We start from the raw sequence: 144,179 nt of genomic DNA, 5'->3' as shown, positions 1-144,179 counted from the left end.
CTCCAGCATACTGCAAATGTTCAATGCTGAGTGAATCATGTCCCGGGGATTTTCCACGCTTCATGCTCTTCACCGTTCTCGCAACCACCTTGGGCGATATGATTACAATTTTATTCCCCGAAATCATCTCACTCCCGTTCACAGTGTTCGCAGACTGGCAGCTCTGGACTTGAAAATGCTCCCTGAATAGGTTTGCAATGTCCTCAGGCTCACACCTACCCTCAACACTCATTGGGACGCTCGGCTGCTTATTTAATTTATTAGTTTCCTTCCAAAACTTACTAAAATTTTTCGATCTATGCTCTGTAGCCAAAATGTCCATTTTTATTTGTGTCTGGTTATTCTGACACCATTTAAGCTTTAATTTAAATCTAGATCTAGACTCCCGCATTCTTTCATAAGTTGGGCCATATGCCGGTTTACCAAATTCTACCCATTGGAGAAAATACAGTCGTGCCTCCCTATGAGTTTCTTTTACATGCCTATTCCATCCGGTAATATAAAATTTTCTATTTTTATTTCTAATGCTATTAGATCTATCTTCGCACGACAGTCTTTCCGCCTCTGATAGAATATTCACAATCTTTAGATACAAATTATCAATAGTTACCGTATGTTGCATGTTATTACATGACACATCCGAACATCCACGAAATTCTGTGGCAAAATCGATGTCGCGTAATTTCATGTTACATATTCTACTATATTTCTCAATATGCGATAAATTCCTTTCGCCCCAACGAACTTTATTCGGTTTCTGAAAATTGTTTATTCTAGATCTTAATATTTTCATATTGCATAAAATTTCGACCGGAAAATGGTCAGACCATGAAATGTAATTTTTAATTCTAACATCAACTACCGTTAAATTCGCGGCTTGCGTTACTAGTACATGGTCTAGCCACGATCTGGTGCCGTAAACATCACTTACATAAGTGTATGATTCCGAACTGAGTCCCAAAATGTCAATGTCAGCGCACAACCAACTTTGTTCAATACAAAACTGTTTAAGTTCCTTACCGAATAATGAAGACGGATGGGCGTTAAAGTCACCCAGCATAAAAGCTGCGTCCACATCACTACTACTAATAATCGCACATAGCTCACTCAGACAGTCCGTAAATTCCGCTAAGTTTTCCATCATATCCACCGGCATGTACACCGAAAACACTAGGAACTCACTATCTTCCAACACTATTTTAATACCCGCCAGCCTCGCACTCGCGCACTCCACAATCGATACGCACCGGAACACACTCTTACGCCATAATATTGCGACTCTACCGTATGGGCGCCCCCGCAACATACCTGCTGAAGTATCGACCGCCGATTTACCCGTGTATGCAAAATCAGGATCAATCGCACCAAGATAAGGAACGTCATGCGGGAGGAGCCAAGTTTCTTGCAGCGCAAGAATGTCAGTTGTTCGTAAGAGGGACTTCACACAATCTTCATTAATGTTTTTACCGAGGCGCGTGAATATTTTAGCAGTAAATATGCATATATTTCACAGTAAACTTGCATTCCCCATTCACTAACACTATTAATTATAAAGTAAAATAGGCACATAACATGTTTTATTACAATTAAATTCAAAGTTATATGTCCGCCAGAGATTAAAATAGTTTTCGTAATAAGACACGAACGATGCACATTGCACGCGCCATCTTCATGCAAGTATACAATGAGTCACGTCTTGTTACTCTAATAGACAGCCTTAAATTCAATTGTTACTACTTACATTGCTGATTTACTACTAATAATATAATGCTATTGTACGGCGAGAGTGAACTTAGGGGTGACTAAATTGTGCCCAAACTAGTAGTTTAAGAACATTAGATCCGGATATAAAGCTTTTGTATGGCTGAATTATACATCTTGTGGAGTACATGTGAACCATTAAACTTACGATATAGATCCTAAAATTCTACTTAGGAACTCCCTATTGCACGCACTAAACGCAGGAAATATGACTAAAGTGACTGTCGTGCTAAAGGGTGTTAATATTTAAATGTTATTTGCTCAGAAAATGTAGAAAATAGCCGAAAGTAACAAAAAACGAATAAATATAATAATACAAACAACACGAAACGGAAAAAAATTAACTAATATATAAAAATCTACGTAAAAGTCTCACACTAAGTATAATAATATTTGGCCACCCACTGTAAATACATATCATATTATTGTAGTTACTATATTTTACAAAGAGTTCGCACTCTTCTCTGTCGACCGAGACTGAATTATTTCTTCTCCATAGCGTTGTAAATCTTGATGAGCGGCATCTCGACGAGGAGCGTGAGGGGTACGGCGAGGCAGTAGGAGAGGAAGATCGTCGTCAGTATATCCGTTGTCTGAAAAAATATTGATTTGAAATTTGACGACCTCTGTGGCTCAGTGGTGAGCGCGTTGGTAGCTCAAGCCGGGGGTCGCGGGTTCGAATCCCGCCGACGGAACAAAAAGTTTTCAAAGTTCCTGGGTCATGGATGAGTATTAAATATGTGTATCATATAATAAAAATCTTAAATGTAGGTATATAGTATAAAAGTATTAAATTTTTTCCGTTGTATGGTAACACAAGTCCTTCAGGAACTTAGCACGGGCTGACGTGGTGTGAAGCGTCCATAGTAATTATTATTATTGATTTTGTCAATTTAGCAGAATAAAGAATTTATGCGATGGGCCAGCTTTCGATCCCTAGTCGGATTGATAGATACAAGAACAACCCAAAATAAAATTACCAAAGTGTACGCATTCACGTCGATGAGTCCTCGCCTGGACGCGAGGAGAGTTTTGATGACGCACCAGTGCACCGTCAACACTGACAGCGTCAAGCGGTCTAGCGGCCTCCAGTAGCGCCATAGCGCAAGCCGTCTAAGTGGATCTAAAAAGTCAAAGTCGCTTTTTGTAGTAGTAGACAGTAGTAGTAGATAATCTCATCGAGAGTTTGCAATCTAATTGATTTGTGTCGGGTACGTTTTCGAGAATGGATAATATTATTTTACACGTTAATTTTATTTAAATGAACTACCAACAAGTGATGTGTATGGACACCAACGAAAAAACGTTCAATAAAAATAAATAATTACAGAAATCGAAAAATCAACTGCGTTAACACTAATAAAACAATATTTGCGTGCACTTTTTCCACTATATTAAGAAATTATTAACAAATTACACGACCGGTTTCGAAATTAATCATCTTCAGGTAATTTCGAAACCGGTCGTGTAATTTGTTAATAATTTCCTAATATAGTGGAAAAAGTGCACGTAAATATTGTTTCATTAGTGTTCAACATGCATTTCCACCAAGAACCAATGGTACAATCAATTACTTACATACAACTGCGTTAATACTGAAAAGAACCATGAGGACCATTGGACATAATATAATATTATTGGAGACTTAAATTTAAAGTGGGTCTCGAACTCTCGACTGTTTAAATCATACTTTTTACATCATATTGAGGCAGCCGGTTCTTTTTGTTTTAAATTTACACACACATATTGTATGCACATTTAAAATATACACATTACTCTCGACAGTTGGGTAATAATAATGAAGATCAACTCACTGTCCAGGTTGTTGGTAAGTCCAATGACATAGATAGTGAAGAGGATGAGAAAGACCGGCCTCTCGATGGCGGCGTAGACCGCGGTGGTGAGCGGAGACCGCCGTTCGAAGAACCACTCCCCACACATGATCCAGTATATCACGAGCGGGAAGGACAGGTGGTAGCAACAAATGAACAGCTGAAAAGATGTATGCAAATCAGTAAAAATATTTGAAACTTTTGTACTCAGGTGAGTAATTAATCACTTCGTACAAAAACATTACAATATAAAGGTACTAGATGTCCCGCGCGGCTTCGCCCGCGTAAATTAGGAATTTTACAGAAAACGTACATTTTCCCATGAAAAATAGCTATTCTCTCTTCACGTGGTCTACTCTATATATTATGTACATATTATGTGCCAAATATTGCTATAAAAATTGTTCCAGTAGTTCGCGAGATAAACCCTTTCTAATATTTCCGCCGTTTTTCCCACATTTTCCCGAGTTTCTTCGGTTGTATTAGTCGTAGCGTGATAATAATATAGCCTTTAGCCTTACTCGATAAATGAGCTATGTAACACTGAAATTAGAAATAAGTTTTTAAATTGGATCTGTAGTTCCTGAGATAAGCGCGTTCAAGCAAACATACTCTTCAGGTTTATAATATTATAAGTATAGATTTTTTTAAATTATCGCTTGACAAACTCGAGTCTCGATCTAAAAGACTATGAAAAGTACCAATAACAGGCTCATAATCATGGGACGATGCATGGTATAATATGGTAGTGATGATGATTATGATGAATGTAATTTGCATAGTAGCATATGCTTTCCGTTCTTAAAACAACGCCGAAACTCCCAAACTTGTATCTATAAAGAATCAGGAGTTCTCTCAGCACCTTCCGAACCACGGTATACCAGGTATACCTTGGTGCAAAATCTTACTTGTTGGTAGCATATGCTTAGAATACTTTTCACGAAACCGAAGTCATCACATGTTTCCCTATAAATTTTGAGAAGTTCCCTCGATTACTTATGGATCCTTCATCAGATTACCACTTTTGTGAATATAATACCAAATTGGGATGATACCCTATATACCAAAAGAAAAATTTTGAAAATCGGTTAACAAACGGCGGAGTAATCGTTGAATATAAGAAAACGAACATTACACCTCCCCCATTTTGAAAGTCGGTTAAAATTGTAGCCTATGTGTTATTCTGATGTATAAGCTATATTATTGTAAAGTTTCATTCAAATCCGTTCAGTAGTTTTTGCGTGAAAGAGTAACAAACATCTTTAAAAAAAGTGGAAGGACAGCAAAAATATCTGCAGTTTTATGGTGAAGTGATAAACATTAAAATTAAAAGTAACTTCTCAAAGTGTTGTGAGTCAAATATAACTGTAAGTAAACTGTGATATACAAAAAAATAAGTGTAGAAAGCGAAACAAGCAAAACTATAATATTTAGTACACAAAAAAACGTTACGTTCAAACTAGACAAAGGATAGCACCTTATATTCAAAAACGCCATCTAGCGAGTAGGTGATAAACTAAATAAAATAAATAAATAAATAAATAAAAAATGTTTTATTTCTGAGTAAATTTGAATCAAATTTTTTCAGAATGTCTACCTGATGCCTACCACCGGTTCGGGAACTACCCCGGCGAGAAGAACCGGCGTAAGAAACTCGCACGGGTTCCACTTTTTACCAAAAAAGTGAGAGAAAAATTATTCTTTTAAAATAAAGTTTACAATTATTTTAAAAGAACAATTTCACATTTCACATTTCAATTGAACTTCATTTTGAGTGTTGTGGAATATATGTGCCCTCATGGCGCTGTATTATATTATGCATTTATAGAATTCCTAACTCAAATGTGTCCATTTTAATGGAAAAATTAGATATATTACTTAATAAATTACTATTTAATTTTAATAAAAAGATTATAATATTAGGTGATTTTAATATAGATTTATTACAAATCAAAAATAAGAATAGGAAACGACTTTTAGATTTACAATATAATTACAATATACGCTCGTACATAAATATACCTACACGCCAAAACTCATGCATTGATCACATTTATAGTAACATACAAGAAGCAAAAGGAGAAGTTCACCATCTTTATTTATCCGATCACGAAACGGCGCAAACCATCCGTATAAATGCTCAAAGTGAAAAAACATCAAAATTTTGGTACACCTATAAACGAGATTATAGCGAAGAGAACGTAATTAAGTTTAATGACTGCCTAATTTGTCGTGGAACGAAGTATATGAAGAGTTAGGATGTAACAATGCATTTCAAAAGTTACATGAAATATTTATATTCTTTTATGATTTATGCTTCCCTATTATAAGAGTCAAGATCAAACACGATAATAAATCTCCAAAATGGATTACAACGGGAAATAAGATTGCGTCGCGTAAGAAAAGGTTGTAAAAATATGATTACTTTAAAAGCAAAAGTAACATACACAAAATGAAATATTTATACTACACCAGAATTTTCAAGAAATGTATTTTGCATTCAAGAATAAATATAAATAGCATGTTTATTAACAAGGCCCGAAATAAATGTAAAGCGACATGGAACATTATTAATAATAACAATAACTCAAAAACACATAGAAACATAGAATATATAGATATAGACGAAGTACAAGTGACTGATGCTTTAAAAATTGCTGAACACTTTAATGACTATTTTCTAAAAGATCAAATTGACATATCTAGTAAAAATGAATTAAAATATAATATAGATCAGTGGTTCCCAATTAGTTTTTGCTGCGTACCACTTCAAAAGAGACCTCAAACTTGCGTACCCCTTAGCCTTAGCAATCACACTATAGTTTGTGCGTTCTAAGATGTTATGGGTGACAGTTTTCATGTTCCTTGCTACGGGTTTTTTTACAAGAAAACAAAAAGAAATCAAAATGTTATAAATTATATTCCATCTACAAAAACAAATGTTTCCTATAATTGTAGATGAATAAAAATGAAAAGATGCTAAATGCTAACTTATTAATAAAAATTATAAATATTAACTGTGAAATAGGAGTATAAATTTATTGTTACGAAAACATTTAAAAAAAAATGGCATATGCATGAAACGGAACTTATGTCAATAGAGATTGACTCGGTTGAATCGAAATCAAATCGATAAAAAAGGGCGGCCATCTTAAATCGCTGAAATGTCAGTACGAAATCGATAATTTCGATTGCAATTCCTTTACGAAGTGATTCGATATTTTTAAACTATCGATTAATTTTTGTTAGGTAACTTCCCTACTATTGTCAATTATAATGTGTCACGCATATCATCATAAAACGCACAAACTATAATATTATAAATGTAAAAGTTTGTGAGTGTGTGTATGTTCGTTACTTTTTCATGCTCAAACGCCTGGACCAATTTTGATGAAATTTGGTATACAGGTAGTTGACACCCTGGATTAACATCCGGAAATTGTTCTTGTTTTTACTGATAGCCGCACGTACCCCTTGATGCAATTTCACGTACCCCTGGGGGTACGCGTACCACTAATTGGGAAACATTGATATAGATAATATATGTAACACGTTGTTTTTACGTCCGTCAACAACGGAGGAAATAACAAAAACTATATTTAGCCTGAATAATACCAATGCTGTAGGGTTTGATATGATCTCAACTCACATATTAAAAAAGTGTGCAAAAAATATTTCCAGTATTATTGCCTACCTAGTAAATATTTCTTTTGAAGAAGGTACATTTCCTGAGCTACTTAAGATATCTATTGTAAAATCCCTCTACAAAAAAGGAAACAAAGTCGATCCAAATAATTATAGACCAATTACTTTAGTCCCAATATTTTCAAAGATATTTGAAAAGGTAATGAATAGTAGAATTACTTCATTTTTAGATAAATTTAAAATTAAAGCCAAAGAACAATGTGGATTTCAGAAAAATAAAACTACGACTCTAGCTTCCTACCGTTTAATTAGTGATGTGCTAAGATGTATTGATAATAAAAAAAGAGTAGCAGCTATTTTATTTGATTTGAAAAAAGCGTTCGACTGTGTTAATCACAAAATACTTTTAAAAAAATGCGAACGCTATCATGGTATAAGAGGAAAACCCCTCAAATGGATCGCTAGCTACTTAAAAAACCGTAAGCAATGTGTCGAAATTACACGTCTTATTGAAAATGAACAAAAAACGTTCAGATCTAAATTTAAATATAATTATAGAGGAGTTCCCCAGGGAAGCATATTGGGACCACTACTATTCATCATTTTTATTAACGATTTACCGAGAATAATAAAATATACTAATAATTTATTTGCTGATGACATATCCATTGTAATACCTGATACTGACGACAACACTATTTATGAGGATATACTTAAAAACATATTACGCATTGTTAAAGAGTGGCTTGACAAAAATGAATCAAAACTTAATTTAAACAAAACTAAACTAAACTAAAAATAATACAATTTTACAACTATAAAAACAGACGTCCCGACTTAATGATAGAGTATGAAAATGAGATTATTGAACAAGTAAATGAGATTAAATTTTTAGGTATTATATTAGATAGAAATTGCAATTGGAAGGCGCATGCTGATTTCATAACTAAAAGGATAAACAAATATGTTTACGCTCTTAGAAGTATTAGGAAAACAGTTAGCCGGGAAGCGGCTCTAACTGCCTACCATGGATACGTAGCATCTCTGTTACGGTATGGCATAATTCTATGGGGCAACACTACAGAAATAAATCGAGTCCTGATAGCTCAAAAGAAATGCATTAGAGCCATCAGAGGAATCGGACCTGTAGATACATGCAAACCTTATTTTGGCAATATAAAATACTGACTGTTATAGATCTATACATGCTGTGTGTTTGTAAAAAAACATATAGACCTCTTTCCGGCAAATGACGAGGATAGAAAATAAATGTCTAGAGATCCAACCAGACTCAAGGTGCCAATCTGTAATAGTTCTTTGTTTCAAAAAAAATGTAATTTTATGACCATAATAATTTATAATAGCGTACCAAAGAATATCAGAGAGTTACCTTTAAACAAATTTAAATATACACTTAAATTGTGGCTCCTTAGTAAATGTAATTATAATTTAAATTAATTCTTTGACTGATTTAATTATTAACATTTTTTTTTATTATATTATCAATTTTATGAATATGATTTAATCGATGAATTGTTATTTGTATGATTTGTATTTTAATGTTGATGAATTATTGTAATGTATTGTAGGGCTTAATTATATTTTAGATGAATTAATTTATTATTATTTTATAGATTTTATATTTTGTACTTATTGATTATTTTTTATTTTATTTGACGAATTATTTGCTTTGATTTATTATGTTATTATTGACTTATAATTAATAATATTTTAATTTAAAAGATACATAACTGAATTGATGCTGATAAAATAAAAGTAATGTACTTACTTATAATTAATAAGTTTCACACACCATTTTAATGGTAGAATGTAAGCATCACATAAATAAGATAGCACCGTTGTAAATGAACTGCATTCTGTGAATAAAATGATTTGATTTGATTTGATTACTTCGAGATACTTACCAGTTTCATAGAGTTGCTCAATTTGATCCCTTGCTCCTGAATATGCTTGTTCATGTATGCCAAGATGATGCCTAAAAGATATGCCGGAACATTGCTCAGGGGTGACAAGTAGAAGTTTCTGAACGATCGAGATCCTCTGAAGAACAGTCGGAGATTTCTGAAACGTGGAGATGACTCGGTATGGATGAATTCTGGAGAGAAAGCATAATATGAGGGAACTTGACAGTCAAAATTTGTTCGGGATTGAATAGCAAATTTACCTTGCATCAGAATTCAGAAACCGATGAACCGAATCTTAATTTTAAGGATAATTTGTGATTAAAGGTAGATTCACTTATTTTTTAGTGTTATTACTTACTCAGGAAGTGCAAAGAAGATCATGGGTTCCCACTCGTTCCAGTAAGCTAGCAGTCCATTGAGGACACAAAATACGATGAATAACATCCACAGCACCCGGATCGACTTCCGTCCAGTCATTGTCAGTAACGACATCAGCAGGTAGGCCACGACAAACAGTTGGCAGTCCGCAGCTATTGACCTGAGACACACGATACGCATAGAATATTATGTAATATGTTGTAATATTATATTCTTCTATATCCTTTTAAGAATATAATTATTTAAGCCTCAAGACTAAGACTGTATGTTTCAACGTTCATTATTTTTTAGAATTATTGTCCCGGTAACTTTTACTAACTTTGAAAAGTTTTATGTTCTTCACTTACCAAGTCGGCGGCAAACAGAGGCGGTCGTTGTCGACGATGTTATTTAGGAAGAGCGCGTGCCAGAGGAACTTGCGGCGGCAGACGTCGCTCTCCTGGAGCACCAGGTTCGGCCACAGCGGTCCGTCGCCAGTGTAGCGCCACCACGTCGCCGCGAACCCCACCACCATAAGATGAACTGGCAAAAACCTGAATTTAATGTTCAATATTGTAGTGGTAACATTGTGGTAAGACTAAAACTATGAAAATACGATTTTTGATGGTTTTAGACCTCAGCGTTATGTCAGATATCAGCCGGCTCTCCTTTTCATAAGATCATGACAAAAGTTGATAAATGCCTAATTATACATATTAAAAAAAAACTATGAGTGACCACGATAAGCACTAATCAATCCATACTTATATTATGCAAAAGTATGTCAGTCTGTCTGTTACCTCGACAGGCTCAAACTGCTGAATCGATTTTGCTGAAATTTGGTATGGAGATTACATTGAGACCCGGAAAGGACATAGGATAGTTTTTATCCCGGAAAAATGTACGGTTCCCGCGCGATAAACGAATTTTGACGCAACGTAATTGCGGGCGTCATCTAGTTATAAAATATTTTACAAGTCCTATTATTATTAATTAAAGGCAAGGCAAATATATACGTGGGAGAGCCATGCTTCTGCACGAATGGGCCGGCTCGACCGGATAAATACAACGTTCTCACAGAAAACCGGCGTGAAACAGCGCTTGCGCTGTGTTTCGCCGAGTGAGTGAGTTTACCGGAGGCCCAATCCCCTAACCCCTACCCTATTCCCTTCCCTACCCTCAACTGTTCCCTTCCCTTCCCTTCCCTACCCTCCCCTATTACCCTATTCCCTCTTAAAAGGCCGGCAACGCACTTGCAGCTCTTCTGATGCTGCGAGTGTCCATGGGCGACGGAAGTTGCTTTCCATCAGGTGACCCGTTTGCTCGTTTGCCCCCTTATTTCATAAAAAAAAGTAATTAAGTAATTTGTTTTAAAACTAGGGAAAGCAAATTAAAAATATTATAGTTTCTTTCATACCTAGATACTCTTTTTAATACAGCCAGCGGTAGTTGCGAGAAGCGAGTGTTTCTCTTGGAGTTGATCTGGCCTTGGGTGTACAGGAAGCTCGATATCATCGTAAACCCCTGGAGCGCCAACTGCCCATTCCGTAAGAAGTAAAACGAGGACTGGTAGTACAGCTGCAAATATTATTTTTCTGTATTTATAATAACATTTTAGTATCGATGAACATCTGCTAATTTGCGAGTACATTTTTGTAAGATATCAATTTATTTTAATCAACAATAAGCATAATCTTCTTCTAATATAATATTTAAACTTCTCGTGTCACTGTGTTTGTGCGCGAACTCCTCTAAAACGGCTTAACCGATTTTGATGAAATTTTGTACGTAACAATACATTTATTAGGCCTTTTGTTTTTTGGGTCGGGAAATGCCATTACGCATCCCCGGCAGCGTTGGGGAGAGACTACCGGGGTGTGTGGGACTCGCTGCGGCCGATGAGATGGTATGTGGCCGCAGCTCTACCCACTAAACCCGACCGTGTTCCTGCTTCCGCGCTGGACGGAGACGCGAGAGTCTATGACACGCCTTCCGTGGCTTCCGTCCGCGCTCACCTGCTCTCACTCAAAGCAAGCCCACACTCTTGGGGTTCCTTGAAAATCCCTTAGGCCGAACAGTGGCTCCACATGGGGAGCTTGCTTAAGCCTTTCGTTTTCTTAGCATCTCGATGCACAGGAACACAGTGCGCATCGCAATCCTCTCGAGAACTCGGTGCAGTGGGTGGCGGCATCCTCTTACCGTCACCCCAAGTTCCCTGGCTAAGGCGGAATGATGTGTCCATTACGACGTCTTCGTATTGGCCTTCTGCTCCGGTGGTCGTGCGCCTCTCGCTGCCTCATGCGCTCGGCCTCCTCTTTGGTCGCGATGACGCTATGAGCGAATATCTCAACCGCATCCCACTTTTCCTCGCTCTCAACCAAGGCCCTGCAGTGGTCTGGGAGAGTCGCGTCCTCGCTAATGGCAGCAGTTAGCGCCGCGCGTTGTGTCGCCCAAGCGGGACAGGCCGTAAGGCTGCGTTTCCACCAGAGATGTGCGAGAGAAATGTGTCGTGCGAGGATGTCTAGCTGTGTTGTAAAAATGTGTAGGTGCTTTCACCAAAGCTGTGCGATGAAAATGTGCCTACAAAGATGTGTAGCGGAGCTGTAAAAATACGCTGGTACAGTATCCGCAAACCTAGTAACACATCCATATCAACACACATTTCTCGCAACACATCCTTCGCACACATCCCTTGCAAGTTGCAACACATATCTTAAACCACAGAACATAGTATAATAGTACTGACTAATCCACCAACTAGCGCCATCTATTATTGGGTCGGTGAAACAAGCTCTCCGATAATTTTTCAAAACTCGAGCAGTTTTTGGTTTTTGTGAAGACCCTAAAACCCAAATATCCACCTACAAACATGTCAAGCTCGTGTGCAGCTTGTGGAAAATGCATCAAAGATCCTTATTACTTGAAGTGTTCAGCTTGCAAGGAGATCTACGATATAATATGCCTAGGTCTAGTGAAGGGTAGCTTTAATAAAATGTCCGACGCGCGCAAAAAAGACTGGACCTGCCCTACCTGTAACTGCTCTCGCCCTAAGGGAGACAACTCTGGTACACCGGTGCGTTCAGCACTGAACGAGACGCACTCAGCAGGAGGTGCTAGCGCTACCAACATAACCATGACGCGAGGTAGCCACCGTAACAAGCCATCAGCTGAAACTGCAACTCCGCAACACTGTAGTGAAATTACGCAACTAGTGGCAGAACTTCGCCTACTAAGGGACGAGGTCGGAGAGCTAAAAAAGCAGAACCTTGAAATAAAGGAGGAAATTTCACTTATCTCTAAAAATATTAACGATAAGGTGCAGGTGTTCTCCGAAAGGCTGGAAACTGCTGAAAAAGAAATTGCTGACCTGAAATCATTGGTAATAAGCTTCCAAGCTCAATCTTCCAAGGCTTCCCTACAAGACCAATATTACTTGAGGAATGAACTAGAAATCGCGGGTATTCCAGAGCAAGTAAATGAAAACCTCCAGCACATTGTGGGGCTCGCAGCAAATAAGATAGGCATCCAGCTAACCGAAGGCGACATAGACTCGGTACACCGCATTACTCCTAGGAACAAAGAACTCTAATAAAACAAAATGTTTAAAATTTATCTTGCCAAATGTTAGGCAAGTACAAACCAATGTACTATTAAATGATGAGAAAATGAATTTAGTAGACACCACCGTATTCCTAGGCATAACGCTGGATTGTAAGTTACAATGGGGTCCACATATTGCGAAACTGGCAGATAAGCTTAGTTCTGCAGCATATGCTGTTAAAAAAATTCGTGAAATCACTGATGTAGAGACCGCGCGATTAGTTTACTTTAGCTACTTTCATAGCATAATGTCTTACGGCATCCTCTTGTGGGGAAACGCGGCGGACATTAATACAATATTTGTGCTGCAGAAGCGAGCTATTCGTTCTATTTATAAGATGTCGTCTTTGGAATCTCTAAGAGAAAAATTTAAAGAAATAAGAATTCTGACCGTCACATCTCAATACATTTTGGAAAATCTCTTATATGTTAGAAAGAACATAAATATTTTCAAAAAGAAAAGTGATAATCATAATGTAAATACTAGAAATAAGAACAAGTTAGCAATACCAATGTTCAGACTAGCCAAAATAAGCAAATCCTTTAAAGGCCAATGTATACGCCTATACAATAAAATCCCAGAAAATGTTCAAAATCTACCTTTAAACAAATTTAAAAAAGCAGTTAAAGAACGTTTGTGTGCTAAAGCGTATTATAAAGTCAATGATTTCTTCGAGGACAGCACACCTTGGGAATAGGGTGGCTCCATGCAGGTTACTTTTCTTTTAATTTTGTTACATAGCTGTAAGCCATAACATTGTAATTTTCCATTTTTTTTTGCAAAAGATGGCCCCGTGCGAGTTTCTTACGCCGGTTCTTCTCGGCGGGGTAGTTCCCGAACCGGTGGTAGGCAACGTAGTTTCTTCGTTCGACTTTCAAAAAGTGTATCATGATACCCATTTTGAATAAAAAGATATTTTATTTTTTTTTATTTAAAGAAAAAACTGATGGATCACAAAGCACCCCATCTAGGCTCCCCGGTGTCATCGTGCTTAGGTTGTTACGTCGCTGCAAGCGAGATGAACTCAACAAAGCTGCTAGATCTCGTAAAAATGTAACTACGTCTGGCATGTCGGATGGTAGTCCTTCAAAAATGTATTGTAACGAATGTTTAACTAAAGCAAATAGAGATATTTTTCGTGCGACCAGGGAACGATGTAAGCAATTTAACTTTCGGTACTGCTGGACCCGCAACGGCAATATCTTTGTTAGAAGATCCGATGGCAAAGAAGCTAGGCGTATTATATCCACGGCAGACGGACAGTATTGTTTTTTTTTTTTTTATTTATTATAAAATTGGGGCCGTCTATGGACTGTTCGTCCATATCCTTTTTTTTGTTATTTTATTATTTAGATTTTTCGCACCAAGGATAATTGAAATAATATTATGAATTTTAATTAATTGTGGTCCATCACGCCATGGACACTTTTTTTTTTTAAATATATATGTGTATATATATATTTAATAGAATAGAGTATAATATGTTATACATATAATAAATAAATATATATATTTATTGTTTTATAAATTGCATAATAATAATATTAATGTTTTGAACGGTGAGGTCCCAGTCGGTGTGGCGGTCAGTAGATCCGACATTTTCCGATTTCCTTAGATTTTATGCTGCTCCACCCTTTGCCTTTAGATGTTGTGACATTGGCTTGGTGGAGAGGGGTCACTCAAGCTGGGTGGAGTTTCTAGGTTGTTAAAAAGATATCGTTCTGTGTCGAATCTACCCGCCATGTGGCTTAGGACTTTATCGTTCCTGTCTTTTATAGCCATTTTTATATTATAATCTTTTATGTGTTCGGTTGACACCTCCGTGGCTCTTTTTATGAAGCTTGCCACAGCGTCTCCATCAGTGTCAGTGTAATAGACACAGGTGTTAGTGTGCCGGGATATAGCTACAACTGAATCACCGAAGGACTCGTTAATCCCTGAGCTTCATGGATTGTGAGGACGCGAGAGTCCGTTCCCGATCCATAGCCTGTATTAGTGAGGGCTGCTTTCTCCTCTTGTGTGTGGACAAGATACAGGGTATTTAGATCGGTTTTAGGTATTCTCGCTCCTGTATACTTCATTAGCTTTAGGGACCGCACAATTTCCTTCGATGAATAGATGTTATTATAGACCATGTTTAAGGCGTATGCCACATCCATAGGGCTCCTGTGTGTGCAAGACAACTCCTGGGTGATGCTGGTTACCAGGTTTGGACGAGTGTAATTAAGTTTAAAGAGGTTTTCACGCTCTATAAACGGAAGTTGGTTAATATCTCCAATGAGGATGACATCGTTGGCGCCTGTTAACTGATTCGCCATGACGATTGAGCCGAAATGGTTCATGAGGGCCTCGTCAACTATCAACATTTTGTAGGTTCCTTTTGTCCCATTTACCAGCAAAGAGGCCATGGTACGAACTTTATCTTTAACTTTGTTGCCAGTTCGTAGCGATAGCCTTTGCTTTAGATCCTCGGCTGCTTCGATTGTAGTTGTTATTATAACGTCTGTTTCCTCATTGAAGTTATTAATGATCCAAGTTGTCTTCCCACATCCAGGAACCCCATTGACCCACGAGTAGTTGATAGGTTTCGCGAATATGTCCCAGTCCATGCTAGATTCGGGGTCCCCAGATAGGACTTCTGCCATTTCTAGTATCCTGTCTTCCAGCATTATTCTGGTACATTCCGCTATTACCACTATTGGATCCTCAGATTTTGTGATAAATTTGAGTGTTCCCGTGCGTTTTGTCTCATCCTCGTCCAGAACCACGAATCCGCAGTCGGCACTTAATGCCGCCATATACTGTCCTGTCATCGCCCCGGCAATTATTGTGGAGGTGACATTGTCGTATATGGCAGCTTTTGCATCCTCGAGTCTCACTTCTAACAGCTTTTGATTTTTCCGCTGATAGGCCTGCATGATCTTATTGCAGGTCAAGAGCTTTATGGTCTTGTTTGCTCTTATTATTGCCTGGAACTCGAGGAAGGCATTTATTATATGATCTTCGGGGTTCTGGGCCAGTCTGAGTTTTGGCGGGAGCACTTGCCCGAGATCGGCCCTATATCTTTTGTTTTTATTTGCCGGTGTTTGTGTAGATGGTTCCCTCAAAAAAGCCTCCATTGCTAAAGCCTGCCGATTTGTTTGTGACGAAGCCTTGATCCGAGAAAGGGTGTTTTTATCCTCGATCATTCTTTCACGATGAAGTACTTTTTTGATGGATCCCACAAACGCTTTTAATTTGGCCATTGAGTTTAGAGACTTCTTAATTTCATTTTTATCTCTCTCTTTCTCATCCTCTTTTTTGTCCTCCCGTGATGCTTGGAGTCGTTCACTTGCGGATGATGAGTTCGCCTTATTGCTGGGTTGGGACGCTGCTAGCTGATCATCACGATTCCTTTTGAGGAAGCTTAGGTCATCCCCTCGGTTCTCGTAGACGATTATCTCATGATGTTCTGAGGCTTTTACTATTCCATAGTAATTTGCAGCCCTGCCTTTGTCCTGTCCCAGTGACATGGCGTCTACGCTGATTATGCGTGGGGTGGTACTGTGTCTTATCCCCATTGCTCCCAACTCCTTCAAAGACGAACATGCCCGTTCAAAGGCTGTTTGCGCGTCCCATTCGAATACTATTATCGTTTTGGTGTCTGATTTCAGTACTCTGCATGGTTGGCCAGCGAAGGTAGTTGTTGGGAGAGCTAAATATTTGCTCATTTTCATGTTCGTATTTGATGTACTTCCGTTTAGGATTGCTGCTAGTCCCGGTGAGATGTTGACGTGGTTGGGAGTGCTAAGACGGCTGTATGTTATACCCAATGTTTCCGTTGGATTTGACATAAAGAGAGGGATCGGCCTTAGTTTAATTTTCGGTTCCCCGTTTTGTCCACGGGCTAATAATTGTTGGGTTTGCTCTAGGGTCGGCTGTGTTACAATTTCGGTTGAAACTGCCCGTTGTGTTTCTGTGTGTGCCTGTGATTGTGTTGGCGCATGTATTTCTCCTGGCCTGTGGGTTGATGTGAAATGTGTCTGTATGGACGTTGGAGTTTGTGATCGTGTGCGTTGTGTTTGATTTCGTGTGTGTTGTGTTGATGTGTTTGTTACTACTCGCCTTGGTGTATAGTTTAATTTGTTGTGGCCTGTGTATAATGTTGAGCCATTTGCTGTGGCTGCACTGGAGACAACTTTGCTAATGAATACCATCAACGGTTCTCTGGTGGCTTTTTCCTCCATGATGGTAGGGAGGGTTGCCTGACTTAGCTCCATTTCCAGTTGTATTTCTAAGTCAGACCTGTTACTACCAAACCTTGGGCATTCAATGAGCAGGTGGAATATTGTCTCGTCCTTTGCGGGGTCACAAATGCAGGAGGGGCTGTCTTTAAGGTGGAAACGATACAAGTATGCTGCGAATCCTCCATAACCGGTCATAGCTTGCACGTGTGTAGGCGTCATTGTAGCGTGCCTTAGTATTTCCCACGCCTTTTTAACAGTGGGGAAAAAAACTTTTGTGACCGATCCGGTTGAGGAAGGATTGGTATCTTTCCTGCCACTTAACTGTTGTCTCCTCCCTTATTTTCCTCCGTATATAGGACATTGGCACTCTGTTGTAATCTGATGCCGTGTCTATGGTAAGTGCAGCCTTTTTTGCCAGTATTGTTGGAACTCCTGCAAACTCAAGAAATTCGTAGCTTAAGTCTTTCTTTTCTGTAATTTGTTTTTGTATTTCATATTTACTCACAATTTGCACTGATTCGCACACCACAATTAGTCACGCTACACATCTCAGCTTTAGCTCATTACCTCATACCACATGATCATGCTATATACAGCCTTCAATCTCAAACCTCTAAAAAAAATCTCTATATTACACTCGTTCTCTAATAATATGTCGTAGATATTATAATTTAAAAAAATTGTTTACAGTAATGGATCTATTGGATGAAATTGATCAATCGTTAACAATTACATGTGAAAGGTTAGAGAACTTAGAAGCAGGGCATTGTTATCTAAAGATCATGATTTCTTATGCCTGACACTTAATATTAGAAGTATTAACCAGAACTTTGACTCCTTTTTGAGAGTCACACCTCTTAAACGTTTAAATTTTCAATTAGATGTAATCATATTTTTTTATTTTTATTTTTTATTGAGAAAGCACAATACACAGTACAATCATAACAATACAAAGCTGTTGTTTACATTATTATCTAAGCTGGATTGCAACGTAATACTATGTGCATGCAACTAATCTAAATTTATTAATAGGTTAGCTCCTCTAATATAACTATAACATGATATTGTGTTGTTATATTATTATAAAATTGTTGTTACACTTCACAGTTGTTAGAAATAAACAAGTTATGGAGGATGTCTTTCAGACTTTTTGAAAATGAACTAAAGTTTTTATTAAAAATGTCCAATTCTGAGTAATCTCTAGCGAAATCATTGTATTGCCTGGCCATGCGTGTCAGTGGGTTAAAGTAGGAGATGTTGTTCTTATATACTTGTAGAGCAAAAACGTTAGTGCGTTTAGCCCTGCGAGCGCTATATTTAGTATTTAAGTGAATGTTTGAGAGCAGATCCGGTGATTCAGTAATATAGTGAATAATTTTGTAAAAGTGTGCTAAATCAAAATAAGTGCGTCGGCTTTCAAGGGTCTGTATTTTGAATTCTGAAAGTCTGTCGTGATATTTTGATTTTGAGCGGCCCGGGCTATACCGGTAGCTAACGAGTTTGAGAAATTTTCTTTGAACACGCTCAATGTTATTTATATGTGTCTGGTAATTTGGCGACCATACAGGGCTCCCGTACTCTAAGATTGTTCTCACTAGGGCTGAATATAAATATAGAGCACTTCTTGGCTCCCTAAAATTCTTAGTTGTTCTTAGAACAAATCCCTGTATTTCATTTGCTTTGTTTATTATGTGGCTATAATGAGCTCGAAATGAAAGTTTTTCATCAAAGAAGATGCCTAGGTCTTTTATTGATTGCACGCGGTTGAGTGTTTGTCCATTGATATTATAGTTCCATATAACTTTGTAATGTTTTTGGGTGAAAGTTATTACTGAACACTTGCTAATGTTCAAATACATGCGATTAGCTTGGCACCATTTAGATATTTTATCAATATCTTGTTGGAGCGCTTGACAATCTTCTATGTTTGCTATGAGTTTAAAGATTTTCAGATCATCGGCGTATAAAAGGCACTTGCAAGTTAATTTTGAGATAAGGTCGTTGATGAAAACAACAAAAAGGAGGGGTCCTAGATGTGAACCTTGAGGAACTCCCGATCCAACTGCAGTAGGTGAGGAGACATAGCCCTTTATTGCGACTAACTGAGTTCTGTTCTTAAGGTACGAGCATATCCACCTGTATAGGTTTCCGTGTATACCGTATGATGCTAGTTTTTTACAAAGCAGGCAATGATTTACTTTGTCAAAGGCCTTTGAAAAATCAGTGTATATTGAGTCCACTTGACCACTGACAGAAAAGGCCTGACAAAGATAATTTTTATATTCTAGTAGATTTGACACCGTTGATTTACCTTTAACAAAACCATGTTGTTTGTCAGAAAGAATTGGTTTGAAGTGATTATATAAATGGCTATATACTAAAGATTCAAAAATTTTACCAAGACATGATAATATGCTAATGGGACGGTAATTTGTACAGTTAGATTTATCTCCAGACTTATATATCGGGATTATGTGCGCAGTTTTCCAACGATCAGGGAAGATACCGCTGACTAACGACTTGTTGTAAATGATGTGCAATGGAGTAGATAGTTCTTTGGCAATACGTTTTAAGAAGAAAGGAGGTAGCAAGTCCGGCCCTGCTCCCTTATTAGCATCCAATTGTCTTAATTGTAATAATATAGCTTCCCGCTCAATAGCTATTTGCGATAGAGTTCTAGTAAGGAGATTGCTAATTGGACTTGAGTGGTTAGTTCTATCGTCACAATCACCGTCACCATCACAACCAGTATCAAAAACTGAGCTAAAATATCTCGAGAAAAGATTGCAGATCTCCTGACCTCTAGACGATGTCAGCCCTTCATAGCTCATGGTGTTGGGTACAGTGATTTGACCTTTTCTGCCGTTAACAAATCTCCAGAAGGATTTGATATCCTTCTTAAGCGAGTTCTCTGTATCTGAAATAAACTTGTCATAGCATGTTTTGGTGAGAATTTTACATCTATGTCGTAGCATTGAAAAAACATCATAATCACGGGGATTTCTATATTTTTTATACAGTTTATGAAATTTATTTTTCTCTTGGTTACATTTGATTAGGGCTTTATTATACCAAATAGGATATGATGATGATTTATACGATGAAATAGGAGTGTGTCTTTTAATTATGTTAAATAGTGTATCGTAAAAAGTCTCGGTGCACTCATTAATGTCTCTAGAGTTTAAAATGTATGGCCAGTCTACAGAGTGTAGTTCACGCTTAATATTCTCGATATCACATTTGTTAAAATTAAGCATCTTCGAGTTAGAACGCTGAAGGTTTTTGGAGATGCTGGGTGAGGGTAAAGTTATTAATAATGCAGGATGATGTTTGTCCAATAGGCTAATCGCGTAGGCTTCTTCTACTTGTAGGTTTATGTTAGATAAAACCAAGTCTAAGAGACGGTTGTTAGTGTTTGCGACATGATTGTGTTGGGTGAGATTACACAGGGACAAGAACTCATTTAAAAGATAGAGTTTTCTACTTTGTGCTGGTGGTGTTGCTGTAGAATTTATCAGCAGGGAAACGATTTAAGATCAAGTTTTGACAGTGACTGTAAAAAAACTCCAAAGAAGAATAACTTGAGTCTGGTGGTAGGTAACATACACATAAATTAAGTCGCGAATCGGTGTGCGAAGGCAAAAGAGTAACCCAGACATCCTCCATTCCACTGTCCCAAGATGCCTGACGGATGACGTGGTATTTTTTGTGAATAGCTAATAAGACGCCTCCACCTTCAGTTTTATTTGATAGAGTCTCTTCACGATCTTTTCTAAAAATATTATAACGAGAGTCTACTATTTCACCATCAAATACACTTTTATTGAGGTTCGTCTCCGTCAAGCAAATAATGTCGTAATTACAATTAAGAACATTTAATCGAAATTCTGAGAGCTTACTACGAATTCGGTTAACATTTTGATAGTATAAAGTAACCATTATAGAGATAAGTAAAATTTGTAATGTATAAAAATTATATAAACTTTATGTTAACAGAACTAAGACCCTTATACTAGTTTTTTTAGTGTTTCTGCATTTTTTACTAAGATTGCCGGACTAGTTTCATTTTTCCTAATGTAAATGTTGCCAAAACGAATCCATACGAACTTGTAGCCCTTGTCTTTACAAAATTTACGCGTCAGACTGTGGATTTCTTTAATTTCAGGTGACAAGTGCTCAGCTAAGAATATTCTATGACTAGTGCCCGGTAAACCAATGTGCTTAGAAGATAATTTATCGCTTGGGTGGGACTTATTGAAACGGGTAGCGGCTGATAGTAGGGCGTCGCGGAGGCGTTGCGTTGAGAGGGTGATTAGAATGTTTCGTGGTCTCTTCGTGCTGGGGTCCATCTTCGCCACACGACGACACGCCTTAAGGTCACTATCTGATACCACGACGTCTAAGCACTGGCAGAGGTTCTTGAACAGTTCAGTCAAATTTTCTGTTTTGTTTTCAGGAACCTCGTGTAACTCAAGGTTCAGGTCGCGCGATATTTTTTCCATAGTGGACAGCCGGCTTTGGAGTTTTGATATTTGCCTTTGAGAGTTGGAAAGTTCAGATTCTAGTTCCTTTATGCGGTTATTCTTCTCAGCGATGTCCTTTTTAATGTCGGTTTGTTCCAAGGTTATGAAATCCGTTGTTACTGTAAAATCCGCTTTCAATGCTTGAATAGTCAGCCCAACTTCCGTAGCAACCATGTCCTTTATGTCCCTTAGAAGAACGGATCTTAGGTTTGACATAAAGGGTGAATCTAAAGACAGTTTTTGATCCAAGAGTTTGCTTATATTGTCCAAAGTTACTGGCTCGCAACTTTTTTCAGCGCCTGTTGGAATGTTCATAGCAACATTCGAGTCGACGGTTGCCTGGCTCGATGACGAATTTAGAGTTGTTGCGGTAATGTCGTATTTCTTACTACGGCGCACGGGAGTGTTGTCGTCATTATTTCTGCGCCTCGTTACGTTTTCGCATAACGGACATCTCAATGAAGCTAGCTGGGTAGCATTTAATTGCTTATTTGCTTCCACAGAAACGTCTAGACATTCGTAACAATATTTGAATTGACAACCGTTGCATTTTAAAGAGTTATTCTTGCTTATGGTATTTTCACAGCCTTGGCAGTTCATACTCGTAGATTTTAAGAACCAGGGAATACGAAGGCGATTGTTAAATTAGTCGCGGCGGCACACGTCCTTGTGGACGAGTGGTATGGGCAGCGGTCACAACTCGCACGCTCCGAGGCACCGGGTTCAAATCCTGCCGGTCACTCACCGCTATTCAAAATTTGCACCGCTAGCGCTGCACTGCAGAAAGCCGCAAGTCGGGAACAAGCCACGTCACGCCGCGCCACTCAAGCTGAAGGGGCGAAGGCTCCAAAGCGGCAGGGCTCCTGGTGTCTTCAACGCTCACAAAGCAGAAGGGATTGCGAAATTAAACACAATATTCACTACGACGAGGAACACGTCCGTTCACTGTGAGAGCCGAAACCGAAAAGGAAATTAACTGAATGTTTTCTGACTGAAGATACGATCGTTCCTCTGATCCCAGGATATGCGTCATTTAGAACTTCAAAATATATTAATAAAAATGGGGGTGTCGTTATCTATGTATCGGATAAATGGAACGTCTCATCTTGTGAACCAGACTGTGATGATTGCAATTGCTTACAAGTCACTCTGGATGATAGAATAGTCGTTCTTGGCATATATCGTCCGCCCTCGTTCAGATGCATTGACCGGTTTTTGACATCACTTGATAATTTACTGCAAAATAACAGCACAAAGATTCTGATACTGGGCGGTGACATTAATATAAATACGCTGTCAATATCATTATACGATAGCTGCGCAGAATACCTATGTATGCTTTCTACTCATAGGCTTCTGCCAGCTATTACTCTCCCCACAAGAGGTCAGGATGAACCTCTTGTGGGGAGGTTCATCCTGACCTCTTGTCTCGACCACCTGTTCACAAACTTACTTACCCAGACTACAGGCATAGTAGCAAACTCAAATATAACTCAAATATCATGAATTATGTATACTGGCAACTTCACTCAAAATAAATAAGAGACCACTGCAGAGTTTTAAGAAGAGAGAATTAATTATAATGGGATCTTAGAGGATCTCAATTCCGCTGACTGGACCTCTGTTATTACAAACGGTAATGTTGAGCAGGCCACGGAGAATTTTTATCATATATTAAGAGCATCTATTGACAAACATTCACAATCAGTCCGCATTAGTCGTAGTAAGTTTAACATTCATCCCTGGATTACTCCAGGACTCATGAGGTGTCAAAGAAAACGCGACAAGCTACACATGAAATGAAGAAAAGATCCCAATAATAAAGTAGCAGAACACATATACAAAAGATACAGAAATTTTCTTTTGAACGTCCAACGAAATTTGAAAATTGCCTATGAATCACAAATGCGCGAACTCAACAAGGGCAATCCCAAGAAACTATCGTCTTCCATTAAAAAAATATGACACATAGCTGATAAGAAAAGTGAAGCGAATGCCTTAAGTTTTATTGAGGCAGACCCTGTAAGCTCATTAAATAAATGTAATGAATATTTTACACACGTTGGCTCAAATTTGGCTAATACAATATTTAAAAATCTTGCTACGACTGAAAAGAACTTGGCAAAAAATTTTAAACCTACGCGATCAATTTCTGACTCATTATTTTTGGCCCCACAGACTCACATGAAATTCACAGCTTGATATCGGATTTAAACATAAATAGTTCTCCTGGATCAGATCAAATATGTCCCCGATTGATTAAACATATCGGATCTGCTATCCTCACCCCCCTTACGTACATTTATAATTTGAGCCTTTCAACAGGAGTATTTCCGTCTAAATGGAAAACAGCGGCTATTACTCTTTTGCACAAGGACGGTTGCAAATATAGTCCTAACAATTATCGGCCTATATAGTTGTTATGCATTTTCTCCAAGCTGCTTGAGAAAATTATAAATAAACGTCTGACTAATTTTTTGGAATAACACAATGTCATCTCTAAGAAACAGTTCGGCTTTCAGCGTAATAAGTCGACCGAGGATGCGACAATGCTTTTATGTGATATAATATCATCTGCTTTAGATCAGAAGAAATACTGTCTTGGAGTATTTTTAGACCTTTCCAAGGCTTTCGACACGGTTTCGATCCCAATCCTCCTTAGCAAACTGGAATCCCTCGGTGTAAGAGGTGTACCTCTATCTTGGTTTCGTAGCTATCTATCCGATCGGCTACAATATATTAAGTCTGTCGGTGCCGTGAGCAACTCTCTACCAATAAACTTTGGAGTTCCCCAAGGTAGTATCCTGGGTCCTACTCTGTTCTTGTTATACTTGAGCGATCTGTAAAAACACAACACACTAACACACAGGTACTTGTATCCGAGCAGGTCAATTTTGGTATCTCATTATCTGGTATTTGCGAAACAAGCTGTGCTTAGTGCAAAGGCCGCTGCAAACTGTTTTTTCTCATAAAAATCCTAGTCTTAAGTAAATTGTAAGATAGAATCGGTATGTTATGTGTAAAAAGTTTTGGCAATAAACATATTATTATTATTATCTCTCGCACACATTCCTTGCTTGTTTTGTATGCGCAAAAATCTAGCTCCGATAAGCCGTTTCCACCAGAGCTATGCTGATCGAGGCGAAGTAATTGAAGCGATTCTATTGGTTCTTTACAAACACATTCCTCGCTACGCATCCTCGCACATCTCTGGTGGAAACGCAGCCTAATGGTGTGCTCGGCCATGTCCCCTTCCTCTCCGCAGTAATGGACACACTGTGGTGTTCTCGCTTCTACATTCATTAGGTCTGAGAATAGGTTTTTGTTGCCGGGTTAGCTAGTTGTTTATAAGTTTTGGATTGGCGACACCTTTTCGCAGCATAATCGTTGTGCTCGTTTGCTATTGTTAATAATATTTAAAGAAGTTTTATGTGGATGACTGACATTATGTAGGTACCTATAAAGAACTGTCAAATATTTCTACAAAGACTTACTTGTTCCACTGCTTCAGGATTGCTTAGGAATGCCTGATGGTACCCAGCCGTGACATGACCCGTGATGAATAGTATGTGGCACATCGCTCTGCGGAGCAGTCAGTTAATAAACAATAATATCAATTAAAATTATTGGTGAGAGAGATAAATAATTATAAAATTGAAGTTTATGTCCTGTTCGCCGAAGAAAATATTATAATACCAAATAATTTATGCTCCCAATAATTTGGTGCAATATTTCCTAAATATGTCCTGGGAGGACATATTTATGACTTTCTGATATGAATTTGATATTAATTATAATAGGTAATAATGATAAAAGGTCGGAGCAGAGGCGCTACTAGCACTCTACAATAAACACTGACCTCCATTATACAAGTACGCTGGACTTATAATACCCTTTGAAATGACAGCTATTTTTGTGCCTATTTGAAGCGGAATCAGCGTCCCCAATGCGGGGGAAGAGAACTAAATCTGACGTAAAAATTACGTTTGAAAGTGCGCCATATTGGCGCCAATAGCAGTAGTGGGAGTACTTGGAATTAATACTAGTTTCTACAACCAATAGCGATTAAGCGGCCATTTGCAAGTTACGTCAGATTTAGTTCTCTTCCCCCGCATTGGGGGCGCTGATTCCGCTTCAAATAGGCACAAAAACAGTAGGGTATAATAAGTCCAGCGTACTTGTATAATGGAGGTCAGTGACAATTAATGATTCGACCGATTTTCGACATATTATTGCACACATCATATTAGTATTCTGACAGAAACGTTGTAAAACGTCAAACAAATTAATTTTTAGTTCACTGTCTGCGTTGGTGCGGCCTCCGGGGTGAAAAAAAAAAATCTTTCTATTTAGTCTGGCAAAAAAGTGAAGAAATTAAAAAGTGGCGACATCGTCGTGACCATGGGCGTACCGAGGGGGGGGGGGGGCAGCTGCCCCCCCCTGGATCATGTTGACGTTCCTACTAAGTATATTATCTAGTACTTTTATCTATAAAAATTAAAAATTAAGAACGAATTTTTACCATTAGTTTGGAATACAATATTTTTACAACTAAAAATTATAATTTTTTTATTCTTTATAAACACCTAGCTTATGAAAAATCTTATTTGCCCCCCCCTGGCCCAGAACCTGGGTGATTTGCCCCCCCCCTGGCACCAGAACCTGGGTAATTTGCCCCCCCCCCCCCCTGGCCCAGAACCTGGGTACGCCCATGGTCATGTCAACCCTTTCAAATCACTCTAAGAAAAAAGGGTGACACTACGATGTTGCCACTTTTTAATTTCTTCACTTTTTGCCAGACTATACAATATTGCCATTAAAGTTAGATAGAAATTTGCATTACTTTAACCCTGCCAACGACGACAGCCTCTCTACCCGTGGATCTTTGTGCTCTTGGAGTGTGTTTTTCAAACTTTGCCAATTAGATCTGATGGACCAGCTCATGAGAATTGTGTTTTCTAAAATATAATAAAATTTAATGTAAATAAGAGATCTTTCTTTAAATTTCAATTAATTTCTCTTTTATGTTGCTGTCGTTAAATGAAATAAAAATAAAATTTCTATCATAGTACCTTGGTGATCCAGTTTAAACGTATAATATGATGTTATTACACATTACAAATTATTTGATATGTTTAGTCATGAATTATGAATAATGATGATACATACTTTTTTCATCTGCGACCTTGACGTCATATAAAGTTCCGAGTACATTAAGCGCTAGCAGTGCAGCTATAACCCATACGAAAATTGTGTCTCCCGGAGCTCTGTATTGCGCTTCACTAGCTTGGTTGTGATCACTATGCCTGCAGTGGTAGGACTGAAGGTCTAACTTCAGTCCGAGAGACTCTTCTTGCATCTGTGCACATCCGCTGAACCAGTCTCCATGGGTTGCGTTGGCGAGGTCTGGACAGCGGCTGCTGAGGCAGTACCCGCGGTGCAGCAGAGTCCGATTGAAGTGACGGGGCTCCGATGAATATTTCTGGAATTATTAAAGTTACTGTCAGAAAACAGCACGATCATGCAGCCGCGTTGGTAGGATGACACCTGCCGGTCCGCAGTCGGACGAAACGTGCCCACAAAGCACAGAGCTCCGGGCCGGGAGAGACAGCGGTCATAGTCATCGATCTGATACAGCTCCGGCAGTTTAGAACTTGTATTATGTATAATTACCACGATCATGCGGTAGTAGCGGTAGGACGGCGCCTGCCGATCCGCAGTCAGACGGAACGTGCCCGCACAGTACAGAGCTCCGGGCCGGGAGAGACAGCGGTCATAGTCATCGATCTGATACAGCTCCGGCAGTTTAGAACTTGTATTATGTATAATTACCTCGATCATGCGGTAGTAGCGGTAGGACGGCGCCTGCCGGTCCGCAGTCAGACGGAACGTGCCCACACAGTACAGAGCTCCGGGCCGGGAGAGACAGCGGTCATAGTCATCGATCTGATACAGCTCCGGCAGTTTAGAACTTGTATTATGTATAATTACCTCGATCATGCGGTAGTAGCGGTAGGACGGCGCCTGCCGGTCCGCAGTCAGACGGAAGGTGCCCACACAGTACAGAGCTCCGGGCCGGGAGAGACAGCGGTCAAAGTCATCGATCTGATACAGCTCCGGCAGCTTAGAACTTGTATTATGTATAATTACCTCGATCATGCGGTAGTAGCGGTAGGACGGCGCCTGCCGGTCCGCAGTCAGACGGAACGTGCCCACACAGTACAGAGCTCCGGGCCGGGAGAGACAGCGGTCATAGTCATCGATCTGATACAGCTCCGGCAGTTTAGAACTTGTATTATGTATAATTACCTCGATCATGCGGTAGTAGCGGTAGGACGGCGCCTGCCGGTCCGCAGTCAGACGGAACGTGCCCACACAGTACAGAGCTCCGGGCCGGGAGAGACAGCGGTCATAGTCATCGATCTGATACAGCTCCGGCAGTTTAGAACTTGTATTATGTATAATTACCTCGATCATGCGGTAGTAGCGGTAGGACGGCGCCTGCCGGTCCGCAGTCAGACGGAACGTGCCCACACAGTACAGAGCTCCGGGCCGGGAGAGACAGCGGTCATAGTCATCGATCTGATACAGCTCCGGCAGTTTAGAACTTGTATTATGTATAATTACCTCGATCACGCGGTAGTAGCGGTAGGACGGCGCCTGCCGGTCCGCAGTCAGACGGAACGTGCCCGCACAGTACAGAGCTCCGGGCCGGGAGAGACAGCGGTCATAGTCATCGATCTGATACAGCTCCGGCAGTTTAGAACTTGTATTATGTATAATTACCTCGATCATGCGGTAGTAGCGGTAGGACGGCGCCTGCCGGTCCGCAGTCAGACGGAACGTGCCCACACAGTACAGAGCTCCGGGCTGGGAGAGACAGCGGTCATAGTCATCGATCTGATACAGCTCCGGCAGTTTAGAACTTGTATTATGTATAATTACCTCGATCATGCGGTAGTAGCGGTAGGACGGCGCCTGCCGGTCCGCAGTCAGACGGAACGTGCCTACACAGTACAGAGCTCCGGGCCGGGAGAGACAGCGGTCATAGTCATCGATCTGATACAGCTCCGGCAATTTAGAACTTGTATTATGTATAATTACCTCGATCATGCGGTAGTAGCGGTAGGACGGCGCCTGCCGGTCCGCAGTCAGACGGAACGTGCCCACACAGTACAGAGCTCCGGGCCGGGAGAGACAGCGGTCATAGTCATCGATCTGATACAGCTCCGGCAGTTTAGAACTTGTATTATGTATAATTACCTCAATCATGCGGTAGTAGCGGTAGGACGGCGCCTGCCGGTCCGCAGTCAGACGGAACGTGCCCACACAGTACAGAGCTCCGGGCCGGGAGAGACAGCGGTCATAGTCATCGATCTGACACAGCTCCGGCAGTTTAGAACTTGTATTATGTATAATTACCTCGATCATGCGGTAGTAGCGGTAGGACGGCGCCTGCCGGTCCGCAGTCAGACGGAACGTGCCCACACAGTACAGAGCTCCGGGCCGGGAGAGACAGCGGTCATAGTCATCGATCTGATACAGCTCCGGCAGTTTAGAACTTGTATTATGTATAATTACCTCGATCATGCGGTAGTAGCGGTAGGACGGCGCCTGCCGGTCCGCAGTCAGACGGAACGTGCCCACACAGTACAGAGCTCCGGGCCGGGAGAGACAGCGGTCATAGTCATCGATCTGATACAGCTCCGGCAGTTTAGAACTTGTATTATGTATAATTACCTCGATCATGCGGTAGTAGCGGTAGGACGGCGCCTGCCGGTCCGCAGTCAGACGGAACGTGCCCACACAGTACAGAGCTCCGGGCCGGGAGAGACAGCGGTCATAGTCATCGATCTAATACAGCTCCGGCAGTTTAGAACTTGTATTATGTATAATTACCTCGATCACGCGGTAGTAGCGGTAGGACGGCGCCTGCCGGTCCGCAGTCAGACGGAACGTGCCCACACAGTACAGAGCTCCGGGCCGGGAGAGATAGCGGTCATAGTCATCGATCTGATACAGCTCCGGCAGTTTAGAACTTGTATTATGTATAATTACCTCGATTATGCGGTAGTAGCGGTAGGACGGCGCCTGCCGGTCCGCAGTCAGACGGAACGTGCCCACACAGTACAGAGCTCCGGGCCGGGAGAGACAGCGGTCATAGTCATCGATCTGATACAGCTCCGGCAGTTTAGAACTTGTATTATGTATAATTACCTCGATCATGCGGTAGTAGCGGTAGGACGGCGCCTGCCGGTCCGCAGTCAGACGGAACGTGCCCACACAGTACAGAGCTCCGGGCCGGGAGAGACAGCGGTCATAGTCATCGATCTGATACAGCTCCGGCAGTTTAGAACTTGTATTATGTATAATTACCTCGATCATGCGGTAGTAGCGGTAGGACGGCGCCTGCCGGTCCGCAGTCAGACGGAACGTGCCCACACAGTACAGAGCTCCGGGCCGGGAGAGACAGCGGTCATAGTCATCGATCTAATACAGCTCCGGCAGTTTAGAACTTGTATTATATATAATTACCTCGATCATGCGGTAGTAGCAGTAGGACGGCGCCTGCCGGTCCGCAATCAGACGGAAGGTGCCCACACAGTACAGAGCTCCGGGCCGGGAGAGACAGCGGTCAAAGTCATCGATCTGATACAGCTCCGGCAGCTTAGAACTTGTATTATGTATAATTACCTCGATCATGCGGTAGTAGCGGTAGGACGGCGCCGGTCCGCAGTCAGACGGAACGTGCCCACACAGTACAGAGCTCCGGGCCGGGAGAGACAGCGGTCATAGTCATCGATCTGATACAGCTCCGGCAGTTTAGAACTTGTATTATGTATAATTACCTCGATCATGCGGTAGTAGCGGTAGGACGGCGCCTGCCGGTCCGCAGTCAGACGGAACGTGCCCACACAGTACAGAGCTCCGGGCCGGGAGAGACAGCGGTCATAGTCATCGATCTGATACAGCTCCGGCAGTTTAGAACTTGTATTATGTATAATTACCTCGATCATGCGGTGGTAGCGGTTGGACGGCGCCTGCCGGTCCGCAGTCAGACGGAACGTGCCCACACAGTACAGAGCTCCGGGCCGGGAGAGACAGCGGTCATAGTCATCGATCTGATACAGCTCCGGCAGTTTAGAACTTGTATTATGTATAATTACCTCGATCATGCGGTAGTAGCGGTAGGACGGCGCCTGCCGGTCCGCAGTCAGACGGAACGTGCCCACACAGTACAGAGCTCCGGGCCGGGAGAGACAGCGGTCATAGTCATCGATCTGATACAGCTCCGGCAGTTTAGAACTTGTATTATGTATAATTACCTCGATCATGCGGTAGTAGCGGTAGGACGGCGCCTGCCGGTCCGCAGTCAGACGGAACGTGCCCACACAGTACAGAGCTCCGGGCCGGGAGAGACAGCGGTCATAGTCATCGATCTGACACAGCTCCGGCAGTTTAGAACTTGTATTATGTATAATTACCTCGATCATGCGGTAGTAGCGGTAGGACGGCGCCTGCCGGTCCGCAGTCAGACGGAACGTGCCCGCACAGTACAGAGCTCCGGGCCGGGAGAGACAGCGGTCATAGTCATCGATCTGATACAGCTCCGGCAGTTTAGAACTTGTATTATGTATAATTACCTCGATCATGCGGTAGTAGCGGTAGGACGGCGCCTGCCGGTCCGCAGTCAGACGGAACGTGCCTACACAGTACAGAGTTCCGGGCCGGGAGAGACAGCGGTCATAGTCATCGATCTGATACAGCTCCGGCAGTTTAGAACTTGTATTATGTATAATTACCTCGATCATACGGTAGTAGCGGTAGGACGGCGCCTGCCGGTCCGCAGTCAGACGGAACGTGCCCACACAGTACAGAGCTCCGGGACGGGAGAGACAGCGGTCATAGTCATCGATCTGATACAGCTCCGGCAGTTTATAATTGGTAGTATTTTCAATGTTGAGTTCTGAAATCATCATGTTTTTTTAAAGTGATTTGATGTGTGTCGCACTAAAAACATATACTTACTTAATACTATAAATAGCGGCTACATAGAATCTATCTATGTGACTTTAAAATGCACTTCAAGCTATATAAAGGTAAATCACTCAACATTATATTACATAAAGGTCATGAAAAAGCTATATTAGAAGCTATTAAATAACATCTATATAAAACGCTGTAAAAACTTTTACAGCGCAATTTTACACAGCTTTTGAGCTTTTAGTGAAAAATATAATTGCCTATATAATATGCTGCTATTTGGCTGTCTGTATTATAATTTGCGGCTTAACTTTTAATAATATGACATCCATACTAATATTACAAATGCGAAAATGAGTCTGTCTGTTGCCACTTCACGTCCGAACCATTAAACTGATTTTGCTAAAATTTTGTAGAGATATACTATAAGTCCCGGGAAAGGACATTCCCGTGAAATGTTAGTTTACCGCGCTATAAACGAATTTTTGAGCAACGGAGTCTTCAAGTAATTCATAAAGCCATTATAATTAAAATTAAAATAGGCTACTAATAATTCGATAGCCGTTGGTGAAATTGGGCCTTAAGATGAAATAATTTAGCAACTGTAAAAGAAGGATGTAAAAATAAACAATTGTAAAAATCGAAAAACCCTATAGAGTCAAGTACGACTTGAACTTTCTGTACCCATTAAAATTCAAGGTGAAAATGGGTCCCAAGTATGTAAATTGGCGGGCTTGAGTATTTTTTTTTATTTTCATAATATAAAGAACGTACGATGAAGGGTTACTCACCAGAAGCATTGGCTGTCATCCCGGTCAGAGCGAGCACGGCCAGCGCCAACATGAGTCCGCCTGCGCGGCTCGCGACTGATGAAGACATCTCGCCTACCGCGCTGAATAGTTTCAATTTAATTATGAAAAAAGTTGTCAAGTCCTTATTGGAAAACCCCTTATACAGTGTGTAACAAAAACTAGTGATAATACTTTAGGGTGTGTACATGTTCCTTGTAGAGAGTTCACTGTGAAAGTAGCAGCTCTGAAAGACGAAATTTTTTTTTCACTTTTGTATGGGCAAGGGCCCGAGCGTCACGAGTTTCCCCATACAAAAGTGAAAAAAAAATTTAGGTCTTTCAGCGCTGCTACTTTCGTAGTGAACTTTCTACAAGGAACACGTACATACCCTAAAGTATTATCACTTGTTTTTGTTACACCCTGTATATCGTGCTGTAGGCGAGGGCGTATTCATTAGTGAGGAGATCTTATCTTATGTTATATCTTTAAACGAGCAATTCTTGTATGTAATGTTACGGACAAGACGTTAGACTTGTACCGCACTAAACAATTTTACAGTTTATGACGATATTTCCATTCTGCACCAGAATGGAATATTAGGTTTTCGAGCTTCACAGCGAATGTGTTTTGTCTCGCTAAAACTCGAGAAGGGCGGAGAACAGATTTGTCTAATTTTAGTTTTGACACATGCACACCCTTAAGTATGTATTAAGACTTTGTTTTGTTACACCTTGTATATTAGCTATGAAAGCCGAGCATTGTAAGGGCTCACGTCGTTTTCAGAGTAGACAGAATGATAGAGTATGCCGACTTAGAACTGATGTTGAAATTTTTAAATTTGACGTATTATGACGAAAATCGTCGCTAGGATTGTTAACTTGTTACCTACGAATTTAAAAATATGACATATTCGATGGACGTGTTCCTCTTTGGTCGTATTGTTGTTTGTGTTTTGGCACATGCGATTAAAATTGTCAGAATCCAATTTTGAAATCTTTATTTTAAATATTTAAAAGTAAATTATATCAGCCAGCGCGAGGCACAATCCGTTCATAATCCTAGTGAAACCCGACGAATTTGACAGATATTGAAACCTGTACGTTTCTTTGCAGTCGAACTACTGGTAGTTATGTCTATTGTGTCGTTTTTCTGCGTGGTAATAATCTAATGCAGTTTTTTTATTTTAATAGGTGCCCAACCTTGACTGACCGATGATAATACAATATCTTATATCTTTAAACGAGCAATTCTTGTATATATATTATATATAATTGGAATCTCGGAATCGGCCCCAACGATTTTTATGAAATTTAGTATATAGGGGGTTTCGGGGGCGATAAATCGATCTATCTAGCTAGGAATCATTTTCAGAAAATGTCATTTAATTCGTGTTTTATCGAATACAGAGCGAAGCTCGGTCAAATAGCTAGTTATCAATAATATGTGTTATCATCGGTCTCTCTCTATCTACATAAAAATAAAAATATGTTAAAGCACAAATCAATAGGCGTGATAATTTTGCCGTCAAGTCTACCGTTCTGGGATTACTAGGGCTCGCTTCGCTCACCATGACTAGATAGCACTCAGCCACCTTTCGGTTCAAAAGAGTTTTTATTTTATTTAAAAAAGTTTATAATTAAATAAATAAATATTTAAACGTTAAGAACCCAAGTAACAAATGTGGTCTTTTTGTGTTTCCGGAGCCAGGTCTATAACAGGCTAGTAAAAGTTTATTACCACGGAAAAGGGATGGGCCCCTTTATACGATTACTTTTGCTAATAAAACACTAGTAGACTTGGCTAGCACTACTTAGACCAATAATACACTTATTGTTGGACTACGTAGAACTATCTGCTCCCACGAAGCATCAGCTATGAGCATCTAATAGAACCAGAGGCCACGACTTAAGCCCATAATACACTTATAGTTAGACTCCGGAGAACCATTTGCTCCCGCGAAGCTCACTATGAGCATTAAATACAACCAGGCAGGCCTGTAACGTACTCCGCGCTTCTATTACTAGCTACTTCAAACATATTTTGTGAATTGTGTTGTGAGGTTGATGAGACAAATAAATAACAAATAAAAATAAAGTTAATCTATTCTTAATCAAATGTATTAACAAGTGTTTCGCACGTAATTTTATACGTGCATACATGTTTGAACGGCAAACGCGTCAGTATTTCCGGTGAAGTTTATTGTGTTTTACATATCAATTTTTGTTCGCCCGTTGAACACCGCGTATCTAAACCTATGTATAAACTAAGCTATTACGGTTTTAGCGATTCAACTCGGCGGTGGTTCCACAATTACCTCCATAATAGAAGACAATTCGTTAGATACCCTTAGAACAAGTTGAGGCAGGAGTACCGCAAGGGTCCCTTTTGGGTCAGGATCTTTTAACATATTATATTGTGCTGATATAGCACATTGCATTAGGAATTGTAAGCATCATAATATCTATGCGGATGATATCGAGATATACATATCTTTTTATTTTATAAGCCAAGCTTCTGAATCTACGCGGCATGGCTTGGCTGTTTCGTTATTTACTTCAGATCTATACGCTATACGTGGGAGAGCCATGCTTCGGCACGAATGGGCCGGCTCGACCGGATAAATACCACGTTCTCACAGAAAAACAGCGTGAAACAGCGCTTGCGCTGTGTTTCGCCGTGTGAGTGAGTTTACCGGAGGCCCAATCCCCTAACCCCTACCCTATTCCCTTCCCTACCCTCAACTTTTCCCTTCCCTTCCCTTCTCTACCCTCCCCTATTACCTCTTAAAAGGCCGGCAACGCACTTGCAGCTCTTCTGATGCTGCGAGTGTCCATGGGCGACGGAAGTTGCTTTCCATCAGGTGACCCGTTTGCTCGTTTGCCCCCTTATTTCATAAAAAAAAAAGATCAGAAACTAAATATTCGCCTCACCTCCACGACGGTAGCGAAACAGCGTAGCCATACATACTTACTGATATGTAGTTAGAGTTAGGCCGCGTAAATTCAGAAGCCTAGCTCTACATTAGATAACCTTTTATGGTCGTCGAGCATTTAACATGAAATGTTTTTGGTGGGATAATTACTTCTCGTAGGCTATTACAACTTATTTGCAAGTGTAACTTACTGGAGCAAGTTTTCTCAAGTATATTTATACCTTTGAAACACTTATGGGCCATCTTAGACTTTAGTGCGCCTATAATCTCGTTTTATACACAACTATGAGTCAACTTATAAGAACGTCTACTGCAAACCTAAACGAACTCCGTGTAATCTGTTATAAGCTTGGTAGTAAAACCTGAAACCACAGAGAGAGTTACTAGTGCTGCAACTTGCAAGCCTGTAAACTGTGCACTACAGGAGTACTTTGTTACTTGAGAAGTATTTAATCAAAATAAATTTCCGTTCGTACTACTGATACAATTAAGTGTTAAATTAATATTGTAAAGATACTTACGTTTGTTATTTATCACTATCACTATTAACGGAATCCTATAAACTAAAATCTACTGTTCTGTTGGAACCGTCTAATTAAGAAGTAAATATAACATGGTGAATTAAATATTACCTTTTATGCAAAATACCCGTCTCAAAATTTACCTTTTTTTAGGGTTCCGTACCCAAAGGCTAGAGTGCTTCTACCACTGTAGATAGCATTACTCATGGTTTACTATACAGTTCTTTAATTTTAAAGATGTCCTTCCTTTTCAGGCGCTTGTTATAATTACGGCTGACGAGGCCAGAAGCCAAAGCATTCGGGTGGACCTCAAGCCTTTTTTTGTATTTTTCTGTGGACCTCAGTATTTTACTTTTATGGTGGGTATCCCTAGATTTTTATGAACCTTCGTGTTTGTAATGAGCCACGGGGATTTTGAAATCGTTTTTAGTATAATGTTCTGCATTCTTTGTAGGATTGAGATGTTGGAGTTACTTTTTAATTCCGTACATCCATACAGGTTTCAGGATTGTTTTATTATATATCAATGTTTTGTTTTCCAGTGAGAGTCTTTTGTTTCTGCCTAAAGCCTAGTTTAGTTGTTTATATTTGATTCTCAACTCCTCTCTCTTATTTGTGATGTGTTTATTCCAGGTGAGGCGTCTGTCCAAGTGTAATTCTAGATATTTTACACTATTTTTGTGAGGTAGTATGCTGTTTTCTAGGAAGACAGGCGGAAAATCTTCCCTTCGCAAAGTAAAAGTTACGTGCACAGATTTCACAGATTTTGTGGTGCTGGATTTTATTCTCCACTTTTGACGCCATTTAGTAATGGAGTTTAGACAAAGTTGGACTTGATCAGATGCGGTAACTGGGTTTTTGTTGTTCGCCAGAATAGCTGTGTCATAGGTGGCGGTCTCTACCTCTTCTAATGTTGGGAGGTCTGATATGTATAAATTATACAGGTTTGACCCCAACACTGAGCCCTGAGGTACCCCTGCCAGTATTTCATAGAAATCAGAGGTGGAATCAGCTTCTTTCACTTGAAAGCACCGGTCTGTTAAATAAGATTTTAGTAGCAGAAAGTAGCTATCTGGTAGATACTGTTTTATTTTACAGAGCACGCCTTTGTGCCAGACCTTGTCGAATGCCTGTTGAATGTTAAAGAATGCTGAGGAAACATATTCCTTGTTTTCTAACGCTTTTCTGATTAGTTATGCAACCCGGTGAACCTGCTCAATAGTGGAGTGTTTCTGTCTAAATCCAGATTGGTGGTTAGGGATCGTGTTATTGCCTTCCAAAAAATTAAAAATTCGTTTAGACAGCAGTTTTCCAAATATCTTCGAGAGTATAGGAAGAAGGCTGATCAGCCTGTATGACGACACTTCATTCGCAGGTTTTCCGGTCTGGTGAATCATTAGTATCTGCGAAATTTTCCAGCAGTAGGGGAAATATTGTACTCTTAGTATTCCATTAAAAAGAGATGTTAGGAATACAACGGCTTTTTTCGGTAATTCCCGCAGGACTTCCATTGTGATGAGGTCATAGCCGGGTGCCTTTTTGGCTTCTAGCCTCTTAATGGTACTGAACACCTCACGTACTGTTGTAGGTTTAGGAGGATTCGACATCTAAAAGGGTTGTGCGAGATAAGACTCTATGTCGTCGCGCGGCTTTGGCGTTCGTAGAGAGGGTTTAGTTATCTGAGGTCTATTATACGCCTTTGTGAATTTCCATAAGGAGTAGTCTGTCTTTGCAGTAGCTGTCAGTGATTCGAGTTGATCTTTGAGAGTCCTATCCTGCCAATCCTTTATTCTTAGATGCGAGGCTTGTTTGTTAAATGCAGATTTATCTACGGTAAGTCTGAGTTGCCAAACACGTCTTAGCCTACGTCTTTCTTGGATTGCTTTTTTTTCAAGAGGAAAGTAATTACTCCTTTCTTTGTGATCTAGAAGTGGAGTGTTCTTCCGACAGGCTTCTTGTATTAATTGCGTTAAGTATTTAGTACCAATGTCTATATGGTCCTCAGTTTTCAATGGGACATTAAGGTTTATATTTTCTTCTATATAGTTTCTAAAACCATCCCAGTCCGTTCTCTTATTATATAGTTTTTCTGGTCCCTGATATTCGATAATCTCATCGCTAAGAGTCAGTATAACAGGAGTATGCTACGAAGAGCTATCGTAACAAGATTCACATTTTATGTAGTGTCTACGAATACCCTTCACAACAAAAAAGTCCAGTAGGTCGGGGATCTTGGACGTGTCTGTTGGCCAGTAAGTGGGTTCGCACGTAGAGACTGCTGTTAGTTTATTACTATCAATAGTTTTAGTTGTGTTCCTCTTGTGCTAGATAGTTTTGATCCCCAATGTATATTTTTGGCGTTCCAGTCACCCCCTGCCAGAAATCTGTTTCCAAGTGTTTTAAAGAAATCATTAAACGATTGATATGTGATTTTGTTTTGGGGGGCAATATACTGATGACACATTGATGTAGCCCTTGTTATCTGCAATGGCTACTGTCGTGGCTTGAAGGTGTGGTCTTATGTATTCGGGCATGATGAGATGTTTTAGTGATTTCCTAATAATTATTGCTGTACCAGTGTGTCCAGTGCCATAAATCCAGTGCTATACCGAATTTAACACACAATTATACACACCTTTATTACCTGATACCTGCGCAAGCCACCGCGACCCAAGTTTCATAGACGGGGTACGTTCTTACCTGTGTTGGGGACATACATTGAGAAACTTACCGATTTTATACTTTACCGAAGGCCTGGGGCCGCTGGCTCTTAGACCATTAAGATAAATCGAAATCACAATGTCATCCAGATATATTTTGGTTTTTTGGTACGAATTTCGAGGAATTCCCTCGATTACTTATGGATCCCATCAGCAAGTCACCACTTTTATGAACATGGTACCAAATTCGGATTACCTATACCCTATAGTCTATACAACAGTGAAAAAAATCTTGAAAATCGGTCCAATTATCGGCGAAATTATCGTTGAACTTACAAAATATATATATATATATATATATATATATATATATATATATATATATATATATATATATATATATATACAGACGAACATATTATAACCTCCTCCTTTTTGGAAGTCGGTTAAAAAAAGAAACAAGTTTTTTGCTTGACATCAATAATGGCAACAGGCAGGCACTTGAAATATTTATTTATTTAAATTAAGGACACCAAACAGTACATGCATTAAAACCTTGTTAAACGCAATAATAGTAATTTGTACCGATGCATGTACCTTAACAGGCGACACAGCATTCACGATTATAGCTCTACAAATACAATATAAAAATTGATTTCTTAACAACAAAATATGATTAACGATTATGAACTAAGTAAATAAAATTAAAATTTCATGCAAATTAATTATAACAGTAATAACAAGCTACATTTCATAATAATAAATAACTTAAGACTACGACAATACATTTAAATCTTAACTAAGAGCAGTTTAAATAAAATAAAATTAGAAAATACAATAAATACTTACAAAATACTCAGTTTTATTTTACCTTTAATGTTAAATTATAATAAAACTAGCTGTTGCCCGCGACTTCGTCCGCGTGGACTTCAGTTTATAGCGCGCGATGTCAACAAAATTGGTGTCAAAAGCTTTTATAAAAAAACCCTGGTACCCCTTAAATCAATACAGCTGTGCAGTGTGCACACAATAAGTATTTCATTTTTTTATATTAAACTTTATATTTTATGCCAAATTTTAAAGCTTATTTAGCCCTCCAATTACACAACTTTACCCATAAACTATTTATCATTGATAGATTTAAGGTTACGTCACTGCACAGATAAAGTACTGACTTATTTAATACCGTAGAATAGATATAACAATCGAAAAAAATCGAAACTTAAATGTAAGATGATACCACGTATTATAGAAAGACTTTTGAGCAAGCGTCAGCGCGATGTAGAAGACGCACGGCGCCATCTATTATGAACTGTTGGAACTAACTTAATTTGAACAAATTTACGCATTTTCACCCCCTTACAACACTTTTTTCCAGTAAAAAAGTAGCCTATGTCCTTTCTCAGGCTTTAGACTATCTGTATACAAAATTTCATTACAATCGGTTCGGTAGTTTTGGCGTTTGGCGTGAAAGTGAGACTGACAGACAGACAGACAGACATACAGAGATACTTTTGGCGTTTGGCGTGAAAGCGAGACTGACAGACAGACAGACAGACAGAGATACCTTCGCATTTACAATGTTAGTATAGATTATGTGCACACTGCACAGCTGTTTTTGGGTATTTTGATTAATTAAGGGCCGCGCTACACCGGAATGGCAGCGGCGAGGCGAGCACTTTCAGCGCTGCCATTCCGGTGTAGCGCGGCCCTAAGAGGGGTACCACTTACCAGGGTTTTAAAAAGTTTTTAAATTTGACACACATTTTGTTGATACCGCGCGCTATAAACTAAAGTCCACGCGGACGAAGTCGCGGGCAACAGCTAGTGTTACAATAAAGTAAAAAATAAAACGCCATCTGTTGAATCGTATTAGAACTAAAATGTTCATTGCATCGATATATTTCTGGATTTTTTATAATATTATACATAAAATATGTTAAAGATTTTTGAAATTTTATTTTAATACACATCCAAGACCCAGGAACATTGAAAACTTTTTGTTCCGCCTGCGGGACTCGAACCCAGGACCCCCGGGATGAGCGCTGGCCACGCGCAATGCGAATTCATTTTCATCGGTATTTTCATGGAAATAAGATATTTTCCCACATCAAAATGTAGCCTATGTCCTTTCTCAGACTCTAGAATAACTGTATACAAAATTTCATTGCAATCGGTTCAGTAGTTTTGGCGTGAAAGCAAGACAGACAGACAGAGATACTTTCGCATTTATAATATTAGTATGGATTTTATAATATTATACATAAAATATGTTTAAGATTTTTGAAATTTTATTTTAATACACATCCAAGACCCAGGAACATTGAAAACTTTTTGTTCCGCCTGCGGGACTCGAACCCAGGACCACCGGGATGAGCGCTGGCCACGCGCAATGCGAATTCATTTTCATCGATATTTTCATGGAAATAAGATATTTTCCCACATCAAAATGTAGCCTATGTCCTTTCTCAGACTCTAGAATAACTGTATACAAAATTTCATTGCAATCGGTTCAGTAGTTTTGGCGTGAAAGACAGACAGACAGACAGACAGACAGACAGACAGACAGACAGACAGACAGAGATACTTTCGCATTTATAATATTAGTATGGATATGGATAGTATGGATTAGAAATGCAGTAGGAGTTCTACATAAGATAGGATAGATTGATTACTCGTATTATTATACCAAGTGATAATATTATTAAACATAATATACTAACGTATTAAAAACTATAAACAAAAACATACTAACTAATAAGTATGATTAGTTCTATGTTACAATAAAGTAAAAAATAAAACGCCATCTGTTGAATCGTATTAGAACTAAAATGTTCATTCCATCGATATATTTCTGGATTTTTTATAATATTATACATAAAATATGTTTAAGATTTTTGAAATTTTATTTTAATACACATCCAAGACCCAGGAACATTGAAAACTTTTTGTTCCGCCTGCGGGACTCGAACCCAGGACCCCCGGGATGAGCGCTGGCCACGCGCAATGCGAATTCATTTTCATCGATATTTTCATGGAAATAAGATATTTTCCCACATCAAAATGTAGCCTATGTCCTTTCTCAGACTCTAGAATAACTGTATACAAAATTTCATTGCAATCGGTTCAGTAGTTTTGGCGTGAAAGCAAGACAGACAGACAGACAGACAGAGATACTTTCGCATTTATAATATTAGTATGGATTAAAATAAAATGTATAGGTATTTTAGGTGGGCTTTTACAGGGTGTAACAAAACCAAGTGATAATAAATAATTAAAACTTTAGGGTGTGTATGAGTCCCATGTATAGAGTTCACTGTAACAGTAGCAGCGCTCACTTTTCACTCACTTAGTCACTTTTGTATGGGAAAATTCGTGACGCTGGGGCGCTCCTCCATACAAATCATAAAAAAAAATGTTTTTCAGCGCGGCTTTCACATTGAACTCTCACAAGGAACGCATACGCACCCTAAAGTATTATCACGTTTTGTTACATCCTGTATGCAATAATCGCTATTGTTGTCTATTTTGTGCTCGGTAGCTATAATATACTATAAAGGAACCCCTTTCTTCACGAACCCGACTCGCACTTAGCCGATTATTTCCAAAAAAACGCGAACGTTACCAGGGTCAGCAGGTCAACATAAATTATACGGAAACATTTTACAAGTCAATGTCTATACTTATATCTAATAATATATATAAAAATGGATTTTCAAATATGTTAGTAACGCTAAAACTTGAAAACGGCTGAACGGATTGGGCTTATTTTGGTCTTAAAATATCGTATAAGTCCAGGGAAGGTTTTAAAGTGACACGAAGTTCACCGGGACAGCTAGTAAGTTATAATATTATAAGTAAGTATATCTATACTAATATTATAAAGCGGAAGAGTTTGTTTGTCTGTTTGTTTGTTTGTTTGAACGCGCTAATCTCAGGAACTACTGGTTCGATTTGAAAAATTCTTTCAGTGTTAGATAGCCCATTTATCGAGGAAGGCTATTATAGGCTATATCACGCTTAGACTAATAGAAGCGAAGAAATAGAGGAAAATGTGAAAAAAACGGGGGAAATTATTTGAAAGGGCTTATCTCACGAAGTACTGGAGCAATTTTTATATTATAGGCACAGATATGAAGTAGACCACGTGAAGGATTATAGGTTATTTTTTGTGGATTAATTTGTCTGTGAAATATCTTATTTACGCAGGCGAAGCCGCGCGGAACGTCTAGTCTATACTAATATTATAATTCTGAAGAGATTGTTTATTTGTTTGTATGAACGCGCTAATCTCAGGAACTACTGGTCCGATTTTTCACTTTAGCTCAGTGCCTATTGCGAGAGCAAAGATAAAATTATACCTACGTAATTATATACCAGTATTTAAGGCGCTGTGGTTGTTGCAACTACGTCAAATGGGTTTTTTAAAACACGTTTTAGTAAAGGAAATGTCATAATCTATACTAATATAATATTATAATTCTGCAGAGTTAGTTAGTTTGTTTGTTTGTTTGTTTGAACGCGCTAATCTCAAGAACTACTGGTCCGATTTGAAAAATTCTTTCAGTGTTAGATAGCCTATTTATCGAGGAAGGCTATAGGCTATACTTTATTACGCTAAGACTAATAGAAACGAAGAAATAGAGGAAAATGTGGAAAAAACGGGGGGAAATTATTTGAAAGGGCTTATTTTAACGCGCTAATCTCAGGAACTACTAGTCCGATTTGAAATATTCTTTCAGTGTTAGATAGCCTATTTATCTAGAAAGGCCATAGGCTATATTTTATTATTCTACGACTAAAAGGAGCGAATAAATAGACGAAAATGTGGAAAAAACAGGGGAATTTATATGAAATTGCTTATTATCTTAAGATTCTTAAGAACTACTGGAGCAATTGTTATATTATTTGGCAAACATGAAGAATAGACCACGTTAAGGGACATAGGCTATTTTTTTGCGGATAAATGTACGGTCGCGTGAAATTCCTAAATTACGCAAGCGAAGCCGCGCGGAACATCTATATATAATAATTTCGTAGGAAAGTCAATGCTGTACATTGAATATTTTTGTACAATAAATAATACTTGGGACGTGATCTACTTAACTATACTAACGCGGACGAAGTCGCGGGCAACAGCTAGTTTAAGTATAAAATAATTACTGTCACAGAATAGATAATAGTACAAGGTACTGTTTTAAAATTGAGAAAATTTCCCATACGCAAAGGTATATCAGTACACAATTTGAAAAATTCTGCTCGATAGAAAAAAATCTCAAAGATGACTGTTATAACGCTGTTTTTCATAATTAAATCATTTTATGGCTAAATTACACACTTTCTAGAAAAAACAAAAAAATGTAGTATATGTATCGTAACCTAACGTAAACGATTTGATATATTTGATTTGTGTAATACTAAAAACAAAAGGCTTTTACTCCTATTTTCTATTATCAAGGCACGCGGCGAGCGCGTAACAGCCACTGTACAAGGCGCGCTGATATGAATGTTATTTTAATGTCCTTAACGTCGGTATTCGTACTGACAGACATCGACCTGCTTATTTTAGGGATTACTGGGCCTTAAGCAGTATACCCAATTTGATAGATGTAGCTTCTGTAGATCCTGAAATATGTCCCTTTAAAAGTATCTAATTTTGGCACTCACTCACTCACACACTCACTCACTCACTCACTGACCGGTAATCAAAACCTCTAGGCCACTTCCAATTGTCCTATGGTTATTAAAGGCACATTCGTCGGTCGTGTGTTATATTATGTAGATTATCAAAAAATTAAGTAATTTTATAAATCGGTCAAGCGTGTCAGGCGTGGCACAAAGTGAAAACAGATCTGACGACCTCTGTGGCTCAATGGTTGAGAGTGTGGCAGCAAGCCGGGGTCACGGGAACAAAAGATTTTTCAATGTTCCCGGGTCTTGGATGTGTATTAAATATGTGTATGATATAATAAAAATCTATCCATGGATCCCATCATCAGGTCACCACTTTTATGAACATGGTACCAAATTCGAGTTAAACCCTTTACAACATAAATTATACATATAATAATATTATATATATGTTACGCTCAAAGACCGAAAACGCTCAGTGAGCGAAAAAATGGCTCACAACGCGTTGTGGTCATAGTGAAACGGCCACGACGCGAAATTCGCGTTGTGGCCCTAGTGAAAACGGCCACGACGCGTTCTGGTAATCACAGAAATACCACATAGCTAAATTCGTATCGTGGCTCACGTGCTATTCGACCACAACGCGTTGTGGTAATCGAGAAAAGCCATGACGTGTTCTGAGTATTTAAAAACAGCCACAACGCGAATCCGTGTTGCGGCCCTAATGAAAACGGCCACGACGCGTTCTGAAACCAGGTTAGTTACTCAGGAATAATTTTATAGCGCCCAAGTGTGTGCGCAATACACGAAGGCACTCCGGTTTCAATTAAACTAGGCCAGTTACGCAGGAGTAATTTTATAGTGCCCAAGTGTGTGCGCAATACACAAGAGCACGTTACGCAGGAGTAATTTTAAAATGCCCAAGTGTGTGCGCACACGAAATCGCGTCGTGGCTGTTTTTAAATGCTCAGAACGCGTCATGGTTTTACTCGATTACCACAACGCGTTGTGGTCGGATAGCACGTCAGCCACGACACGAATTTCGCATTGTGGTATTTCTGTGATTACCAGAACGCGTCGTGGCCGTTTTCACTAGGCGAAATGGCCACGACGCGAAATTCGCGTCGTGGCCGTTTCACTATTACCACAACGCGTTGTGAGCCATTTTTTCGCTCACTGAGCGTATTCGGTCTTTGAGCGTAACATATACATAATATAATCATACATAATGAAACAATGATATTAAAAATAACTTGCACGTGATATTTTAGAAATATTCACGCGAGATTTAGATTTAAGCATGATTAATAATCGGAATGTTGATTTCGATACGTTTCCCAATTCCGTCTCAGAAACGAATAAAACGTTAATTCACGATTCCGAGATTGGGAATATTTGCACCCTACAACAGAACAGTACCTCGTACCGCCCATATTTTCCTTTTTCAGAGCACTTTTTAACGTTTTCAACGTGTTTTCATTTTTAACTAGTAAACCGTATTTTACAGCTGATCGCACTCTGACATCCACGTGTCGCCTGAATCTGCCACACGCCGCGCCACTACAGATATCCAAGAGGCCTATAGTGATAAACATGTTATGCAGTGATTTAGTAAAAGAATAAATATTTTGTAGTACGCATTGTAATTCAAATAATAATCTTCCATACCTATGGACGATTAATCAATCAAGAACAAATCAAGAAAAACGAATAGCATATCAGTCATGACACGAATTTCGCGTTATGGTCTTTTTGTGATTGCCAGAACGCGTCGTGGCCGTTTTCATTAGAGCCACAAGTCACAACGCGAATTTCGCGTCGTGGCTGTTTCACTGTGACCACAACGCGTTGTGAGCTATTTTTCCGCTCATTGAGCGATTTCGGTCTTTGAGCGTGACACATTTTATATAGGGTGTAACAAAACTAAGTGATAATACTTGTATGTGTCCCTTGAATAGAGTTCACTGTGAACGTAACAGCGGTGAAAAAGCAAAAAAAAATATGGATTCGTATGGACATTGGACAAGCGCCCCATTTGCCCATACAAGCACTGCTACTTTCACAGTAAACTTCATACAGGGGACTCGTACATATCCTAAAGTATTATCACTTAGTTTTGTTACACCCTGTATAGCTAAATTGCATCTACTTAAGTTTAATTATTTAGTATTATATTATGTACAAAAGAGGTCACGCACGCGACACGTCTCTATCGGCCGAGGCAAACTCAGTCCATAAGCACGGAGGTGAAGGTTTTCAATAGTTTTCATAAGCGGCATCTCCACGAGGAGCGTGAGGGGCACAGCGAGGCAGTAGAAGAAGAAACACGTCGCGCACGTCTCTATCGGCCGAGACAGACTCAGTCCATCAGCACGGAGGTGAAGGTCTTCCTGAGCGGCATCTCCACGAGGAGCGTGAGGGGCACAGCGAGGCAGTAGGAGAAGAAACACGTAGCGAACGTCTCTATCGGCCGAGACAGACTCAGTCCATCAGCACGGAGGTGAAGGTCTTCATGAGTGGCATCTCCACGAGGAGCGTGAGGGGCACAGCGAGGCAGTAGGAGAGAAATACTGTCGCCAGGGTGTCAATTGTCTGAGAACAATAAGATTTACTATAATTTGAGAAGAATTTAGTCGGAAGAATATGAAATTATTCGTTTTGCGTTTCTAAAACTTACAACATTGTACGGATTCAAATCTATAAGTCCTCGCCTGGACGCGAGGAGAGTTTTGATGACGCACCAGTGCACCGTCAACATCGACAGTGACATGCGACCCAGCGGCCTCCAGCAGCGCCATACCGACAGCCGCCTCACTACGTCTGCAAAGCAAAAACTTTCAAGACGGCCGAGGAGTGTGGAGCAATACAATGTCGGGCTAGTGACAATAAATAATAAAATAAATAACAATCTAGACACGCGGTAGCGTGTCAAGCCAAGTTCCAACATAACAGAACTGGCGAGCAGCACCGTGTTACACTAACCCTTTGGAGCTACTTTTAACCCCCTCATAATTCAGAAACTATTTCACATAAACGTTTTAAGTTTGGCTCATATAATGAGACTTGCCAGATAAATATATTATGATCTAAATTTCATAAACACAGTTCAAACAAAATCTACATTTTTATCACTGACTGACCTATAAATCAAAATTCTAACCCTGTTCCTACAAGGCTGAAATTTAGAATCCAGCTCGGTAATTGTGTGCAAACGTAGGAAAAAATCAGAAAACAAAAAAAAATCGGTCAAGTGCGAGTCTGACAGAGTGAAACCAGACAAAAATTGTGTTTTTTGTATGGTGACCCCCCTTAAATATTTCGTCGCAGTCGTAGAACAAAGACGGATCTGCAATTTAGCCATTTTACAGGAGAGCCCTTCAAAGATTTCGTGTCGTATTTTGTTTCATATTTTCAGAACTAGTAATTTAGTTGACGTGAAATTTGGGCATGTGGCGTTGTTTTATGAATTTTATAATATGATTCACAGTATAAATACCTAATTTGTGTAGTTTTTAAAAAAAGTCACATCAGTCGTTATTTCCTGGAGTATAATGTGACGTATGTAATGAACCGACGTTATTGTAAGTATGGAGTTTTGTTTTAAGATGCATGACGGTTGAATTTTTCCGTCAATATTCTAGGGATAGGTACAAAACTTTATGGTCGGTTTTGAGAAGTATAGGTCTAGGAAATGGAATAAAAAACATTAATTACTTTCACAACAGTTTTTTTAGTAAGCTTAGTAAGAAATAACAATAATTTATAATCAAATTCTTGATGTTTTAGAGAATTTTAAAAACTTAATGATCTTAATTCCTCTACAAAAAAAAAATAATTTAAAAATAACACATATTTTTTTATAAAATAAGGGGGCCAACGAGCAAACGGGTCACCTGATGGAAAGCAATTTCCGTCGCCCATGGACACTCGCAACATCAGAAGAGCTGCAGGTGCGTTGCCGGCCTTTTAAAAGGGAATAGGGTAATATGGTAGGGGACGGTAGGGGAGGTTAGGGAAGGGAATAGGAGAGGGTAGGGAAAAGAATAGGGGAGGGTAGGGAATGGAATAGGGCCTCCGGTGAACTCACTCACTCGGCGAAACACAGCGCAAGCGCTGTTTCATGCCAGTTTTCTGTGCCCGTGGTATTTCTCCGGCCGAGCCGGCCCATTCGTGCCAAAGCATGGCTCTCCCACCTGCATATAAAAATAAACGTACATTATGCGGTACATTATATATTTAAAAATAAATATTATTATGGAAAAATCCCTTAACTTCTATAATAAAACAACAGTACTTGTCTAAACAAGTAAAATACTTATTATAACAGAGAGAACCCTTTCGTGGTGAGATTTTTAAACCTAATATAAACTAATCAGTCTTAGTAAAAATACTTTATTTTAATACTTCATTATCTCTAATAACTGAAAATATTCAAGATTCTTCTCAAGTGCTAGTACCCAATACTCCAACTGCATCCCCAGTAAAGACATGCAAAATTGAAAACTTGTTGAAACTGATGATATTTTCTGCCCTTCTGTATCTACTATTGGCACATACTCGAACCAACCATCTCCATCGTTTCCATGAAACCTCCATGTCTAAAATTTCAAACGCAGAGCGTTTTTGAGATTTTCACAAAGTTTTGGGAACTTGGTAGAAAACAAAAACAATGGTTGTATGTAGCTAACTATAGAAAACCGAAAAACCAAATATTCAGATGACAGTTAAGGTATAATATTAAATAGTATTTACATATTATAGTTTGCTGCATGCAACCATTGCTGTTTTTTGCTACTAAGTTGCCAATACTTAGCGAAAATCTCATTCGTAGTGCTTTGGAATTTGCACTGGCATGGAGGTTTTATAGTTTTAGCATCGACTATACGCCCTTTTTTTAATACGTACGTTTTGCATAAGTTTTTTAAAGCTTTTAGTTTTATTTCTCCCCACTTTTCTTTTTTTTCGTATCGAGCGCGCTTTTTCCCTCTGTTCTTTAAGATCGTTGAACACGATGGAGATGATGGATTCGAGTATGTGCTAATAGTAGATACAGAAGGGCAGAAAAAATCATCAGTTTCATGTTGGCAACAAAACGGGTCATCACATTTTGCATGTCTTTTTACTGGGGATGCAGTTGGAGTTTTGGGTACTAACACTTGAGAATAACCTTGAATATTTTCAGTTATTAGAGATAATGAAGTACTAAAAATGGGAGTCAACGTTGTTGAGAATTTAACGTAGCTGAGAACTTGTGAGGTTTCTGATTGAGGAAATTCTTTTGCCCCAATAGGCGTCATTTCACCTGCAGGCATAAAAGGATCGTCATTTTATTCAGGAATAGAAATGGAGGCAATGGCAAGGAATTTATCTTGGTGATTGTACCTTTATGAGATGGTTCTTGAACACGTCTTCTAAAAAGGCATAATTCCATACATCTTGCATTTGCTAAGTTGACAATATTTCAGCTGCTCTTTGTGGTAATGGCGTTACTACCTAGAACTTATTATTTAAGCAATTTGTTATATTGTGTACTCTTAGAATATGTCATACTATACAAGACAAGTATAAGTGATATTGGGATTGCAGAGTGATATAAAGCAGTGCGGTTCTTAAGATGAAACTTATCAAAGTTGTACGTTTTGCAAATAATTTCAAAAAGCCAAAATATAAGAATTTTTAAACATCAATGAAAAAAAAGGCTTTAAGATTGGCGTTAGCTAACGGTTAAATCAAATTACAATTAAAAATGTCAAAATATCTTTATTATTTTTTATCAAAAAACGACCTATGTTAAATTGTGTGCCACGAATAACGTCGGATATGCAAATCCAACCAGCATCTATCCGTAGAAAAATGACGGTTCATATGGTGGTGAGGATGGTAAGTATATTTTTCGCGTGGGGCGATGGCGAAAAGTTGCAGGAGGTATGATTTTCCTCAGACGAACAATTCCTCAGAGCACTCCCCGTGATACAACTGATAGAGGATGCAGAGTGAAGCTACATATAGCCCGCCTTAAATATTTAATTTATTTTGTTTTTAGTATTTAGTATTATAGCGGCAATAGAAATACATAATGTCAGAAAAACAGATGGATGAGCGCATTGGTAGCTCAAGCCGGGAGTCGCGGGTTCGAATCCCGCCGACGGAATAAAAAAAATCAATTTTTTTTAGTATCTATATTTATAAAAAAAATATAGATATTTTAAAAGAGCCAAAAACTAAAAGAGTTAAGAAAGCTTTAATAAATGTCATTTCCGATTAAAATTAATCAGCGACATCTTTGGGAGAATTTTGCAGGTTGTGAACGTGTTTTAAAAATAGTCTACTAGATAGTGCATTTATTTATTGTATTTTTTATTTGTTAGGCTAATTTGATACACTCAACGCCATCTATCGTTCAGATGAGAACTAAAAACTGCAGACACGCTGTTTTTTATGGGATTCAAGAGTCTTATGTATAATTGGTCTGTGGTGTGATGGTAGTGATGATGATGATGATGAATGTAATTTACATAGTAGCATAATCATATGCTTTCTTCGTAAAACAACGCCGGAACCCCCAAACTTTTATCTATAAGGAATCCGGAGTTCTCGTAGTATCTTCGGAACCATAGCATACCTTGGTGCAAAATCTTACTTTTTGGTAGCATATGCTTAGGATACTTCTCTCTAAATCAAAATCACCATATTATGTTTCTATATAATTAATAATTTCAAGTATCGGTTAAATGTTCATATTGTTATATGGGCATAGATGCCCTTGCGGCAGTAACGTTACGAAAATATAACGATATTTGAAGATTATGGTGAAATTAGTAAACAACATTTTGTTTTTAGTTTTAAAATGATTTTAATGAACAAATATACAATAAATGTACAGTTTAATACATAAAATATAACAATTATATAAAATATTTCGTGGATCATTCATAAAATCATAAATAAATGTAGAAAAAAAACCGGTCATGTTCGTTTTTATGTTTTTCAGAATGGCAATACAGTTTCAATTATGAATCTGCTAATGAATTGAATTGCCATTGATGTAGGTTTTTTTTACGTCGGTGGTAGGATGTTAGGAATTGCTAAAAGTTACCATTTTAGCCCCGCTGTTCCGTCGAATTCGGTCGCGTAACAATCAATTTTCTACTGTTCTTCTATTTAATGTAGCAAAAGTGTTTAATTAATAAGTAAACAGAATCTCAAGTCTTTACAAAGCAACAAAATATTACGATATTCACTTACCTATAGTATTATCACCAGCTTGCACAAACGCTAACATCCGTTTTAACCTTGAATGCATAATATTTTGAACTTATTCGAGTTACATATGCCTAATATGTATTATAAACTATTTTAATATTCTTTAAAAGTGATTAAAAAGTGCGTTACGAGTAAAAGTACGCGTAACCGTAGAACAGGGACGGTATTGACCATCCGCCGCGGTGAGCAGGGGGGGGGGGGGGGGGCACGGACGCCGTCCACCGAACTCAGACGCATTGTTTAATCCGTCGTTGTGTACTACGGTCACACAATCAAATCCGTCGTTTTTCTAGTCTATAAATCAGGCATTTAGTGGATTCTTTAAAAAAAAAATTATAATCAATCGATAAAACACATAAATACAAGTCGATTTATACAATAAACCAAAAATTGAAAAATATCAGAACAGTCTTTATTCTACGATCATGACGATTTATTTAATTATACTTTTATTATAATTAATTATGAAAGTTAAAATATAACTAAAGATTTTGTGAATATTTTAAGTGCCTACTATTATTGATTTTGAGCAAAAATGGCAAAAAATCACGTTTATTGTATGGGAGCTCCCCGTAAATATATTTATTTGTGATGTGAAGAAACTTTATGAAATGAATAGAAGGTGATTTTATGAAGTGTGTCTGTCTGTCTGTGACCTTTTCACGCCCAAACTGATTGTACATTTGGTGATAATGACATAGAATTCTTTTAATCCCTGTCTGTCTGGACTGTCTGTCCGTCTGTTTGTCTGTCCGTCTGTCCGTCTGTCCGTCCATCCGTCCGTCTTTCTGTCTGTCTGTTAGACAGCTATAATAATAGCTCTACTTGACCTCCACGCAATAAATTGAACCCTATAGTTGATGGTTGGAAATACACTTGTGTTATTACCATATTATTCCAATGCCTGATGGTACCTGCTTTTCCATTCGCTTGGAATTTCTTTGTTTTATTCGACTGATACTCAACAAGCCTTAGGGGTTGTTTCCCCACTTCCTGATAAGTTTCAGATAGGCTATCCACAACTTATCTGACAGATGAAGGTACTGTCAGATAAGTTTCGGATATACTATCCACAACTTATCTAATAGATGAAGTTTCTACCAGATAAGTTGCGGATAGCATATCCGACTCGGAAGATTATAAGGTGTCTACCCCTGCTCGGAAAGTTTTCTTTACAAAATTAATGATATCCCACCAAAAACAGAAATGTAAAAATGGAGAGCTAAGTTCCATACAAACATTATTCTTGTCTATGGACTTCGCCGTAAAAAGGATGGAGATCTAAATGAGTGCCAAGTTCTATGGAAAATTGAAATACGTATGTATAGGAACCAAATAACATTATGAACAAATAACAGAGTCTATTTCATTGCTTTATTGAATACTAGCTGTTGCCCGCGACTTCGTCCGCGTAGACTTTAGTTTATAGTCGTTCCCGTACATTGATTGAGTCGTTTATCAGAAAAGTATATTGTGTGGGAACCGCACATTTTTCCGGGACAAAAAACATTCCTTGTCCCAGATTCACATTACTATCTCCAATCTCCATGCCAAATTTCATCAAAATAGATTAAATAGTTTAGGCGAGAATCATAAAAGTTTATTGTGCGAGAACCGTATATTTTCCGGGAGAAAAAGTATCCCTTGTCCTTTCCCGAGACTGCAAGTATTGCCATACCAAATTTCATCAAAATAGATTGAATAGTTTAGGCGACGATCATAAATGTTTATTGTACGGGAACCGTACATTTTCCGGGGCAAAATAGTATTCCTTGTCCTTTCCCGAGACTCAAAGTATCTCCATACCAAATTCAATCAAAATAGATTGAACAGTTTACGCGCAAATCATAAAAGTACTTATATTGTTCAGTAACCGTACATTTTTTCGGGACAAAATGTGTCCTATGTTCTTTTTCGGGACTCAAAGTATCTTTATAGCAAATTTCAGCTAAATGGGTCCAGCCGTTTACGCATGATGTCGTGACCACGCGAAATATAACGTTCAGCGCATCTTCGCCCGCGTAAATTAGATATTTCACAGACAAATTAGTCCACAAAAAATAGTCTATGATCATTCACGTGGTCTACTTCTTATCTGTGCCAAATAACAGATACGTGAGATAAGCCCTTTCAAATAATTTCCCCCGTTTTTTTCCACATTTTCCTCTATTTCTCCATTTTCCTCCATTTCTATAAAATATAGCCTATAGCATTCCTCGATAAATGGGCTATCTGACACTGAAATAATTTTTCAAAACGGACCAGTAGTTCCTGAGATTAGCGCGTTCAAATAAGCCATTTCAAATAACTTCTCCCGTTTTTTCCACACTTTCCTCTATTTATTCGCTTCTATTAGTCTAAGCGCAATAAAATATAGCCTATAGCCTTCTTCGATAAATGGGCTATCTAACACTGAAAGAATTTTTCAAATCAGACCAGTAGTTCCTGAGATTAGCGCGTTCAAACAAACAAACAAACAAACAAACAAACAAACTCTTCCCAATTATAATATTAGTATAGAAGTATAGATTTTTTTCAATTATCGCTTAACAAACTTCAGTCTCGATCTAAAAGACTATGAAAAGTACCAATAACAGGGTCATAATATTCTCATAATCATGGGACGATGCAGGATATAATATGGTAGTGATGATGATGATGAATGTAATTTGCAAGTAGCATATGCTTTCCTTTCTTAAAACAACGCTGAAACTCCCAAACTTGTATTTATAAAGAATCAGGAGTTCTCTCAGCACCTTCCGAACCACGGCATACCAGGTATACCTCGGTGCAAAATCTTACTTATAGGCAACATATGCTTAGAATACTTCTCACGAAACCGAAGTCACATGTTTCCCTATAAATTTTGAGGAGTTCCCTCGATTACTTATGGATCCTTCATCAGATCACCATTTTTGTGAATACCAAATTGGGATAATACCCTATATACCAAAAGAAAAATTTTGAAAATTGGTTAACAAACGGCGGAGTAATCGTTGAACATAAAAAAACGAACATAACATCCTCCTCCATTTTGAAAGTCGGTTAAAATTGTAGCCTATGTGTTTTTCTGATGTATAAGCTATATTATTGTAAAGTTGTATTAAAATCTGTTCAGTAGTTTTTGCGTGAAAGAGTAACAAACATCCATACATCCCTACATCCATACATCCAAACAAACTTTCGCCTTTATAATATTAGTAGGAAGTAGGATTAAAAGTGTTACAAATATTTATCATATTTCAAACAAATTTCATGCGTACGCGTCTTCGCGAAAAAAATAGTCAAAATTTCTTTGCTCTATAAACATATTATAGGAATATGTAACTCACATATTCCTATAATATGCTATTTGTTAGCAAGTTAAATATGAACTTTCAATCCACTTGTTAATTATTTATTTAATAGAAATAGTTTTAATATTGATTTCTTACAAATATCAAATTGTCATCCATACGTCATTACATAGCTGTCATTTTACGTCAATTACATAGCTGTCATTTTCGTTTTGTTATTCCAAGTCTGATTCTTTTTTGTTATACCACGTTTTATAGTGACTGACGTTTCATGTCAAGTCACACAGGAACGCTGTCGAACGGGATAAAAAGTATCCTATGTCCGTCTCCTGGCTCTAAGCTACCTCCCTACCAATTTTCAGCCAAATCTGTTCTGCCGTTCTTGAGTTATAAGTGGTGTAACTAACACGACTTTCTTTTATATATATAGATCAGCTATATCAATTGATGTTATTTAAATAATGTGAGATCTTAAACTAAATTAGATTTAAGTTGGCATCACAGTTAAAATGTTCAATAACTTTATGAAATGACTGATGTAATAAAAAATGACCAATTGAGATCTAATCTACTTTAAGATCTCACATTATTTATATAACATCAATTGTTATAGATATTCAATTAAGCAATGAAATAGACTCATATCAATGACTCAATATTATTTGTTCAACAATCAATATTATTTGTTCATAATTTACGTAGTAGAGCCATGCTTCGGCACGAATGGACCGGCTCGACCGGAGAAATACCACGGGCTCACAGAAAACCAGCGTGAAACAGCGCTTGCGCTGTGTTTCACCGAGTGAGTGAGATTACCGGAGGCCCAATCCCCTACCCTATTCCCTTCCTTACCCTGTAATCCTATTCTCTCTTAAAAGGCCGGCAACGCACCTGCAGCTCTTCCGATGTTGCGTGTGTCCATGGGCGACGGAAGTTGCTTTCCATCAGGTGACCTGTTTGCTAGTTTGCCCCCTTATTTCATAAAATAATAATAATAATGTTATTTGGTTCCTATACATACGTATTTCAATTTTCCATAGAACTTGGCACTCATTTAGATCTCCATCCTTTTTACGGCGAAGTCCATAGACAAGTCCATAGTAAGTTTGTATGGAACTTGGCTCTCCATTTTTACATTTATGTTTTTGGTGAGATCGTTTTATTTCTGAATAGATTTTTCACAAATACTTTCAGAACCTACCAGAACCTAACCTGGTGCCTGGTGGAAGCACCGGTTCGGGAACTAAGCCGGCTAATGAGACTAATACAAAATATCCTCAACTTGGATCTAGTCGCGCCGCTATTTACATACAATTGCTTGTGATCTCGCGAAGTAGCGCTCGTTCGCGCAGACACATCATATTAAAATCGGGACTAAATAGAAAGAGCAACTTACTGTGTCCAAAAAAGCGTATTATTGGAACCTAATGTATGCATAAATTTAAACCATATTTTTATTTGGCATAGTGTTTTTGAAATGATTGTCAAGTTTGATTTACGGAGACTCACTGTCCAGGTTGTTGATGATGCCTATGAAGTAGACACTAAGGAGGAGGAGGAAGACCGGCTTCTCGATGGCGGCGTAGACCGCAATGATGAGCGGAGACCGCCGCTCAAAGAACCACTCCCCGCACATGACCCAGGATATCATGAGCGGGATGGCCAAGTGGTAGCACAATACGTACAGCTGAAGAGATATGAAAATATGATAATTATATTAGAAAATATGAAAATATTCACTTATAATACCACAAGAGCTTCAAAATTATCGGATATTTCCCGATAGGTTCGTTGCAAACAAATGAAGGATTCAAGTTTTTCAGGTTAAAAAATCACGAGCGCGAAGCGCGAGTGATTTTTCCTGAAAAACTTGACGACTTTATTTGTTTGCAGGGAACCTTGAGGGAAATGCCAGATAATTTTGAAGCTCGTGTGGTATTCGGGGGATTATTTTTCCGTCCCAAATGTCGGCCAATATAATTGCACCATGAGACACAATTGAATTCAACCTGTCAGTTTGACGTGTTTGTCTTTTATATATAGCAACTACCAGAGAAAATTTTCAAAAAATTATCAGTATAATACCATGTAGGTTGTACCACGTGACGTCGAATGGTGCAATTCTATTGGTCGATATTTGGGTCGGAAAAATAATCACTTAAATTATAAAATTCTCAAAGTCAAGTAAGGTTAAAAATAGTCAATTTAAACCTTTTTGTTTTTAAAATTATAATAAATTACCTTGGAATTATGCAATTTAATGCCCTGCTCCTGAATATGGTTGTGAGCATGTGCTAGGATAATACCTAACAAATAAGCCGGCGCACTGTGCACAGGTGACATGTAGAAGCCACCGAAGGACCGTGAGTCTCTGAATGATTGTCGGAGATTTCTGAAAAGTAGATACGGATGGATAACATAGGGATGGATTCTGTAGAGGAAGTTGATAAGATTAATTATTGTAAGTTACAATCTTTTGCTGGATCGTTTAGACTATTTTTATCCCCCCAGTCAAATTGTGACAAAAGTCAAGCATACTTTTTAGAATTTATACTTACTCAGGAAGTGCAATGAAGACCATGGATTCCCACTCGTTCCAGTAAGCCAGCAACCCGTTGAGAACAGATAATACGATGAACAACACTGACAGTAACGGGATGGGCTTCCGTCCAGTTACTGTCAGTGATGACATCAGCAGGTAGGCCGCGACAAACAGTTGGAGGTCCGCAGCGAAAGACCTGAAGTAAGAGTTAGCCAGAGTATTTATTTTAGTAATGAAATTGACGACGAAATTGATAGTAATGAGTTGGACTCACGCACGGTTCCGTACCATTATAGAGCAAAAATAGGTAAAAGTGTGTTTTTTTGTATGAGAGCACCCCTATTTATTTTATTAAAATTTTATTTCAATTAAATTTTATTATTAATTATTAAATTATAAATACATTGGACTATTTTGTGAACATTTCAAGTGCCTACCTATTGCCATTATTGATATCGAGCAAAAAAATAGCAAAAAAAATACGTTTGTGTATTCCCATAAGCCCCCCTTAAATATTTAATGTATGTTGTTTTTAGTTTTTGTTGTTATAGCGGCAACAGATATACACAATCTGTGAAAATTTCAGAAACCTAGCTATAGCCTTTCTTGAGATACAGCCTGGTGACAGACAGACGGACAGACAGACAGACATCGAAGTTTTAGTAATAGGGTCCCGTTTTTACCCTTTGGGTACGGAACCCTAAAAATTATTAAATTGTAGCACTAAGTTTCAGTTCTGAATGCAAAGTCGTATCTCTGTTATATCTACACTATTATTATTATTATAATTATTAATATTATAAAGAGGAAAACTTTGTTTGTATCATTGTAATGAATAGGCTCAAAAACTACAGGACCGATTTTTTAAATTCTTTCACTATTCGAAAGCTACATTATCCACGAGTAACATAGGCTAAATTTTAGGTTAGGTTTAAAAAAATAGGTTTCCGTAAGATATTTGGGTTGTTCAGAGACAAGGTGTAAAAAATCGACCAGAAAAGTTACTTATTTTGCGTACGCTGCCTAAACCATAAAAGATAGAACCATAAAATGTTATAATTAATTATATATCTTATGAATATCTACAAAAAAGTCCGCGACACACTATACCTATCTATGTCGAGTGAGGCACAACAACAATTTTTTTGGATTATATTTAAACTCGTTTATTTTACTCATGCTATTAGTACTTATCAAAATAAATTATTTAATCACTAAGTACAGTTTATGTAGATAATATTTCGTCTTTGAATGACTTAAATTGGACGTTTGGTTTTGAAGTTATGGCGAAATTAAAATTATATGTATTACGATTTCTACTGCACGGCCCGTTGCAAAGTGGGCGTCATTTCAGAGCTAGAATATTAGACGCTATTAACATATTCTTAAATATTTGAAAATGCCTAAGAGAGCCAGGTCGGACGACCATTCATGGCGCCATACTTATATACTTAATATTAGTCACTTCAATAAAATAATATGGGCAAAACAACATTTGCCGGGACAGCTAGTTAAATATATAGATGATTTCTGTTACTAACCAGGTCTGCACCAAGCAGTGGTCGTCATTGTCGACGAGGTTGTGCAGGAAGAGCGCATGCCAGAGGAACTTGCGGCGGCAGACGTCGCTCTCCTGGAGCACCAGGTTCGGCCACAGCGGCCCGTCGCCGGTGTAGCGCCACCACGTCGCCGCGAACCCCACTACCACAAGATGAACTGGCAAAAACCTGAATTTAATGTTGAATGTTGTGATCACAATATTGTTATAAAAGTAATCAAAAAGTTTTATTTAAGTAATCAAGGCTACATCAAAATACTATAAACATTTTACGAGCATACACATAATTCCTTAACTAAGTACCAAATAAATACAAGTCATCTCAAGTAAAAAATTAACAACCAATAAACTCATTATTTTTAGCAAACTAACATTAAGATTAAAGAAATTATAAATAAAGATAAAAAAATCATTTGCTCATTTGCTATAAAATATGGTCATCGGAAGTGGACACTGAAATAAAAATAATTTAACCAACGACGTAATAGCACAAGTATCAAAAATCTTGTGATTGAGCCTTGAGGTACTCCAGAGGTTCACTAATTAGTATTTTTATTAATTAGCACGTTTTAGAAAACAGCGGTGCATCCATGGTGAATAGCTTTAAAAATTAGCAGTATCTACCACGGCTTTATCTTCTTATCTTAATATATAAAATTCTCGTGTTACAATGTTAGAACGCGTACTCCTCCGAAACGGCTTTACTGATTTTAACCAAATTTTATATGCATATTCAGTGGGTCTGAGAATCGGCTACTGGGTACTTTTTATATTGATAAGTGCATTTGTTGAATAAATAATAGTAAATTATTAAAACTCGAGACTGACGGCGACCATTGCTTGTGCGACAGGATAGCGATGGACGTTGACATGGTGATTGGTGATATACTTATTTAGTCACCACTAGAAAGACCGGACCGGTCAAATGACCGCATTTTCGTTTTTAATTTGCGATATTTTTGTTACCGTTGCATGAAATTCGTTTTCCTTTCGTGACATTTAATAATTTTTGATTGTTTAAATTGTGGCAAAATGTTTTAATGATAGCTCAATAATTATAAGTTTTATATTATAACCTACCTAGAAAGACCGCAGCGGTCAATTGACCTCTTGAATACAATTTCTAAAGAAAATTGTTTTTTCTTGCTTGTTTTATTTTTCTTTCATGTTTTATTATTATTTACGCTTAGTTTGTGTATTATATTTGAAATTTCATTTAAAACTTTTGAATGACTCCTAGAACAAAAACTGGGATAAATACTTTTATTTATGTAAATGGTCTAAAATTTCCTATTTTGATATGTAAACATATTGGGAATATATTTGCAAATGTAATAAAATATTTTGCCTTGCCTAATTTGACATTGTAGCGTATATCAAGATTTTTGCCTAGTGAAACCCTGTTTATTGAAAAGCATCAACGTTACTACAAATATCAGCGTAGATTTTCGTAGTATTGTTGCCTGACTTGGCCTAACACAGCCAGGGTTTATTGGTAGTTCGAATTAAAACAAAATATTTATGCTTATTATATGCCTATTATAGTTTATGTTATTTTTTGGTTTACCTACACAAACAAAGCAAATAACAAACAAAAGGTTACGAATTGTAGTTCTATGAAAGAAAATATATAAATTGTTATTTTTATGCAAATTTTAAATACATTTTATTTCTATAGCATATTTTTATACTTTTTTAGCTTTAGTGATAGTAGATTTTTACGATGTGACCAAAAATATGATACTAAAAAATAATATTTTTGACCTCCAATAGAGTATTTTCACCAATATGCTCATGGCTTCTTGGCATGATTTACTTTACATTCAAGTAATTTTACCGTTGTATGCCAAAATGAGAAAATATAAAATGTAAGTATAAAAACTGTGTTTTATGCTCAAATACAGGAACAAAACCAATAAGTCTTGTGGAGTTATTATAATGTCAATTATATGAGTAGTAGTAGGTCTATAAAATGCTTTTTCAAATTATTTTCTTAAATATTTGTTCTAAAATTTAATTAAGTTACATTTATCAATAATTACATGATCAATAAAATGCAAAAGTAAAATAATAAGACACACAAAAAACGTTAAAACATACGAAGGGTCATTTGACCGCTCTTGGTCTTTCTAGGAAGTTCAGAATTTCGGTCTTTCTAGTGTTAAATAAAATAATATGGTCGAAATACTTTATATAGCAAAACAACGTTTGCCGGGACAGCTAGTACATATATAAAATAATAAAATGGCAATTTCGCTCCTTTGTAAAAGCTTCGTTATAATTTACTTACCGTCAGGAAAAAATAAATAAAAAGAAACAAGTGAGTATTATGTAAGCTGAATATTGTGACAAACGTTGTTCTATTAAAATATGTGTTTTTGCTAAACGAATCTAAATTATAAGGAAACATAATTTTTGTACCTAGCTATTCTTTTCAATGCAGCCAGCGGTAATTGGGAGAGGTGAGTATTTCTCTTGGAGTTGATCTGACTGTTGGTATGGAGGAAGCTCGAAATGACCACTAACGCGTGTAGCGTCGATGATCCATTCCTCCAGAAGTAAGATGAAGTCAGGTAGTATAGCTGCAAACAGCATAATATTCAAAATTCAATAATTTTTTTCCAAAATGCGTATTGTGCTCTGGTGTCTGGTGGCTCTGTGCAAGACTTTTCTTGGTTGTCAAGTCTACAATTATATATCTACCACCAGTTCGGGAGGACTGGTGAGAACATACAATTTTATTCGAATCAATGATTTTAGCCCAGTCCAGATATTCAATGTTTTTTTTTTTAAATTCTGGAATTAGCTCATCCTTATACTTACATACAAGCTATTTAGCTAAGGCGTCTTTTTACGCAATTTTAAAGATGCAAAAATCGAATGAGAAATGATTATTGAAATTGATAAGTAATGATAACCAAGAGAGAAGAGAGAGATTTCTTTTACTATGATATTTCTTTGGTTCCACCGGTAGGTACATATTAAAAAAAAAAATACTTTTTCAACGTGTTGTGGATTGTTTAGCATGAGCTGATGGTACACCGCCATGATGTGACCCGCGATGAAAAGCGTGTGGATCCACACCCTGAAATGTTACCAATTATTTGTTACTCATCCATTTCTTGTTGATTCCAGAGTCCAGACCAATATAGTGCTAGATGTAGTTGTAGTTATAGTAGAACTGGTTCGGCACGACTAATATTATTATTTATTATTTACCTCCATTGTGACAAAATTAGCTTATCGGGAACCGTACATTTTCCGGGGTAAAAAGTATATTTTGACGTGGGAGAGCCATGCTTCGGCACGAATGGGCCGGCTCGACCGGAGAAATACCACGTCAACAAAGAAAATAGGCGTAAATCAGCGCTTGCGCTGTGTTTCGCCGAGTGAGTGAGTTTACCGGAGGCCCAATCCCCTACCCTTTTCCCTTCCCTACCCTCCCCTATAATTCAATTCCCTTCCCTACCCTCCCCTGTTACCCCTTAAAAGGCCGGCAACGCACCTGCAGCTCTTCTGATGCTGCGAGTGTCCATGGGCGACGGAAGTTGCTTTCCATCAGGTGACCCGTTTGCTCGTTTGCCCCCTTATTTCATAAAAAAAAAAAAATCCTCTTCCGGGATTCAAGGTATCTCCATACCGAATTTTAGCAAAATTGATTCAGCGGTTTGGGCGTGAAGAGATAACAGACAGACGGACAGAAAAACGGACAGACAAACATACTTTCGCATTTATAATATTAGTATGGATATTAGTAGGGATTATATTAAGCATATTCTCCATAAAAATGCTTACTGGTGCTTAAAGGACCTCAACATATTAATATTGCTTTAACAATTATCGCAGGAAATTTTAAAATTCAAGTTTACAGAAAATGTTACCTAAATCCTTCAAATGTTGATAGACACCGTAACCGCGGATCTTTATGCTCTTGGAGTGTGTTTTTTAAACTTTGCCAATTAGATCTGAAGGACCAGCTCATAATGACTTTGTTTTCTGAAAGAAAAAAGGTAATCTATTTACGGGTACATAATACATAAATTATTCATTTTATCATAACATTAAAAAATTTTGTTTCTCATTTTTTAAATGAGAAACAATAATTTTTAATATGTGCAATTATGCACACACACGTTCTTTTTAAGCGCTCGCGATAGAAATAAAATAGCAAGATTGTTTGAACCTTTAGAAAACTCTTTGCAAAGCCTAATCTCCGAATGGCAGACGCGTTGGGACTGTTCCACAAAAGGGCGACATCTTTATAATTTTTTCCCTAATATTCGTGAACGACTATCCAAACATTGGATGGATATTGATCACTGCGTTTCTCAATTCCTGACCGGTCATGGAAATTTTAAGGCCAAACTCTACGGATTTAATCTGGTAGCATCACCCATGTGCGAGTGCTCGACCGAAGGCAACATGTTTGAACAAACAGCTCATCATGTTCTCTGGGAGTGCAGTCTCTGGCAGGACGAAAGAACTACAATGCTAAACAACCTACTCTGCACATCTGGTGTCGCATACTACGGTGATCTCGTGGACAGCGCTAGGAACTTCCGTGCCTTCAAGCGTTTTTGTCACAATAATTACTATTGGCAACAGTCTAACACAATAAATTAATTTAGCTCTAGCATAGTAGTCACTATTATTATTAACGTTAATTCCCGTGGTGCTTCTCCCCTTCAGTTCTTTGACTTTCGGTCACTGCATCTTTGTGCTGTCTCCCGCTTTATATTGGGGAGGGAATCTGGAATTCTTCCTACTCCTCCTATTTTCTTCTGATTAATTTCGTTGCGGGTCCCAAGACAGCTTTAGCATGTCCCTCGGGCTCCCTGAGATCATATCAAAGGGTTTTCGTGGTTGGATGCCGCTGCCGATCCTGGCGACACAGGAGATACAGTGGTGGGAATGTGTGGTGGGCCAAAGCCCGTTAAAAAAAAAAAAAAAAAAAAAAATGTGCAATTATGCATAACATACTTTTTTCGACCGCGACGTTGAAATCATATAAGGTTCCAAGTACATTAAGCACCAACAATACTGCAACAATCCATAAGAAAATTTCATCTTTTTCTTCAATAGGTTGGTTGTGATCTTTTGGCCTGCAATGGTAAGACTGAAGGTTTAACTTCATCCCAGGAGACACCTCCTGCGTCTGTGCACAGCAGCTGCTGAACCAGTCTCCATGGGTTGCATTGGCGAGGTCTGGACAGCGGCTGCTGAGGCAGTACCCGCGATGCAGCAGCGTCCGGTTGAAGTGACGGGGCTCCGATGAATATTCCTGGAATTATTAAAGTTACTGTCTGAAAACAGCCTGAAAACAGTTACTGCAAACAGCCCGATCATGTAGCAGTGATAGGACGGCGTCTGGCGGTCTGCAGTCAGACGGAACGTGTCCATACAGTACAGAGCTCCGGGTCGGGAGAGACAGCGGTCATAGTCATCGATCTGATACAGCTCCGACAGTTTAGAACTTGTATTATGTATAATTACCTCGATCATGCGGTAGTAGCGGTAGGACGGCGCCTGCCGGTCCGCAGTCAGACGGAATGTGCCCACACAGTACAGAGCTCCGGGCCGGGAGAGACAGCGGTCATAGTCATCGATCTGATACAGCTCCGGCAGTTTAGAACTTGTATTATGTATAATTACCTCGATCATGCGGTAGTAGCGGTAGGACGGCGCCTGCCGGTCCGCAGTCAGACGGAACGTGCCCACACAGTACAGAGCTCCGGGCCGGGAGAGACAGCGGTCATAGTCATCGATCTGATACAGCTCCGGCAGTTTAGAACTTGTATTATGTATAATTACCTCGATCATGCGGTAGTAGCGGTAGGACGGCGCCTGCTGGTCCGCAGTCAGACGGAACGTGCTCACACAGTACAGAGCTCCGGGCCGGGAGAGACAGCGGTCATAGTCATCGATCTGATACAGCTCCGGCAGCTTAGAACTTGTATTATGTATAATTACCTCGATCATGCGGTAGTAGCGGTAGGACGGCGCCTGCCGGTCCGCAGTCAGACGGAACGTGCTCACACAGTACAGAGCTCCGGGCCGGGAGAGACAGCGGTCATAGTCATCGATCTGATACAGCTCCGGCAGTTTAGAACTTGTATTATGTATAATTACCTCGATCATGCGGTAGTAGCGGTAGGACGGCGCCTGCCGGTCCGCAGTCAGACGGAACGTGCCCACACAGTACAGAGCTCCGGGCCGGGAGAGACAGCGGTCATATTCATCGATCTGATACAGCTCCGGCAGTTTAGAACTTGTATTATGTATAATTACCTCGATCATGCGGTAGTAGCGGTAGGACGGCGCCTGCCGGTCCGCAGTCAGACGGAACGTGCTCACACAGTACAGAGCTCCGGGCCGGGAGAGACAGCGGTCATAGTCATCGATCTGATACAGCTCCGGCAGTTTAGAACTTGTATTATGTATAATTACCTCGATCATGCGGTAGTAGCGGTAGGACGGCGCCTGCCGGTCCGCAGTCAGACGGAACGTGCTCACACAGTACAGAGCTCCGGGCCGGGAGAGACAGCGGTCATAGTCATCGATCTGATACAGCTCCGGCAGTTTAGAACTTGTATTATGTATAATTACCTCGATCATGCGGTAGTAGCGGTAGGACGGCGCCTGCCGGTCCGCAGTCAGACGGAACGTGCCCACACAGTACAGAGCTCCGGGCCGGGAGAGACAGCGGTCATAGTCATCGATCTGATACAGCTCCGGCAGTTTAGAACTTGTATTATGTATAATTACCTCGATCATGCGGTAGTAGCGGTAGGACGGCGCCTGCCGGTCCGCAGTCAGACGGAACGTGCCTACACAGTACAGAGCTCCGGGCCGGGAGAGACAGCGGTCATAGTCATCGATCTGATACAGCTCCGGCAGTTTAGAACTTGTATTATCTTCAACATTGTTGTCTAAAAATACATCATTACTCATATTAATAAGCGAACAGAAAGAAAGGCAAAAAAAATATAAGAATATTAAGACAGATATCCAGTATTGAGTATTAAATTTAATGGCAGATTACTTAAGAGGATAATGCGTTGTGACGAATGAAGTTGTGATATACCTAAATCCTATGAGGAAGAAAAAATACTTATATATAATAATTACAGTTTTATAAAATTATTCGCAAAAACTGTAGGCAAGTAAACTAAGCAAAGTAATTAATCAGAAGAACTTCTGATTAATTTCTTTGATCCACTCTCAAGAGAGCTTTAGCTTGTCCCTTGGGCTCCCTGAGATCATATCAAAGGGTTTCCCTGGTTGGATGTGGCTGTTGATCCTGACGACACAGGAGATACAGCGGTGGGAATGTGTGGTGGGCGAAAGCCCGTTCAAAAAAATGTTAAATAAGCAGTTACTTATGATATGACAAACATTCAGCTTTGAAAAATTACTGTAAACATCATAACTTTATGAAACCAAAAATGTAAAACAACTTACTGTAGTTAAAATAAGCAATACAGTACTATTTTTTAAACCAAAACGTAAAACAACTTAGGTTAAGTTCCCTGCACGTTTTTTGCAGTATACGTCATAGTGGCGCATACAATGATAATAATTCTTACTCTTTGAAGTGCCTTAGGCATAATTCTCTTAAACCTCAACTATTTCTGTACACAATATCTTCATTATTTTGAAGTCGGTACCAGTAATATTAAAAATATTTTGTCATAGAACTCAGTATTATTAGCTGGTACCGTCTTCAAAATAATGAAGATATTGTGTACAGAAATAGTTGAGGTTTAGGAGAATTATGCCTAAGGCACTTCAAAGAGTAAGAATTATTATTTAATACTTTTTTGTTCATTGTAAATTATTATAATATTGTTTTACCCTGGAAGTCGGTTTTAATTATTTTTTAATTAAGTTTCTTGATTTCATCCGAAAAGTCGATCTCTTGTTGATATTTAATAATTATATTTCTTGCAGAATGTAATTCACTTGTAGTGAGGTGAGTAGGTTTTTGTTGACGCCGGGGCCGTAACCGGAGCATCCAAGCAATGACCCGAGTGGTGCGTGCTAAGCAACTTGTTCGAGTCAATAACTCGTTTATTGTATTGTCGGAAACAAGTGTTGCCGCCTGACCTTACTTTGATATTTTAATATCTTCCTTTGTTTCAAACAGATTTTTTTCTTGCAGTGTCCGAATGATAATAGCCATGTTGGGCCTTCCAACCACAAGGGAAAACTCTTCAGTTGTTTTTCCTCGATACCTACTACTAGCACAGTCCGTAGGGTTTTCTTCTGATTTAATGTAGTTTCAAGAATCCGTAGGCATGATGTTTGTGACTTTTGTTACTCGGTTGGCAACAAACGATTTCCATTTGCTCGGGTCGCCTTGTAGCCAACCTAATACAGCAGTTGAATCCGACCAACCGTATGTTGTTTGAATATGGAATTATGATAAGGCGTTTTTGACCTTTTCCATCAAACTTGATAAAAGCAACGCTGCACATAATTCCAGCCTGGGTAGCGTGATCTTTTTATGAACCAATCTTGATTTTGCCGCCACTATAATGGGCTTCGATGATTGACCCGTGTGATTAATAGTTCGGCAATATATTACACAGGCGTACGCTTTAGTTGATGCGTCAGCGTCATGCGTAATTCATGCGTGACATTATGTGCCATTCCTTCTTGATATAATCTGGAACTGGACTATCCCATTCTATTTTTTGTAAAATAACCTTCTGAAATAGCAGCTTCAATTTCGTTGTAGCCGGAACCGGGGTTAGACAACCTTCAGGATCATAGATTTTTGATATGTTAGATAGTAACGATCTCTTCGATATCCCCGTTGATATTGATGTAGAGTCGATTTTCAGTTGGAAAGAGAAATAATCGCTGCTTGGGTGCCATCGTAATCCAAGTGTCTTCGTTGTTTCTTGATCCTTGAATTCGAATGTCGGTTGTTGATCTTGTACCGTGCTAGCTCCTTCCAACATTTCAATTCGATTTGATGACCACTTTTCGTAGAAGAAAACCACCAGATCTCATCATATCCATCAAATCTCTCTATAATTTTCTTGCTGATTCAAGAGTTGCTCCCTCTGGATCGTATCCAACGAAGGGCTGCTCGAATTGTTGACTGCCATAGTGTTTCAAATAGCTTGGACCCCCTGGAATTACGCCGAGATGTTGCTTCACTCTGCATCCTCTATCGGTTGTATCACGGGGAGTGCTCTGAGGAATTGTTCGGAATCATACCACCTGCAACTTTTCGCTATCGTCCCACGCGAAAAACATACCATCCTCATCACCTTGATGAGTGGCAGTCTTCCACAGTGCGTTTTTCGCGTAGCTTTCTGCCGCGCACTGTAAAACTCTGGAATGAACTGTCACCAGCAGTATTTCCGGACCGATACGACCTGCAAACCTTCAAGAAAAGAGCGTATACCCTCTTAAAAGGCCGGCAACGCACATGCAGCTCTTCTGATGCTGCGAGTGTCCATGGGCGACGGAGGTTGCTCAGGTGACCCGTTTGCTCGTTTGCCCCCTTTCATAAAAAAAAAATCGGCTCCAACGATTTTCATGAAATTTAGTATATAGGGGGTTCCGAGGGCGATAAATCAATCTATCTAGGAATCATTTTTAGAAAATGTCTTTTTATTCGTGTTTTATCGATAATCGATAAACTGAAAAATATGACTCTTCCTGACATCTATTGGCGAATAATAAAACTATTTAGTGAGCAACTAATTGCTTTAACGACACAACAACAGCTAAAGCTATTCCAGCAGATGGCGTTGTTAAGTAACACGAAGCAATGAATGTTTGCTATACCGAGCAAAGCTCGGTCATCCAGGTACTATAATAATAATCTGTGTAGACGAGTGTACAAAATGGCGACCACGCCACGCACGACGACGCTGCGCTGTCGCGACGTTCACGCCGCGTAATCGCGGCGTGTGCGCTGCGCAGTCGCGTCGCTTTCAAATCGCTCGCTAATCGCCAGTGTGATAAGGCACTTACGGCCGTTCCCAATATTCAATCTATCTCTGGTTTGACATACAACCGATCGCAGCTAACATTGAATTGACATAAAATATATGTCTCTAATGTCTAATGTGAGCTATTCCTATCTCTAGTAAGGCAAAACCAGAGATAGATCAAATATTGGGAACGGCCGTTAGACATCATCAACCTGCTCAGTGCTGGAAAATCTGGGCTTATCTGTTTCATGAAAGGCCGTAAGCAACTTACAATCGTTTGATGGGTTTAATAGGCTACTTGACCTCCTTTTTTTCTCCATGCTAATCGCTTCTTAAAATATAAGATTTTTTCTTCTGTTTTAAGAAGCGATTAGCATGAAGCGATCAACAGACTTCAACCATAAATAAAAGAGTATAATTCGTATGTATATAGGTTTGTCACTCAAAAATCTGTCATCTTCTTGAGTGTGCGTATTGTAGTGTGTGTAATGTTTTATTTGTTAAAAAAATGTATGATAAAAGCATAATTTCAAAATAATATTATTTAGCTCGATGACTCCTTCAGCATATAAACTATAACAGTGCAAAATTTCATTCACCTACGTTTCAGCATTTCTCGTCAAAAGGGATACAAATTTTTTCGCTTGCGTATTAATATAGTAATCTTATATCTTTAAACAAGCAATTCTTGTATATATATGTATGGTGAAGGAGTGCATCGAACTAATATTATTTTGAAATTATGCTTTTATCATACATTTTTTTAACAAATAAAACATTACACACACATGAGAAATGACAGATTTATGAGTGACAAGCCTATACATACGAATTATATTCTTTTATTTATGGTTGAAGTCTGTTGACAAGAAATTGACAAATTGAAAATGGATTATAGTTTTTTTTTTATTGAATCTAAGATACTATTACTATTAGACAATGCTTACACGGCCAGTCTGAGATCAGCTAAGTCCCAGAGACAAGAGTTGAAAAAAAATGATAAATTCAATATTTTTTACAAAATATAGGTAGTAGTCCTAATATTGTTGAAATTAAGGTCGAATTTCGACCATTGGGCGATCTCTAGTACTGTTAACATCACGTTACATTATAACATGATTATTTGTAGGGTTCCGTAGTCAACAAGGAACCCTTATTCAAACTCAACTCAAACTCAAAAATTTTTATTCAGAATAAATTTTTTCAAATATTCTCTGAACGTCGGGGCTACACAGATGCCTACCACCGGTTCGGGAACTAACCCGGCGAGAAGAACCGGCGTAAGAAACTCGCACGGGGCCATCTTTTTCTAAAAAGATGGAAAATTACAAAAAATATATTATTATAAAATAACAGTGTCATTATGACTAAATAAAATACAACGAATGTACAATTATTATACATATTATAATGAAACAGCTCTGCAGGGGGCGACCTTATTCCCATGGTGTACTATCATTCATGAAATCAGTAACTTTATAGTACGCTTTGGTACACAAACGTTCTTTAACAACTTTTTTAAATCTATTAATTGAGAGATTTTGAACGCTTTCTGGGATCTTATTATAAAGGCGTATACATTGACCTTTAAAAGAATTTTTGACTTTAGTAAGTCTAGTCACCGGAATTTCAAGCTTATGTTTATTACGAGTATTTCTCCCATGGGTATCACATTTTTTCGTGAATTGATATATATTCTTTTTAACATATAATACATTTGATAGGACATATTGAGAAGCAACAGTTAAGATTCCAGTTTCCTTAAATTTTTCTCTAAGTGAAGTATTACGGGCCAACTTGTAGATTGCCCGCACAGCTCGCTTCTGCAGCACAAAAATTATATTTATATCTGCAGCATTGCCCCACAGCAAAATGCCGTAGGACATAATACTATGAAAGTAACTAAAATACACTAGACGTGCTGTTGTTTCATCTGAAAATTGTCTAATCTTACTTACTGCATATGCTGCTGAACTGAGTCTGTCGGCCAACCCAGCAATATGAGGGCCCCACTGAAGCTTGGAGTCTAGTGTAATACCTAAAAATACAGCTGTATCCACTAGCTCCATAACATCACCATTTAAAAGCACATTGGTTTCCGTTTGCCTTACATTGGGCAATTTGAATTTAATACATTTTGTTTTTTTACTATTAAGTAAAAGATTATTAACACTAAACCAATGTACAATCTTTGAGAGAGCATTATTTACTTCGTCATAACACGCATTAAGCCGTTTGATATTGAATGTAAGAGATGTATCATCAGCAAATAATACTATCCCATGTTTATCTTTAATTAAGAATGGCAGGTCATTTATATAAATAAGAAACAGGAAGGGTCCTAATATAGACCCCTGTGGGACCCCCATTTCAATTTTTGCACCAGCAGATTTTTTACCATTTATCTCAACCCTCTGAGTTCTATTTGACAAGTACGATTTTAGGAGGGCGAGTGCTGTGCCTTTTATGCCATAGTGACAGAGTTTCCTGACCAATGTTTTGTGTTGCACGCAATCAAAGGCCTTTGAGAGATCGCAAAAAACTCCTAGAGCATCCTGCGACGTCTCCCAGGCATTAAAAATACTACTGATCAATTCAACGCCTGCGTCTGTAGTAGATCGTCCCTTTGTAAATCCAAATTGTTTATTATGTAAAATATTATTTATATTAAAGTGCGTTAGTAATTGATTCAGTATTATCTTTTCATAAATTTTACTCAATGTCGGTAAAATAGATATAGGTCGGAAATTAGACGGGTCCAACTTACTACCAGATTTAAAAAGAGGTAAAACTTTACTGTGTTTCATTAAATCAGGAAATACGCCACTTTTTATACAATCATTAAATATAGTCGCTAAGTAGGGCGCGATAACATCGATTATAGATTTAATAACTTTCATTGATAGGCCCCACAAATCAGTAGTGTTCTTAATATTTAGTAAATTGAAAGTTTTTAAAATGTCTTCAGGACCTACTTCTTTAAATCTAAAGTCGATATCACATTCATTTACATTTTCTTTAAGTAACAATATAGCATCATCAGGAGAGTCCTTTAGGTTACTTGTAATTGAAACTGGAATGTCAGCGAAAAATTTCTCAAAAGCAGTCGCAACATCATTGTCGGAAGTTATATTTTTGTTATCTATATTTAATTTAAAATTTGAGTTGTGACTGGCGACTCTTCCAGTTTCACTTGCTATTATTTGCCACGTTGTCTTTACTTTATTTTTTGAATTCTTAATTTTATTTCTAATGTGAATAGATTTGGCAGCCCTGCAGACTTGTTTAAATATTTTTGAATATAATCTTACATAGTTTATAAAGTGTTCACTTTGATTTATAGTCCTTTCATTATAAAGGTCATACAGTTTTAATCTGCTTTTCATAATACCTGGTGTAGCCCATTCACTAAATTTACTCTTATTGTTTTTTCCAACTGTCTTAGAGGTGAAGGTAGTATCAAAATGGTTTTTAATTAATTTGAAAAGATTACCAAATGTCATATCTGGACTACTATGATATTCTAAATTTCCAATCTTAGATATAATTTTACCCCTAAACTTCTCAATACGTTTATCATTAATTGGAATACAAGTACTTTTGTTTTTACATACTTTTTTGAAATTCTTGTTCATGGGGAAAATAGCTCGTTGTCCACAGTGATCAGAGCTTAGTATGTTTAAGACTTCTTTCTTTAAGGAGTCTATATTGGTAAAAATATTATCAATGCATGTAGCAGAGTTGCCACTGATCCTTGTGGGTTCATAAAACAATTATATTATTGTTTCGGTCTGTCCGTCCGTCCATCCGTCTGTCTGTCTGTCCGCGGTTTTTCTCAGAGACTATAGGACCTACAAAGCTGTAATTCGGCACGAATGCACATATTATTAATGATGCCGACAAAATGGTATAAGATCTTTAAAATATATATTTTTTTAAGGTACCCTCCCCTACACATCAAACGAGGATGTTTTTTTTAATAATGCTCTTGTCCCTTATTTTAAGTTAAGAGATTTAAGTTCTTAATACAGTTTATACACTTATACAGTCTTATGTCTACACACTTATCTCCTATTTATATTTTCTGTTCTGTCATCGTTACCTGCTCCGCCGTCCAAGGGTGAGCAGTATGACGGAGGGGTTAAACTACTACTGTGAGCGTAAATCTAAGGTGTACTGTCTAAGACAAAACATTCGTAACCTTTCTAAGCGCAAATAAATCTAACACAGACGACAAAAACTACGTCGGTAACGCCGGCCTAAATACGGTACGTTGACTGTACATTATTTCAAAAAGTACAGTTGCTAGGGGCTGGCGCCATATAACTTTTTTACCTACTCACTAAGAACTACCTAATGATATATATTTTATCTCTGTTGAGACATATACCAAAATGCCCATGATCCTTTACAAAAAAACCTGCCGAACAACTTTAAAAGTAATTAAATATTATAATATTACTTTTTAGGCTTGTTTGGCGGGTTTTTTTAATGTCGCTTAGGATTAAACTTGCTTATACCTTTAGTAAAATATTTGAAAAAATTATTTTAAAACAATTACTAGTACATTTTAATTCTAATAATTTATTACATGATAATCAATACGGATTTACTAAGGGTCGATCCACAACGGATGCTGGTATAGGACTCCTTTGCAGTATTTTTGAGGCTTGGGAGGAGTCGCAGGATGCCTTAGGTGTTTTTTGCGATCTCTCCAAAGCCTTCGATTGTGTTGAGCATGCTACATTGATCAGGAAATTGCGCCACTACGGAATTAAAGACTCTGCTCTCAGCCTTTTGACTTCTTACCTTAAAAATAGGACTCAAAGGGTTGAGGTTAATAGTAAAAGGTCCAAAGGAACCAAAATAGAATTAGGTGTCCTACAGGGATTTATATTAGGCCCATTTCTTTTTCTCATCTATATAAATGACTTACCTTATCTAGTTAAGGATAATAATAATGAGATAGTGCTTTTTGCTGATGACACTTCACTTATTTTTAAAGTGAAGCGACAACAGTCGAACTACGACGAGGTAAACAGTGCTCTCTCAAAAATAGTACATTGGTTTAATGTTAATAACTTACTTTTAAATTCTAGTAAAACAAAATGTATAAAGTTTACTTTGCCCAATGTTAGGCAAGTCCAAACCAATGTAGTATTAAATGATGAGAAGATGAATTTGGTAGACAACACTGTATTCTTAGGTATTACACTTGATAGTAAATTACAGTGGGGTCCTCACATTGTTAATCTTGCAGGTAGGCTCAGTTCTGCAGCATATGCAGTCAGAAAAATTAGGGAAATTTCTGACGAAGATACGGCACGATTAGTATATTTTAGTTATTTTCATAGTAGGATGTCATATGGAATCCTTTTATGGGGAAACGCTGCCGACATTAATACAATATTTGTGCTGCAGAAGCGAGCCATACGTTCTATTTATAAAATGTCTGCTGTGGAATCTCTGAGAGATAAATTTAAAGAAATTGGTATTCTAACTGTTGCTTCTCAATACATTTTGGATAATGTAATATATGTTAGAAAAAATATAAGTAAATTTAAAGTTAAAAGTGACATTCACTCTAGGAATACTAGAAATAAGCACAAGCTAGATATGCCGGTGATCAGACTTAGTAAAGTCAGTAAATCTTTTAAAGGTCAATGTATACGCCTTTACAACAAAATCCCAGAAAACGTTCAAAATCTTTCCATTAATAAATTTAAAAAAGTAGTTAAAGAACGTTTGTGTGCCAAAGCCTATTATAAGGTCAATGATTTCATAAACGATGGCACACCTTGGGAGTAGGATGGCTTCTTGCAAGGCTACTTCTTCATTATTATAGGACTTACAATTATGTATGTGGATATTGTATATAATATTTAGTTACAAAATTGTAAACTTTATTTTAAAAGATTAATTTTTTTCTCACTTTTTTTGGTAAAAAAGTGGGCCCCGTGCGAGTTTCTTACGCCGGTTCTTCTCGCCGGGTTAGTTCCCGAACCGGTGGTAGGCATCATGTAGGACTTTCTGAAAACATTTATTTTAAATTTATTCAGAAATAAAACAATTTTGATTTTGATTTTGATTTGATTTTGATTTTGATTTATATTAAAAAAAATAAACAAATGTGACGATTAACGAGAGAAGAACCAGAGTGGTTTCTAATTTCTGAGAAACATTCTCATTTTAAGTTTCACACAAATTCACTCATTCTAATTTTAAGAGGCCGGGTGCCATCGAAATTCTTTACGTATGTATGAGAAATTCGATGGCACCCGGCCATAAGACGTACCAAAATCATTTTCTCATACGAAAATATTTAACATGTGTGAGCTATTTTTCAGCTTAAAATAGTAATTTTACCTAGGTTCCTGCGCAAAAATTTACTACAAAACTAAAAAATATAGCAAAACACTAAAAAAAAAAAAAAAATATATATATATATATATATATATATATATATATATATATATATATATATATATATATATATATATATATATATATATATATATATATAAAGTAAAGGACTATTCCCAAAAAAACCCATAGTCGATTAAAATAATTTATGTACAGAAAAGTAGAGCATAAATAGTAGATTGAAAATATGCAATTCATTTTTTTCTAAACCATAACCGAAACCGATAATTTGAAAAAATAAATCTGAGATCATCGATCACTAATATACTGAGATACAGTGTGGTAGTAGGTGTGGTATCTACTTCGAAGTTTGTATCAACAAGTTATTTCCTTTGTTTTTGTGATCTTTCTCGTGAAAGCGATGTTGATAGACAATAATGTACAATTAAATAGAAAAAAAAATCAGCCAAGTGCGAGTCGGACTCGGGTTCCGTACCGTTATAGAGCGAAAGTAGGGAAAAATGTTTTTTTTATGGGAGCCCCCCTTAATTATTTATTTTATTTTAATTTTGCGATTAAATATTAAAGTACATACAAAATTGAGGATTTCGTAATAAAATCATGTGTCTACATAATATAGCCATTATAGATTAGGAGCTAAAAAGAGCTAAAAAGTGCAAAAAAGTTTGTTGCATGGGAGCCTCCCTTGAATTTTAATTTTATTTAGTTTTTAGTATCTGTTGTTACACAATCTGTGAAGATTTCAAAAGTCTAGATATAGCGGTTCTTGAGTAAGAGCCTAGAGACAGACAGTCGGACAGACATCGAAGTCTCAGTAATAGTGTCCCGTTTTTACCCTTTGGGTACGGAACCCTAAAAAAGTATGTCAAATATAATATATTTTAAGAATAAACTAAATCACAAGTGGCTTCACTCTGCATCCTCTATCGGTTGTATCACGTGGAGTGCTCTAAGAAATTGTTCGGAATCATACCACCTGCAACTTTTAGCCATCGCTCCAAGCAAAAAATATACCATCCTCATCACTTTAATGAGTGCCAGTCTTCCACTGTGTGTTTTTTGCGTAACTTTCCGCTGCGCACTGTAAAACTCTGTAATAAACTGTCACTATATTTTCAATACGACCTACAAACCATCAAAGGCCGGCAACGTACTTGCAGCTCTTCTAATGTTGCGAGTGTCCATGGGCGACAGTATAGTTGCTTTCCATCAGGTGACCCGTTTGCTCGTTTGCCCCCTTATTTTATTTAAAAAAAAAAACGATCATATAACCTATATTGTGTACTTAATAATCCTAAAAAACAGTACATATTGTAAACAGATTATTTTCTATACTTACCAAACTAACATTCTATACTGTCAGATATAGAAGTGATAAATATATAAACATTAAATTCATAAATACATAATTACAACACTGTACATCGGTATTAAAAATGTTTTTACTGCGTACTAATCGCCAAACTATCGTTTGTAGCATCGCGTCGTCCTGAGTATCATAGATTCCTATAAGAAAAGTCAATTAGTTACGATCGTTTTTAAAGTACTCGGTGATTGTTTAATCCAAAAAGGACATTGTATTTGGGATACAGTATAATTAGTCTACTATGCCACATATAAATGGTTTCAATCGATTATGGGTTTTTGGTCCATACATTATTGGGCATTCGCCTTTACTACAAAATATTTAAATAAGTAAGTAAGTACTAAAATATTTTTAAAGCTTAAATATTTTGTAGTAAATTTACTATTTATTTATAAATTTTTTAGTGTTTAAATATTTTGTAGTCAATTTTTATGCAGGAACCTAGGTAATTACTATTTTCAGCTGAACAATGACTCAAACATGTTAAATATTTTGGTATGAGAAAATGATTTTGGTATTACTTATGTATGAGAATTTAGATGAAAAAATTAAAAAATCTCTTCAAAACGTGTTTCGGACAATAATTATATATTGTATGTTGGAGATTTACGTAAAAATCTATTTGTGTAATTCAGGGTTAGCCAGCATGGCCTGGTAGCGATTTATTGCTTTAATAATAATCGGCCAAGTGCGACTTAGACTCGCACACTAAGGGTTTTTTGTATGGGATTAAATATTGTTTTGTAGATGGGACTCCTTAATAATTTATATTACTTTAATTTTATTATTAATTAAAGTATAAATACAACTGTGTATTTTGTGAACATTTCAAGTACTATTATAAATATCGAGCAAAAATTGCAAAAAATCACGTTTGTTGCATGATAGGAGCCCCCTTTGCCGCCCAAAAAACAAAATAAATTAAGTAAATATTTAATTATTTTTTTTATGGTAAGTATCTGTTGTTTAAGCGGCACCAGTAATACGTAATATGTGAAAAATCTAGATAGCTAGTAACGCTCTTGAGCAAGGGCGTCGCCAGGGGGGGGGCAGGGAGGGGCAGCTGCCCCCCCCTAGAGACTCTAAAAAACGTTGCCAAATATAATGCAAAAGCAACGACCACTATAATATTAAAATCTGGTAATAGATGTAAGGCTCGTAGTACAAGTGAAAAGTTTCATGTGCTGTCGACTTTACCTACAATTCATACCTACTTTTCTCATTTATAGAGAGTGAGTAAAGTATGAATTGTAGACTGTAGTAGGTAAAGTCAACTTGCCCCCCCCTGCGCCATCGGCTGGCGACGCCCTTGCTCTTGAGATATAACCTGGAGGCAGACCTAAAATGAGAACAGAATCCTAAAAAGATTAGCAACTAATGCTTTATGCTGATAATGCTGAGTTGTTATCGCATTAACACTATAAATAACTAGCACTATAAAACAGTTGAGAAATAAGATTCTAGGTAAATAGTTTTCCTGTCAATTTAACACAGACAAAGGACACAGGAAAGTTGTTAAATTAAACAACTTTTTCAACAAAAAAAAAATACAGACGAACATATTATAACCTCCTACTTTTTGGAAGTCGGTTAAAAATGAATTCCATTAAACTATAGTTTTGTATTAGCCTAAGACCTAATAGTCATCATCAAGCCCTAGAACATTTTTTTTGATAAATATCAAGCAAATTTTTTGTGAGTAGCTTCATTTTTAACCGACTTCCAAAAAGGAGGAGGTTATAATATGTTCGGCTGTGGATTATTTTTTTTTATTTGTGTATGTTCAACGATTACTCCGCCGTTTGTGAACCGATTTTCGAAATTTTTGTTTTGCTGTATTAGGTTTCACTCCAATTTGGTACCATGTTCACAAAAGTGGTGACCTGATGATGGGATCCATGAGTAAACTCGAGGGAACTCCTCGAAATTTATATGGAAACATAATATGGTGATTTTGGTTTTATAAGAAGCATCCTAAGCATATGTTACCAAAACGCAAGATTTTGCACCGAGGTATACTATGGTTCCGAAGATACTTAAACATAACAAATTCAGCCTTAGCTCCAGAACGTAAGGCACACATTTGACATTACTTCTGAGAAGTAAGCTGCTTCGATAAAGTAATATGCATGTCTCACTTCCATACAAAGTAATACAAACTGCGCGAAATTGCCGAGATATTATTTACCTACTATTCTGGAAAACAACCTAATTTCAACCTTATGCATTGCGTTTAGCGTTCATTAGTACAATAACTGTCTGCCGTCTCGCTTTAATCTGTCAACCGAGCGGCGCGAGGCCGGGCGCGCACTAGCGGCCGAGCCGCAGCGGCCAGGCCGCGGCGGCCATCTAGATAGTCATAGATACCTTAGTATGCAACCGCCCGCGCCATAGACCACACGCACCTGGGGCATAATTCTCAGGATGTGAGAAAAGTTCATCTTCGAATATAATACCGAATTATATGATTTTTACGAGCGTAACACAGTTTGTGTATTCTCAAAACTTCACATTCAAATTTCAAAAATATTTCGTGCAAAGATCGCTCGAGTCGAACGAGTGGGACCGGTTATACAGGTGTAACAAAAATAAGTGATAATACTTTAGGGTGTGTACGTGTTCCTTGTAGAGAGTTCACTGTGAAAGTAGCAGCGCTGAAAGAACAAAATTTTTTTTCACTTTTGTATGGGGAAACTCGTGGCGCTCGGGCCTTTGCCCATACAAAAGTGAAAAAAAATTTTCGTCTTTCAGCGCTGCTACTTTCACAGTGAACTCTCTACAAGGAACACGTACACACCCTAAAGTATTATCACTTATTTTTGTTACACACTGTAGATGTCCGAATTCGTACACCACGTGTGGCCGCTTGGGAGTTGAAGCGTTCTAGACCGGTTTCCTGCACGATATAATTTGTTGCTAATAATTTGTATATTCTCAAAATACTAGAAATATTTCGTGTAAAGATCGCTCGAGTCATACAACTTACAAGTGCTAGGGACCGGTAGATGTCCGAATTCGTACACAAATTCACCTCCTATTGGTATCCACCAAATTTATTTATTTGACAACTACTTTGCTACATATCCATGTAGCAAAGTAGTTGTCAAATAAATAAATATGTCAAATAAATACATATCCATGTAGCAAAGTAGTTGTCAAATAAATAAATTACGAACAAATATTCGTGCTTGTGTTTCTTTTACGATATAATTCCCTACTTATAAGTTAATGTGTTTAAAAGAAACTATTTATAATTTGGTTAAATTAGAGTAGCTTGTACAAATGTACATTCTGTGGAGTTGCTGAATTAGACTATTAAAATTTTATCAGAACTTTTGTTCTATTATGTAGTTTATGTTTTAGGGTAATTACGTTTATTATAATATGGGAACTAATTTTTTGAGCGGTTATTTAAATATTTGAGATGTTATTATGATCAGTTTAAAAAAATATTGAGCAGTTATTTAATTTTATGGCGGTTGATTAATTATTGCGACTGTAAAACATGGACAGTAATAAAAAATAATTGGGCAGTCCAATAACTGAATGAGAGATAAAAATGATGGAATGGGCGGTTCGATAACGACTTAACAGAAGGCCTACGTAACCACGAATACCGTAGTGGGGGGACGGACGGACGCAGCCTCCCGCCAAAACAAAAACAAACACAATCCAGAAAGTCCAAGAGTAGGTTAGGTTAGAACTTAGACCACAACACAGAGGGAGCCGAGCGAGCGCAGCGAGCGTGCTGCAGCAGCAGCCGGTGACCGTCTTACTTTCGCTTTATAACGGTACGGAACCCTCCATGGGTGAGTTCGACTCGCACTTGGCCGATTTTATTATATTTTACCAACTCATTGTTTAAAAAACTGCTTAGAATGAGATTTCTTACTGACAAATCGTCGTTTATCCTCGTTTCGAGGGCACATCCTTAGCCATCTCCCCTAGCATTGAGATACTTGGCGTCAACATATCGAGCGAAGTCCAGTTCCAATATCATCTTGAGGGTAAGGTAAAATTAGCCTCCAAGAAGCTTGGCGTTCTTAACAGAGCGAGACAGTACTTCAGTCCGGACCAACACCTACAACTCTACAAGGCGCAGGTTCGGCCTCATATGGAATATTGTTCTCATCTCTGGGCAGGGGCGCCAAAATACCAACTGCTCCCTCTGGATCGTATCCAACGAAGGGCTGCTCGAATTGTTGACTGCCATAGTGTTTCAAACAGCTTGGACCCCTTGGAATTACGCCGAGATGTAGCTTCACTCTGCATCCTCTATCGGTTGTATCACGGGGAGTGCTCTGAGGAATTGTTCGGAATCATACCACCTGCAACTTTTCGCTATCGTCCCACGCGAAAAACATACCATCCTCATCACCTTGATACCAGATAGCTGAATCTTCAGTTTGCCAGAATATTTGAAACTTTTTTAACTGGCACCGACTTCAAAATGATGAAGATTGAGTACAGAAATAGTTGAGTTTTAGCCGAATTCGGAAAAAGGCACTATTAGATAGGAAAAATTATTTAATACTTTTTAGTTCATGAAGGATGTTATTATTGTTTTTACCTTGGAAGTCGGTTTTAATTTTTTGTTAAAAATAATAATGATTATTTTAATATCCTTTACGTCGATTTTCGTACTGACAGACATCGACCTTTAGGGACTAATGGCCTTAAAAATAAAAAAAATCTGATTAACTTTTTGCTTACCCCAGCCTCATCCACATGTTGTGCATTTTTATTTTTAACTATGCTTAATTGGACATTGCATATTTTGCAATATTTGGCTCCTTGAAGTTTTCAATAAACACTCGAAAACTTCTAATAATAATGTCAAAAGTCCACTACATTCAGACACAAATCACAATATTAACCGACTTAAAAAAATTTGGAAGTTGTATAGGTACGCCTTCGACCCGTGTTTCTGTATGGTTAACGATTATAATTTCAAGAATTAATTTGAAACTTTTGTGTACAAACAATAAAATATTTTAAATGTAGTTTTTGTCGAGTTTTAAACACTTTTTTATATTATTTGTATTAATAATATAAATTATAATTAGGTAAACGGCTTATTAAGTTGATGGCACATTCGTCAGCACCGTACGCGCGATACGCGTCGAACGCACCACACAGTACATGAAATGCGGCACATACGCGTTTCACGTCATACAGCGAAATTTAAAATGCGGTGCGTTCGGCGTGTGCGTGCTGATATTTAATGTGCGATCACCTTTAAATATTCAGGGCACAAAACGTGTGAACTGTGATGATACGAGTATAATGTAAAACTAGCTATTTGACCGAGCTTTGCTCGGTATTCGATGAAAATGACATTTTCTAAAAATGATTCCTACCTAGATCGATTTATCGCCCCCGAAACCCCCTATATACTAAATTTCATGAAAATCGTTGGAGCCGATTCCGAGATTTCAATTATATATATATACAAGAATTGCTCGTTTAAAGATATAAGATATTGTTATGATAATCGTATTCTGAAACTTTTTGCTCGTAGTATTAAAAATAAATCCTATATATAGTTACTTGTAGAACAGTCTGCGTTTATATTTCTTTACATTGACTGAAACTACTAGTGGACCCTATAGACATTGTCCTGCTTACCTGCAGCACATTTTGCCAGGCTGGAAAATTCATTCGAATCTTTTCAGCCGCTTAGGAGTTCAACTGACACACATACAGAACAGTTATATTATAATTATATAATTTATATTAATAATTTCTATTTCTATAATATAATAAACGCTTTTAAAATGGATTTTATGTTTTATTTTTTATGTTTAATTGCATCAATAAAAGTAAAACCTATTTAATGGGCACGAACTTAATTTTGAAAATTTTATATTGAATTTTCTTATTTTTTGTTTGTTCAGTATTGAAGTCACTATCAAAAAGTGATTTCGAAGTAAAAGCATTATGTTTGTTTCGACCACAGTAGTAAATGAAAGAAAATATATTAAATGATCGGCCAAGTGCGAGTTGGACTCGCGCACGAAGGTTTCCGTACTGTTATAGAGCAAAAATAGACCAAAAACTGTGTTTTTTGTATGGGAGCCCCTCATAAATTTTTATTTTATTTTAATAAAGTAATTATCAAAGTACATATTTGTATAATTACGGACTTTGAGAAAATTTCAAGTCCCTACCTGTTGCCATTATTGATATCGAGCAAAAAAAGCAAAAAAAAAAACACGTTTGTTGTACGGGAATTAAATATTAATTTAATTTTGTTTTGTTTTTAGTATGTTTTGTTGTTGTGGCGGCAACAGAAATACACAATCTGTGAAAACTTCAGGATCTAGCTATAGCGCTTCTTGAGATACAGCCTGGAGACAGACAGACAGAAATACAGATAGACAGACAGACGGACAGACATCGAAGTCACAGTAATAGGGTCCCGTTTTTACCCTTTAGGTACGGAACCCTAAACAAAAGAAAGTTATTTCTTGGAGATTCACACGCGTTGATGTCTTTTCTCCCGACATTATCAGACATTTATTTTTGACAACACAAAACAAGTAAAATATAATTATATCATCTACTTTCTTGTCATACTGTTATAGTGCGAGTTAGACTCAGCAGGTAAATTATTATTTTATTTTCCGTGCAAAATATCCACGTAGAAAATTTGTTTGATTTTGTGTTAGTACATCGACTGCTCCTAGGTAGACTATCGTAACATCAAAAATACAACTTTACAGGAGGAGCGTTTGAAGTTGCAAATTTGAACCACGACTTCATTTTTCAACCGATTGTTATGTAATTTGGCATGAGCAACAACAATAGTGTTAGGTATTAACATATGCAATAAAATACTATATTATATGTTTGGTTTAGCTAAAATTGTTGTTGCGATATTATTCTTTGGAAAATCTACAACGCAAAATTATTGCAACTGATACTAACCACAGTTTACGTTGAAATTTTTCCTTGGTAAAATATAGTAACGTTTACATACCATACTATACAGGGGACTTCTTTAACGTTTTTGTACGGTATGTAAGACATATCTTCATTTACAGCGGAATAACCAAATTCGAATTTATAGTATGTTTGAGAAAATGAATTATTATAAATTATCGTTTCAAAAAAAAATATATGTTTACCTTTAAAAGTGTGTTTTAAATTTTAGAAGTAGGTCGTTGGCACGATTTATACTAATGATGTACAAAAAAAAGTGCTAAAATATAGTATGTAATTAGCTAAGTTGGCTTGCAAAGCATCAATAATAAAAAAGGTCTGCTCTATGAAATAATGCAATTTTCTAACATTCTTAAAAATCTTTGATATGCTGGATAACTTAAAGTATGAGATAAGTATTCATCACAATCCATACTTCAATAGTTAAATTAAATTAATTACGAAAATCGTTTGATTTTATTGAAATTTGGTATGAAGATACTTGAGTCCTGGAAAAGGACATAGGATACTTTCTATACCGGTAAAATATACGATATCCACAAAACAAACGAATTTTTGGTGTTAGGAGTTGCGGGAATCATCTAGAAAATCATAAACCATTGCTAGGTAATAGGTATATTATTTCATGTTGCGGATTGTTCTGAAGGCCAGTTGAGTCCACTATTACGAAAAATGGCTCCTGTGAACAAGATATCCGTAGAAGAATTGGAATGGCTAAGAGTGCTAAATCTCAAATGCGTAAAACCTGGCGTGACAAAAAGATTTCTTAAAAAATATAACGTAACTTGTTAATACTTTCCATATTATTAACAAGTTTCGTTTTATTAATATTTTCTATATTTTTTTACGGATCCAAGACATGGACTCTGAATTCTATAAACCGCAGACACAACATAGGACGCCTTTGATAAGGAAAATGCGCCAAATTTCATGGACTTCTTTCAGAACTAACGCGTCCATCGTGGCTAAGCTAAACATAAAAATAAGGCTCTCTACCACCTGTCTCAATATATATTACAATATGGGCACATAGCCAGAAAGAAAGGAGATAATTTTAAAATAGTCACTGGCGAGACTGAGGGAGAAAGACCTCGGACCGCAGTCTCAATCGTTAGGACTAACGATTGGGACTGCTCCTATGAAATCCACATCACAATTAATGAGTCCAATGTTTACGAGGCTCTTCGAGTGGCCAAAAATAGGAAAGAAAAGCTGGCGTAACATCATTAGGAGGAAGGTCATAGAAAGGAGAAGTCACGACCCTCTGACATGAGGAATATGACTATAGGAAGAGAATCATTTGGGATACTATACTAGCCCTGAAAGTTTCCTGGCCAAAAAAAGAAATCATGAAACATAAACCAAGTACAATATATACCCATTCTGATATTATTATAGAAGTATACAATATACACATGTATATTGTATACTTCTATAATTACTATAAGTATACATATACTTTTACACAATATAAATGTAAAAGTATGTTTGTCTATGTGTCTATGCGTATGTTACCACCTCACGCCCAAACCGCTAAACCAATTTTTCTGATCTTTGGTATGATCTAAGGTATCCCACCTTGGATCCCGGGAAAGATCATGATATACTTATCATCCCGAAAAAATGACCCGTTTTCGGGCAATAAACGACTAAGGCTAAGTTAGCCTTAAATAAGTTTAGTATTCTTAACAGAGCGAGATAGTATACAAGGCAAAGATTCGGCCTCACGTGGAATACTGTTCTTATGGGCACAGGCGACAAAATACCAACTATTCCCTCTGGATAGTAATCAATGAAAGATAGCTTGGATTGAAGACAGCCATAGTGTTTCAAACAAACTTGACCCCTTGGAATTACCCTCAAACTGCTTTACATTTTCTATCAGCTGCTGTATCAATGGGAGATGCTCCTAGGAATTATTATTAGTAATCGTACCTCCTGCAACATTTCACTATCGTTCCATGGGAAAATATACCATCCTCATCACCTTGATGATTTTTTCATAGTAAACCTGAAACAAACTGCCACCAGCAGTATTTCCAGACTTTTTGCAACTTTTCTGGTGTTGCGAGTGTCCATGGGTGACGGTAGTTGTTTTCCATCAGGTGACCCGTTTGCTCGTTTGCCCCTAATTTCATAAATATTAGTTGTTTAAAAAAAAGATCGGTAAAATATCGTATGTTAATGAATAGTACGACGTAGAACCTAGTAAGATATAGATGCAATAAATAAAAAATAATAGTTTCCGTAGTAGAATATTGTATAATTATCATACGATATTTATCATTACTAAAATTCCAACGAAAAAAATCGTAAGTTACACTTGCTATTTATTTTTCGAAAGAAGTTCCAATGTAAACGATTGTAAGTGGTACAAACTATAGTATACGTTAGGGTTCATCCGGCGTAGACAATCGCAACTGATACATACGATGTGTAAATTCGGGTATCAGCTCCCGTATTACTCCGCGTAGACTATCGCTAAGGGACTAACGATAAATAACGTCGGAGGCGTTTGAAAAATACTACAGTTTACGTTTAGAAAAAGGCAGTTGTAGTTCGAATTTAATATTATTTCTTGAAGATCCTAAAAGATCTAACTTAATTCTATGCATTTTCGCAATAAAACGAATTTTACCATTTTGTGGCTTACGATAGTCTACCTAGGAGCAGTCGACATATTTATCGTGGCTAACAATAATTTAAATTCAAAAATAATTTATCACAGAATACTTCTTTCACACTCCTTATCATTGCCCTTTTTCACTTCTTATTTATTTATTTATTGTTGTAAGGACACCAGTACATATTACATTAAAAACTTATAGAAATGATCATAAATAGTCAACAAGAGCTGATGCACGTACCTTAGTACGTGCAGAGCATTTACCAAGTTCAGGCAGTATAATATAACACCACAATAATTAAGTTTTTTTTAACGGGGAAAAGGCCCACCACACATTGCAACTCCTGTGTCGCCAGGATCAACAGTGGTAACCAACCACGAAAACACGAGATTTGATATGATCTCAGGGATGCCCGAGGGTCAAGCTAAATCTGTCTTGGGACCCGCAACGAAATTAATCAGAAGAAATTTAGGAGGAGTAGGAGATACAATAATTAAGTTAACTAAAACTAATTAGTAAAATTAATTTTTAACTTAATTACAAGAAAAAAAAAAGTATTACATTATATTAAGCGACAAAGACAAACATGCAAAGAAGCTACCCTATGTGAAGATCGTGAAAAGGTTCGGAATATTTTGTTAAAAAAATTAAACCTACTTCAATATTTCCAATCTCAAAAACTACCGAACCGATTTTGATGAAACTTGCAGTATTCCCTAAGTTGAACAAGGCTTAGTGGAACAAAAAAGAATTAGTTAAATCGGGCTTGTAGTTTCGGAGATATGCGAACACAAACACACACATAAAAACATACATACAAACACTTTTGACATTTGGCACACTTTTTCAGACGCTGATATAGCCTAACTGCTAACATATACGAAAACGGAGCTATTCTGAAAATTTAACATACATACGGGTCGAATTGATAACCTTTTTTTTAAGACGGTTACAAAGGGGAGTTTTAAGGAGAGTATACGTGGGAGAGCCATGCTTCGGCACGAATGGGCCGGCTCGACCGGAGAAATACCACGTTCTCACAGAAAACCGGCGTGAAACAGCGCTTGCGCTGTGTTTCGCCGAGTGAGTGACTTTACCGGAGACCCAATTCCCTTCCCTTCCCATCCCTACCCTCCCCTATTCCCTCTTAAAAGGCCGGCAACGCACCTGCAGCTCTTCTGATGCTGCGAGTGTCCATGAGCGACGGAAGTTGCTTTCCATCAGGTGACCCGTTTGCTCATTTGCCACATTTATATCATTAAAAAAAAAAACTTACCGGAAGCGTTGTAAGCTGTCACCCCGGTCAGGGCGAGTGCGACGAGCGGGAAAAACATGAGTGCGCCCGCGTCGCGGAGTTACTGACTAATAAAACCAGCGTGCTGAGTTGCTGACTGCCTTGGCCTTACTGCTAACTACTCGGGCAAGTTCAAAGTCAGGGAAACTCAAGTTACACCAAGCGACGATGCTTGAAGGTGCTCAAATAAAAAATATAAAAAACCGTCACTATAAATGGTATGATGACGGAATGAATATTAAAAAATGTAATTATTGTATGGCATGTAAATAAATATTATATTTTCAGTTATATGTAATAGAAATACTTATAAAATATCTTTATTACACAAAATCACAATAATAAACAATCCAATTTAAACATTGAAAAATTATGAAGAATATTTATTAAATGCGTAAAACCAGAGAGATAAAATAAACCAGAAGCCCTCCCACGCGTAAGAGGATCCGAAGTAAAACGGAGTCTGGCCAGAATACTGGGCTACATTAATTCAGAACACACCCTAGGTTTTTTCTGACAGATGGCAGACAGTCAGACACTGACTTGTGCCTGTCAGTGTCTGACTGTCTGCCATCTGCCATACGACTGATTTCACCCCATCGAAGCGCCTGCAGACTTTTGATAGCAAATGTTTTATGAATATTTGCTATAATCGCTATATTGCTCTTATAATCCACAGGAGCTTATTAATAGTCCATAGATATTATTATTATTATATTACGACGTTATCATTATCTTTTATGAAAATAACGACAATCTTCGCAATCATAATATGGATATTTTTAAGTAAGTACAAATATTTTTCCCTGATTTTTTTGGAACGAAGTTCCTTATCGCGCGTTGAGAAAGGGGGCGAGACGAAAAGTTGTAACGACACAAAAGTGTCGTGTGTTTCTATCTCTGCCTCTTTCTCTCTCTCTCTCGCATTGAACAGTGTGGTGTAGCGACGATTTTTTTTATTTTTTTTTTGTTGAGTGTATACAAATTTTTTGTACATAAGAAATAACTTCGTTCCATCCGGGTGTCCCTTGACACCTCTCAAGTTTTTTTTTTACCGAATGATATCTTTTGAACTGTATTTTTACCAAATCGGAAATACTAATAGCTTGAAACTCTCTCTTGGACTCAGTCCATCAGCACGGAGGTGAATGTCTTAATGAGCGGCATCTCCACGAGGAGCGTGAGGATCACAGCGAGGCAGTAGGAGAAGAAACACGTCGCGCACGTCTCTATCGGCCGAGACAGACTCAGTCCATCAGCACTGAGGTGAATGTCTTAATGAGCGGCATCTCCACGAGGAGCGTGAGGGGCACAGCGAGGCAGTAGGAGAAGAAACACGTCGCGCACGTCTCTATCGGCCGAGACAGACTCAGTCCATCAGCACTGAGGTGAAGGTCTTCATGAGCGGCATCTCCACGAGGAGCGTGAGGGGCACAGCGAGGCAGTAGGAGAAGAAACACGTCGCGCACGTCTCTATCGGCCGAGACAGACTCAGTCCATCAGCACTGAGGTGAAGGTCTTCATGAGCGGCATCTCCACGAGGAGCGTGAGGGGCACAGCGAGGCAGTAGGAGAAGAAACACGTCGCGCACGTCTCTATCGGCCGAGACAGACTCAGTCCATCAGCATGGAGGTGAAGGTCTTCATGAGCGGCATCTCTACGAGGAGCGTGAGGGGCACAGCGAGGCCGTAGGAGAGGAAGATCGTCGCCAGTGTATCCATAGTCTGAAGAAAAATTACTATTATTATTAACAAATATTGTTTTTGACAAATCAGCAAAATTATGCGATAGGCCAGCATTTGTTCGGCCTTCAGGGTCAAAAAAGTAGATAAAGCAATACATATAATAAATAAATTACCAAATTATACTGATTGAAGTCAAAAAGACCTCGTCTGGACGCGAGGAGAGTTTTAATGACGCACCAGTGCACCGTCAACATGGACAGTGACATGCGACCCAGCGGCCTCCAGAAGCGCCATAGTGCAACACGCCTCACGACATCTGCAAAGTTAAAATCATTAATTGTTATAGTATCTCTCCATCCTCTTGGTGGCCATTCTGCTGAAAAATAAATCAACTTTTTGATATTGACTGATCGAGATAAAAGATATTATATAGTTCGATATATCACGGATCCCACTAACAGGTCACCACTTTTGTGACAATGGGTTTAAATTGCGATGTAGGTTATAATGATGATGATGATAACTACTGTGATTGATGTAGTGGCAGGTGGAAATATAATATGTTGATTTTAACTTTTTATGAAGTAATCTAAGCAAATACAACCATTAAGCAAGATTTTGCACCACAGTATACCCTACTACATACTACTACTACTAAAGTATACAGTACTGATAGAAAGAACTCTGGAGTCTTTATAGATACCATTTTGAGGAGATCGGCGTTGTTCAAAAAAGTGCTAGGTATACCACTTTGTAAATTACATCAATCGTCATCATCACCATCACTACACCATACATCATCACGCTATGACTCTATTACTGGTACTTCTCATAGACTTTTCATCGAGACGGATGCTTGATCACTATTGCCGTTTGTTAATCGATTTTGAAACTTTTTTTATATTTTAGAGGATATAATTTGTTTGAACTTGGTGTTATGGTCAACAAAGTTAAAATATCATGATGGGATTTATAAGGTATCAAAGAAATTCCTAGCTCGGGAAACATTCAGGGAGAATGAGAAGTCATTAAACGTACAAAAGAAAAATAACATTAAAAACGCTGGTGGTTAAGTTTTTAGTAACTTACTGTCTAGATTGTTGATTATGCCAATGGAATAGACGCTGAGGAGGAGAAGAAAGACTGGCCTCTCGATAGCGGCGTAGATCGCAGTGGTGAGCGGAGACCGCCGCTCGAAGAACCACTCCCCACACATTACCCAGGATATCATGAGCGGGAAGGACAGGTGGTAGCACCACAAGTATAGCTAAAGTGTGCAATTCATGTTAACCTTGCAAAAACTTTTATATAATTAAAGGTTGCTAGCATTAAAATAACAAAGCTTTCATGCCAGCTACCTTTGAGTCGCTCAATTTGATGCCCCGTTCCTGAACATGCTTGTGAACGTGTGCTAAGATGATACCAACAAGATATGCTGGAACATTATTCAGGGGTGACAAGTAGAAGTTGGTGAATGATCGTGAGTTTCTGAAGAACTGTCGAAGATTTCTGAAACGTATAGAACTTGATAAGGATGGATTCTGGTGAAGAAAAAATCAAGTCAAAGACAAGAATTGGAATTAAGGATTTGTGATCTAGTTTAAATAACAGGGATGTAAATTAAATCTTTAATTGAACACGTAATCACTACAGGTCTATTAAGATTGCAGCAGATAAATTATAAATTTATTAAATTAGCTTGATCTTTATTTTAGGAATAAGTTGTGATTCAAGGTAGGTTAATTTATTAAATGTTATCACTTACTCTGGAAGTGCAATGAAGATCATGGATTCCCACCCATTACAGTAAGCCATCAGTCCGTTGAGAACAGATAATACGATGAACAGCACCGACAGTACCGGGAGGGGCTTCCGTCCAGTTATTGTCAGTAATGACATCAGCAGGTAGGCCGCGACAAACAGTTGTAGGTCCGCAGCGAAGGACCTGAAATAAACGCGTCGGTTAAGTTACAAAGATCGATATAGTGCATAAGTTACATTAACAAAGAAGTAATTTTGGAGTTTTGACTCGAGTTGAAAACTGCATGTTGCGACGTGCATTTTAGTTTCATAAATTATTATTTTTTCGATAATTTTTACTGAGTGTCAAATGTTATTACGGTCGCTAATATTTACCAGGTGGGCGCTAAGCAATGGTCGTCGTTGTCGACGAGGTTGTGCAGGAAGAGCGCGTGCCAGAGGAACTTGCGGCGGCAGACGTCGCTCTCCTGGAGCACCAGGTTCGGCCACAGCGGCCCGTCGCCGGTGTAGCGCCACCACGTCGCTGCGAACCCCACCACCAGAAGATGAACTGGTAATAACCTGTATTTAATGTTTTTTTTTTCTTTATTTAACTTGGGGTCGTCTATGGGCTCTGCGCCTTTATTTGCTATCTTTGTACTCGTATTGTTTTTCGCACAAAGGATAATTGAAATAATATTATTAATAAATATGTAATAATTGTAGTCCATCACGCCATGGACAATTTTTTTTAAATAATATATGATATATAATTGTATCTGTTTTACCTAGCTATTCTTCTAAGTGTAGCCAGGGGTAGTTGCGAGAAGTGAGTGCTTCTCTTGAAGATGATCTGACTGTGGGTATACAGGAAGCTCGACGCCATCACAAACGCCTGGAGCGCCAACTGCCCATTCCTCATAAAGTAAGACCAGGACTGGAAGTACAGCTGTAAATGTCGTTTTCATGTACTGTTCAAATCGTATATATACCAATTTAAAAAAATATATTAATTTTAAAAAGACTTACTTGTTCCACGTGTTGAGGGTTACTCAGGAACAGCTGATGGTACACAGCCATGATGTGACCCACGATGAATAGTACGTGAAATATCACCCTGTATAAATAAATGCGTCAATGGGAAAAATAAATAAAACAACATTTAATATAAAATATGTAAATACCGCGAATTACGAAGAAGGTATTATAACCGGTGGTAGGCACCTGTATAGTCCCGACGTTAAGAGAATATTTGAAAAAAAAATCTGAATAAAATTTTATTTTTTGAGTTTGACTTTGAGTTTAATAGCCATACACTGAAGCTTTTAGAGGCATCCGCTGAGGGTCGCGGTTGTGTATTCCGCGTATCCCGTGGCTCTGCCTTAAGCGGAAGAGCAGGAACACTGTTGGGGTTTTAGTGGGTATGCCCAGGCGCGGCCCTCCTCCCCCAGGGAGTCCCACATACCCCGGTAGCCCTCCCCAGACTGCCGGGGATGCGTAAACGCATGTCCCCAACGAAAAAAAAAAGGCAGTAGTAGTTGTATTTTTATCGTTATTAAGAAAAGCACAGTTGAAAATATGTAAATAACAAAGGAAATAATACAATTCTGATAATTGTATTATTTCCTTTGTTATTTATATATTTTCAAATACATAAATAACAAAGGAATAATAACCCTTAGCCGATGTCGATAGTTCTAAATGTAGAAACACCAGAAGTCCTACAATAGTGCGTAAGTTGTCAATAAATAAATAGGGGAGTAACAATTTTAAACATGGAAGTGAAGCACAGCTAGCAAAAAAAGACTGTGTCATGTCATGGCAACGCCACGAACAAAGTAATTTATATACTTAGTTTGTTCGTGGCGTTGCCATGACATGACACAGTCAGTTTTTGTTCATGTGCAATATTAAAAGGTTTAGCGGTGCAAAAAACCAAAAATTACGACGACAAACACGGCCAATATGGCAGCGTGTGGCGTGGGAGGGGGGAGGAGGGGTTTAGAGTAGGCGCACAGTCGACCGTGTGGTATTATCCACTTGATTTTAAATTAAAATACTTTTGATTATGTTTTATTAAATATTTTATTAAAAAAATGAAACGACTATGACAGCTTCCCAGATGCAGAGTTACGCCCATACAAAAAAATACAACACTAATTGAGATCTTTCATTTGATATAGGTAGAAAAATGTTACATGGGACGAAACCGCCCATTCGTCTTTATGAGGAGGACTTATTTTATTTTCTGAGATGAATGTGATAATAATGATCATTATTTTGAAGGCACATATTGCCCGTATAAGCGATATAGGAATAGAATATTAGAATATATTACCTGAACCCTTCAAACGGCGACAAGCACTTTAAGCGTGGGTCTTTATATTCTTGGAGCGTGTTTTTTAAACTTTGCCAATTAAATCTGATGGACCAGCTTTTGAGGACCTTGTTTTCTAAAATAAAATATAATGTTAATTATTTTATGAGATTTTTTTAAATATTAATTGAAAAGACATACTTTTTCCGTTTGAAATCTTAACGTCGTATACGGTTCCGAGTACATTAAGCGCCAGCAATACTGCTACGATCCATAAGAAATGTTGATCTCGTTTTTCAATAGCTTTCTTGTGAACGTTTTGACTGCAGTGGTAGGACTGAAGTACTAACTTCATCCCCAGAGACACCTCCTGCGCCTGTGCACAGCTGCTGAACCGGTCTCCATGGGTTGCGTTGGCGAGGTCTGGACAGCGGCTGCTGAGGCAGTACCCGCGGTGCAGCAGCGTCCGGTTGAAGTGACGGGGCTCCGATGAATATTCCTGGAATTATTAAGGTTACTGTCTGAAAACAGTTACTGAAAACAGCCCGGTCATGCAGCGGTGACAGGACGGCGTCTGCCAGTCCGCAGCCAGACGGATCGTGCCCACACAGTACAGAGCTCCGGGCCGGGAGAGACAGCGGTCATAGTCATCGATCTGATACAGCTCCGGCAGTTTAGAAATTGTATTATGTATAATTACCTCGATCATGCGGTAGTATCGGTAGGACGGCGCCTGCCGGTCCGCAGTCAGACGGAACGTGCCCGCACAGTACAGAGCTCCGGGCCGGGAGAGACAGCGGTCATAGTCATCGATCTGATACAGCTCCGGCATTCTAGAACTTATAGTAGGTATAATTACCTCGATCATGCGGTAGTAGCGGTAGGACGGCGCCTGCCGGTCCGCAGTCAGATGGAACGTGCCCACACAGTACAGAGCTCCGGGCCGGGAGAGACAGCGGTCATAGTCATCGATCTGATACAGCTCCGGCAGTTTAGACCTTGTAGTATTTTGAACGTCATTGTCTGAAATTATCAACCAATAAAGCGACTTGCTGTTTGACATCATACTAAATTATTTTTGGCTGCAAAGAGACAGATCATGGTGTATGGTCATATTTATAATCACTTTCGTTATTACATCTCAACTAAGCAACACGGCTTTGTAAAAAATAGATCCACTCTCACTAACTTGATCGAATACAAGAATTATCTCTGTCAGGTGTTTGCCTCTGGTGGACAGGCTGACTCCATCTACCTGGACTTTAGTAAAGCCTTCGACAAAGTGGATCATTCCCTGCTTATTTCCAAGCTTTCACATTATGGCATTCACGGTAGCTTATTGAGGTGGATAGCTTCATACCTCCGCAATCGCAGTCAGCTTGTTACTGTGAAGGGTTTCTCTTCTCTCCCCGTTTCGGTTCCCTCCGGGGTCCCCCAGGGGTCTCACCTTGGTCCTTACTTTTTGTCATATTTATTAATAAATAAATAAATAAATAAATAAAAAATTAAAAATTAAAAATCATTTATTTTCAGACCATTGATCCATAGTGTTAGTAACAATTTGACTTAAAAAACTATGTTAGTAGTACACTTATATAATTCACAATTTAATAAATAAAATTATAAAAATTAGAAATAATATATTATTGACCTAATTTGTCGACTAACGTGTCCTTCACTTTTGTACGCAGATGATCTAAAAATCTTTTCTGAAGTAAACAACGAAGATCAGTTTGCTGCGTTACAAAATGATCTCAATGCCATCTCGGACTGGTGCGTATCTAACAACATGAACCTTAATGTTGAAAAGTGTTGTGTGATATCTTTCACTCGTAAGAAGTTTATGCACAATAATTCTTATAATGTGCAAGAGAGAGTCTTGTCAAGACAGCAGACAGTAAAGGATTTTGGTGTTTTATTTTTGATGAACAGTTATCTTTTCGTCCGCACTATGAGCATATATTAAAAAAGTAATAAAATGTTAGGGTTTGTCATACGCTCCACACAAGACTTTAGGAAACCAAATAGTGTTCCAGCATTATTTTTCAGCTTAGTCTGAAGCGTGGTGGAGTATTGCTGTCCAGTTTGGTCCCCCTTTTACAAAACACACATCGAGAGCATTGAGAGGGTACAGAAAATGTGTTTGAGATATCTTACACGAAAACTTAATCTCGGTCGTGTGGTAAAAGACTATATCACTCAATTGTCCAAATTCAGCGTGTTACCGTTAAGCGCTCGTCGTGAGAGATACGATCTTCTTTACCTGCATAAAATACTCCATTCCTCTATTGATGCTCCTAATCTTCTATCACAAATAACTATTAATACTCGGTATAGATCGCATAAACCGAAAATGTTCGCTATCCAGGCATTCAAAAACAATACGTTTTATTACAATCCGCTAGTTAGAATGTGTCGTACTTATAATGACCTTGTAGTGGGTATTTGGAGCGTAGATATTTTTCGTCAATTTTCACATTACTTATGTGGCGAGTCGTCGTGCAAGTTGCAAGGCAAGTTGCAACTTGCATGTAAACGCAGCACCAAAATCACGCCACGTGACGTCACACTCACCTGATTTCGGGGGATGCCAATACGCATTGCGTTAGCTCCACCCACTTCGTTATGGCCGCTTACTATCGATTGCCTATTTGTCTACGCGTAGGGCCGCCATGTCTTAGCACCCCCGCTCCAACACAGGAACGGCCAAGTGGGAGTCGTTATTATTATTAATTATTTTTTACTATAAATAGCCGAATTTGAAAATGTATTAGGACATTCGCTTTTTAGGGTTCGTTAATTAATTTTGTGTCCGTTAATAGCGAATAAATCGAAGTGTTTGTTTTGGCATCTTTTATTTAAAATTTAAATCAGTAATTTAGAGTTTTGGCAGTTTTCCTAAAAGTAATTTAAATTGAAGTAAATAGTGGATTTCTAGTAAATTCATATTATCGTAAGTAGCTAGGTAGCTCCTAGCTGCTTCACTGGTGACCCCTGACTGCACACGCCCCTTCGGTTCATCATCAGCATCAGCCCAGGTGACCTAAATGGCGGACCAAGGTAGGACACTTCCGGCTGCACCAACCGCTGCACCAGCCGCTGCACCTGCCGCTGCACCAGCCTCCGCGCCTGCCACTGAGCCTGCACCTGCCAAGGACGTGCTGCAAGAAGCATGCCGTGTTGGAGTACGGACACCTACTTTCAACTCAGAAGACCCTATGCTATGGTTTGCACAGTTGGAAGGTCAGTTTGTTTTGTCTAATATTACTGCAGACACCACCAAGTTCTACTTCGTTCTGTCTCAACTGGACCCCCAGCATACCATGGCAGTTCGGGACCTGGTCGTTTCTCCACCAGCTTCAGGCAAGTACGAGAAGCTGAAGACCGAGCTGATCAAGAGACTGTCAGCATCACAGGAGCGGAAGTTGAAGCAGTTCGTCTTGCATGAGGAGTTGGGCGATAGAAAACCCTCACAGTTTCTCCGCTACCTGCAGCAACTGGCCGGTCCCACCGTACCTGAGGATCTCATACGTACGATATGGTCCAGTAGACTACCAACCAACTTGCAAACCGTAGTCGCATAGCAGGTGAATATGAGCCTCGAGAACGTAGCTGAATTGGCGGACAGGATCAACGACATCGTGACAGTGAACGGGCAAGTAGCTGGCGCCAGTGCACCCCCGATGCCCCCGATGGTTGATTTTTCACCTGCTTCGACTTCTACCCATCAATCCATCGAAATGTTGACCCGGACAGTAGCCGACTTGATCAGGAGGTTGGAGACAATGAGCATGGAGCTCCGTGAACGCCATCGCTCCCGATCCAGAGGTCCATGGAGATCCCGTTTTCGTTCCCGCTCTCGTTCCCAGTCCAGAGATCGCTCCTTCTGCTGGTACCACCACCGGTTCGGCGACCGGGCTCTAAAATGTATTCAACCCTGCACCTACAAGAAGAAGCCTGGTAACTCGGGAAACACCATGGGCAGCCATTAGTGGCGGCGAACGACTGCCTAGCTATTTCGAGCCGCCTGTTCATCACGGATCGCAAAACTAAGGTACAATACTTAGTAGATACGGGTTCAGACCTGTGTGTATTTCCGCGATCCGCTGTACGGGAGCCACGCATCAAGACTAAGTACGAGCTGTTCGCTGCAAATGGAACAGTTATCGCCACATTATTTGCCGCTTACTTTAGACTTAGGCCTGCGTCGCGCATTCACTTGGCGATTTATAGTTGCAGACGTCTCCAAGCCCATCATCGGCGTCGATTTCCTAGGTTTCTACAACCTACTTGTTGACTGCCGCAACCAACGCTTAATCGACAGTGTCACATCAATTACAGTTGCCGCACCTCGTCTCAAGGCTACTGAGAATATTTCATCAGTCCGCACAACCCTAGAGAATACGGACTACGATAGACTGCTGAGAGAGTTCCCTGAAATTACTCGCCCTGCTGGTAGACCAGGTACTCCTAAGCACACTACAGTGCATCATATTCGCACTACTCCAGGTCCACCAACGTCCAGCCGCCCCCGTCGTCTCGATCCTGCGCGGATGAAAATCGCAAAACAGGAATTCGACGAGATGCTGCTGAGTGGTACAGCGCGCAGATCAGAGAGCGCTTGGTCTTCGCCTCTTCACCTAGTCCGCAAGAAGGATGACAGCTGGAGACCCTGTGGGGACTACAGAGCGCTGAACGCTCGCACAGTTCCTGACAGATACCCCATCAGGCACGTTCAGGATTTCGCTGACCAGCTAGTAGGTAGCACCATGTTTTCCACCGTGGACTTGATCAAGGCCTACAACCAGATTCCTGTTGCTGAAGAGGATATACCCAAGACTGCGATCACCACACCCTTCGGATTATACGAATTCCCGTATATGACATTCGGGCTTCGTAACGCTGCACAGACCTTCCAGCGTTTTATGGACGAGGTTCTCCGAGGGTTAGACTTTTGCTACGGGTACCTTGATGATATTCTGGTCTTCAGCCGTGATGATGAGGAGCATCAGGAGCACTTAAAGACTCTTTTCGGAAGGCTAGCAGAGTACGGAGTTCTGATCAACACCAACAAATGTAATTTCGGTCAGTCTGAGGTGAAGTTTCTGGGTTACACAGTTTCTGCCGCAGGTATTCGACCTCTTGAGTCCAAAGTGCAAGCAATTCTGGACTTCCCAGCACCCAAGACAATTAAGGATTTAAGGCGCTTCCTGGGAATGATCAATTTCTATCGTCGCTTTTTACCTTCCACAGCTTCCTTGCAGGCACCCCTCAACAACCTTTTGACAGGACCGAAAGTCAAAGGTTCTCATCCAGTCACCATGACGCCGGAGCTGCAAGAAGCTTTTAATAAATGTAAGCAGAGTCTTTCACAGGCAGTACTTTTGGTTCACCCAGACCCTCAGGCCGAGCTTGCAATCCAGACCGATGCTTCTGACTCAGCGATCGGAGCTGTTCTGCAGCAGAGGAAGGATCAAGACTGGCAGCCGCTCGCTTTCTTCTCCAGGAAGCTCAGACCTTCTCAGAGGAAGTACAGCCCTTATGATCGAGAGCTCCTGGCTATTTACGAAGCGATCAGGTATTTCCGATACATGGTTGAAGCAAGGACCTTCTCGGTGATTACAGACCACAAGCCACTGACATTTGCTTTTGCCTCACCTAGAGAGAACTGTTCTCCTCGTCAGTTCCGATATCTGGACTTCATCAGCCAGTTCACTACTGACATCAGATTCGTGGCTGGTAAGGACAACGTTGTAGCCGATACGTTGTCACGCATTAATGAAGTTTGTTTGCCCCTAGATTACCATTCCCTGGCCCGCGAACAAGCAACGGACTCTGAGTTGCAAGATTTGCTCCAGAATGGCTCGAGTCTCAAGTCGGAGAAGCTGAGGATACCAGAGTCAGGTGTCGAGGTATATTGCGACACCGCTGCAGGTACACGACCTTTTATAACAAAATCTTTTCGCAGGCAAGTTTTTGACTCTCTTCATGGCCTGAGCCATCCAGGCGTGAAGGGAACAGTCCGCCTTGTAACAGAGAGGTTCGTCTGGCCTGGAATACGCAGGGAATGTCGACAGTGGGCTAAGGAGTGTCAAGCATGCCAGAGAAGCAAAGTGACGAGGCATACGACAGCTTCTTTGTCAGCATTTAAGACTCCATCAGCACGCTTTCGCCACATCCACCTTGATATTATTGGTCCCTTACCTTTGTCTTCTGGCTTCAGGTACTGCCTCACAGTCGTCGATCGTGTCACCTGTTGGCCTGAGGCGTACCCGCTCCAGGACATCACTGCTGAGACCTGCGCAGCCGCCCTAACCTCTGGGTGGATCGCGCGGTTCGGCTGCCCTGAGCACATCACCACGGACCGCGGCAGGCAGTTCGAGTCCCACACCTTCAAGGAACTCGCCGCCCTGGTCGGGGCCTCTCATCACCTGACCACCTCTTACCATCCCGCTGCCAACGGCCTGGTTGAGCGTTTGCATCGCCAGCTCAAGGCAGCCATCACCTGCCACGCCACTACGAGCTGGACCGAGGTGCTGCCCTGGGTGCTCCTTGGCATCCGCAGCGCGTGGAAAGAAGACCTTCAGGCATCGGCAGCAGAACTAGTCTTCGGTGAACCGCTACGTCTACCTGGCCAGTTCTTCACTTCCACTGTCAACGAGCCGGTAGACATGAGCAGCTTGGTGAGCAGACTTCGTTCCCACATGCAGAAGCTGGCACCTCAACCCACGTCTTGGCACACTAGTTCCAGTCGACCCTTCTATGTGCCAAAAGACCTGGACAAGGCATCGCACGTCTTCCTCCGCCAGGGGCCTGTACGAAGACCACTTGAAGCCCCGTACCTTGGACCATACAAGGTGCTCCAGCGAGACAAGAAGACGTTGGACTTGGAGATTAAAGGGAAGACGCAGAAGGTCACGATAGACCGCGTGAAACCAGCTTTCGTCGCGAGAGAGACGGCTTCATCAAACCAGGACAGTCCACCAGCCGAAGATCAGACTGCGGTCAAGAAGACGAGGAGTGGACGCAAGGTCCGGTTTCCCGATTTCTTCCGCCCGTAGTCACGGTCTCAGCGGGGGAGTAGTGTGGCGAGTCGTCGTGCAAGTTGCAAGGCAAGTTGCAACTTGCATGTAAACGCAGCACCAAAATCACGCCACGTGACGTCACACTCACCTGATTTCGGGGGATGCCAATACGCATTGCGTTAGCTCCACCCACTTCGTTATGGCCGCTTACTATCGATTGCCTATTTGTCTACGCGTAGGGCCGCCATGTCTTAGCACCCCCGCTCCAACACAGGAACGGCCAAGTGGGAGTCGTTATTATTATTAATTATTTTTTACTATAAATAGCCGAATTTGAAAATGTATTAGGACATTCGCTTTTTAGGGTTCGTTAATTAATTTTGTGTCCGTTAATAGCGAATAAATCGAAGTGTTTGTTTTGGCATCTTTTATTTAAAATTTAAATCAGTAATTTAGAGTTTTGGCAGTTTTCCTAAAAGTAATTTAAATTGAAGTAAATAGTGGATTTCTAGTAAATTCATATTATCGTAAGTAGCTAGGTAGCTCCTAGCTGCTTCACTTATAAGAAAACGATCAACAATATTATGAAAGCCAAGTATTTGCCATCTCTTGTTTTCACCTCTGACATACAATGTTAATAACCCCCATAATACTTAAGGCGGGGATTAATCTCAATCCAAAACTATAACTTTGCACACAACCAAAGACCAAGCGTATACGCATCGCAATAAGATTCATTTTAACTTAGCATAAAACTGAAGTCACTCAAACGGATTTTCTCTATTTTTCATGTTTTTTTTAAATATCTTTGGAAATAAATATTAAGAAACAAAATTGTTCGGTTAAAGAATTTTTAATATAGATTTACTAACAATTTATTCAAATAAAATGTATAATTATCCTAGTTAATACTTATATTTCGATGAAATAGATTTTTATCGGAGGTGAGTTTGTAAATTAATTACAGCCAAAGTATTAAGTTTTATTAAAATGTTTATGGTTTAAGGTATTTTAAATATTGTGCTTTATACCTCATATTTTTTAAAACTTCGTTATTATATTGGAACTAGGTAAACCGGAAGTCGCGGAATAACAAATTGAGGTTTATCCTCGCCTTAATCATTTTTCAGATCCATTTCTTTTTTCTACACAATAAGTATTGTTTATTTTGTTTTGTTTTAGTAATTTAAAGGGACTAGGCTGTTATCAGGATAGGTCTTCATCGTAAAGTGAGCTTCATGATTCAAGCTTCATGAGTCAAGACAGTGCCAGTGGCGTGGGAAAACGGGCGAGGAGAATTCAGTACGAAAAGATACCACCTTATAATCTCTCTACTATAATTGTTATTGAGTTTCTATTAATAGAGATTATGAAACAACGACAATTTGTCGTAATAATTTCCAATTGAAACTATGGCGTCCGCCAAACACTTGAATTGCGAGCGCGTCTAACACCGGTCACCGGAATCATGTCCGAACCATTTTCTTCTTCTCCTTCTTTTTTATCCACAGACAATAAATCATAGTTTTGCCATATTCGGCCAGTAACATTTTAATTGGCCGCCTATTCAGTGTTTAGCGTTACGTCAGAGCGATAACTCTATTTCGTTTGGAAATTACCAATTACAATATTATTCTACCAAAAATCATATTTGAAGTAAAACTATTTCCGCAGCGCCGTCAAATTTATGTTAAGCTAAATATTAGTCACTCATTGTATACTCAACGTTTCGTAGTGGATATTATCAGTTTTCTTGTGATAGTTTATTTTTAGTAACAACCTAATAATATTTATGTTATGTATACTATTTTTGGGTTGCCGTCTAGCCTAGAACTTAAGATTATGTTTGTACAACGATGCAATGACTGTAATCTGTCTGTATCTATACATACATACATACATAAATAAAAATAAAATTTGAGTGTCTGTTTGTAATATTGAAAGAACCGTTTTCTACTACATGCATATGAATGTATGTAGGGTACATACACCAAAACAACATTTTTTACAATTTTTGTCTGTATGTCTGTCTGTCTGTCTGTCTGTTTGTTCCGGCTAATCTCTGAAACGGCTGGAGCTATTTTGCCGGGACTTTTTTTGGTAGATAGCTAATGTAGTAAGGTGTGACTTAGGCGACTTTTAACCGACTTCCAAAAAGGAGGAGGTTATATTTTACTTTTTTCATATTTGTTAGCGGACTATCCATCTTTGTTATTATACTATGTTGACGCGGACGAAGTCGCGGGCAACAGCTAGTACTAAATATAAATAAATAAATAAATAAAGCTCACAGATTAATAAATAATTTATTACTACTGACTGATTTACGGGATCAAGTTTTAAGAAATAACTATAACAGAACCGGAAATTTTCGGGAAATTCGGAAATTTCAGAAAAAGTGATCTCGTTTTACAAAATAATGAAAACATATTATAATGTAGTGTAAAAGTAATTAAAAGAGCCATTATACAAGTACATATAAAATATAGTTATAATTTCCTCCTCGCTGTTCACAATTATAGACTGTGTGAATGAGGCAAAAAATTTGATTTCATCATGTATTGTTACGTGCTAGGGTTCGAAGGATTTGGAGAGAAAGACCTGCTTACTCTCTTGAAGACTTTATTCAATTTAACACTAAGCGCTAGGTCCAAACACTAAGCACTATCACTGTCCTAGGTCGTGCCAAGTCATAGGTTTCACTGGTTCACTCACTATTGATCACTTATTTTCACTCCGAAGTCGCCTTGAAGATCGCTCGTATTGAACTGATTAATTGGCCCGCCTGACTGCGGCTATTTATATGGGCCCAGGTGAGTTTCAGAATATTCCAGAGAATTCGTATCTGACTCGCGTAAACATGGGTTGAACGTTTCTAGAAGATACCCGTAGGTAATCATACACCTAACGCCATCTAATATCGAGTAGAGGATTTATGTTGTCTCTGTTCCCTCGATAAGTTTCGCTGGTTTGACGCTAGATGGCACTACGTGTCCGTACCCGTAACAGTATTATATTTCTCTATGCACTAAAACTAATAAGTCTAGTCTCCTTTTTAGGGTTCCGTACCCAAAGGGTAAAAACGGGACCCTATTTCTAAGACTTCGTTGTCTGTCCTTCTGTCCGTCTGTCTGTCTTCAGGCTGTAACTCAAGAACGGTAATAGCTAAGGAGTTGAAATTTTCATAAACTGTGTAGATCTGTTGTTCAAAATTCTTTTTTTGTTGTATAGATTAGGAGCCGATTCCGAGATTCCATATATATATATATATAAGATTCTGTGAAAATTTCAACTGCCTGCCTGTTGTCATTAATTATTGATATCGAGCAAAAAAGGCCAAAAAAATCATGTTTGTTGTATGGGAGTCCCCCTTAAATATTTATTTTATTTTCAGTATTTTTGTTATAGCGGCAATAGATATAAACTATCTGTAAAAATTTCAGAACTCTAGCTATAACGGTTCCTGAGATACAGCCTGGAGATAGACAACGGAGTCTTAGTAATAGGGTCCCAGAATAGTAAAATAAATAGTTTACCCACCAAAAGCTGTCACCCCGGATAGGGCGAATGCAGCGACCACCAAAAACATGAGTGCGTTCCACTGCGACAGAATAAAGACTTTATTTAGCACTCTTGATCACTGGTAGACTGAGGAGACAGAACATGATGTTCCAACAAGCAGAATATAGTGGCATTCATGTGGTAAACTCTATAACATACTTATGTTGAAACTCTAAATAATAAAAAATACAAAAAAAAAACATTTATCGCGGAAGGCTAGTTATATACTAATTTCACGCTGCCACCAATAAAAGCGAATAATCAGCGAAAAATGTGGATAAATCGCGGAAAATTGTTCATTGTTGTTATTTTGTAAGTTGTCGTCGAAGTAAAAACATTATTTTATTTTAATCAGGGCGAGCGAAGCGTCCTAGTATATTCCACAACCTGTATCTACACTTTACGGACAAACTATCACACCTATTGATTTCTGTGTGATCGTAGTATTTTTTATCCTACTATCCTACTAATATTATAAAGGCGAAAGTTTGTTCGGATGTATGGATGAGCCTAGGGAATGCAATCCCGCAAGATAATTTCAATCCCGGTATTTGCGGGACTGAACCATCACAATCCCGCTGGATCCCGGTATTTGCGGGATCCTGACTTTCAAAATGGGGGAGGTGTTATGTTCGTTTTCTTATGTTCAACGATTACTCCGCCGTTTGATAACCGATTTTCAAAATTTTTCTTTTGGTATGTAGGTTATCATCCCAATTTGGTAGTATATTCACAAAAGTGGTGATCTGATGAAGGACCCATAAGTAATCGAAGGAATCCACGATTCCGAGATTGGGAATATTTGCACCTTACAATACAACAGTTTCTCGTACCGCCCATATTTTCCTTTTTCAGAGCACTTTTTAACGTTTTCAACGTGTTTTCATTTTTAATTAGTAAACAGTATTTTATAGCTGATCGCACTCTGACATCCACGTGTTGCCTGAATCTGCCACACGCCGCGCCACTACAGATATCCAAGAGGCCTATTGCAATTTTAGACTTTTTTTTTTGGTGTTCAATATATTTTTTTGGTAAACAAGTTTAGGGTATCAGTGCATTTTTTGGTGGTTATTTGTTCCCATTTTTAAATACGCGTCCAGATTACAAAGAAAAATATTATTTGATGGCAGTTGGCACGTAGCTGACATCACTAATAAAAGATTTCTTCAGAAAAATGGCACATTGATAATTTCGCCATCCCTGCCCTAAAGCAAAGTTTTAACGACGCAGGCGCCGAGGAACAATATTTTATTCCCGAATGACAAATTCACGAATAGCAAAAAACTAAGCGGGCAAGTGGCATTGTGATGGCGATGTTTCATGTAAGTTATAATTTTTAACAGCCTCGTAGGTCTCTTCTGAGGGTAGTCATTTATTTTTATTGAAATAAGTACTTGTTATAAATAAAATATATTGTTATTTTTTTAATTCAAAGAGTTATGGGCGTTTTAGAGCGCTTACAGACGAACGGCACGTGTCGGCGGCACGCGTCGGCGGCAGTTGACGGCAGACGACGGCACGTGTCGGCGGCAGTCGGCGGCAGTCGGCGGCACGTGTCGGTGGCAGTCAGCGGCAGTCGACGGTCGACCTTGCAGATGTTACGTAGCGCGTAAAGGTAAAGGTCCACAGGTCGGTATCGTACGCAACGGACGTCTCGCATCAAACGGATATTTTTTTTACAGTACGTCCACTGTATCGGCAGCGTACGGATTACCGACTAGACAGTATGTTTATCTTCAAATTAGTCCAAACAAAGTTTCTAAGTCAACATTTCTGCTTTCGACTATTCCATTCACACCCACCTTGTGAGCATTTATTTACTAGGCTCTTAACCACGGGTCGGGCAGCGCCGAGTATCTCCTCCAGTCTATAAGTAAATAATAAGAAAATAAAAACAAAAGCAACTAACTCTGTTTTATAGGGTAAGCATTATAGAAATGCATACTAAAATTATAAATTCGAAAGTGTGTCTGAAGGTATGGAGATTCTTTGAGTCCCAGGAAAGGACATAGGATACTTTTTAATTATAATATAATATTAACCCTCATCCAAATAGCAGCAACTAATATTATAAAGCCGAAAGTTTGTTTGGATGTATTGATGTATGGATGTTTGAATGTTTGTTACTCTTTCACACAAAATTCAAAAACTACTAAAAGGATTTTAATGAAACGTTATGTTCGTTTTCTTATGTTCAACGATTACTCCGCCGTTTGTTAAACGATTTTCAAAATTTTTCTTTTGGTATATAGGGTATCATCCCAATTTGGTATTATATTCACAAAAGTGGTGATCTGATGATGGATCCATAAGTAATCGACGGAACTCCTCAAAATTTATAGGGAAACATGTGGTGACTTTCGTTTCGAAGGAAGTATTCTAAGCATATGCTACCAATAAGTAAGATTTTGCACCGAGGTATACCTGGTATACCGTGGTTCAGAAGGTGCTGAGAGAACTCCTGATTATTTATAGATACAAGTTTGGGAGTTTCGGCGTTGTTTTAAGAACAGAAAGCATATGCTACTATGCAAATTACATTGATCATCATCATCATCATCACTACCATATTATACCATGCATCGTCCCATGGTTATGAACTTATGACTTATGAGCCTATAATGACCCTGTTATTGGTACTTTTCATAGTCTTTTAGACCGAGACTAGAGTTTGTCAAGCGATAATTAAAAAAAATCTATACCTACATAATATTATAAACCTGAAGAGTATGTTTGCTTGAACGCGTTAATCTCAAGAACTACAGTTCCGATTTAAAAACTTATTTCAGTGTTAGATAGCGCATTTATCGCGTAAGACTGTAGGCTATATATTATCACGCTAAGACTAATACGACAGAAGAAACTCAGGAAAATGTGGGAAAAACAGGGGAAATATTAGAAATTACGAACTACTGGAGCAATTTTTATGGCAATATTTGGCACAGATATAGAGTAGACCAAGTGAAGGGAGTAGGGATATAAGCTATTTTTAATGGGAAAATGTACGGTTTCCGTAAAATTCCTAATTTACGCGGGCGAAGCCGCGCGGGACATCTAGTTATTGATAAGTATTCAGTTTTCATAATCTCGATTATATTAACACACATTCACGCGGACGAAGTTGCGGGCAACAACTTGTTATTTATATAAAGTTTTTAAACGGGCGTGGAAAAGTTAATAATTATTTGAAATACTTTGAATGGCATCGAGTTATAATTGTTGTTTATAAATAAAGTTAAGATCAGTTTAATTATTATGATTGTTCAGATCTGCTTAATCATTTTTAAAAAATGTCATTTTATTCGTGTTTTATCGAATACCGAGCAAAGCTCGGTCAAATAGCTAGTTACATTGTATTGACATTAACTGTCTGGTTTATATAGAGCGTGTGTAGGGCGCAGGCGACAGTAGCTATGTGGTGGGCGCTGATTTTGCTCGCGTGGGCCGCGGAGGGCCAAGCCAGGAGATTTTCTGGTAAGCTAATTAACGACTGGAATCTCGATGATGCCCATTGCCCACAACACCGTTGGGTCAAGATTCGTTTGACGCGCTCTAAACGTACATTTTCGAAGTATAAAGAATATTCTATGTCCATGCCCATGGACTCAAAGTATCTCCATACCAAACTTTAGTCAATATTGGTTCAGTGGTTTGGGCGTGAGGAGGAAGACACACTTTCGCGTTTAGCATATTAGTATGGATTGATCCATGCACAAAATCCAGGGCTTTGGATAATTATGCCTATGGGCTATGTGTAAGATATGGTTGCGGATACATCTCCCGTAGGGATTGCAAAAAACGGATTTTGAAAAAAATCCGGATTTTCGGTTTTTTTCATCCTCAAATCCGGATTATCCGGATAATCCGGCATTTTTGGTAATTTTTAGAATATTTTTTAATAAACAGCTTTAAATGTGAGTTATTTTCTTATTATTTCTTTACTTAACATTCATTTTAAAAGTGCAAAATAAAAAACGTCTTAAAAAATTATCATTTTTCATAAGTTAGCGATTTTCACATGGGTGTTAAAAGGAAGAGATACAGTATCTGGTACTTAAAATATTATTACCAACTTAATTAAATACCTACCTTGATTTTTTTAACTATGTATTTAAAAATGATAAATTTTAGTTAACAAGAAAATCCTAAGTAACCTCCGCTTTATCCATGACTTCGTTATTTTTGCGCCTACACCGTCAGCCGCACATCATCAAATTATGCTCCAAGATCTGCAAGCCTAGAGGTGGAACTTACAAAAAATAGGTCAAAGACACAAACAATGATCTACAGTACGAGACGTAGGGTCGAGGTAGACGAGCAAGGAATTCACTATGTCAACGAGTACCTGTACTTGGGCCAATTATAGTTCTACGAGGATCTGATGGCAAAAAGTGAGAATTGGAATTGACTCTAGCAATACCGGGGTAATTGGAATAAAACATTTTGATCCTTTTTTTCCTTATAGCGGCTGATTCTGTGTGTGAACGTGCAAATATAAAAATGTATCCAATGACGTGATCATTGGATAAATTTTTTGAAAATCTGCCATCCAAATTTGCTATCAGATCCTGGCAGACCTATAGTATCTTATGACAACAGAAAGGCAGAAAAACTGGTCCATGAAGAATGGTGACTTACCATTCTCCCTGAAGCGCAGACTTGTTGATATGTGTATTTCACTCGTCATAACCAACGATGCGCAAAATCTATCATTGGCCGATTTACGATTTACAAAACTTTCAACTCGGGGTCTGCCAAAGAGCAATAGAGCTCAAGTCTCAACAAAACAAAAAAAAAACTTAATGTGCTCCCTAACTAGAATCAGAGACGTAGGAATCAAGACGGCCAAGCTAAAGTGGCATTGGGCTGGTCACGTTGTCTGCATAAATCTAGGCTGGATATCGACTGAGTGGATATCTAAAGATAGCGCTATGCTCTGGAGGTTTTTTTTTCCTCCGAAGGCAGATCACTGTAATCCTGACGTTACGACGATCCTTGAGGATTTAAATGTGACTCCTTCATATTAGAGTACCGTCCCCAACCCAGTGCTGCTCATCAATTTAACGATGTGATTGGGATTGGTGCCACAATTTTCTTCTTTAGTAAATTAGGAGTTTTTGCTCTGTAGTAGAGGAGTAGAGTCAATAGAAGGTGAATAGGTGTGTCACAGAATCTGCAGATCGTAATGCTATTAACACCTATCCTGTAAAGGTGCTTGTTGAGCTTACGTTGTCCAGTTAGGCTTCTGGCAAGGATTCTATTTTTCCTTACTAGCCAACTCGTCAGCGGTTACGTTACCATTTACCAATGAGGAACCAAGGATTGCGAAGTTTTAAAAACGGCCGACTGGAGGCATATCAGCAGGGCTGGTAAACGGTGACGCTGGAGCAAGATAAGTGAAAGATTCGGGGGGAGCCTTTGCCCAGCAGTTGGATAGTATATTTATATTTAGGCTATTGCACAGAATAATGACTTAAAATAATAATTTAAACTTTAAATCAACATTTCGTTATATTATAAACTTACTAAATTCCTTTATTTAATTAGACATAATCACAAATCAGCATTGGTTACGTAGACAATGATAATTTATATGTCCTTATTTCTTTTAAATAAAATGAAAAATGTAAAGAAATGTAATTACAACCACCAAATAACTACACAATGGAATATTAGACATACGAAATTCCTACTTTGGTACGTGTAGACAACGCAAAATTGTGATAGCGCCTTTAAAGAAAGGTGAATTTGTATGTCAGATATTACACGACACATTTAAATTAATTTTATATTAAGTAAAAGCTTCTATTTCATAATTTTATCTACTACTAGATGTCCCGCGCGGCTTCGCCCGCGTATTTTAGGAATTTTACGGAAACCGTACATTTTCCCATAAAAATAGCTCTTATGTCCCTACTCCCTTCACTTGGTTTACTCTATATCTGTGTCAAATATTGCCATAAAAATTGCTCCAGTAGTTCGTAATTTCTAATATTTCCCCCGTTTTTCCCACATTGTCCTGAGTTTCTTCGGTTGTATTAGTCTTAGCGTGATAATATATAGTCTATAGTCTTACTCGATAAATTAGCTATCTAACACTGAAATAAGTTTTTAAATCGGACCAGTAGTTCCTGAGATTAGCGCGTTCAAGCAAACATACTCTTCAGGTTTATAATATTAAGTATAGATTTTTTTCAATTATCGCTTGACAAACTCGAGTCTCCATCTAAAAGACTATGAAAAGTACCAATAACAGGGTCATTATAGGCTCATAAGTCATAACCATGGGACGATGTATGGTATAATATGGTATTATATAATATGGTAATGATGATGATGATGATGAATGTAATTTGCATAGTAGCATATGCTTTCCGTTCTTAAAACAACGCCGAAACTCCCAAACTTGTATCTATAAAGAATCAGGAGTTCTCTCAGCTTCTTCCGAACCACGGTATACCAGGTATACCTCGGTGCAAAATCTTACTTGTTGGTATCATATGCTTAGAATACTTCTCACGAAACCGAAGTCACCACATGTTTCCATATAAATTTTGAGGAGTTCCCTCGATTACTTATGCATCTTTCATCAGATCACCACTTTTGTGAATATAATACCAAATTGGGATGATCCCCTGTATACCAAAAGAAAAATTTTGAAAATCGGTTAACAAACGGCGGAGTAATCGTTGAACATAAGAAAACGAACATAACACCTCCCCCATTTTGAAAGTCGGTTAAAATTGTAGCCAATGTGTTATTCTGATGTATAAGCTATATTATTGTAAAGTTTCATTAAAATCCGTTCAGTAGTTTTTGCGTGAAAGAGTAACAAACATCCATACATCCACACATCCACACATCCATACATCCATACATCCACACATCCACACATCCATACATCCATACATCCACACATCCACACATCCATACATCCATACATCCAAACAAACTTTCGCCTTTATAATATTAGTAGCATTCGCAAAACCGAAAATCCAGATTTTGAAATTTAAAAGTACGGATTTTGCAAAGACCCAAAAAATACGGATTTTTCGGATTTCGAAGTATCCGGATTGCAATCCCTAATCTCCCGACGCATCCGCCGATATGTAGAGGAGGCATAATACGGGACTATTCGCAGGCCGACCTGAGCGGACTTGTTTTGTGTCGTTTTGTGTCATGTTTGTACTACGAGTAGTTCGGGCATTCCGTGAATGCTGCCTCAGTCGTAGGCATTCGTCCACCGACGAATATATTATTGTAGCTTAGATTATTTTATATTACATTTTTAAAATTATAATGTTAATGGATCAAATTGTAGTTTCATGTGATAACCTACCCATCGATTCCAGAAATACTGCAAGTATTACACATTACACTACTGATCACTGATCACTGATCAGATAGTGATGAAAGTCAGTGAGATTAATAAGATGTTAAAAAAACTGTCCCAACCGGAAATGAAAAAAAAAAGCGTTAACGATGTATTAAAGTTCACACTTCCTGTGTGAACTTTACCGAACCTTTTCACTGTGCCCTTGCCCTTACGCTGAATAAAGTTCGTGCTTCCTCAATATAGATAATATACAAGGTGATCTCATGCGAACGTCATAATAATTATGACTGCTCTGTTAGGATGCGGTGCGTTGGATTGTCTGAGAAGAAGCAATGGATCTTTCCCTGGGTGATGTGCTCTCATTGGCCAATTTGTTGTGGACGGTTGAAGTTGCCTAGCCATTGGTGCTTTAATAGCAAGCCGTGAAAATATAATAAATATTACGTAATTTGTTTTGCATCGCAGCAACGTTGAAGATGGACGCAGATGTGGAAATATTCCGACGGTGTTGACCAATGTGACACATCGGGAAACTGTAAGCGGTATTTCAATATCGCGTCTTTTAAGTTTGATATTACAATAGTCTGTACAGAATTTATTTTGTCGAATTTGTGAAATTAACTGCAACTATTTAAAATGACATAAAAATACTGTGATATTGTTAATTTGTTAGAAAAAAATACAATATTGAGTTGGGCGTTTGCTAGCTCAGTCATGAACTGTGTTTACTGGATAAAAAAGTTTCCAAATCCTATTTAATGAGGCCTATAATCATGCTTGCGAAGACTAGCAACCATGTAATATTATTTGGTACTAGATGTCCCGCGCGGCTTCGCCTGCGTAAATAAGGAATATTACGCAAACCGTACATTTTCCCATACAAAATAGTTAATGCCTCTACTCCCTTCACGCGGTCTACTCTATATCTGTGTCAAATATTGCCATAAAAATTGCTCCAGTAGTGCGTGAGATAAACCCTTTCTAATATTTCCCCCGTTTTCCCACATTTTCCTGAGTTTCTTCGGTCGTATTAGAGTCGCGTGAATTATCACGCTAAGATAGAGATAATTATAGCCTATAGCCTTACTCGATGAATGAGCTATCTAACACTGAAATAATTTTTTAAATCGGACCTGTAGTTCCTGAGATAAACGCGTTCAAGCAAACATACTCTTCAGGTTTATAATATTAAGTATAGATTTTTTTTAATTATCGCTTGACAAACTCGAGTCTCACTCTATGAGACTATAAAAAGTACCAATAACAGGGTCATAGTAGCTCAGCAATCATAGGACCATGCATAGTATAATATGGTAGTGATGATGATGATGATGAATGTAATTGGCACAGTAGCATATGCTTTCCGTTCTTAAAACAACGCCGAAACTTCCAAACTTGTATCTATAAAGAATCAGGAGTTCTCTCAGCACCTTCCGAACCACGGTATACCAGATGTACCTCGTGTGCAAGATCTTTCTTGTTGGTAGCATATGCTTAGAATACTTCTCACGAAACAGAAGTCACCACACGTTTCCCTATAAATTTTGAGGAGTTCCCTCGATTACTTATGGATCTTTCATCAGATCCCCACTTTTGTGAATGTAATACCAAATTGGAATGATACCCTATATACCAAAAGAAAAATTTTGACAATCGGTTAACAAACAGCGGAGTGATCGTTGAACATAAAAAAACGAACATAACACCTCCCCCATTTTTAAAGTCGGTTAAAATTGTAGCATATGTGTTATTCTGATGTATAAGCTATATTATTATAAAGTTTCATTAAAATCCGTTCAGTAGTTTTTGCGTGAAAGAGTAACAAACATCCATACATCCAAACAAAATTTCGCCTTTATAATATTAGCAACAGAATGAGCTTCGCGTTACATACGCAGTTTGCATAATAATTAAATTATTAAATTATGAAATTCTACGTGGTTACTAAAAATGCATAATGTTATATTCCACGCCAAAGTCATATTTTACAATATTTTGGCTTTGAAAACGACGGCAGTTGACGGCACGTGTCGGCGGCAGTTGACGGCAGCCGACGACAGCCGTTGACAGTTTATGACGCTTGCAGGGGACCTACCACGACCTTTCCTAAAACGATCATGTTTCCAGACAACTTTGTTGTAAGATTACAATAACATTACCGTACTCACTTTTTAAATATAATTTTACTAAAAAACAGTAAAGAATACAAAATATTGTTAAATCCGCTGTGAAATATCAACTTTTTTTAAGATAGCTAGCTTGACGTTAATAAAAGTAATTATTGCTTATCTGTCAAACGGTGTCGCTTAGTAGAGGTGGTGGTAGGCCCCCAGTTATGACGTACCGCCTAAAGGTAAGCGGCCACAGGTCGGTATCATACGCAACGGACGTCTCGCATCAAACGGATAATTTTTTCACAGTACTTCCGCTGAATCGGCAGAGTACGGATTATCGAATAGCCTAGTAAATGAATGCTCAAAAGGGGGGCGTGGATGGAATTGTCGAAAGCAGAAATTTTGACTTAGAAACTTTGTTTGGACTAATTTGAAGATTAACATACTGTCTAGTCGGTTATCCGTACGCTGCCGATACAGTGGACGTACTGTGAAAAAATTATCCGTTTGATGCGAGACGTGCGTTACGTACGATACCGACCTGTGGACCTTTACCTTTACACGTTACGTCACAACTGCAAGCGTGATAAACTGTCGACGGCTGCCGTCGACTGCCGCCGACTGCCGCCGACACGTGCCGCCGACTGCCGTCGACTGCCGCCGATACGTGCCGTCGTCTGCCGTCGACGCGTGCCGCCGACACGTGCCGTTCGTCTGTAAGCGCTCTTATAGTTTATATGGTGAAGGATTGCAACGAGCCAATATTATTTTGAAATTATGCTTTTATCCAATGATATTCTACTTATACAGATATGTTACGTCCATACTATTTTCCGGCTTAAATCTCTTCCGAACAATTTTCAAATTCAAAATTGCAAACATTGACAAATTTGACAGATAAGTGAAACAAAAGATATGAAAAACCATTTACATAAAAGAGATAGTTCTATTTTTAAACGTCGAATCGTATCGCTGTCTCTTTCTTCACCTGAGCTATGACGAAACTTCGATTTTTTCCAGATTGTTCGAAAAAATAATTGAAAATGTAAAATATAATCGAGGTATTTATTGCAATCAAGACATGTGGTAAGAGATTCCATGTATTTTGTTTACTTTCGAGTCATAATTGGTACATTTCCGAAACACGCACGACATCATATTCAATTTATTTAGGTAAGACAAGACGCGGCACGTTCGTGACTGCGCTCGATGCAGACTAAACAACAGACGGCCCAATTGGGCCGTATTTGAATCTTCACAACACGCGTGGTAGTAACATATCTGCTTTGAGTTTTTCATCATTGCTTTTATCATACATTTTTTTAGCAAATAAAACACACACACTACAACACGCACACCTAGGAAAAATGACAGATTTTTGAGTGTCAAGCCTATAATATACTCTTTTATTTATGGTTGAAGTCTGTTGACAACAAGATGACATATTGAAAATGGGTTATATTTTTTTTTATTGAATCGATACTATTAGACAATGCTTACACGGCCAGTCTGAGATCCGCTGAGTCCCAGAGACAAGAGTTGAAAAAAATATAATATAAAAGATAATATTTTTTTACAAAATATAGGTAGTAGTCCTAACGCCGTTGAAGCTAAGGTCGAATTTCGACCATTGGGCGATCTCTAGTTAAAATAATTATTACTATCCACGCTGCGCTGTTGCCTGTTGACTAGCTGTTCGCAAAACCTGAAACCGGCATTTAGTCCTTATAATTTATTACATCGGTCTGATTTCCAGAGCGAGATGTTTACAAACTACCTGAGCTGTATCAGATCGATGACTATGACCGCTGTATCTCCCGGCCCGGAGCTCTGTACTGTGTGGGCACGTTCCGTCTGACTGCGGACCGGGAGGCGCCGTCCTACCGCTACTACCGCATGATCGAGGTAATTATACATAATACAAGTTCTAAACTGCCGGAGCTGTATCAGATCGATGACTATGACCGGCCCGGAGCTCTGTACTGTGTGGGCACGTTCCGTCTGACTGCGGGCCGGCAGGCGCCGTCCTACCGCTACTACCGCATGATCGAGGTAATTATACATAATACAAGTTCTAAACTGCCGGAGCTGTATCAGATCGATGACTATGACCGGCCCGGAGCTCTGTACTGTGTGGGCACGTTCCGTCTGACTGCGGACCGGCAGGCACCGTCCTACCGCTATTACCGCATGATCGAGGTAATTATACATAATACAAGTTCTAAACTGCCGGAGCTGTATCAGATCGATGACTATGACCGGCCCGGAGCTCTGTACTGTGTGGGCACGTTCCGTCTGACTGCGGACCGGCAGGCGCCGTCCTACCGCTACTACCGCATGATCGAGGTAATTATACATAATACAAGTTCTAAACTGCCGGAGCTGTATCAGATCGATGACTATGACCGCTGTCTCTCCCGGCCCGGAGCTCTGTACTGTGTGGGCACGTTCCGTCTGACTGCGGACCGGCAGGCGCCGTCCTACCGCTACTACCGCATGATCGAGGTAATTATACATAATACAAGTTCTAAACTGCCGGAGCTGTATCAGATCGATGACTATGACCGCTGTCTCTCCCGGCCCGGAGCTCTGTACTGTGTGGGCACGTTCCGTCTGACTGCGGACCGGGAGGCGCCGTCCTACCGCTACTACCGCATGATCGAGGTAATTATACATAATACAAGTTCTAAACTGCCGGAGCTGTATCAGATCGATGACTATGACCGGCCCGGAGCTCTGTACTGTGTGGGCACGTTCCGTCTGACTGCGGACCGGCAGGCACCGTCCTACCGCTATTACCGCATGATCGAGGTAATTATACATAATACAAGTTCTAAACTGCCGGAGCTGTATCAGATCGATGACTATGACCGGCCCGGAGCTCTGTACTGTGTGGGCACGTTCCGTCTGACTGCGGGCCGGCAGGCGCCGTCCTACCGCTACTACCGCATGATCGAGGTAATTATACATAATACAAGTTCTAAACTGCCGGAGCTGTATCAGATCGATGACTATGACCGCTGTCTCTCCCGGCCCGGAGCTCTGTACTGTGTGGGCACGTTCCGTCTGACTGCGGACCGGCAGGCGCCGTCCTACCGCTACTACCGCATGATCGAGGTAATTATACATAATACAAGTTCTAAACTGCCGGAGCTGTATCAGATCGATGACTATGACCGCTGTCTCTCCCGGCCCGGAGCTCTGTACTGTGTGGGCACGTTCCGTCTGACTGCGGACCGGCAGGCGCCGTCCTACCGCTACTACCGCATGATCGAGGTAATTATACATAATACAAGTTCTAAGCTGCCGGAGCTGTATCAGATCGATGACTATGACCGCTGTCTCTCCCGGCCCGGAGCTCTGTACTGTGTGGGCACGTTCCGTCTGACTGCGGACCGGCAGGCGCCGTCCTACCGCTATTACCGCATGATCGAGGTAATTATACATAATACAAGTTCTAAGCTGCCGGAGCTGTATCAGATCGATGACTATGACCGCTGTCTCTCCCGGCCCGGAGCTCTGTACTGTGTGGGCACGTTCCGTCTGACTGCGGACCGGCAGGCGTCGTCCTACCGCTATTACCGCATGATCGAGGTAATTATACATAATACAAGTTCTAAGCTGCCGGAGCTGTATCAGATCGATGACTATGACCGCTGTGTCTCCCGGCCCGGAGCTCTGTACTGTGTGGGCACGTTCCGTCTGACTGCGGACCGGCAGGCGCCGTCCTACCGCTATTACCGCATGATCGAGGTAATTATACATAATACAAGTTCTAAGCTGCCGGAGCTGTATCAGATCGATGACTATGACCGCTGTCTCTCCCGGCCCGGAGCTCTGTACTGTGTGGGCACGTTCCGTCTGACTGCGGACCGGCAGGCACCGTCCTACCGCTACTGCCATTTGACCTCTGACTGCAGTCTCTACTTGTGAACTGTCTGGCTAAGGATTATTAACATTTTTCCAGAATTACTCATCCAATCCACACCACTTCAACCGCACGCTACTGCATCGCAGCTACTGCGTCAGCAGCCGCTGCTCCTCCACCAGCTCCAACGCCACTCAACGCTTCCTCAGCTGCGTGAGAGAGTATGAGAAGGACCTGGGAATGGAGATCTCTCTCCAGTCTCACCACTGCGACAGAGGCAAAACTGCAGCGGGAACCACGTACAACGATAAAGTATTCATCTGGGTCTTTCTACTTCTTTTAGCACTGAATATGCTTGGAACTCTGTATGATGTTGTTACGGAGGGGGAAAATAGTGAGTCATCTTATATTCAATTTGTGTAGCAAATTGCCTCTCTTCTAGACTCTTGAATTACATTTTGAATATTTTCTTCAGAGTTGCTATTGGCGTGGTCCATACGGTCAAACTGGCAGGAAATAACTTTTGCGCGTGAAGTCGTGAGCTCTCAGCGAATGAAGCTAGCACCTATACAAGGATTGAGGTAATATTCTGCGATTACTTAAGTCTCTTTAATCTTAATACCCAAGATTCTCGTGGAATAGGTGGAGTGTTGTGATGAGTTGTTTCACATCAGTATTTTTTTGGTTTCAGGATGATCATGATGATTTTAGTCATCATCGTTCACGCGTTCATAACCTCTCACCATATGTTTATATCCAACCCTGATTATATTGAAAAGGTAGAAACAAAACTAAGGACTTAGACTCAGTATACCGTATATATACTTGTCTAAATTAAAATCTATTTTCAGCTGGAATATCAACCCTCAATGATATTTGCCAAAAACGGCGCTCCAATAGTTCAGACGTTCGTTGTGCTGTCAACGTTCTTCATGGCCTACAGTATTCTATCCAAAAATAAGGACCTGAGTTACGGAAGTCTCCCTAAAAACACACTGCGCAGAATGGCGAGGTGAGGATTTTGTTTTTCAAAATTAGCTTATTAGCTATGTCCACACTGTGCACTTTCATCTTCAATTTTCGTCATCAACAACTCTACACATTAGTCAAAATCGGTGGCTTGGCCATTTTGTTATTCGTCAGGGCTTTGAACTTAATATACCGTAACTAATGAAAAATGGCCAGGCCACCGATTTTGACTAATGTGTAGAGGTTTTAGATTCTTCTCGTGCGGCTGACACATTATATTATTATGAAATATTTTGCCCCGCTTTAGTGTAAAATTAAGGTTTTTAGATGTAGGGCTGAGTATGTAAGGTTAGAAACTTGGCTCTACATAAGATCTCAGTACTTTTTGACACAACGAACTATAAATGTTCTCATCTTGGCAACATTTGTAAGTACATGAAAAAGTTTTTGGTAGGATAAACTTTGTCTGACATTGGCAGAATACTACCAGTTCATCTTGTGGTGGTGGGGTTCGCGGCGACGTGGTGGCGCTACACCGGCGACGGGCCGCTGTGGCCGAACCTGGTGCTGCAGGAGAGCGACGTCTGCCGCCGCAAGTTCCTCTGGCACGCGCTGTTCCTGCACAACCTCGTCGACAACGACAACCACTGCTTGGTTCAAACCTGGTCAGTACATTATTTGAGTTTCTTATTCTTTAGCTTAGTTTTTTTTTTACTTTTTTCGTAAACTAGAATCAACTTATCTTCAGGAAAGTATTCCCTTATTTCTAGACAGCTAAAAAATTGTTTGAATGTCTTTGTTCTAGGTTTCTGGCTGTGGATTTTCAATTGCACATCGTAGCATCTCTCATCTTGATTACCCTGTCGAAGATTACATGGCGACCGGTGCCTACGTTGAGTGCCATGTGCCTTCTAGCATGTCTCGTAAACGGAATACTTATCTACTATAATCAGTGGGAGTCGTTCCTCGCAATAATTTTGCCAAAGTAAGTAGCGCCGATTTTATCCACTTCATGCGTGAAAGTATAATAAGTATTTAAGTGATATACTGTGAAATTTTTTATAAATCTGTGGGAATATGCGTGGCCGCCATAAAGGAAGATCTTCCGACCGAGCGAGGTGGTATGCCCGGTCAGGCCGAAGCCCACGTGATACAATTCAGCTGTCATAATTATATATACTGACGCGCTCAGAAAACTTCGATAGCGCGATGCAGGAATGTTTGGCGAATTGTGGGTACCGCCACATCACTCCCCCCCGAAGACCGGAGCTCGAATATTGAAGTCTTGTCGCTTGAGGCACTAGTGCCAGTGAGTTCCAGCGAGTCGGAACTGTTGCAGTGAGTCCCAGTGAGTCGGAACTGTAAGCTGCTGCACGGGATCCAGTGAGTCGGATAGCTGCCGTGCGGGGCCGATGCTACGTGCTGACCAGGAGAGATGTGCTCTGCTTGCTGACCGGTCGGTGTAGTGAGAAAGTCTGATGATGCTGATGCGGGGTCGCCCAGGCCGCGGTACATTGCGGCTAGTGGAAGAGGTACCCGATGAGGCGATGCTGGCTGGCGCGGTGCGGAGGGGCGGGGGAGTGATGATGATGAAGGAGGCGTGTTCTGTCGAGGGTCACCAATGTGGGAATATGCGTGGCCGCCACAAAGGAAGATCTTCCGACCGAGCGAGGTGGTATGCCCGGTCAGGCCGAAGCCCACGTGATACAATTCAGCTGTCATATATATACTGACTAGGGAATGCAAATCTCGCGAGATTGGGGCTCAAGCGAGATCCCGCGAGTTTATGAATACAATACCGCGAGATCTCGCCAATTTCGACATCTCGCGAGATTAGCAGTTTGGTGGGTTTTTTTGCAAATAATCACAATAATTGAATAAATTACAAAAAAACCGGCCAAGTGCGAGTCGGACTCGCGCACCGAGGGTTCCGTACAAACCTGCAAGGTTTACAAAGTTCGTTCATTACGACAATCGAGTCATAACTATGGTATTTTTATTGCAAAATGAAATTCATAACATTACAATGGGGAAAGATGGAGGAGCATAAATTTAAGACAAAGATCTCTTTATCGTTTAAGTAATCCTTTATTTTATATTAACACATATGTCATTGAATTTAATTATAAGTATAACACTTTAAGCAGTTAGGACGCATTTAGATTATACAGCTACATTCACCAAAACATCGGGATTGAATGACGATGAGTGAGGTCGTCTTTGCCGTTTGAAAAATGTTGCCCTCCCCATACATACTCGTAGTATAATAACTCGCGGTCATTGCTGTAACTACAATTATGTTTACAATCACAATTTTTTTGGTGGTATAACTACTTAAAATTTTAAGCTTTTCGGAATTTTTCTGTTACCTGTGCTGTAAGCTATTGCTTCTTACCAAATTTCGAGATTCTATGTCAACGGGAAGTGGTCTTTAGGTTTTAATTCCCTTGCGTGTAGTTGCGAGTTTCAAAATATGCGGTATCAATGGTTGTACTTTTGCGTTTTGCGTTTTTGCGTTGACTTAGAATTTTTTTTTTTTCACGGGTTAAAGGCAATTAGATCTAAGTATTTGATATGAATTTCAACTTGATAGCTCTACGCGTTCATGAGGAAAAAAGTAATAAGTTTATATTTATTAAAAAATATATATTTTGTAATGTAACTAAAAATTTAAGGTTTTCGGAATTTTTCCTTTATGTGTGCTATAAAACGTTGCTTCATGCCAAATTTCAAGATTCTAGGTCGACTGGAAGTACCCTTTAGGTTTTGATTCCCTTGCGAGTACTTGCGAGTTTCAAAATATGCAGCTTAAATTGCTGTTTCTTTTGATTGCGTTGACATAGAAGTTTGATTTTGTTACAGCTTAAAGGTATTATAGACCTGAGTATTTGGTATGAATTTCAATTTAATACCTCTACGCGTTTATGAGGAAATGGGTAGTAAGTTTAAAATTATTAAAAAAAAATATATTATGTGATGTAACTAAAAATTTATGGTTTTCGTAATTTTTCCTTTATCTATGCTATAAGACGTTGCTTCGTACCAAATTTCAAGATTCTGAGTTCACGGGAAGCACCCTGTAGGTTTTGATTCCCTTGCAAGTGTCGAAAATTTGCGGCATAAACGGCTGTATCTTTTGATTGCGTTGGCTTAGAAGTTTGATTTTTTCACAGCTTCAAGGGACAGTAGACCTGAGTAATTGATATAAATTTCAGCTTCATACCTCCACGCGTTCCTGAGAAAAAGGGTCTTGACAGACGGACGGACGGACAGACGGACAACAAAGTGATCCTATAAGGGTTCCGTTTTTTCCTTTTGAGGTACGGAACCCTAAAAAAGTAATATATATTATAAGTATTATAAGTAGAGATGTGCCGACTAGTCGCCGACTAGTCGGTAAAGCCGACTATCCGGCCACTTTTGTAGTCGGCGACGACTAGTCGGCGAATAGTCGGCAAAAAGCGCCGACTATCAGGCTTTTTATTATTTTACTATTATTTATATTACATTTAAGAAAAACCTTGATTATTTTGAAATTAAGTGAATTGTTCTTGAAATTACTTGCTTGTAAATAAATATCTGTGACATTTTTAAATAACAACATAATAATATCTTCTTCATTCTAAACATTATAATAAAAAAATACGTGTGGCACTCGGAGACTGCCGTGGTAAAGCTATTGCATAGCTTTACCGCTTTATATCATGACGTCAATATAACCAAAACACGATCCGACACGTTCGCAGGCTGTGTATGCGATTTACCCGCGAATCAGCAGTAAACAAAGCGTTACGAAAACATCTGAAACCATGGTCGGTTGGCCGACTAGTCGGCCGATTAGTCGGCTTCTTTGCAACCGACTAATCGGCTAGTCGGCTAGTTGGCCAAAGTCATGATCGGAACATCTCTAATTATAAGATTATCATTAATTTTCACGATTTTTTTCAATATAATTTTATGCATCAAACATTGTTTGACGTATTTGTTTTAAATAATTTTTAAGTAGTAAAGTTTGACATAAGTACGTACGAGTATCTAATATCGATCAAATAACAAATGTAAGAAACAACCAGTCTTCTCTTCTAATGTGCGCTTTTATAATTTTGGACGTGGCGGTAATATCGTGGACGTCCGCGGTAAAACGGTAACATAGGGAAGTACAATGTATGGAAATATATTATGAAGACGTTTTTAAATTTCCGTCGACGATAACTTTTAAACGTGCACGTTAGAGGACATCACGACATAATATACACTTCTGAACCGCACAAAACGTCCGCGGTGCGTAAAATCAAAAGGGCATTGAACGTACCCAACGTTTTATCGTGACAGACGGCGTCCACGATAACGTGACGTCCAGAATTATAAAAGCGCACACTATCAAACACAAATCTTTTAGTAATAAAACAGTTCTTTTGTAACTAACAAAACAACGAGACGTCAAAATTCAGGACCTAGTTGAAAATCACAGTGCACAGTTGCTTAGGTCAGCTCCTCTTTGTTTTTACTCCGTGATCGCAACTCCGTCCGTGTCAGTCCGCGCTTCGAATAGACGTTTTATGCTCAAGTGAAATCTCGTCAAACTCGCGAGATCTCGCCTGTTTTTCGTCCGAGATCAATCTCGCTAAAAAAGGCCGAGATCTCGCGAGAACGAGATTGCATTCCCTAATACTGACGCGCTCAGAAAACTTCGATAGCGCGATGCAGGAATGTTAGGCTAATTGTGGGTACTGCCACAAATCATCTGTCAGACATCTCAGTTGCTACTAGTTTAGCGTCATTTTGCATTTTAATATTTTCAAAATTTGTTATGTATGTATTCTGCAAAAGTAGGTATCATTTTTAGGGTTCCGTAGCCAAATGGCAAAAAACGGAACCCTTATAGATTCGTCATGTCTGTCTGTCTGTCTGTCTGTCCGTCCGTATGTCACAGCCACTTTTCTCCGAAACTATAAGAGCTATACTATTGAAACTTGGTAAGTAGATGTAGTCTGTGAACCGCATTAAGATTTTGATACAATAACCTCCTCGTTTTTTGGAAGTCGGTTAAAAATGGAAAAATTATTAAAAACTTTAGGGGTAGGTAGGTACAACTGAAACAAAAAAAAATTCATATAATCTATACGTGTATCTATAGATTAGGTAGGATATTTTAGGTTAGGTCTCCAAAAATCATAATATTGAGGTTTCTAATATAATTTTTTTCTAACCTGAACAGTTTGCAAGAGAGACTCTCCCAAAGTGGTATAAGTAGAGGCATGATAATTCTAAAAAAAAATTATGATATACATTACTATAAAAACTATCAACGAAAATTGGTTTGAACGAGATCTAGCTAGTAGTTTTTTTATACGTCATAAATAGTACCTAAACCTTAATTTAACTTTCATTAAATCAACTGAAATATAAAAAATAATTCGAAAACCTTTTAATTCCATAGAAATAAACCTTATTGCTGCTGCGGAACCCTTCATGGGCGAGTCCAACTCGCACTTGACCGGTTTTTTTATTCTTGTCTCCTACATTCTCCGTCAACAACTTCCATACTAATATTATAAATACGAAAGTGTGTCTCTCTGTCTGTTACCTCCTCACGCTTAAACCGATAAGCCGAATAGCCGATTTTGATGAAATTTGGGTATGTAGATACTAGGAGTCCCGGGAAAGAAAATAGTTTTTGTTGCAGAAGAGTGTACGATTCTCGGGCGACAAACGAATTTTGGCGCAACGGACTCGCAGGCGTCATCAGCTAGTGTTTAATAATTCCAGGAACAATCGCGTGACCTTCACCAATTCAGCGTCGTTCCGCGACTACTACCAGACCCCGTGGGGCAGCCTGCCCGCCTGTCTGATGGGACTCATCCTGGCGCACGTCTACAATCACCTCAGAAAACATAACATCAACCTCAACAATAATAGGGTATGTGTACATCTATTTTGTTTAGAAAAGTTGTTCAACGTTTGGTTTGGTCGTTACATAGCTCTTACATTGAATTTGTTATTTACTTTAGGCTTAGTAAGTTAAGAAACTGGTAAAAGTCATAATAATATTATGATGGATGCTAAGTTAAGTATCTAGGAACTTTACAAAAGTATTTATCAACGCTTAGCTATTATAGGTAACCATGAAAACAACGAATTGGCTCAATATTTTCTAAAACTATCCTTTTACCATATCTATTCTTTTGATTTTTAATAAATCGATTCGCCTGGCATAATATGCTGCTTCAGCTGTAGACTGCCAATTTGCTCATTTTTATTATATTTGTTTAAGTATATATTTTACGTAATTTGTTTTTATTATTCGTAGGTAATTTACTTCGAAATTCAGAGGTAATTTACCTCTGGCAGGGCAGGGTCTTTATCCCAACGATATAAGTTACTTCTTACTATAATTATATACAGGTGTTCACGTGGTTATATCACGTGATGCTGCCGCTAGTGGTGGCGTGGGCGGTGGCCGACGCCGTCCACTTCGGCCGGTCCTCGGTGCTCACCACCAACGCGTACATAGAGCGGCCCGTCTACGCCTTCCTGTCTTGTGTCCTTATACTAGGCATCATCATCAACGCTGAGAGTAAGTAGATTAAACTTGGAATTAAATTTTAACAACACGCGATCTTGTAACAAAAATAAGTTCATAGGCGTATTATTTATTAAGTAAGTGTTTAACGTACACCTTCCTTAATTTTCAACAACCCTTCAAATAAAAGGAGAAGAATCTATATAATATATATTATTAATACGTGAGCCAAAAACTTTGTATCCCTTTTGATGAAGAATGGGGAAACGTAGGTGAATAAAATTTTGCACGGTTATAGTTTATATGGTGAAGGAGTGCATCGAGCTAATATTATTTTGAAATTATGCTTTTATCATACATTTTTTTAACAAATAAAACATTACACACACTACAATACACACACTAGGAAAAATGACAGATTTTTGAGTGATAAGCCTATACATACGAATTATACTCTTTCGTTTATGCTTCGTTTGGTGAGTGAAAGGGTCTCACTCACCGAACCCTACATCCCTCATCCCCTCACCCATTCCCTCAACACACCCCTTAAAGCGGCAAGGCATCTGTAGCGCCCCTGGTGCTGCAGACGTCGCATAGGCATTATGGTAACCATTTTACATGGTATACCATACTCTTGTTTGCCAGCTTAGTTATATGTATAAAAAACATCATGAATAATCGGGAATGAGCTCACTTTTCCAGAGTGAGGGTGGAAAAATAATCGGCCAAGTGCGAGTCGGACTCGCGCACGAATGGTTCCGTATCAATAGCAAAAATAGGCCAAAAAATTACTTTTTTGTATGGGAGCCCCCCTTAATTTTTTATTTTATTTAAATATTATTCATAATTATTAAAGTACATATCTAATTAAGGTTTTTGTGAAAATTTCAAGTGCCTACCTGTTGTCATCATTGATACCGAGCAAAAAATGTTTGAAAAATCACGTTTGTTGTATGGGAGCCCCCCTAAAAAACTTTTTTAATTTTCACTTTTCCTGAGCGTGTAATAGAGAATTTGGAAAAACTGTATATAATCTAATTCATAGAGAATTTAATAAGCTTTAATTTCGTCATAGAATAAAATTAATTGGCGAAAAACCAAAAATTGAGACCTTTGTGTCGTAGCATTTGTATTTTTTTTTGTTATGCGCCTTCAAAGTTGGATATTCAAGTCGAATTTTTTTTCAATTAAATTTCTTAATATTTGTATACAATTCGATAACTTCTGCAATTAAAAGCAACTTTTGTTATGAAACCACTTTCATAAACGCAATATTTAATATACCTGTCGAACAAAGTTGTCTCCCGATGCGTACAAACTACGAAAGACTGACGTCATACTTTCGTAGCACTTTGTATGGAGCGTTTCGGGCAGGTCTTTTTTATGAGGTATTTGAATTGTCATATCTTGGTGAATTTTTAAGCTATCAGAGTCATTCTTTCAACGATGTTTCTATTTTTTAAGTGTCTTTTAATTACCGATAAGAAAAAAAATAGTCATCATGCCTATTCTTAGTTAAGAAGCTAAAAGAGGTCTGCGAAAAAAAATCATAAGTGCCTAAAATATAATGATTTAATCACATTTCCAATAGGTATACCGCAGGTTGTTTGTAGGTAGGCGTATATCCACACATTTTTGCGAATTCTCCTCTCTCTCCATATTTATATGAGTAGTATTTCGGTGCATTATGAATACGGTTGTATAAATTGCAATGCTACAATATGTCAATGCGTGTTTAGGTATGGTGTCTCGGTTGCTGGCGTGGCGCGGCTGGCACCTGCTGGCCAGCCTCAACCTGAGCGTGCTGGTGCTTCACTGGTGCGTCAACAAGACCCTAGTCGCCAACCGGCGCAGTCTCATGGAGTTCAGCATACGAAAGTCGGTAAGCACTTGACAATCGCACTGAATTCTTAAATTGACTACGAAGCTGAAAAGAAGGGAAAGGCCTTAGAAAGTCTATTACCATCAGCGTTGCCAGATTTTTTTTGTGCCAAGTCGGGACTTTGGAACATTTTGAGTGAAAAAGCGAGATTCTTCAGTCAAAAGCGGGACAAAGTAAAAAGGTATAAAATCAAAAGTGTTTTAATGTTTCTCTTTTTATTTGCGTTAAAATAACGTTTACGTGACAATAGGTAGCTAAAGTAGCCAAAGAAAATCCACCCCTCTACCTCCCATACTCTTATCTTCATTACGCACCTTTCTTTCTCAGCAGTCAGCACGCTGCACGTACGTTCGGATTTTCCCCGAAAAGCGGGACTGAGCCTGTCCCGCGCGGGACATTTAATTTTGATGAAAAAATCGGGACGTCCCGCCGAAATCGGGACGTCTGGCAACGCTTATTACCATCAATGAAATTGATTTATTGGCATATCTAATTATCTATGTATCTTGGATGGGTTATATCAGGTCAGACAGCTGACTGCTGGGTTCGCCATAGCCCATACCCGATATGTAGGTCCGCCATCTACTTATAAATCTGGCCCTTCAACCAAGACGTTTTCTTCTATGGAATTGTCACTACACGAATCGAACGACTACTTTGTACTATCGAAAACTTAAGACTTAAAAGTTATGTCAATTTCAGACATTTTTATCTGCGACTCTATAAAGAAAATGACTTGGTTAAAGGGCCAATTTCTCTAAAAATATACTGTATCAGTGCTTGCGGTACTGTTGTAGACCGCCTAAGTAACTATAATAATAATAATATCTATGGACGTTTCACACCACGTTAGTCTGGCCCCGTGGTAAGTACCTGAAGGACTTGTGTTACGGGTACCAGACAACGGAAATATATTTAATACTTTTATAATATACATATTTAAGATTTTTATTACTTATAATATATGATACACATATTTAATACGCCATGACCCAGGAACTTTGAAAACTGTTTGTTCTATCGGCGGGATTCGAACCCGTGACCCCCGGCTTGAGCTACCAACAGCCCACCAACTGAGCCACAGAGGTCGTACAAACTAATTCTAAAGCGTCAATATTTTTTTAATTGATTTGAATTTCATTTAAGGCGATGGAGATATGCGCGACGGTGTTCTTCTCGTACGTGCTGGCGCTGCCCCTGACGCTGCTGGTGGAGTGGCCCGTGATGAGGACCATCTCCCTGCTGGTGTAGCTCCAACCCGCACTGAAAAGACTCACAGCCTGTTCCGCGATCATACCAAGTATCAGATTCTATGCATATTTCGTCTCCTGAAGAGGACCGAGCGAGCAAGTACTGTGGGGCCTACGAAAGGGACGCGGTGCTCGTCGCGGCGAAACGAAGCCGCCACGAAGAGCTCGTGTTCCACTGGGGCCGGGTATATTGGCGACTGGCTGGATATGTTTAAGTGTTTTCTTTGTTTACTATAATTATATAATATTTTAATAAGTAAATAAATAAACGTTTATTCAGCAAGAATTTGAACATTACATAAAGTACCTACATGAAAAGCACGACACAATACATTGTAGTACAATCAAGATTTAAAACAATACAAATACAGATAAATACTATGATTATATACCAGGGTAAAAAAAAATATATATAAAAAACAACAAATTCACAAAACAAATAAACAGAAAAAAAACAATAAGTAATATGAAACTTTATTGATTTTGCGAAAATAAGTATCCCAAAGTAATTCCCTACGCAAATATCGAGGCATATAAGGCGCATTCAAAGAGAAATGGGTAGGCAGTGTAATGGTCAAACCGTCGAAATGGAATCCACTCAGGTTCATGACTGTGGGTTCCACAGCCCCTGATATTCTATGGACCCATTAACCATTTTGTCAGGCCAGACCCTACTTATAAATAATTACACAGGCACACAGTTATATGTGTAATTATTTATAAGTAATAATAATTATTGGTAAAAAAGTACAATTATCATCATCATCATAATAATAATGTTACGTGCTAGGGTTCGAGGATTTGGAGAGAAAGACCTGGTGACTCTCTTGAAGACTTTATTAACACTGCACTAAACACTAAGCCACAACACTTAGCACTAAGTCCAAACACTAATCACTAGGTCCAATCACTAAGCACTATCACTGTCCTAGGTCGTAGCCAAGTCGCAGGTTTCACTGGTTCACTCACTATTGATCACTTGATGTCGCGTCGATCGCTCAGATTGAACTAACTCGCCGGGCCTGCCTGCGGCTCTTTTTATATGGCGAGACGAATTCCAGAAATTTCCCGATTCACGTAAACAAGTAAACAACCGTGGGAAATTTCTCGGAGGCTCGGGCATGTACCACAATAAAACTGCCGTCCTTGCGATAAGTGCAGTAAGTTGAATTTAATTTAGACCTTATGTACTCAGTCATAAGGTCTAAATTCAAACACGCTAACAAATAAAGGGTAAACACGTAAACAAACATTAGACCTTTCTAGAAGGTTCGAGTATGTACTTGCGCACCACGTGTCCGTATACCATGTACCGTAACACTACTCCCCTCTTAGAGATGCTCGTCCCGAGCATCATTGTTACTGCCATGGTAACGCGCCACGCTGTTCCTACGACTACTCCTGGTCTGTGGTCCCTTTACAGCAGCGCAAGTAATACATCTGTGGCACCAATCCTGCACATCATCTCTCCAATGCAACCAGAAGAATCGTTCTCGCACTTTCCTTAGCATCCTCTTGACGCCTAGATGACTCCCTGATACGCCCTCATGTATCTCGCGGAGAACATCTGGTACTCTTGCCCTTGGGACAATTATCTGAAAATAGAACTCTCTGCCGTTAGCCTTCTGCCATTTCCGGTAGAGTAGTCCGTCCTGAAGTATCAGACTGTCCCATTGCTCCCAGTACGCCTTAGTGACAGCGCCAGTGGGTGCAACCTCACTCCAGATTGGTTTTATGTCACCCCGTTTCTTCCATGTGATGATGTGCCGAAGGTCGTCATCTCTTTCTTGAGCCTTTCTCATAGCTTCATTCTCCATGTGCCCCAAATTACTTGTTCTCTTTGTTCCGCTCCGTGCCTGGGAGGTAACAGTTACCGGGGCTTTCTCCGCGTCATCCAGTACTCGCCCCTTAGTTCTGGATTCTATTCGTTCCCCATGATTCCGGGTAGGGGACGAAACCGCTTGCTTCTTCAACTCCTCCATTTGTTCCTCGATCCTTTTTATCCTTGCCATCTGGGTCTTCTTCTGCGGACAGTTTAGCTGAAGATGGCCCCTCTCACCACACTTATAGCACATGGCTTCAAATCTTTTCCTCGTGGAAGCCTTAACTTCCTTGACTTCTTCAGAGACCTTGTGGATCTTATGGGTCTGCCGTATGTCATGGCGCACAGCCTCGACTTCCAAAGCATGCGCTAATGCTTCCTTTAGCGAGGTATGGTGACCAAGTCTTACTGCAGCCCTGACCTCCAAGTCTTTGATTCCGTCGACAAATCCTTGAACAATATTTGTGTCGACCATCTTGGTGTCGGCTCCTGGATATGCCTTCCTGACGAGTTTTTCAATTTCCAACGCCCATTGTTGAAGTCCTTCTCCTGAACGTTGGACTCTGTCACGCAGTTGGGCACGGAACACGTGCTCCAGGTGTCGCTCCCCGTATCTGGATTCCAGTGCCTCCATCAGGTCTTGGAAACCATTTCCCGTATGTGGCAGTGCCTCCAGAACCGACACAGCTTGCCCTCTGAGTGCAACAGTGAGAGCGGTCAAGCATTGCTCCTCCGTCCATCCGTTTGCGGTAGCAACAGTCTGAAATTGCCGACGATAAGCGTTCCAAGAAGTAGTGCCGTCGTACGGTGGCACCTTTACTCTTGGTCCTTGCGCCACACCAGTGACTCCACTAGACACCAGTACTCCCGTAGTTTCTAGGCGCACTACTCTCTTCTGTAGTTCTGTGAATCCGGTTTTCAAATTTTCCACAACCGTCTCTAACCCAGTAACTCGTTCTTTCATTACGTCGACATCTTTACGAAGCTTAGTCACCGTGTCACTGACATCCTTTATAGCTAAAAGCGCTTTCTCTTGGAGGTCCTTTTGTTGCTCTTGTGACTCTTGCAAAGCGCCGAGCTTGCGGTCTTGTGACTCTTGCAAAGCGTGAATTTCAGCTCTTTGAGAATCTTGTAAAGCGCCGAGCTTGCGGTCTTGTGACTCTTGCAAAGCGCCGAGCTTGCGGTCTTGGGCCTCCATCATTGCCCTTTGAGAATCTTTCAACGCCTGACTTTCAGCTTTTTGAGACTCCTGCAAAGCCTGAATTAATTCAATTATGCTTTCCAATTGAAGGGCCATTTGAGGGGCCGTAGAAACTACGGGCGTAGCAGGATAGATGGAACTAGTCGACGGGGCCTGAGCAGGCGGGGCCCAGTGGGCGGCGCCAGTGGGCGTGGCCTGAGTAGGCGGGGCCTGGTGGGCGGAGCCAGTGGGCGTGGCCACGCCCAAAGTGGGCGGAGCCTGAGGGGCGTGGCCAGTGGGCGTGTCCCGGTGGGCGGAGCCAGTGGGCGTGGCTTCGCCCAAAGTGGGCGGAGCCTGGTGGGCGTGGTCAGTGGGCGGAGCCAGGTGGGCGGGGCCAGTGAGTGGGACCTGTCCCTCAGTGGGCGGAGCTTGGTCCCCAGTGGGTGTGGCCTCCGCAACTCCCCTCTCGGAGTCAATGGCAGCAGCTCGCTGCGCCCTTGTCCTGACACTCCCCTTGAAGTCCTCTCTCGGAGTCAATGGCATCTCCAAATCGCACTTCTGACACCAGTTGTTACGTGCTAGGGTTCGAGGATTTGGAGAGAAAGACCTGGTGACTCTCTTGAAGACTTTATTAACACTGCACTAAACACTAAGCCACAACACTTAGCACTAAGTCCAAACACTAATCACTAGGTCCAATCACTAAGCACTATCACTGTCCTAGGTCGTAGCCAAGTCGCAGGTTTCACTGGTTCACTCACTATTGATCACTTGATGTCGCGTCGATCGCTCAGATTGAACTAACTCGCCGGGCCTGCCTGCGGCTCTTTTTATATGGCGAGACGAATTCCAGAAATTTCCCGATTCACGTAAACAAGTAAACAACCGTGGGAAATTTCTCGGAGGCTCGGGCATGTACCACAATAAAACTGCCGTCCTTGCGATAAGTGCAGTAAGTTGAATTTAATTTAGACCTTATGTACTCAGTCATAAGGTCTAAATTCAAACACGCTAACAAATAAAGGGTAAACACGTAAACAAACATTAGACCTTTCTAGAAGGTTCGAGTATGTACTTGCGCACCACGTGTCCGTATACCATGTACCGTAACAATAATAATGCCACGAGGCGTTAAGCCCGCCTTTGTACAGAAACGTGCAAAAGTTTTAAATAAATTTAAAAAATAATATAATAATATTAATACGCGAAAGAAAAAGTTTGTAACCCTTTTTACGAAAAATGGGGAAACGTAGGTGCATGAAATTTTGCACAGTTATAGTTTATATGGTGAAGGAGTGCATCGAGATAATATAATTTTGAAATTATGCTTTTATCATACATTTTTTTAACAAATAAAACATTACACACACTACAACACACACACATGAGAAATGACAGATTTTTGAGTGACAAGCCTATACATACGAATTATACTCTTTTATTTATGGTTGAAGTCTGTTGACAACAAGTTGACAAATTGAAAACGAATTATAGTTTTTTTTATTGAATCTAAGATACTATTAGACAATGCGTACACGGCCAGCCTGAGATCAGCTAAGTCCCAGAGACAAGAGTTAAAAAAAAATGACAAAGTCAATATTTTTTACAAAATATAAAAATAACTAATTTCGTTGAAATTAAGTCTATGGTTGAAACTAAGGTCGAATTTCGACCATTGGGCGATATCTAGTTATAATAAAAATACCTAATGTAATAACATCCTACTAAATATTATAAAGGCGAAAGTTTGTTTGGATGTATGGATGTTTGTTACTCTTTCACGCAAAAACTACTAAACGAATTTTAATGAAACTTTACAATAATATAGCTTATACATCAGAATAATACATAGGCTACAATTTTAACCGACTTTCAAAAAAGGTGTTATGTTTGTTTTTTTATGTTCAACGATTACTCCGCCGTTTGTTAACCGATTTCCAAAAATTTTCTTTTGGTATGTAGGTATCCTACGGGTATCATAATAATTTTATATTATATTCACAAAAGTGGTGATCTGATGAAGGATCCATAAGTAATCGAGGAAACTCCTCACAAAACAGCAACATATGTTTTGCACTGCTGTTTAGATCATTGGACAAACTCATAAAACGCTGTGTTCGAAGGAAATGTAGATATTTTATCGTTTAAAGACCTAGCCCATCCAATAATGGTATCAATAAAGGACAGTGAGAAGGTTAGTGATTTCGGCCTCGAAAACTTGTTTAAGGCGGGGATTAATCTCAATCAAAAACGATAACCTTGCACACAACCAAAGAACAAGCGTATATGCAGCGCAATAAGATTCATTTTAGCTTAGCATAAAACTGTAACTACTCGAGCGGATCTTCTCTATTTTTCATGTCTATTTTAAATATTTTTGGAAATAAATATTAAGAAACAAAATTGTTCGGTTAAAGAGATTTTAATATAGATTTACTAACAATTTATTCAAATAAAATGTATAATTATCCTAGTTAATACTTATATTTCGATGAAATAGAGTTTTTCGGAGGTGAGTTTGTAAATTAATTACAGCCAAAGTATTACGTTTTATTAAAATGTTTATGGTTTAAGGTATTTTAAATATTGTACTTCATATCTCATATTTTTTAACACTTCGTTATTATATTGGAACTAGGTAAACCGGGAGTCACAGAATAACAAATTGGGGTTTATCCTCGCCTTCAATAAACCAGTAAATGTTATGCGATGTCATTGACGATATTCACGATACACATTCCTCTAAATCAGGGTTTCTCAAAGTGTGGTACGCGAACCCCTAGGGGTTCGCCATTCGAGGGCAGGGGGTTCGCGACAAGATTTCCGTAATGGTGGCTTGATAACTGGCAGGCAAGCGAGGCACTCGTTTGGCACTTTATAATAATAATATGTTTTCTTTTATTCAAATAAGAACCTTGTTTTCTTATTTTTTTATTTTCTTGGGGGGGGGGGGATTTAATTAGTTAGGGGTTCGCTGTCACCTGGAAATATTAATAGGGGTTCGTGGAGCCGAAAGTTTGAGAAACCCTGCTCTAAATAATTTAATTAGCACAAAACAGATTTATTTAGCATAATATAATAGTATACCATAGGCATTTAAGTGACAACAAATACGGACATTGGACATTTTTGATAAAATAATTATAATAATGACGACCTCTGTTGCTCAGTTGGTGGGCTTTTGATAGCTCAAGCTGGGGGTCGCGGGCTCAAATCCCGCCGAGGGAACAAAAAGTTTTCAATGTTCCTGGGTCATGGATGGTGTATTAAATATGTGTATAATATAATAAAAATCTTAAATATATGTATAGTATAAAAGTATTAAATATATTTCCGTTGTCTGGTACCCGTAACACAAGTCCTTCAGGTACTTAGCGCGGGGCCAGACTGACGTGGTATGAAGCGACCATAAATATTATTATTAATTAAATGATTGTAGCATCATTGCTACAATAATATTGGAAAGGAAAGCATGGTTATTAGTTATTACCCATTATAATGTCGTCATATAGAAAAGGTTTGACACAATAATGTAGACCGATAGACACACACACAAAGAACACATAAAAAGAAATAGGAGGAGAAGAAAAGGGCCCCGACCGAATTTAATCATAAAAATAAATTTTAAATTCTTTATAAAAATATTTAAAAATCGGGCTACGAAACTTTCTTCAGACGAAAATCCTGATATTTTCCGAAGCATGACCTCCAAAGTTTGAGCAATGACCATGGCAGTGGCGCAGACGTAATCGCGGGGCACAACTACTACCGACCTACCGCACCGCTGTCGCTACAATGTAACAAATCACCTCAAAGTTTGTACACCGCGGGTCGCCAACAACAAGAGTGGTCTCTGCGATAAGACGGATGTGTCAGTCGTCAGCCATGTGGCGAGCGGTGGTTCTGCTCGCGGCCGTCTCTTGCGCCAGCGCCAGGGAGTTCACCTGTGAGTAATGATCTAATTATTCTAAATAATAAAACCGAATATATGCTACTTTTTCTCTCTTCCCTGAAACTCAAAAACTATCTGACCCAAAGCAAATTTTGAAAAAATAATTGCCGAGCAAGGCAAAGTTAAAAGTAGGATGGATAAATCTGGAGAATTTTGATATGAGAATTTCGACATTGCTTAAATAACTGAAACCATAAAAAACACTTTCTCATTTGAAGACTTCTCATTCACGGCATTATCGTTTTACGATAAAGTCTTAATTAGAAAAAAAAGGCTTCTCATTCAAAGTTGTAGTTTGATTCCAAAGTCAGTGGAATTGAAACCGTTAACATTTTTGGCATTCCTTAACCCGACAATCCCCAAGCGGCACTCGGTTGTCGCATAACAATTGAAAATCTATCGTGTGGGCATTCCTTAAATAATTGCAAGCACTACTTGAGTTTTATGAGTTTTTCCAATCCAACATTGAACAGAACTCTTGTAAAAGATAGGTAACTACGTAAAATTTCGGCATATCTTAAAAAACTGTAAGCCTATTTATAATATATTAATATACCACCACCTCACTATTAGTAAAAGTCATCATCGCTATCATCCTTATAATATAAATTACCAATTTATAACAAATTATTATCGATTAGGAGTAGAACAGTAATTTTTTTTATAAAATATTTTAGAAATCATTATTATCATCCATGTTTAATCTTTATTAGATTCATAGATCTTTACTGTATATTTCGGAACGTATATACCTTTAATTCTTGAAGCCCTAAGCGGCCGCATCCGGCCGCGATAACAATAGATAAGCTATTGTGTCGCGTTATTCCACGATGGTAACTTAAGGCCAAATTTCACCAACGACTGGTAAAGTTAATGCTCGAATTAGTATCACGTTAGCTCTTTCGTTTTTCATATGAATGAAAGAGAAGACAGGACATTTTAACAAGCTGTTAAGACTAACAGACGTTGGTGAAATTGGGGCTAAGCATAATAAAATAACGCGGTGTTTGCTAAGGGTAAGACCTGGGTTGTCGCCAGCTTTTGACTAAGTGATGGGGCAATATTATTATGCACGATATTATTAACCTTTAGCTATGTACTTTTAAAAATTGTAAAATACTTAAGAGGAGTCCACACCGCCCTTTTTTCCATACAAACGTTGTCCCCTGTTTCCTCCCTGGATAATGCTAGTAGAGTTATAATTTTTTTCCTGAATATCTACGACCACTAATACGATGTCCCTATGTTTTCTTTTTTTTCATAATTTAATTATTAAATAAGATATGAACGTTCAAAAACCCAAAAAAATGGCCAGATTTTCCGCTGTGTTCAAACGTCCAGAAAACAGATTTGGCTAGATTATACAAAAAAAAGCAAAACATAGGAACACAGCTCAAGCCTTTTTTTAATCTTTAATGAAAAAAGTACTTAAATCGGTTAAGTTTTGGAGAAGGAATCAGGGGACAACGAATCGTTGATTTTCTGGATTTTCTGCAGTTGTCTCTATCGCGTTCTGCGGTATAGGCTTGAGGTAAGGGAGACAGCTATAGATATTACACGTGCTTTTTTTTTCATTTCTCTAGCCCCTGGTGTATCCTCTTAAGGACGTACGGTCTGTCTTTCTGACAGACCGCTGCTTTTTTTGTCTGTTTTTTTAATTCATTGAAATTAATACACAATGTAAGATTTATGGAATGTATGCAAAACACTGACTTCCATTCACCGTGACGAATTTTTTTTTAAATAAAAAACAAAAGATTTAAAACTTTTTTGCCCTAATTATCTGCCAATATAAGCAATTCCAAATATTGAAATTTAAAGTTCAGAGCTTTTAAAGTAAAATTGCGACACAGTTCAAACATGGATAAAATTATTACTTATTGGCAATAATTTCATAATATGGTTGAGGCCACAATGAACATATAAATGTAGCTTATAAGCAACTCAAAAAAATGTGAATTACTTTCTTAAACCTTTTTAGTGCAATATTCCACGTTGTTTGTGTCAAGTATGAAAATTTAGTAGAGATTTTCTTTTAATTTTAAATAATAACAATTTTATTTAATTTACTTTTTTGTGGGTTGGAAGTCGGTTTACAAACAATAATGTCATTTACAAATTATAATTCTTCTTTAAAAATAATGATGCCCTCCATTTTTTAGGGTTCCGTACCCAAACGGTCCTCAGAATTTCTCAAAGGAGGATTTAAAACTTTTTTATTTAATATGATAGGAAATATTCTTTATTTTCTACCAAAATCCTAAAATACTATTTAAGTATTAACAGTATTTAAATCAGTAGTAAGACACAAATTACAGACAGATAAAATGCGTCTACGCATGCAAGGTTAGTATATAATCATTATTTTTTACACTTTGTTCAAATTGTTTTCAAGAATAAGCCAATTACCAGAGCTTATCTTATATTTTTAAACGAGCAATTCTTGTCTATTCCGAGATTCCAATTAAATATAAATATATAATTGGAATCTCGGAATCGGCTCCAACGATTTTCATGAAATTTATAAACCGAAACCCCCTATATACTTATAGGGGGTTTCGGGGGCGATAAATCGATCTAGCTAGGAATCATTTTTAGAAAATGTCATTTTATTCGTGTTTTATCGAATACCCAGCAAAGCTCGGTCAAATAGCTAGTTATATTAAATTCTAATGATTGATGCTATTTTCCTGTACCTAAATGAATCGTAGGTGCATTTAATCTTCAGTGTTTTTCGAGTGTAGCAAATATTATGCGAGATGGCGAACATGCTATGCATCAAAACAGATGTGACCTTTCCCAATTATTTAGGTATACTACTTAGTTCTGATTTGTACAATTTTCATTATAAGGTACCCGAATCTCGAGGTCTTACATTATGAATCTTTTTTCAGAAATATCTTTATTATAATGTGGACCTGGCTAAACCATAAAGTTAATATTCCGCTAGATATTATTAACTTTATGGGCTAAACCGATAAATAACGGCCCCAAGTAAAAGCTGGTTGCGGAAGCTTATAGCTAAATCTACAAAATCGTAGTTAATTGAACCAGGCGTTACTTTGCGGAAATTCATATCTTAAAATTTTGTACCTACATTACTAGCTGTGCCCCGCGGTGTTACCCGCGGTTTAAGTGATATATAATAAAAGACTTTGAAAAGTACCAATAATATGGTCAAAACGGGACGATACATCCATACTAATATTATAAATGCGAAAGTGTGTCTGTCTGTCTGTCTGTTACCTCTTCACGCGCGAACCGCTGAACCGATTTTGCTGAAATTTGGCATGGATATACTTTGAGTCCCGAGAAAGAACATATGATAGTTTTTATCCAGGAAAAATGTACGGTTGCCACGCGATAAACGAATTTTAACGCAACGGAGTTGCGAGCGTCAAGTGGTTCTATAATGGTTTATGGTAGTGATGATGATGATGATGAATTTAATTTGCATAGTATCATAATATGCTTTCCGTTCTTAAAAAAATGTCGAAACTCCCAAACTTGTATCTGTGAGTTCTCTCAGCACCTTCCCAACCATGGTATACCTTGATGTAAAATCTTACTATCTATAGCATATTATGCCTAGAATACTGCTTACGAAACCGAAGTCACCACATGTTTCCATATAAAATTTGAGGAGTTCCCTCGATTACTTATGGATCCCTTCATCAGGTCACCACTTTTATGAATATCGTACCAAATTGAGTTAATAACCTATACGCCAAAAGAAAAAAAATTGAAAATCCGTTCACAAACGGCGGAATAATCGTTGAACATAAAAAAAAACGAATATAACACCTCCTCCATTTCGAAAGTCGGTTAAAATTTTAGCCTATGTGTTATTCTGATGTATAAGCTATATTACTGTATAGTTTCTTTCAAATCTGTTCAGTAGTTTGCGTAAAAGAGTTACAATCATCCATACATACATCCATCCAAACCTTCGAGTTTCGAGCCATTATAATATTATGTAGAATAGTAGGACTAGTTTTAGCAATATTCCACACTGCCTGTCTAGGAAAGGAGGTGTAACGCATTCCTTTGCGTACACTCATTCATTTACTTACAGGTTGGGGTTTTGCGGAATATTGCTAAAAATAATAATAATATACTTACTAATTTTTCTTTACAAAATCGTAGTCTACAAATCGACTCACCAGAGCAAAAATAAATGCCACTCAATTTGAGCTTCAGACTCTCAACAACAAAAAACTAATTGGATGTGAAACCCATCAAGAAAATCGCTCGAAAAAAGGCTCGAAGATGTTGGCCAGCCATTTCTATCTGTACCTGCTCTTGATAAAACTCGAAACACCACAAGGCTCTAACGTTACCTTTAAGCCGGAGAAGCTCACTAAAATCGAAAGATACAGCTCTCCTCAAGCCCAAAAGTGCAGTAGACACACGGGCAAAGCTTACATACCACCTTACAAAATATGAGTTTTGTTTTTCGCAAAGGCTTTAGAACCGTGAACTACATCAACACACTCAGGCAAATTATGCAGAGATCTTTCGATATCTACCATCAAGAACTGCACTATGCTGGAATCTATGCTGAGATGTATAATATAACAGGATTTCCATATATATCTAAGGGACAATAATTATCAAATATATTTTTTCAATGTTTCTAAAATATTTTTTCCTGCCAAGTATAGTGTTGAAGCGAGGTGCAGCACGTCCTGGTTAGAAATTTAGAATCAATGGTTTTCAGCCGAAGAAATTTATAAGCTGCCGGAGCTGTATCAGATCGATGACTATGACCGCTGTCTCTCCCAGCCCGGAGCTCTGTACTGTGTGGGCACGTTCCGTCTGACTGCGGACCGGCAGGCGCCGTCCTACCGCTACTACCGCATGATCGAGGTACAACATACATAATATTTCTTCTTCAAAACTTTTCAAGGAATTGTTTCATAACCTTTTTGGACTCGGTTCCAGGAATACTCTTCAGATCCCTTGCACTTCAACCGGCGGCTGCTGCATCGCGGCTACTGCGTCTCCAGCCGCTGCACTTCCACTGGGTCCAACTCCTCCGAACTGTTCCTGAACTGTGTGCGGGAATATGAAAAGCAGCTGGGCATGGAAATCTCGCTCGAGACCCACAAGTGTGACGTCAATTCAACTCACTTGGAAGCTGCCAAAGACAATTATGACGAGATTATATTTTGGGTTGTTGGAGCTTTGCTGTTGCTCAATTTTCTTGCAACACTTTACGATACATTTGTAACCTCCGATAAAAGTAAGTCGGTTGTTGATCTAGAATTTATTGTGATCATTGCGATTTTTTACTGTGTCATAAACTACGAAAAATAAAAACTAGTTATGACTAATATCAGTCATTAGATTATTATCAGATAGATAGATAGTTGATGTTTCCATTTTTTCATACAGCTTGGTTTGTGCTTTTGATAAAATATAATGTAAAAGATATAATTTTAATATGTTACATTTTACATTTTTAGAAAATTCATAAATTATCTTCTTTCAGAGAACAAATTTGTGTTGGCTTGGTCTGTGCCGTATAATTGGGATCGGTTAACCAGATCACACGCCGTTGAGAAAGACGGCTCGTCCTCACCGCTACTGCTTTTTCAAGGAACGAGGTAGACTTCTTTCGTTTTAAACTTTACTATTACAAAACAAAATTTAATTACAACTAGCTATTTGACCGAGCTTTGCTCGGTATTCGATAAAACACGAAGAAAATGACATTTTCTAAAAATGATTCCTAGCTAGATCGATTTATCGCCCCCGAACCCGAAACCTCCTATATACTAAATTTCATGAAAATCGTTGGAGCCGATTCCGAGATTCCAATAATTTATATATGACGAGGTTTTGCCCGCGGCTTCGCTCGCGTTAAGAAGTATTATTATATACAAACTTTCATCCCCTATTTTAACCCCTTGGAGGTAAAATTGATCAAAATCCTTTCTTAGCGGATGCGTACGTCATAATGTCTACCTGCATCCCGATCGGTCTAGTGGTTTGGGCTGTGCGTTGATAGATCACCACGTCAGTCAGTCACCTTTGAGTTTTATATATTATATAGATATAGATATATATATATATATATATATATATGATATATACAAGAATTGCTCGTTTAATGATATTGTATTTAAATACAAGCTATAAACTGTTCTGATGAATTCAACATTGAAAGGAATCGAATATCTAAGTGATACTCAAACTCAAAACTCAAACTCAAAATTTTTTATTCAGAATAAATTTTTTCAAATATTCTCTGACTTTTTCAAATATACTCATTTCATTAATCAAATATCTAAATGATACTAAATTCATATAATAATTTCAGGTTACTCATGAGTGTCATAGTGATCAACACTCATTTACTGATAATATCGCATCAGCTATTCATCAACAATCCACACGATTTAGAAAAAGTAAGATGGGCGATCATTTAATTTTTTTTGTCGAGCAGTAACTTGAATCGATAACGATTTTAAACATAATTTCAGATTTACAAAACAAACATAATGATGATAATGAGAAACGGGACCAATTTCGTACAATTATTCGTGATGATATCGAACTTTCTGTTAACCTACAGCTTGATTCAGATTTCTAAACGCAGAAAAGTAGGGTTCCTACAGCTTCCAGTATTCGTAGCCCATAGAATAATACGGTAAGTAAAAGTATAATTTATTGTAATTTGACTTAGGATTTGGTATCTAATATGAGAGCTTCGAGTACTAAAGATCACACAAATTCTCGGGCACTGATGGGGCTGCCGCGATTCTGTAGCGCGTCAGGGATGTTCGCAGACGCCGGAGTGGACGGCTTTGCAGCAGTAATGCGAAAAAGATCTGCATCCCTGATGAGAAGAGTGCGCGGCAGCTCCAACAGTTACCTGTAACTCATTGCGAGTCGAATGGACACTGAGTGTCCATTCATTATAAAATAGACTCTAATGCATGCACAGTCACACAGTCTCAGGTAATTATTTAATGTTTTGCATTTATTGTTATAATTATAATATTATGTAATTTTAAATTTATAATAATATGGACCATGTCTGAAATAAACGATTTGAATTGAATTGAATTCGTTGATTAGTGCTCCCGGCCCTAAGAATATTGTCCGTTTTCCAGGTTGTTACCAGTTCATCTTCTGGTGGTGTGGTTCGCGGCGACGTGGTGGCGCTACACCGGCGACGGGCCGCTGTGGCCGAACCTGGTGCTCCAGGAGAGCGACGTCTGCCGCCGCAAGTTCCTCTGGCACGCGCTCTTCCTGCACAACCTCGTCGACAATGACGACCACTGCTTGCCGCAAACCTGGTACTTTAATTTAAAGCAATTTGATACTTGATGATTGCTCTTCTTTATGACCCAAAATCTATTTACCTCTTTAAGGGCCTGTTTCACCACTTCCTGATAAAGTGCCGGATAGGCTATCTACAACTTAATTGATAGATTCCCCATACTCTATCTGTCAAGTTAACTGGTGTATAGCCTATCCGGCACTCATCAGGAAGTGGTGAAACAGCCCCTAATGGTAACAAATTGGTAAATTCTGGGCGTACTTACTACCTACGAATAATAAAAACTATTATTATTCGTAGTTTACTACAAATAATTTAAACTCTTAAATTATAAAAATAGAATGGTTGTAAGAACGGCAGTCATACTGACCATGACAGGTTAGTGGATAAAAAATATGTTAATTTAGTTTTTGGAATCGGTTGTTTATATTAAACATAATATTAAAGACATTTTCCTTATTCAGAATAAGGAAATGAGGTTAAGGGACAAGGAAGTAGCGGTCGCAACTCGGACGGCTAGTTTAAGTACTTGATATTCTAGATTCTGATTCTAGAGTATTATCAAGTTGCACTTCAAGTGCAACTTGATAATATTATTTTGTCAACGTCAACATAGAACTGAAAGCCATAATTGAATTGTTTATGTTTCCATTTCAATTAAAATTTAAGAGGGTGTGAACCCCACAATGAATTTTTCTATTAATTAGAACGTGCAACATAATATTGTTGAATGCTAGGGTTCGAAGGATTTGGAGAGAAAGACCTGCTGACTCTTATGAAGACTTTAATCACTAGCACTAGGTCTAACACAAAGCACTAGGTCCAAAACATTAAGCACTATCACTGTCCTAGGTCCTAGCCAAGTCGTAGGATTTACTGGTATCTCTCTTGATCACTATTTTTCCAACCCGAAGCCGTCTTGAAGATCGCTCAAACTGAACTGATTGATTCTAGTATCAAGTAGAGGGATTCACGTTTTTTGTTCCCCGAGTGGTTCCACAGGTTGATGCTAGATGGCACTGTGTGTAACAATATTTTTATTTTTTTCTTTACAAAATGAGAGGCGTCTTTACCTCGTTTTAGTAAACAGAAAGTTCCTTTGCCTGTATTCCTATGCTACCTAGGGCTTCTTTTTAAAGAATTGTCAGCACTTCACTAGACTACACAACAGTCACTAGACCACTTTATTTTCGCTTTAGGTTCGTGGCTGTGGACATGCAGATGTTCATCGTGGCCAGCCTGGTGTTGATCACGCTGATGAAAACCGGACGAAAGCCTTTACCGATTCTGTCCACTCTGTTTGTGCTGTGCGTTATTATGAACGGATGTCTGGCATATTATTTCGGTTGGAAACCCCCGCTACATATAGTGAACCCAGAGTAAGTGTTGTGTTTATTAATATAGTTTTTGTGAATTCGATCTTCCCCGAAATTTATATTAAATTAATTATTGTATGTTCAAAACCTGTCCACCACGCCCGTTGTGGCTACTAATAACTAACTATTTCAAGTCAGTGCTATCTGCCCAGATATCACTGACTTGAAACAGTTGCAAGATCTCTTGAAATTGTTTAAATTGTTGATTGAAAGTTCAAATTTTCTCTGATTAGTTCAAAATAGTCCATTGAAATGTGACAATGTAAGAACCGAATGTTGCATTTATTAGAGGACGCATTTTTATTTTTGGGAAAGATGGCGTCCTCTAAAAAATGCAAAGCTCATGTAAAATTTCAATGGACTTGTGGCGTCTCTGTCGCACCTGTGAGCTTAATTTTAATTAATATTAATGATCGTTATTTAAATCTGATAATTTTAGTTTGTAGTCTATGACACTATTGCTTATATTATATTTTAAGGCTGGAGAGGAAAAAATGTACGGAAGACAGTTGGTTGACAAATTGTTGAAAATTATTATTAAGGATTCAGCTAGATGTAGATTTTGTGAACACGCATTTTTAAATATTATATTTTAGTGAGCTTTGAAGATGTGGTAGTTTCATTCCGAAATATCTGCCTATCATTTCGATGATCTCCAAAGTGGTGAC

The 144,179-nt window shown here is 38.8% G+C and overlaps 5 protein-coding genes across 8 annotated transcripts in view; 2 read left to right on the top strand and 3 right to left on the bottom strand.

Annotated features, from left to right (window-relative positions):
• Positions 1 to 27,090: 27,090 nt before the first annotated feature.
• Positions 27,091 to 27,745, bottom strand: LOC121728248. Its single transcript, XM_042116388.1, has 3 exons — positions 27,544 to 27,745; positions 27,158 to 27,352; positions 27,091 to 27,102 (listed from the first exon to the last, which is right to left on the bottom strand). The coding sequence occupies exons 1-3, from the start codon at positions 27,709 to 27,711 to the stop codon at positions 27,091 to 27,093; spliced, it is 375 nt and encodes a 124-aa protein (XP_041972322.1). The 5' UTR covers positions 27,712 to 27,745.
• Positions 27,746 to 46,675: 18,930 nt separating this feature from the next.
• On the bottom strand, positions 46,676 to 87,657 carry LOC121728247. The gene is made up of 11 exons (XM_042116387.1): positions 87,600 to 87,657; positions 65,814 to 65,977; positions 64,085 to 64,329; positions 62,046 to 62,133; positions 61,470 to 61,630; positions 59,032 to 59,217; positions 57,507 to 57,686; positions 57,190 to 57,340; positions 56,458 to 56,635; positions 47,067 to 47,209; positions 46,676 to 46,981 (listed from the first exon to the last, which is right to left on the bottom strand). The coding sequence occupies exons 1-11, from the start codon at positions 87,655 to 87,657 to the stop codon at positions 46,871 to 46,873; spliced, it is 1,665 nt and encodes a 554-aa protein (XP_041972321.1). The 3' UTR covers positions 46,676 to 46,870.
• Positions 87,658 to 88,629: 972 nt separating this feature from the next.
• On the bottom strand, positions 88,630 to 104,139 carry LOC121727666. 3 transcript variants are annotated; one of them, XM_042115629.1, is made up of 13 exons: positions 103,925 to 104,139; positions 94,333 to 94,382; positions 94,060 to 94,173; positions 93,561 to 93,858; positions 93,381 to 93,495; positions 92,072 to 92,159; positions 91,831 to 91,991; positions 91,439 to 91,624; positions 91,068 to 91,247; positions 90,661 to 90,811; positions 90,392 to 90,569; positions 89,476 to 89,618; positions 88,630 to 89,341 (listed from the first exon to the last, which is right to left on the bottom strand). In XM_042115629.1, the coding sequence occupies exons 1-13, from the start codon at positions 103,971 to 103,973 to the stop codon at positions 89,231 to 89,233; spliced, it is 1,824 nt and encodes a 607-aa protein (XP_041971563.1). In that variant the 5' UTR covers positions 103,974 to 104,139; the 3' UTR covers positions 88,630 to 89,230. The 3 variants fall into 3 exon arrangements, with proteins under 3 accessions (XP_041971563.1, XP_041971562.1, XP_041971564.1); XM_042115628.1 differs by lacking the exon at positions 94,060 to 94,173 and having other exon boundaries at positions 94,219 to 94,382; XM_042115630.1 differs by lacking the exon at positions 94,060 to 94,173 and having other exon boundaries at positions 94,219 to 94,358.
• An 11,148-nt stretch (positions 104,140 to 115,287) lies between these two features.
• Positions 115,288 to 128,096, top strand: LOC121727670 (O-acyltransferase like protein-like). Of its 2 annotated transcripts, none has more exons than XM_042115635.1 (11): positions 115,288 to 115,303; positions 117,366 to 117,660; positions 117,742 to 117,847; positions 117,958 to 118,045; positions 118,118 to 118,278; positions 118,715 to 118,900; positions 119,041 to 119,220; positions 124,005 to 124,155; positions 124,641 to 124,812; positions 126,498 to 126,640; positions 127,787 to 128,096. In XM_042115635.1, exons 1-11 carry the CDS (start codon positions 115,295 to 115,297, stop codon positions 127,889 to 127,891), a joined length of 1,596 nt encoding a protein of 531 aa, XP_041971569.1. In that variant the 5' UTR covers positions 115,288 to 115,294; the 3' UTR covers positions 127,892 to 128,096. The 2 variants fall into 2 exon arrangements, with proteins under 2 accessions (XP_041971569.1, XP_041971568.1); XM_042115634.1 differs by lacking the exon at positions 115,288 to 115,303 and adding an exon at positions 117,086 to 117,151.
• Positions 128,097 to 134,707: 6,611 nt separating this feature from the next.
• Positions 134,708 to 144,179, top strand: part of LOC121728246 — an 18,352-nt gene continuing 8,880 nt past the window's right edge. The window contains exons 1-8 of the mRNA XM_042116386.1: positions 134,708 to 134,838; positions 139,565 to 139,713; positions 139,789 to 140,089; positions 140,339 to 140,453; positions 141,170 to 141,257; positions 141,333 to 141,499; positions 141,966 to 142,151; positions 143,335 to 143,514. Of these exons, the coding sequence (XP_041972320.1) occupies positions 134,760 to 134,838; positions 139,565 to 139,713; positions 139,789 to 140,089; positions 140,339 to 140,453; positions 141,170 to 141,257; positions 141,333 to 141,499; positions 141,966 to 142,151; positions 143,335 to 143,514 (1,265 nt within the window). The 5' untranslated portion in view covers positions 134,708 to 134,759. The remainder of the gene's footprint in view (positions 134,839 to 139,564; positions 139,714 to 139,788; positions 140,090 to 140,338; positions 140,454 to 141,169; positions 141,258 to 141,332; positions 141,500 to 141,965; positions 142,152 to 143,334; positions 143,515 to 144,179) is intronic.

Source organism: Aricia agestis, chromosome 6, assembly GCF_905147365.1.
Source record: "Aricia agestis chromosome 6, ilAriAges1.1, whole genome shotgun sequence".
In the NCBI taxonomy this organism is placed as follows: Eukaryota; Metazoa; Arthropoda; class Insecta; order Lepidoptera; family Lycaenidae; genus Aricia; species Aricia agestis.
Note: the sequence above shows the minus strand (reverse complement) of the source record. Positions and strands in the feature narration are given on the sequence as shown.

Coding starts and splice junctions, on each gene's coding strand:
- LOC121728247 (XM_042116387.1), bottom strand. CDS start 87,657: ATGTTTTTCCCGCTCGTCGCACTCGCCCTGACCGGGGTGACAGCTTAC. Junction 59,218..61,469: donor GCATTGAAAAGAATAGCTAG/GTACAAAAATTA, acceptor CATTAAATTCAG/GTTTTTGCCAGTTCATCTTG. Junction 46,982..47,066: donor ATTTGAATCCGTACAATGTT/GTAAGTTTTAGA, acceptor TATTGTTCTCAG/ACAATTGACACCCTGGCGAC.
- LOC121727670 (XM_042115635.1), top strand. Junction 118,901..119,040: donor CACTGCTTGGTTCAAACCTG/GTCAGTACATTA, acceptor TCTTTGTTCTAG/GTTTCTGGCTGTGGATTTTC. Junction 126,641..127,786: donor AGTTCAGCATACGAAAGTCG/GTAAGCACTTGA, acceptor ATTTCATTTAAG/GCGATGGAGATATGCGCGAC.
- LOC121728248 (XM_042116388.1), bottom strand. CDS start 27,711: ATGATCGAGGTAATTATACATAATACAAGTTCTAAACTGCCGGAGCTG. Junction 27,353..27,543: donor GCTACTACCGCATGATCGTG/GTAATTATACAT, acceptor TAATAATTCCAG/AAATATTCATCGGAGCCCCG.
- LOC121727666 (XM_042115628.1), bottom strand. CDS start 103,973: ATGTTTTTGGTGGTCGCTGCATTCGCCCTATCCGGGGTGACAGCTTTT. Junction 91,992..92,071: donor ACCCTCAACACGTGGAACAA/GTAAGTCTTTTT, acceptor CGACATTTACAG/CTGTACTTCCAGTCCTGGTC. Junction 91,248..91,438: donor CATTGCTTAGCGCCCACCTG/GTAAATATTAGC, acceptor CGTTTATTTCAG/GTCCTTCGCTGCGGACCTAC.